Genomic DNA, 144,179 nt, shown 5'->3' with positions numbered 1-144,179 from the left:
ACTCATGAATAAAAAGCAGTAATTAGTAATGACAGGGAAGTGAATTTTAAAAGTTGCTGATTTTAAGAGTTGCTATGTTATTTGAAACACTAAGTTTTCAAAAACAATGTAATTATGAAACCTGCCAATAAACAAAGTATGTTTTTTAAAAGTGGGTTTTCCAATCTTGGTCTCAACAATTCATGCTCTTACAGTCCCTCCTCTCTCCCAACAATTGGACTCTTGGAGCCTGGCCGAGGATCTCTGCATCCACTTCCATCAGTTACTGGATGAGAGTTCCAGCACAACCGTTAGGGTGTTTGGCCATCTGATCACCAGACTAGGTCAGTTTAGGCTTTCTCTTGACCATTGCCAGCAGTCTACAGAGGATGTATCATTGTGGATTTCTGGGGACCTCTCCAGCACTCTGCCTATTCCTGTTCTCATGGGGTCATCATTTATCATGGTCTGTTATTCCTTGTTCTCCCTTTCTGTTCTTGATCCAGCTGGGATCTCCTGCTCCCCTAAGCTTTCTTTCCCTCAAATCTAGCCCTTCATTACTCCCACTGTCATCCAGGTTGTTTATGTAGATCTCATCCATTTCTCCGTCATTGGGTGATCCCTGTGTCTTTCCTAGGGTCCCATTTTCTAGGTAGCCTCCCTGGAGTTGTGTAGCAGTCTAGTCATCTTTGTTTTACATCTAGTATCCTCCTATGAGCGAGTACATACCATGTTCGTCCTTCTGAGTCTGGGTTACCTCACTCAGGATGATTTTTTCTAGATCCATCCATTTGCCCGCAAACCTCATGATGTCATTGTTTTTCTCTGCTGAGTAGTACTCCACTGTGTATACGCACCACACTCTCTCCATCCATTCTTCAGCCGAAGGGCATCCAGGCTGTTTCCAGGTTCCAGTTGCCACAAACAATGCTGATATGAACATAGCCGAGCAACATAGGGACAAATAGTCAAATGAATGGAAACACATGAATTATGAACCAAAGGTTGTGGAGCCCCCAGCTGGAGCAGGCCCTCTGGATAAGTGAGACAACTGAATAGCTTGAACTGTTTGGGAGGCATCCAGGCTGTGGGACCGGGACCTGTCCTTAGTGCATGAGCTGGCTGTTTGGAACCTTGCTTGGGCTTACACAGGGAAACTCTGCTCAGCCTGGAAGGAGAGGACTGGATTACCTGTACTGAATCCATTAAATGAATCCCCAGGGGAGTCTTTACCCTGGAGGAGATGGGAATGGAGGGGAGGGGATGGGGAAAGGGGGAGGGTGGGAACAGGAGGTGGGAGGACAGGGGAACCCATGGCTGATGTGTAAAATTAAAACACAAATATAATTTTTAAAAGTGGGTTTTTACCAGGCATGAAAAAATACATGTATGTATGAAGGATCCAGATATGGTAGTGAAAGGGAAAAACCAGTAGCCCTCTTGAGAGATGTTCCCTCCCTGCTCCTCTAAAGGTATTTACTGACCAGCAGTTTTAGAACTGACCAGAAGTTGAACTCATGGGAAGATAAGGCTGGAACAATAAATCTATATATCCTGGGCTCAGCAAAAATAGGACATAGGGAGCAAAAAATTTATGTCTGTGTAAATATCCTGCATCCTGTTAGCCATTAGTAACCTAACGCTTATAGTTCAGCCAGTAACTTCAAAGAACTACCTCACCCCTTGCCCCCTCATCCAATCCCAAGATATGTAAACCTCTGCACATAAACCATTCCTACATAAACCACTTGGAGTGAGTGCTCAGGGCTGTCCTCCTCCACCCACTCTGTCCAGTGTTGGACATGGACAAAGCCTGGGCACAACATTAGCAAATTATTATAATCTTCCCACTTGTGGGCTAAGAAAGATTATGAGTTCAAGACCAGTCTGGGCTGTTGATAGCTAATCAAGATTGTCAGCTTGATTGGATTCAGACAGGCCTGGGGCATTAGTAAAGGGGTGTCTATAACAACATTTCAAAAAAATGATTAACTAAAAAGAAAATCTTGGAATGTGAGCAGCGCCTCTGTCTCTGTCTCTGTCTCTGTCTTTCTCTGTCTCTCTGTCTCTGTCTCTGTCTCTCTCTCTCTCTCTCTCTCTCTCTCTCTCTCTCTCTCTTTCTCTCTCTCTCCCTCTCTCTCCTTGCCTATTCTGGCTATCATGTACCGTGCAGTAACTAGCTCTTTCCCACCATGCCTTGCTGACATGATGCACAGTAGCCTCAATCAGATGCAGAAAACTAACAAATAGAAACCTGTGAAGACATGAGCCGAAAGAAACATTTCTTCCTTTCAGTCATTACTTAACTATATTTCTTATGGACAAAGAAAGTTAGATAGCACATAAAATGCATAACAGAAGTAGGTCATTATTGTAACTCCCCTACAGGGCACCTTTGACTTAATTTGCCAGGGGAATTTTGAATTTTTAAAAAGGAGGGCTCCTGCTCAGGAGGTTTCAAGGGGAATGCAGAGTCCATTAGGACTAGAGGCTATTTGCATTACCTTAAGGAGAGAACTTGTCTACATTTTATCCATGCTCTAACACTTTGTGGGAGTTTAAAGGTCATGGACTAATTAAACTGGTAGAAGGAATTTTGAAGGCAGCTCAACATTCAGGCTGTGACATAGGTATTTATTTACACAAGGTTACAGTAAGAATTGTTAGCACTAAGAGCAATGCTCTGTAGGGAGAGATGTGCAAAACTGGGGCCAGAGGTGGTGCAGCTGTCAAAGAGATTAGGTTCATCAAACAGAAGCCACACTCTTTAGGGTAGGACAACAGCCTTCAGGGCATCTAGAAACAGGCTAGGCCCAATCCACCACAGGCTCAAAGACAGAAGTTGGAATTCACTGGAAAGAGATTGCTTTGAGAAAAGAGTTTCATGGTTCCTTGTTTTCCAGGGCCACTTAGAAAGGCCCCTCTCCATCTAGGCACTGAGCAGCTGTTGTAGTCATGGTCTAAGGGATCTGGCTACTCCTGAAGGTGGTAGCAGACCTTGGCATCAATCAACATGATTCTGCTTTTGTAAGTATGCAAAATATAAAAGTTACAAGGTCTGTAGTTTTTTTTTTTATTCTTTGGGGGACTAGCCACCCAGCTCCCAAATAAATACATACAAAGGCTTATTCTTTCTTATAAATGCCCAGCCTTAGTTAATTTGGCTTATTTCTAGCCAACTTTTCTTAACTTGTCCCATCTACCTTTTACCTTTCTCTAATTTCTGTATATCTTTTCTTTCCTTCTTATTCTGGCTGTGTAGTTGGGTGGCTGGCCCCTTCTCACTCCTTAGTCTCGATTCTCTATCTCCTCCCATATTTCTCCTCCTACTTACTCTCTCTGCCTGGCAGCCCCACCTATCTTTTCTCCTGACTCACTATTGGCCATTCAGTTCTTTATTAGACCACCAGGTGTTTTAGACAGGCAAAGTAACACAGTTTCACAAAGTTAAACAAATGCGACATAAAAGAATGCAACACATCTTTGCATCATTAAACAAATGTTCCACAGCACAAACAAACATAACACATCTTAAATTAATATTCCACAACAAAGGTCATGGGGACTTCTACCCAGATTTCAAAGGACAGCCTGGGAGACTAGAGAGTGTACACACAGCAGGAGCAGGTTCTCTAGACATGATTAGATCATAATCCATGGAGCAGTGAAATCGAAGCTTCAGGTACAAAAGAAACACAAGGAAGTTAGAGACATTCGGAATGTGGACTGGAGTGTCTGCTGTGAGTGGGCTACAGCCAGCAGACCCATAGAGGGGGAGTTTATGGCAGAAAGTACAAAGTCCTTCAGAACTCATATCACAATACCATGTGCCGAGGATGCAGGACGTAGAGCTACAGGATTTAATTTTTTCACTGCAGGGTCTTGGTTTTGCTTTGGACTGATACTTCCTTGCTTGTCACCTATTCCCACTTTTGGAATGGAAATGCTTACTCTGTGGAATTGTATGAAGTGAAGGTATTTGTTTGTGGTTTCGTTTGTTTGTTAATTTTACAAAAACTCATGTTTGCCTTGCATCTCAGAAGAGAGTCTGAGCAATGTTGGAAATGTTAAACCCTAGGAGGGCTCTTAGAGATAGACTGAATGGATTTTTACATTCTAAGATTAACAGGAGCCTTTTGAGGTCTGGGGATGAGATTTTATGGGTTAAGGTGATATGATTAGGTATCAAGTTTACAAGGACTGGATTGTGATGGTTAATTTTGATCATTGACTTGACTGGATTGAGAGGCCTAGGAGATCAGTGAAGTGAATCTCTAGATATATTTATGGGGCCTTTCCAGAGAGGATTAACCAAGGTGAGAAACCCCACCCTGAATATGAATGGCATCATCCAATTGGCTGGGGACCCAGATGCGATGAAAGGAAAGAAAGAAGAGAGTTCACTAGTGAAGGCACGCTCAGTGTGTGCTTCCAGTTTCAGAGGTTCAGTCCATTGTCATCATGGTAGAGAACATGGCGGCGTGCAGGCAGACGTGGTGCTGGAGTAGCTGAGAGTCCTACACCCTACAGGCAACAGAAAGTCAATTGAGACACTAGGTGGTATCCTGAGCATAGGAAACCTCAAAGCCCACACCCACAGTGACACACTTCCTCCAACAAGGCCACGCCCTCTACAACAAAGTCACGCCTGCTAATAGTACCACTCACTATGAGATTATGGGGGCCAATTACATTCAAACTACCACATTCCACTCCCTGGCCCCCATAATCTTATTTTTGTTTTTGGTTTTTGGTTTTGGTTTTGGTTTTGGTTTTTGGAGACAGGGTTTCTCTGTGTAGCTTTGCACCTTTCCTGGAACTCGTTTTGTAGACCAGGCTGGCCTGGAACTCACAGAGATCCGTCTGCCTCTGCCTCCCAAGTGCTAGGATTAAAGGCGTGCGCCACCACCACCCAGCTCCATAATCTTGTAACAATATCATAATGCAAAATAAATTTAGTCCAACTTCAAAAGTCTCCCTGGTCTATCACAATCTCAACAATGTTTTAAAGTCCAAAGTTTAGAGTCTCTTCTGAGACTCATGAAGTCTCTTAACTGTAATCCCCTATAAAATCAAAGTCAAAGAGTAGATCACACACTTCCAACATATAAAGGCACAGGATATACATTACTGTTTCAAAATGCAGGGAAGGGAACATAGCAAGGAAACACTGGACCAAAGCAAGACCAAAACCAGCTGGGCAAACTCCAGATTTTGCATATCTGTTTCTCATGTCAAAATGCTCTCCATGTCTCCAATTCCTTCCAGCATTCTTTCCTAGGGTCCCGTTTCCTAGGTAGCCTCCCTGGAGCTGTGCAGCAGTCTAGTCATCTGTGTTTTACATCTAGTATCCTCCTATGAGTGAGTACATACATGTTTGTCCTTCTGAGTCTGGGTTACCTCACTCAGGATGATTTTTTCTAGATCCATCCATTTGCCTGCAAACCTCATGATGTCATTGTTTTTCTCTGCTAAGTAGTACTCCATTGTGTATCTGTATCACATTTTATTTATCCATTCTTCAGTTGAAGGGCATCTAGGTTGTTTCCAGGTTCTGGCTATTACAAACAATGCTGATATGAACATAGCTGAGCAAATGCCCTTGTGGTATGATTGAGCATTCCTTGGGTATATGCCCAAGAGTGCTACAGCTGGGTCTTGGGGGAGATGGATTCCCAATTTTCTAAGGAAGTGTCATATTGATTTCCAAAGTGTCTGTACAAGTTTGCATTCCCACCAGCAGTGGAGGAGAGTTCCCCTTGCTCCACATCCTCTCCAGCATAAGCTGTCTTCTGTGTTTTTGATCTTAGCCACTCTGACAAGTGTAAGGTGGTATTTCAGAGTCATTTTGATTTGCATTTCCCAGATAATTAGGGATGTTGAGCAATTCCTTAAATGTCTTTCAGCCATTTGAACTTCCTCTGTGGAGAATTCTCTGTTTAGCTCTATAGCCCATTTCTTAATTGGACTGTTGGGCATTTTGATGTCTAAATTCTTGAGTTCTTTAAATATTCTGGATATCAGCCCTCTGTCAGATGTGAGGTTGGTGAAGACCTTTTCCCATTCTGTAGGCTGTCGCTTTGTCTTGTTGACTGTGTCCTTTGCTCTACAAAAGCTTCTCAGTTTCAACAGGTCCCATTGATTGATTGTTTCTCTCAGTGTCTGTGCTACTGGTGTTATATTTAGAAAGTGATCTCCAGTGCCAATGCATTCAAGAGTACTTCCTACTTTCTCTTTTATCAGGTTCAGGGTAACTGGACTTATGTTGAGGTCTTTGATCCACTTGGACTTAAGTTTTGTACACGGTGACAGATATGGATCTATTTGCAGCCTTCTACACATTGACATCCAGCTATGCCAGCACCATTTGTTGAAGATGCTTTCTTTTTTCCATTGTACATATTTGGCTTCTTTGTCAAAAATTATATGTTCATAGGTGTGTGGGTTAATGTCAGGGTCTTCAATTTGATTCCATTGGTCCACATGTTGGTTTTTATGCCAGTACCAAGCTGTTTTTATTACTGTAGCTCTATAGTAGAGCTTGAGGTTGGGGATCATGATGCCTCCAGAGGTTGTTTTATTGTACAGGAATCTTTTGGCTATCCTGGGTTTTTTTTTTTTCCATATGAAGTTGAGTATTATTCTTTCCAGATCTGTGAAGAATTGTGTTGGTAATTTGATGGGGATTGCTTTGAATCTGTAGATTGCTTTTGGTAAGATCGCCATTTTTACTATGTTAATCCTGCCTATCCATGAGCATGGGAGGTCTTTTCATTTTCTGACATCTTCTTCAATTTGTTTTTTCAGGGACTTAAAGTTCTTGTCATATAGGTCTTTCACATACATAGTTAGAGTAACCCCAAGGTATTTTATATCGTTTGTGGCTATTGTAAAGGGTGATGTATCTCTGATTTCCTTCTCAGCCTGTTTGTCTATTGTATATAGGAGGGCTACTGATTTTTTTGAGTTGATCTTGTATCCTGCTATGTTGCTGAAGGTTTTTATTAGCTGTATCAGTTCCTTGGTTGAATTTTTGGGGTCACTCATGTATACTATCATGTCATCTGCAAATAGGGAAAGCTTGACTTCTTCCTTTCCAATTTGTATCCCCTTAATCTCCTTATGTTGTCTTATAGCTCTGGCTAGAACTTCAAGTACTATATTGAATAAGTATGGGGAGAGGGGACAGCCTTGCCTTGTTCCTGATTTTAGTGGTATTGCTTTGAGTTTCTCTCCATTTAATTTGATGTTGACTGTTGGCTTGCTGTAGATTGCCTTTATTATGTTTAGATATGTTCCCTGTATTCCTGATCACTCCAAGACCTTTATCATGAAGGGGTGTTGGATTTTGTCAAATGCCTTTTCTGCGTCTAGTGAGATGATCATGTGGTTTTTTTTCTTTGAGTTTGTTTATATGGTGTATTACATTGATGGACTTTCGTATGTCGAACCACCCTTGCATCCCTGGGATGAAGCCTACTTGATCATGGTGGATAATTGTTTTGATGTGTTCTTGGAGTCTGTTTGCCAGTATTTTATTGAGTATTTTTGCATCAATGTTCATGAGGCAGATTGGTCTGTAGTTCTCTTTTTTGTTGCATCTTTGTTTGGTTTAGGAATCAGGGTAATTGTAGGTTCATAGAAGGAGTTTGGTAATATTCCTTCTGCTTCTATTGTGTGGAACAATTTAAAGAGTATTGGTATTAAGTCTTCTTTGAAGATATGGTAGAATTCTGCAGTGAAACCATCTGTTCCTGGGCTTTTTTTGGTTGGGAGACTTTTAATGACTGATTCTATTTCCTTAGGGGTTATTGGATTATTTAAATGGTTTATCTGGTCTTGATTTAACTTAGGTATGTGGTACCTATCCAGAAAATTATCCATTTCTTTTAGATTTTCCAGTTTTGTGGAGTAGAGGTTTTTGAAGTATGACCTGATGATTCTCTGGATTTCCTCATTGTCTGTTGTTATATCCCCCTTTTCATTTCTGATAACATCAGTTAAGACCATTATGTCTCTGTTAAGTTTCAATTTGGCTGATCTGTCCAGAGGTGAAAGTGGGGTGTTGAAATCTCCCACTATTAATGTGTGGGGTTTTATATGTGATTTAAGCTTTAGTAATGTTTCTTTTATTAATTTGGATGCTCTCTCTCTGTCTTTTGGTTAGTTTGGATAAGGGCTTGTCTATCTTGTTGATCTTCTCAAAGAACTAACTCTTTGTTTCATTAATCCTTTGTATTGTTCTCTTTATTTCTATTTTATTGATTTCAGCTCTCAATTTGATAATTTCCTGGTGTCTGTTCCTCCTGGGAGACTTTGCTTCTTCCTGTTCAAGGGCTTTTAGGTGTGCTGTCAAGTCACTAGCGTGAGATTTCTCCAGCTTCTTTATGTGGGCATTTAGTGCTATGAATTCCCTCTTAGCACTGCTTTCATAGTATCCCATAAGTTTAGGTATGTGGTGTATTCATTTTCATTGATCTCTAGGAAGTCTTTAATTTCCTTCTTTATTTCTTCCTTAACCCATTGGTGATTCAGTTGAGCATTATTCAGTTTCCATGAGATTGTATGATTTCTGTAGTTTTTTCTGTTGTTGAAATCTAACTTTAAACCATGGTGGTCTGATAGAACACAGGAGGTTATTCCAATTGTTTTGTATCTGTTGAGATTTGCTCTGTGGCCAAGTATGTGGTCGATTTTAGAGAAGGTTCCATAGGGTGCTGAGAAGAAGGTATATTCTTTTTTGTTCAGGTGGAATGTTCTGGAGATATCAATTAAGTCCATTTGAGCCATAACATCAGTTAAGACCATTATGTCTCTGTTAAGTTTCAATTTGGCTGATCTGTCCAGAGGTGAAAGTGGGGTGTTGAAATCTCCCACTATTAATGTGTGGGGTTTTATATGTGATTTAAGCTTTAGTAATGTTTCTTTTACATATGTGGGTGCCCTTGTGTTTGGGGCATAAATGTTCAGAATTGAGACTTCATCTTGGTGGATCTTTCCTGTGGTGAGTATGTAATGTCCTTCATCATCTCTTTTGATTGATTTTAGTTTGAAGTCTATTTTGCTGGATATTAAGAGGGCTACACCAGCTTGCTTCTTAAGACCATTTGAATGGAAAGTCTTTTCCCAGCCTTTTATTCTTAGGAGGTGTCTGTCTTTGAATTTGAGGTGTGTTTCTTGTATGCAGCAGAAAGACGGGTCCTGGTTTCATATCCATTCTGTTAGTCTGTGTCTTTTTATAGGTGAATTAAGTCCAGTGATATTAAGGGATATTAATGACCAGTGATTGTTCATTCCTGTTATTATTTTTATTTTTTGATGGTAGTGTGTGTGTACTTCTCTTCTTTGAGGTTTACTGCAGTGGTGTTATCTATTGCCTGTGTTTTCATGGGTGTATCCGCCTTCCTTAGGTTGGAATTTTCCTTCTAGTGCTTTCTGTAGGGCTAGGTTTGTGGATAAGTATTGTTTAAATCTGGTTTTGTCTTGGAAGGTCTTGTTCACTCCATCTATGATGGTTGAAAGTTTTGCTGGTTATATTAGTCTAGGCCAGCATCAATGGTCTCTTAGTGTCTGCATTATATCTGTCCAGGTCCTTCTGGCTTTCAAAGTCTCCATTGAGAAATCGGGTGTTATTCTTATGGGTTTGCATTTATAAGACACTTGGCCTTTTTCATTTGCTGCCCTTAATATTCTTTCTTTATTCCGTACGTTTAGTTGTTTAATTATTATGTGGTGAGGGGACTTTTGGGGGGTCTAGTCTGTTTGGTATTCTATAGGCTTCTTATATCTTCATAGGCATTTCCTTCTTTAGGTTGGGAAAGTTTTCTTGTATGATCTTGTTAAATATATTTTCTGTGCCTTTGAGTTGGTATTCTTCTCCTTCCTCTATCCCTATTATTCGTAGGTTTGGTCTTTTCATGGTGTCCCAAATTTCTTGGACATTTTGGGTCATGACTTTGTTGGTTTTAGTGTTTTCTTTGACTGATGAATCTACTACTTCTAACGTATCTTCAACACCAGAGATCCTCTCTTCCATTTCTTGCATTCTGTTGGTTATACTTTCATCTGAAGTTCCTGTTTGTTTACTCAGATTTTCTATTTCCAGCATTCCTTCTGCTAGTGTCTTCATTTTTTTCTATTTCCCTCTTCAGGTCTTGGAGTTTCCCTTGCTTTTTCATGATTTTCTTTCAGGGACTTATTGTTTTCTTCTGCTTTAATTGTCCTTTCCTCTATAGCGTTCTTCCCATTTTTTGTTTGTCTGTTCCTCCACTTTATTTTTGATTTCTTCTATATAAGGCTCTAGCCTCTTCATGATGTTACTTATAAGGTTGTTTTCTTCTTCTTCTTCTTCTTCTTCTTCTTCTTCTTCTTCTTTTCTTCTTCTTCTTCTTCCATTCTGGGATGTTCAGGTCTAGCTGTTGGATAAGGGCTAGGTTCTGGTGATGCTGTATTACTCTTTATTTTGTTGTATGTACTTCTGCCTTGGCATCTGCCCATCTCCTTGTGGGTTCATTCTTGGTGTTATCAGTGTACTTGGTCCAGTCAGAGCTGACAGATTTAGGGAGCCTCTCTCTGGTCCAGATGGAAGCTCTGGGCTGGATGGGAGCTCTGGTCCAGATGAGAGTGCTGGCCGGGTAGGAGCTGGGAGCCTGAACTCTTAGTCTCAGGAAGTCCCTGGGGTCTCCTTATCTTGTCCAGATGGGAGTACTGGGACAGGATGGTAGCTCTGGTCCAGATGGGAGTTCCGGGGCATGATAGAATGCTGGACACTGGTCTCTAAGTCTCTGGAAGTGCCTGGGGTCTCCAGCAGATGGGTGTGGGGGCAAGGCGTTGAGGTTGTAGTGTCCACTGGAGGGTCTCTCTGGTCCAGATGGGAGTTCCGGGGCAGATGGGAGCTTGGGGCTGGTCTCTGACTCTCAGGAAGTGGCTGGGGTCTCCGGCAAATGGGTGTGGGGTCAGGGTGTGGAGACTGCAGGGTCTGCCTCCAGTCTTGGAAAAGGGGAGCCTTCCCACAGGGCCCGCCAATTGGCCAGAAACTGGGGCCAAGTTGGGCAGGTCCTCCCAGGATGGTGCCCAGGGGTAGGACCCAGGGATGGTTGCCTCTCTGACTGTAACCCCAGGCACTCACTTCTGGTCCAGATGGGAGTTCTGTTGAGGATGTGAGCTGGCGGCTGGTCTCTGAGTCTCAGAAAGTGGCTGGGGTCTCCGGCAAATGGGTGTGGGGGCAGGGTGTGGAGACTGCAGGGTCTGCCTGCAGTCTCTGGTACAGATGGGAGTTCCCTTATTCCATTTCTTAATCCATTTATCTCCCTGAACAAAGGTTTAGTCCATTCCACTCCCTGGTGATCTTTTTCTCCTCAAAATTTACATTTTATAATTTACCCCACTCAGCTCGCTCTTTCTCTTTATAAATCTTCATTAGAGATACCACTAATATCTAAAGTAAGAATCTACACAAGGCTGTTTTGAGATTTCCTCTGCTAACAGAATTAATCCAAAACTCTTCACTTTAGCTCAGGCAGACTCCTCAGATAAGGGCAAAAAGCAGCTACTTTGTTCACCAATATCACAAGACCAGTCTCTGGGCCATGTACTAACGTTCTCCTTCTCTGAAACCTTTTGACCCCCACGGTTAGTCAAACCACACTCAGTACCACTGTCTTCCATGCTCCTACTAGTATGGCCCAATCAGCAGCACTTAAAAATTCAACTGTTTTCTAATCCACAATCCACAGTGCCAAAGTACATACTACTCCAAACAAATGCACGGTCAGGCCATCACAACAACACCCCAGGCCCTGGTACCAACTTCTGTTGGTTAGGGTTTTTATTGCTATGAAGAGACAATTACATTCAACCACCACATGCTGCCATGGGTGAAATCCTGAGCCAAGAGAGCCCCTCCCCACTCAAGTTCTTTTCTTGCTATTTGTCACAGCAACAGAAAGTTTAGCAACCAGGCCTGATCTGAAAAAAGCAATGAAATAAGACCAATAAGAATCTCAATTCATATACAAAAGTCCTCAAAATCGTTTTTTAAAGCTGAAAATAATAATACTTCTAGAAGAAAATATATTAAAAAAATCTTGTGAACTTTGTTAAGCACAGATTTCTTATATACAATACCAATAGTAGGATTCATAATAGAAAAAATAAAAATTTGACCATATTTTCATAAGATCCTGTTAAGAAAATGGCAAGTATAGCCCCTGGCAGATTAGATATTTAATAAGGAATTAATATGCAGCATGTATAAAGAAGTATCAAATTTCAACAACAGTAAAACAATTCCACTTTTAAATAGACAAAATCACTTATGAAGACCTCACCAGAAAATATATGAATAGCAAATAATCCTATGGAAAGATGATCTACATCTACTCACTATAGAAGTATAAATTAAAATGGCAATGAATGCTACTCCACAATTATTGGAACAGCTAAAATCAAACTAATGATACCAAGAGCTGACAAGGATCTGGGACACCTAGAATTCTCTTACGTTGCTCTTGGGGAGAGAAAACAGTAGCGTGGGATTCTGGGAAAGCATTCCTTTTGCCCTCTGAAGGTTTGCTGGAACAACCTGCATACCACAGTACTGTTTTCTCTCCCTGGAGATAACAAATCAATAGGAGAAAAGATACACACATGTATTAACAGGTAGAGGAATGAATCACAGCAGTGTGATTACACACGACGCCAGTGGAGTCCCATGTGTAATGATGTTGTCAAAGGGGGAAAGGACATGTGAGAATACAGGAAACTCAGAGAAATGGTGAATGAGGGGAGCAAATGGACCCTGAGGCAGAAATTAGCTGTAAAATAATTCTCCTTGGAATTTGAGTGAGCCAAGAGGATAGGCACTGTCCTGTGACACAGTCCATTCAGGTAAGGATGCATTTCTCAGCCTCTTTCTCTGTAGTACATACTGGGACCTCAAGGTGGAAATAGAAGGCAGACAAGTTCTTTTGGTTAAATCTGGTGGCCATAACACATGATGAACCATCAGCTGCCATACCAATACTGTCCCTACTGGGAGAGGGAGACTAGAGGTCAGGGACATTGATTCTAAGATTATTTTTTCCCAGTTCAGCAAGTAAAAGAATCAAAGTACCTCCATTTGAGATATTGTTTTCTGAGTCCCAACAGCACAGAGCAAATTTTTGTTATTTCTTATGAAGCTAAACATGTATTTACCTGGCCTGTCATGACACTTCAAGGTACTTACCCAAGACAATTGATACAGTCCAAATGTCCGTCACTGTAAGAGCATGTAAACAATGGAAAAATACTCCACAACAAAGTCAGACTAATGATGCAAACTATGGCGTGGATAAATGTCAAGTATCAACTGGAAAGGCTGTATACTGTTTAGACCCTGTAAATGGCACTCTGGAGAAAGGCAAAGCCAAAGACTGGAACCAGATCAGTAGTTGTCGTAGGTGATTGGAGACTGGAGATAAGCACGGACTAAAGCAGAACACAAATGAATTTGGAGGTGTAAGGAATTTCACTGTGTCTTAGATATAGTGGTGATTATATGGCTATAAACATTCACTGAGCTCCCTATGCCTGAAGGTATAGCTCAGTGAGAACAAATAAGCATTGGGCCAGATCCCAGGCACCAAGACCAACCCAGAACATCAGAAAGGGTAGATTTTCCTGAATGTCAACAAATGAGCAGCACTTTACTGTGAACTGTTAAAGCTCCGGGGTCCTCAGAGGTGGAGACCACTGGTGTAATTAGTTCAGGAACTTCTAGAAGAATGGTATTAGCCAGCAGCATGTTAAGTCGATGGGTGTGTCTGGCACTGAGACCTGATTCTCAGCTTGAGTCTATGCGCTGGAGACATACCCGTGGGGAATACACTGGTAACCACAGAATAGATAATAGGGTGCGGTCTTCATGCTAATGAAGACAGTCTTTGTGTGAACATGCCTATGAAAAGCAAACCCAGCTCCTGAATCATGGCCTACAGCACAAGAGAATGATCACCGCCTGACTCAGGACGTTCAGCTTCTTGGCCTAAAAGCACAAACATCTGCTAATTAATCCAGCTGTCAAGCCCTTCCTGCTGCTTCGTCAAACTGTTTTTATTTCCTGTTCCCCAATGTGGATCAAGCGGAACACAAATTTCAAACAACTCATTTAGTAAGATAATTTGGTTCTGAGAGAACATCTTTCCCTGTATTGAGCTTTGCTTATGCTCTGACAAGTTCCTGAGACATTTCTGAACAAATAACAGGAGGAGCAGCTGCCTGCTCCAGGCTCCCTGCACCAGGGTGGGCAGGGGAACACTGCCAAGCTCAAGGTTACAAAGGGCTTCGATCCTGACACAAGGATTTGCCTTTCTCCCACTAATAATGAAAGACTGTCTTATCATCCCAGGAGAACTTTTTCTCAGATTATAAAAGGTATCTGTTTCGTGCTTCTGTAACAGACTACCAGAAACAGGTAATGTAAAAGAAAAGAGTGGAGAGAGACTTATCTCTCTGGAAGCCCAAGTTTGAGGACCCAGAATCTGATGAGAGCCCTCTCCTAACATGGCAGAACACATCTCATAGCAAGAGGAAAAGAGAAGGGCCAAGCTCCCCATCCTGTGTGGAACCCACTAACCAATGGTGGCATCAATCCGTTCATGAGGGCAGACTCCCTATGACCTTAGTCATTTCGAAAGGTCTTCTCTCTCAACACTGCTTAAAGATCCAGTTTCCAACATGTGACCTTGGTGGAACAGGCTGTGTCCATAGTAAAAGCAGGCAACTACTAAGGCCAGCCCATCAGGTATTTTTCTTGAGTACATTGTGCTCTTTTGCTGAAAGAAGATGAATGTTAAATATTTAAAAACAAATGTCAGGTTATTTGTAGGGTATGTGTCAGAAATAGCGTATGGTGGTTTTCCACCAATTAGATGTGTCACCTAGAGGTGACATGGTCTAGTATTTTTCTATTGCTTAATTCCTAAATTCTTTCAAGACAGAAAACTGGGCCATTTTTAAGTCTCCCATTTACAATGTGATCGGGGTGACATAAGTCAAAATGGGGTGGGGGTGGGGCAGGGGGAGACTGGAAACAAAAGGAATAATCTCATTATTGTTTTCATATCCCCCACTGGAATGTAAGCTCTAACACAGGGAGGTTTGAGGAAGGTAACTTGGCAGGGAAGGCAAATTGCTGTGGTCGGCGGGTACCTTGGAAAAATCTCAACACCTCCCAGTGCCCAGTGTCTCTGCAGACTAACAACCATCACTAAATGCTGTAGTCTCTGTCCAGCCTCACTGGTACTGCCTCCCCCCTCAAGCTCCTTTTTAATTAATGAAGCATGCTCACGTGTGTGTGCACGTGTGCATGAGGTCACCCATGCACCAGGAGGTTAGAAGTCAACATGGGCTCCTTCCTCACTCACTCTCCACCTTTTTTTTTTAATTGTATTTTATTATTTATTTATTTTTATTTGTGTGTGTTTTCGTGTGCAAGGGTGTGGGCACACAGAGGTCACTGACAGCTTGCAGAAGTCAGTTTTCCCTTCCACCATGTGGCTCCCAGGGATGAGACTCGGGGCATTAGACTTGAGGGCACACACTTTGACCTGCTGAGCTACAGCTCTATCCTTCTGCTCTGTTTGAGACAGAACCTGATTCAACTGGACTGGCTAGCCAGCCAGTCTGGGAATCCTCCTGTTTCAGCCTCCCACCCCCCATCCCCCCAATTGGGATCACAGACACAAGCCATGTGCCTGGCTTTTTGTCTGGCTTTGAATTCAGGTCCTCGTGTTTGAATGGCAAACACTTTACTGCTTGAGTGATCATCCCAAGCCCTCTTTTTATTTATTGTTTCCTGGAGTCTCACTACTTTATCTCACTGTGCTGTCTCTGTGCTGTCTCTGTCTTCAATCTCTGTGTTGTCATTGGTCATTCATTCCTCAGCACAGAACTCACCATTTCATCTCCACCTTCAATAATTCCCCCTTGCCTTTGGAATGATTGCACTGACAGACACATCCAAGCCTTCCACCCCCTCCCCTCTGCTCTCCTTTACTCACACTATGCTGACCCATCCTCCTCCAAGCCCTGCTCTTCCCCACTGTACCCTGTACTTGAAGTTCCTTCTCCAACCTCAGTTTCCACCCAACCCTTAAGATCTGGCTCCATGGTGTCCCAAGCTAGAGGAGTCTCCAAAGTTCTGAGTGTTAACATTCTTCGTGTGTCGTACATATATACTGAATATATCTCTATTTGTACAACTGAAGTCCACCTCAGTCGATGCCAGGCACTTTATGATGACTTGCTCGTGGTCCACACTCAGTAGGTCCACATTCAGCAAATCCGTGTGAGTTTGGGGTGGATACATGAGTGAACAGATCTAAAGTTGGAATTCGAAGAAAGGAAACCAGCTCCCTTGTTATTATAATCAAAGAAGCAAGGAGCACATCCGGGACAGACTGTTGAGAAAGCATTATAGACAGGAAAAGAAACAGAGACCTAAAGCCACATGAGAAGGGAGGCTGTTCTCAGTCAGCTACAGTCCCACATCTTTCTGGTAGCCAGACTTCTCCACAAACTGTAACACATGTCCTTATCATGATTCTTTATGGAGAAGTTCTGTTGCCCAGAAACACATGATCACCAGGGAAGTCTGGGCAGACAGACTGCCATCTAGTCCTAGCAGCAGCGATAACAAAGCACAAAAAGTAGTTTTTGTATTCTATTTTAATATGTGGGGATTAGCTCTTTAAAAATCAGTGGATTTGCTGTTCAATACAAGAGTTGAATCAACAGATAGAGAGATTAGAGTGGTCTCACAAAATATATAAAAAATATAAAACTATTTTTGCTTCCCCCTACTCCCTTCTTGATGCCTTTTACTTTTTTGTTTTGTTTTGTTTTTTTTGAGACAAGGTTTCTCTGTGTAGCTCTGGCTGTCCAGGAATGCACTCTTTAGATCAGGCTGGCCTTGAACTCAGAGATCTGCCTGAGTGCTGGCATTAAAGGCATGGGCCACCAAGTCCAGCAATGCCCTTTACTTTTGATTGTCTTTTAGGAACAATGTGCAAATGAGTACCCAAAATCTAGGATCTCTGGATGAAAGTATAAAGCATCACTACCAACTGATTCTGTCAGATGGAAGGAAGTACTGAACCATCACTACTAACTGATGTTGCTTTATGGGAGGAAGGCCACAGAATTGGTGGAGTCTGTAGGACACAGTCATCAAAACCAACCAAATAAAGGAGAATGTGTACATATAAAGATATATACAGGAAGTACTTAACAAAAGCCACCAAGACCTAGGTTTATCTGTCACTTTTCAGAAATGTATCTGTCATTGATGGGAGAGTCCACCTGTTCCCATGCTGCTCAGCTAGTGAAGAGTCTGGTCATGTGACATCCACCTGCACCACACACATGAGCAGGCATCCTTTCTTCTCAGCCTTTTTTAAAGTCATTAGGTACACTTGGGAATAGGAATATTTTTATGGGTGCCTTTTAAAGAACTTTGATTGGACTCCTAGCCAGTCAAAAATTAATGGGCCTAAAGTGATGAGGAGTGGTTGTTAAGAGTTCTTGATGATGTTGTAGAGGACCCCAATTTGGTTCCCAGCACCCACATAGTGTCTCATGACCACCAGCAACATTAGTTCTAGGGTGACCCAACTCCATCTCTGGCCTCAGAGAGTACTTCACACTCTTAGTACCTGCAAAGCCCTCATGCACATAAAATGAAAATAAATCCATCTTTTTAAAAAATTGACTAATGACTCATTAGTACGGCTCTGGCTGTAAACAGGAGAGATGAACAGCTTGCCTTCTGGTGTCTTAGTCATTTCCGCTTCCGGAAGCTGACTCTCTGCTTCTTCACTTCAACAGGAAGTCCCTTGTTTTCTAGTTATTCTAAAACATTCCTAGTACTAAGAGTGTCACACGTGAATATTGACAGAACTCAGCTTCTCTCTCTCCATGCACCATGGTAAGTCTCACACATTTTGTCAAGAACTGGAAACTAAAGACCTTGGGGAGGGTGAATACTGAATTTTCCTTTTCTTCTTCCCCAAGGTACCTAGTGTTGAATCTATGAGCAGGACTCAAACATACACATGAATATGTAGGAGCATATGTGCTTATATGTACACACAGGCTTATTAGCTGCTAAGTTAGTTCAAGGGCCTGACTTTTCCATGGAATGTGGACAATATCAGCATTATTACAGGAACCAGAAGGTGGAAAGTGCAGCCATGTTTATGCAATGGTTGCTTAGCTTATTTTATATAGTAGCCATAGTTAGTCGGTTGTCTTAATAAACAGATTTCTAGCTAACCTTTTACTATAGATAAATTTCATCAGCATCCTAGTGCTACTGACTGAAAAATCCCACTGTGTGCACATTTTTTATTTTAGGTTGTTGTTTGCAGGCAGTCTGATCTGTTTGATAGTGACTTTTTCCCCCTTTTCAAAACTACTAGTGTGCCGGGCATGATGCTGCACGCCTTTAATCCGAGCACTTGGAAGAGCAGGTGGATCTCTGTGAGTTCTAGGCCATCCTGGTCAACACAACAAGTTCCAGGCCAGCCAGGCCTACATAATGAGATCCTATCTCAAAACAGAAGAAAATCAAACCAAGGGTATACTTAAATTTAACGATCTACAAGGCAGTGGTAAAAGGGAGCAAAGGTCAAGTGGAACAGAGGTTCAGCCATCTGTGAAATATAGGGCCTTTGACCTGATTACCCAGCTGCTCAGAACATCACTTTTCTCAGCTACAAAGGTGGGGACAAGGCCAGTGGGTCGGCTCAGCAGGTAAAGGTGCTTACAGCCAAATTTGACAGCCTGAGTTCAATCCCACAAGGAAGGAGGAGAGAACTGACTCCCAAAAGTTTGCTCTGAACCTTGGCATGTGCACATCCCGAGGGAGAAAGAGAGAGAGAGAGAGAGAGAGAGAGAGAATGAATGAATGAATGAATGAATGAATGAATACATATAATAAAAAAATTAGGACAATATTGAATCCCAGTTCTTAGAATTGATATAATCCCTTATACAACAGGGACTGTATAAGACAATGTGTGTGAAATAAATAGCATATAACAGGCCTCATGAACATTAGTTCTGTCAGGTTATCCCCCAGGATCCATGACCCAAGCTCTCAGAGAGCGCCTGGAAAGACTGAAAGTTTAAGAACATTTTTCATAACCCACTCCCCTGCCGAGGCTGTGAAGCCGTGTGAAGAAGGAACCTCTGCCGCTCCCACTCACCATGACTGTCCCAGAGCCTCCTCAGCTGCCTTGTTCTCTGTCCAGGCTCTAGAATACTCTGGACCTTCCCCTCACCTAGGTAATCTCTGTCACGTATCAATTCAAATGTCACGGATTTAGTCCTACTCACAATCCTGATTCCTCGCAGTATACAGAACCTTACATACATATTGTTTCTTGCAGATCAAATTGTGGCATGCACCTCCACCCAAGCCATGCATGAAGTCTTAGCCACAAGTCTCTTGGGAATGTGACTGTATTGGAATAAAAAGGCCTTTAAAGAAGTGATTGGTTTAAATGGGCATTATGATGAACCCTAATGCTATCTAACTGGTGGCCTTATAACAAGAAATGTGTGATCACCTGATTTGGAGGACAAGAAGTCCCCTAGCCCTCTCTGTGAGCATCTTTCTCCATCATCTCTCCATCATCGGTGGCTAAGTGCCCATTACCAACATGCTGCTTCTTTTAGGTATCGTCACCTATCAGGTCAACCTCTTTCAAAAAAGCAACCCTTAACCCACCTCGGGCTCAACTCAAGCTCGTCTGTCTCAGGCATCACTTCACTGTTTGAGCCTGTTTGATCCAGGTGAGTCTGGCCTAGCTTGGCCAGAATGGAGGAAAGAGAGCAAAGGCATGGATGGGAGAAACATCTCCAACACACATTCTTCATGCTTCTTCCAGAGCTCAGGCACTTTGCCCATGGGTCCCTCAAGAGCTGAGATGCCCTGTGAATCACGTACGCTGGGGTTCAGGTACCCTATGGTTTGGAGGAAGGGAACTGCTAGGCCATGGTTATTCCCCAGGTACCAGAGGTAGAGAGAAGTTGTGAAGGGTATTTCCTGGGGGCCCGTCCTTTGTTCCCTTCCCCACAGGTCCACACACGGTTAATAAGCTGGCAGGAGCAGTTCTCTGCCAGCCCTCTCTAAAGTTTGGTTCCTGGAGGCAGTCTTTTTTTTTTTTTTTTAAATCCTGCAAGTGTCAGATAATTGGAAGGGTGGAGTAAGGCTGCAACCTCGGCACACCTTTGTCAGGACTTGTTTGGAAGCAAAACGCCGAAAGAAACAAGAGAACAAGAAGAAGCGAACATTTTTGAAAGATCACTCAGCTTTAACACACCTTGGCTGGGTCTGGATAAAAAAAAAAGGGCCACTGCAAACTTCTAGAAGAAAGGTATCCGAGGAAGAAAGCGAGGGGTGCCTGCTCGAAGCTGTCTCCAGGTCCTCCAGACGCCAAGCCAGGTGAGTTAGGGGAACTCTGCGCTTTCTGAGACTTTGGTTTGAGGCTTGCTTTCAATTGTAAAATGTTTATGGGGGAAAAATAAGAGGAAATTTATGTCTGGCGTTCTGGTTGGAGCAGATAATTGGTCACACATTCGTGCGTGCATGCTGCTTAGGGTTGGACTTTTGAAGGAATACTAAGGAAGAACCATGTAAGGCAAAGCGGAGAAGGCCAGTTGAGAGCCAGTGGGCTCTCTGGCAAGGACTTTATTCCAATTTTGTCAGTATTGAAAAATAGCTTGTAGTAAACGGCTCTTGCCAGGTGGCTTCCCCCTCCCTCTGTCTCTCTCTTCCTACTGGACAGAGGAATGTCCCAGGACGGGAGTTCAAGTTCAGGTGAGCAGAGGCCCCCCCAGGCACAGCTTTCTTTGGTTGCCCCAGGCCTCTGCTGCTGCAGCAAGGTTCACATTAAGCTTTGGGGGCCTAAGCAGACATTGCTGCTCATCCCTAATTTAAAGAAAAGTGAAATCTTTGAATGGTGTAATTGGTCCAGGGATTTCCTAGAGTCAGACTGGAAATAATGGAGAGAGGGAAGGAAGGAGAGAGAGAGAGAGAGAGAGAGAGAGAGAGAGAGAGAGAGAGAGAGAGAGGGAGAGAGAGGGAGGGGGAGAGAGAGAGAGAGAGGGAGGGAGAGAGAGAGAGAGAGAGAGAGAGAGAGGGAGGGAGGGAAGGGGAGAGAGAGAGAGGGAGAGAGAGAGGGAGAGAGAGAGAGAGAGAGACTTTCTATGTGTATACTCTCACTGGCCAATTGACCTCTCTTTTCCCTTCTTCCCCAAAAATCACTTTGGATTTAGACTTACCAGTTTAGATCCAACAGGACCCCAGCTATGGTAACTAGCACACTGTCCCTTCACTTTTGAAATCCAGGCAAGCCTCTGCCATCTCACTGCTCTCTAGAAGTAGTTATTCCACAGTCGAAAGTTTGGAACTGTTGCATCCTCAAAACCTGGAGAAGTTTTTAAGGGTACTTATTGGAAACTCAGGACTCTGTTCTCTCTTGGAGCTGAGGCAGGAGCCTGAGTAAAAACTAACACATGTCCATCTGCTGATGGATGCCCTCAGATAATAAGGGGGTCTGCCTTGCTCCTAGGCCCTGCAAAATCTCACAAGAGTCAGACCAGTTTGTACATGAGTCAGATATAGGAAAAGCCCTGCTTTAAATCTGCACAGAAACCCCTTTGATTGGGGAAACGGATCAGACCTAACAAGGTACCAAACACAGTCAGATTGTAACCAGGAGGGCTTGTTGACAATGCTTGGCTTATTCACTATCAACGGTGGCAGCAGCACAGTGGCCAATGAGCTGGCATAATCACAAGCTGATGTCTTAGCTGTGGTCATGAAAATCTAAGGTAGCCAATGTACGAGGCAGCAAACGTAGGAGACTACCTATGGCATGACCCACACCAGGAGCACCAGGGCTCTGGTTTCCCTGACCTTCAACCTGCTCGGCTCCTGTGGCCGTCAGATAAACAGCCAAGGCCTGGTTTTCTCATTCTGCAGCAGTTTCGATGTTACTTTATTTTAAAATATGAAGTCCACAGAGATTGGAGTAACAAAAAGCTGGGAAAAATTTTGGTTCTTTAGTGGAATATAGGAGCATTTATTCCTAAGATTAAAAACCATACATAAAAGCATTTACCCTTCTCATCCTCCCCTCTGTGTCAAGAACAGGTGTTTTATGTGTCATTAGAAGACAAGGTCAAGGCCGTGGTTTGCTGTCACACTGACAGCGTTTGGTCTTTGCTTGTGGGTGTGTTAGACCACATCCCTGCCTGAAGAGTTTTAAGTGGATGTGACACCATTCAAATAAAGTGTAAAAGAAGAAAAATACTCATCGAAGTAGAACATGGTTTTCAAATTTTGTTTTCATACATAAGAAAGTCGTGTGGGGTTGTTTGGATATTTAAAAAAAGCATTACTGTGAAATAACTATAAAGCAGCTCCTAAGGACAGTAGGTGGGCATGTTCTCACTCATGGGGAGGCTAAAAATGTTGGCATCCAGAAGGAACAAGAATGGTGATTTCTGGAGGCTGAGGAGTCCAGGGGGGGTGAGAAGAGACAGGGCTGCCTGACAGTTACCAGTCAGGTGGGGGGCGTATGTCCCATAGCACAAGGGGCTGACTAGAGTTGGCAGAAATGTGTTGTGTGTTTTATAAACAACTAGAAGAAAGGTTGCAGCAATGCTCAAGAAAACAGATAATGGCTTAAGAAGATGGAAGTGCCATGATTGCATATGTACAAGCACTTAATCATAACACACATTTACTATGTAACTTGAACATAAATCTGAGAGCCAAGCATATACCTTTAATCCGAGCACTCAGGACACCAAAAGCAGGTAGATCGCTATGACTTCAAAGCCAGCCTGGACTGCATGGCAAATTCCAGGCCAGCCAAGGCTACATAATGAGAACTTGTCTCAAAATAAGTAAAAATAAATACTGAGGGGAGCAACATCTCGAGTTGGAAATCAGCACAACTTCGGAATTAAGAACTTCATAAATTAAGAACTTTTCTTTCAAGCTAGTGAAGCAACCCAAACATCTAGGAAGTTACGAATCCTGTCAGATGACAAAGCACCCATTAAGTGGTACTTTGGGATCTCCAGAGCACAGCCAAGAACTGCCAGGAATGGCAGGCTCAGGCACGAACCCGACCAAACTGTCTTTTCCCCGATGTTACACTTACATGAAAAAAACCACCAGCTCTTGCGATGATTCAAACAGAAGTTCTGTGAGAAAAACTTCTCTGCCATGAGACATCCCAGCCAGGTCTGTGCCCACCACAGTGCACTTCCTCTGAGGAACTCACAGGCAGAGCTGAGAAATGGCTCAAAGATGCTTGGGGCTTCCTGCGTAGCAGAGCGGCTCCCTCGCTGTGATCTAGTGAAAGTCAGCCCTCGACACCAGGGTTTGTAAAAAGTTAAAAAAAATTAAAAGAAAAAGAAATGGTTCAAAATCACAAAAGCCAGGACGCCACAAAAAGGATCTGCCTTTATAGCAAGCCGTCTCTTCTTCTGGAAGCTGGGGAGCCTGTGGCTTTCTGCTATAGCAGAAACAGGAGGCCCATTTTAGAACTCAGGGAGAAGATGAAGGGCTTAGGAATGTCTGTTATTGTCCTGGATACATGAAAACTAGCAGAACCAGCCAGTTAGTTCTGGAGCCTGGACTCTCACAGAGCTGTCCCACACAACGCTTCCTAGCTACAAGGAGAATCAGTCAATCCCATCCATCAGTACCACTTGTGGAAGTATCAAAAGATGATACCTTGAATAGTAAAGGATTCAGACATGATTCTAAACAGAGATTTCAGGGTAAGACTTCCGGTTGATTAAGGACCATTCTAGACAGCCAATCACTGCCCTAACCAGCATCCAAGTGCACTGAAATCCTGCCTCGTGGTAATGGTCAATTTGAAAAAGAATAATGATAACAACAGAGAATGTCAGAGGTCCTGGGATGATTAATTCCTAAACTAATGATTTCAGAGAGGATGTCCAGCTTCACATAGACTGGCATACCAGCCAGGTTTGGCCTTTAGCGAGGCTAGGCTCCCCTATTAGGTTGTTTATGAAGCCATCCCTCTTATCCCCAGGAAACACACCTGTAAAGACATTCTGTGGCATCTCAGATGCAGCTAATTTTTTTTTCATGATGCCACATTCCTTGTCTAGAGCTAGGCTTAAGAAACACCAGTGAGGCCTGGAGAGATGGCTCAGCGGTTAAGAGCACTGACTGCTCTTTCAGAGGTCGTGAGTTCAATTCCCAGCAACCACATGGTGGCTCACAACCATCTGTAACGAGATCTGGTGCCCTCTTTGGACCTGTAGTCATACATGCTGTATACAAAATAAACAAGTAAATGTTTAAAAAAAGAAAGAAACACCAGCGAACAAGTAGTTGCAACATTCAGCCAGGCCCTGAAGCAAACTCTCGCCAGTCTTGACTAATGCACCAGGTTGCTCATACTGGTCTTATTTTGTCAGGGTCTCATCAAGGAAGTCACCTCAGGCTACATTATGACTCTCAGATCTTTTTGCCTTTGTGGGTTCCTTCCTCCATTACAAACAAAACAAAAACATTTAAATAAAAACATAATCCAGATTAGAGTGTATTTACTTCCCTTCTGATTTTAAAAGAAGTTAAAATAACTTTATATTTCCTCAACACACACACACACACACACACACACACACACACACACACACACACACACACCACAAACAAACCCAAAACCATGTTGTGGGGCTAAAAAGACACAGTTAAGAGCATTGGCTGCTCTTCCAGAAGACTCAGGTTTGATTCCCAGCACCCACATGGCAGCTCACAACCATCTGTGACTCCAATTCCAGGGCATCTGATGCCTCTTCTGACCTCCACAGGCACCAGGCACACATATGTGCAGCAAAACACCCATCCATAAAATTAAAAAACAAACAAACAAAAACACATTGTAGATGTAGTCCACTATTGCCTGTGCCAAAGAGTAAGGCAACATGGAACCATAAGGCAGGTGAAGGGTGCAGGGGCACCCTGGGCAGAAACAGCTCGGATTCTACACTATAGACAGCACTGTGCCGAAAGATGAAGCTGAAGAGAGACAGGGAAAAGGCCGGTGCCCAGTCCTCTCACCAGCCGGTGCCCAGTCCTCCCACCAGCCGGTGCCCAGTCCTCCCACCAGCCGGTGCCCAGTCCTCCCACCAGCTGGTGCCCAGTCCTCCCACCAGCTGGTGCCCAGTCCTCCCACCAACTGGTGCTGAGCACCACGGCAAGAGGAGCCCTGTTGGGACGGGGATCCTTCCTGTCCATTCCTCTGTGTGAACCTGCAGCCCCCTAGTCCATCACCATTCCCCGGTGCCTCCTGTGCCTAGGAACGTGGCAGCCAAGAGCTGTTTCCTTTCAAAGCACAGTAAGGGTAAGGCAGTTAGTTTGCATGCGTTTTCCTGCTTGTGTCTGCAAGTAAGTCTCTGGGACTAGTCTGTTGTGGAGAGAACACTTCATACTTTGCAAACTATAAAGATCTTTGCAAGCATAGAATGTGGTTTTTATCCAAGCACCATTTTTACATCCAAACTCTAACACAGCATGCAAGTCATATATATATATTCAGAGTTCCACCTAGAACACAGAATGCTGGTTTTGGTATTTTCTTTTCCTTTTGTGTATGAGTGCTCGAATGTGTGTACAGATGTGTGTGGAGGCCTAGAGTTACCAACAGGTGTCTTCCTCCATCATTCCCCACCATATTTATCACAACAGGGTCCCTGCTGAACCCAGGGCTTGCCAATTCTAGCTGCTTTAATGAGCCATCTTGTCCTAGAGATCCCCTGTCTCTGCCTTTCAAGTGCTGGGATGGCAGGTAACCACCACGGCTGCCTGGCTTTTATGAGGGTTTGGGGGAATCTACCCTCTGTTCCTTATGTTTGTCTCACCAGCCTTTAATCCATGGAGCCCCTCCCAGCCCTAGAACATAGAACACTACATGGCACAAGAAAACGCTTTCGTCAATCCCACCAATGCCTCGGCACACAGCCTGCGGTCCTCCATCACCCTGGCAAAGCAGGGATGTTAGAGTGGCACACAGCCTGTGGTCCTCCATCACCCTGGCAAAGCAGGGATGTTAGAGTGGCACACAGCCTGCGGTCCTCCATCACCCTGGCAAAGCAGGGATGTTAGAGTGAGACAAAGGTCAGGGTACCTGGGCTGCCGAAGCCCTGGATGCTCAGCGGAGGGCAGGTTGTCCTACTAGATTCTAAAAGGAACAGGCTGTGCAGGGGAAGTATTGGATTTTGTTTTTACAATCAATGGCCAGGCTGGGGGCTGGTGTCTGTACAAGGCATGCATAAGAGTCAGGCTTTGAGTGCTAGAAAACAGGTGTTTAATTAGGAGCTTGGATGGGTGTCGGCGGCTAGGCTTGCTAAAAGCAATGGCTTCTGTTCCTACAGGTGGCTATGGGATGGATGTGACCAAGAAAAACAAGCGAGATGGCACTGAAGTCACAGAAAGAAGTAAGTGTTTGGATTTCTTTTCCTTGGAACTGTTTTGGCTCATTTGGAAACAGAGTCAATAATCCGCTCTAATCCCTCGGCCACCGCTGTATCTCCAAATGTCTTCACAGACAGACTCCACTCTTTTCCTGGGAGCACTCTTCTCCATTTTTATGTCCACATGCTTATAACCAAAGGAGTGCTGCATCTTGTTCTGGGTGAAAATTTCCATTTCTGGGCCCAGGGGTGTGGCTCAGTGGTAGACCACCTGCCTAGCACACACAAGGCTCAGGACACTGTCCCCGGTACCACAGAAAATGAAAGAGAAATAAAGAAAGGAAAGGAGGAAGGGATGGAGGGTGGGGAGAAGAAAGAAGGATTTTCTTTTCTATGTATAGTTTCCATGAGCAGAATTGTAGTAACTGTCTGATACTCTATTGTTTAGTGACTACCTAATCCTCTGTGGTTTGTTTAACTCTTTTGTGTAACTCTTCTCTATGTAGGGATAGAGGAAAAATAAAAATCTAAAAGTATAATATCTTATTTGTGTCAGGGACTAGATTGAAATAGCATATGTCACAGTCCAAATCTACACTAAAACTTGGAAACACATACATTTACTTTGTGGAACTGTCCAAATGATACATTCAGGGGCGTTTAAACTGTCTCTCCAGCAACTCCATATTAGGAAACTTTTCCACTTAACATGTAACTTCCATTTATTTCCAACAACAACAAAAAATTCTGGCTGCACAGACTTAGAACCTTAGGTTAGAAAATAATTTATTTTTATGTGTCAAAAAAATCCCAGAGGTCTGTACAGCGAGAGGTCACTGGGAGCTCAAGGGCCATTATTCAGATGGAGCTGCCACCTTCCCGTGAAAAACCATTCCCTTTTATGTCTTGAGTGCTGTTTTCTCTGCATTCATAACCTTGTGTTCCTGGGAGGGTAAGAGAGCTAATTAGAAACACATCATGTGAAGGACAGTGAGGGACAGATGGACAGCATGGCTGAAGCTCCAGCAACTGCCGACGTCACATGACACACAGGGGTCTCAACCATCTTCTTCCACCCTGCTCTTTCACCCTCTTCCCACGTGCATGTGTGCATGCATTCTACACAACCACATCTGCACACATGTGCTCATGCACACAGAAAAGTCTTTAAAGGGCCGGTAAGGGCACAGCTTGTAGAGGCACTAATCTGCTGATGGTTTAAATTTGATGCCCAGGCCCACATGGTAATGGGAAAGAACAACGTACAAGTTGTTCTCTGATTTCCACACCCATACTGTGGCACATGCGTGCCCACACACGCAGTGGCCCCAGCCAGATGAGGCCCAAGAGTGAGGGAGGTTGTATTGATGGCCACAGTCAGACAAAATGTTGGTCCTGCTATGGCCCAACCTCATGCTACTTCAGGGGATTGACTCCAGAGGAAAGGGGTCCTGCTTCTGGACAGTGTTTTCTCAGACACCTGAAGCTGTTAGCCTCTCTGTATATATATCACCACTTGACACTAGAGAAATTCTGGGTTGTGTGGTATAAGGGGATATTCCTCAAAGTATGCCTCTGGGATTTATTTATGGCTCATTTCACTGATATCCAAAAGTAATTTTTTCAATTTGCCCTTCCTTTCTATACCTTCCACACTCATGCATGTCCTTGAGGGCTCCAGAATGAATCATGGTATCCTAGAGACACCTCCAACTTCATCAGGGTGTTGGCCCCAGCTGGCCCAGGGGTCTTTGGGAAGAAACAAAGCAGTTGTTCATTATTGGCCATTCAGCTCTTTATTAGGCCAATTGGGTGTTTAGACAGGCACAGTACACAGCTTCACAGAGTTAAACAAAAGCAACATAAACAAAAATGCAACACATCTTTGCATCATTAAACAAATATTCCTCAGCATAAACTAATGTAACACCTCTTTAATATTCCACAACAGTGGAAAGCATGGCAGCATGCAGGCAGTCATAGTGCTAGAGAGGCACCTGAGAGTTCTACACCTGGATCTTCAGGCAGCATGAAGAGACTGCCACACTGGGCATGGCTTGAGCATCTGAGACCTCAAACCTGCCTCCAGGGACATAATTCCTCCATCAATGCCACACCTACTCCAACAAGGCCTAACGTTGCCACTCCCTATGGGTCTATGGGAGGCCATTTTTATTCAACACATCATAGGCACAAAAGAAAGTTTATAGACTAGGTACATTGAGCCTCATTGTCACTGCTCACATTTCCATGTAGAGTAGGTCAGATTTCTTGTCATAATACACAGCTATGTGAAACCTTTGTTGAGCCTAACAGTAGGCTTAACCTATGACAGACTCCAGGCCCTGCCAAAGCCCGGCCATGTCAGCACATGCCATGACATCTCCTCTTTTCTTTGTTTTTTTCCAGTTATCACGGAAACAGTAACTACAAGACTCACATCCTTACCACCAAGTAAGTGGCTTTGTCTCAGTAGGTCCCATGGGAAGACCCTATGCTGTGATCTTGAACACCAGAGTTCACTTTCCTACTGAGAAAATCCAGACTTTCTGGAATACATTCTTTGGGAGGCAGTATTAAGACAGGGTTTTTCTGTGTAGCCCTGGCTGTAGACCAGGCTGGCCTCGAACTCACAGAGATCCGCCTGCCTCTGCCTCCCGCACGCTGGGATTAAAGGTGTGCGCCACCACCACCCGGCTTGGAGTGTATACTTTTGCTAGCAGTTATGCTGATGCTGGTTTATACACCACAAGAGCGGCCAGTCTGAATTGTGTGGTTCACGGTTGGAGTGCACGGCAGCTGCTTGTTTTGGTCTAATTCAAGGACGCTCCCCTCACTCCCTCCAATGGGCCCTCTAGTCGTGCCCCGCTGCCCACTGCTCTCCCTGGCCCCAGGGCACCATGGCTGTGCTGCCTGTCCTTGTGGATTTGTTAGTACGGTTATCAGAGTCATTCCACCGCTGTACAGGAGTCTCAGTGGATTCTAATCCTCCTGGTGGATTCTCATAGCAGAGATCAAGTCCCAGCACCACCCCTGAGCCCACACGGCTTTGGAATAGCCACAGGAGGGTGGGAAGCAGGCCCAGTGGACCCAGAGCCACCTCTGGTCCTTCTGCCTCTTAGTGGCTGTTGTGTCTGGGTTCTGATGAGGCATGGGGTGGGGGGCGCAAGCCCAACCTTCATCTGGGATGGGCGAGGGGGCTTCTCATCACTCAGCTGCCTAGTCTATTTTTCCTAGGGAGTAACTTTCTGTGCTCCACCAGAAAGCTCTCATGCACATCAAGCAGGTTATTCATTCCAGCCCTCTGTATTGAAAATAAGTAGTGCAAAAAGGCAGCTTGGAATTTGGAGTGTGGTCGATGAGAGAGATCCCAACCAGCAGGATCTCTGACGAGAAAGTGGGGAAGGGTCCGTAGAGCAGAGGACAGGGAGACCTGCTGGCCTGGATCCACCTTGAGACTGTCACCTGCTTTTGCAGAAGGGAGCACCAGCAATGGACACCTTAAGACAGGCTCTCTCAGTGGAGGAGGTCGGCTAGAGAAACAAAGCCTGACTCACGGCAGCAGCGGCTACATCAACTCAAGTAAGCGGCTGCTGGCATGAGGGTCAGGGTGATAGAGATGAGAGGCTGTGAAAATCCACCCTCTGCGGTGGGTCATTGCATGAGAAGGACCATTGCCCTGTCTGTCGATCACTCCACATGCCCCCAAGACTCACCCAAATGACTCTCAAATCACCAGCATTGGGCACCTACAGCAAATGCATTCGATTTTCATTAGTCTCCAGGACAGGTAACACTCATCAGTTAAGAAGCCTTGAGAGGGGATTGTTGCTTTCCCACTGAATCCCTCTGCTTAAGCGGCATTGTTTAGGAAAGGCTGCGCATGTTTAAGGTTTACAATCGGAAGATTTGATCTGCTGAGGAACTTGAATGTAATGGTCACAACACCTTCAGAGACGGAATGATCCTTTCATAGGGGTCACATATCAGATATCCTGCATATCAGATATTTACAGGACAGTTCATAACAGTAGCAAAATTATAGTTATGAAGTAACATTGAAAATAATTTTATGGTCAGGGGTCACCACAACACAAGGAACTGTATTATAGGGTCTCAGCATTAGGAAGGTTGAGAACCACTGATCTAAAGACAAGTAGTTCTGAGCTGCAGTATTCTTCAGGCAAGCACCCACGTGGCCCTATTGTTCCCTGCGAGGCAATCTTTCACATGAAAACAAAAGACAGCAAAAAACACACTCACGTGACCAACTCTGGAGCCACTGGATGTGGTAGAGAAAATCTAAAGGAATCGTGACACTCAAAAGAGCCTGCCCTCATCCCTCTGAGCAGGGTCAGTGGTCTAACACAAGTCCCCAGGAAAACTGGAAGGCATCCTTACAGCTGCCATATACTCTATGTATGAGACATCCCTACCTCTCAGTATCTGACTGAAAAGGCAAAAGCAGCAATCCTGCCTTCCATCTGTGTCCTCTAGCATCCTCTACCCCCTACTCGGGGCCCTCACTTAGTAGTCTGGGGGTTATTTGGCTAATAGGACTGTGTTTCAATGTAATGGGAGCATCTCTGATGAGGTGGTACCACGAGGATTGACACTGTTTCCCAATGGCAGGTGGGAGCATCCGGGGCAACGCTTCCACCTCCAGTTACAGGAGAGCTCACTCACCGGCCTCTACCCTGCCCAACTCTCCAGGCTCCACCTTTGAAAGGAAAACTCACATGACCCGCCATGGAACTTACGAAGGTATCCACAGAAGAGAGTGGCCCTCTCCCTGGTGCGACTTCTCTCATCCTCTGCATGCTGGCTTCTTGGCCTGTCCTGGGCCTGCACTCCACCCCATCTTTCTCCTCACTCATTGGTTGCTCTTGCGGACTCACATTATTGGAAGAGTCATGCACTCGTTTATCTCTCTCATTCTTTCTTTTAGCCACTTAGTCGCTTTTCAGCTACGTTATCATGTTTTATGCTGCGTGAAATGCCTCATGGATCTTGTCTTCAAGGACCCTCTAGTCTATAGACCCTTTAAGGTGACAGAGAGAAGCAGTGACACTGAGTGGTTACTCTTTTCCACCGAGGAAATCAAGGGTGACTCTATGGAGGTGGTGCTAAGCCTTGGCATCCTAGATGGATGCCACTCGTAGATGGAAGGACAGGACAGTCCAGGGCCAAAGACGGATTGGGAGGCCCAGATCCTGTACTAGATAAGACTTTAGTCTCCACACAAGGACACACAGAGGTTTTTGAGCCAAACAGTTGATTATATCTGAGCCCCAGAAAGTCATGGGCAGGTGACAAGTTAAAAGAAAATCTTCAGTAGTCGAGAAGTGAGAAATCTGGGCTGAGACTAAGCTTTTAACAGTAGAGTGGGAGCTGGGAGGTGTGAGATAAAAGAGGCAGAATTGGCAGGCTTTGCCACTGATGTGAAATGTAAAGAGAACCTGGAAACAACCATGCCACTGGGATTTCAAACACTGACTGGGCTCAAGTTGGTGCCAACGGTTGAAACAGGAAAGTCAGGAGAAGGCCCCTGCTTGGGTGAATTCTGCTAAGAGAGCGACCTGACCCCTCCTGAAATACTTGTGGCTGTGGGACTGCAGTAGCTGGCACCCCCACCCCCTAGGAAGCCTTATGGAGGTAAGTAGCCATTTATACTAAGTGTTCCTTCCATCCACTCTCCAGGGAGCTCCAGCGGTAACTCCTCCCCTGAGTACCCACGGAAGGAACTCGGTAAGTCCTCTCCTTATTTGCCATCAAAATGCTTTAATGTGGCACTAAGAGAATGCCTGAATGGTGGGGTGCTGGGCGGGGGATACCATGAGCCAAATGGTTTCTTCTCAAAGAACTTGACTCCTGTTGACCTGCTTCCCATTCGCTCTGACACATCTTGCCAGTCCTATGGACTTGCTGTCATCAGCATTTGCTCACAACACTATAAAATACGGTAAGCTGTGCACAATGTCGATGCTAGGGCACATAAGCCCCTAAGGCCACACCACAACTGTAGGGATTCTCCCTTCCATGGGCCGCACAGAGACCTGCCACCAAGGAGGAGCAACAGTCACAATGCACAAACACTAGATGTCCCAACTCCTCTACAGCTCTTCCAAGGGCCACATCACATGTCTGTGCCATGCTAAGCTGTGTGTTCACTTGACCTTAAGTCTTTGGTCTATATTCTTAGAGTCTCAATATACAGATAAACTGAGGTTAGGACCAGTGGTTACATAATGATTGTAATTTTCTATATTTGCTTACATTGGAAAAACCAAGGCAGGCTTTAATAAACAAATTAAAGATTTAGCAGTCTTTTGGTCCATTTGACAGTGTTTTCAGCTGGTCCAAATGCATCACACACACACACACACACACACACACACACACATCTCAGACACAATGCTCTCAGCATCAGCTAACTCAACAGTTACTCAGCTAAATTGCATAGAGATGTTGCAAAAACATGATTTGCCCTTCGGCATCTGGGAATCACTTATTTAGCATCTTCTATACAGTAAAAACCCCCATCTGGATTTAGACACTGTGAAAATATCCCCAAGTGTCAAAATGCATTCAGCACGACAACTCTTATACGTGCCTAAGACCACATTTCTGTCTTTCTCAGCATCTTCTTCAACCAGAGGACGAAGCCAAACACGAGGTGAGTGCCACCACTGAATTCAGTTCTATTCACTCTGAACAACAGTACTTGTAGCCTGGAGCCAGGAAGCAGAGCACAGGAGCAAAGACAGAGCATCTGCTTGAGGAGCCCAGAATACCAAAGGAACCCCAGACAACCTCATGAGCACAGGAGTGGAGCATCTGAGAACACCTAAAAAGCTCCACAGGCAGGAACCCAAACACAGTGACAATCTAAGAGATACAGACGCCACATCTGTTTTCACAGCTGGCCTCCCAGATGTGCTTTGATTGTCTTTATGCATAAAAACAAACAAAAGCCCTTCTTTTTCAAATTATCTCAAGGGACAATTTTGTAAACTCATCATCTAGATAAGATAGAGGAGAGAAAGACCCGAGGAAAAGCCACCCCAGCAGAGCCCTGCGTGACCACGGGAGCCTTGTGTCAGACTGCGCTGAAGGCAGAGTCCTTTGCAGGCTCTGTGTGTTCTTCAGCCACTCTCTGGCTGAAGTTAATACTGTTAAGCTGCTGACTTGCTGACTTCCTGTTTGGATGACTAAGTGAACACTGGAGGTTTTGGAGTTCTCTCGTCCCAGCTCAAGTGATCTCAGAGGCAGAAAGATGCTTGATGCTGGCAACAGTGAGGTTGGGGTGGTAAAGTGTCATGGGGCCTCCTTGCTCAGCCTAGGATTTCGTTAAGTCTCAGGTACCTAGGCGTGTGCAGCTGGCAAGTGCAGTGGGGGAAGAGATAGCCTCTCTGTAGCAACACACAAAATAGCCCAACAGTCACACTCTGTTCAGAACTCGGGGTCCAGGACAGTGGTGCAGACTCCTTCATCCACAGCCTCTTTCTCTTCTCTCCCTTTGTACAGAGAGCGAGATTCGAGTTCGACTGCAGAGCACGTCACCATCCACCAGATGTAAGTGGTCACTGTCTGGCTTCAGTGAAAGTGCCCAGGAAACCCTCAGAGTAACCAGGGACAGCGCTGAGGAGTTGGGGATAATTCATTCCCTCTCTCTCTGAGTGTGTGTGTGTGTGTGTGTGTGTGTGTGTGTGTGTGTGTGTGTGTGCGTGCGCGCCTGCTCAATCATCAAACATCCTTGACAGCTTCCTGGGGGTGGCCCCTGGGCTAGGGTCTGGAGCTAAATTGCTGAGTAAATGGGTCATAGCCAGGGTCTAATAGTTCAGAGTCCAATACAGAAAATGGGAAACCAGTCAACCCCCACCGCTCAGTGTGAAAGGGAGCACACAGCCCAGGGAGATGGAGACAGAGGAAAGGGCCAGAGAAGCCTTCCTGTGACTGGGGTCGACTGAAGAGAAACAGAAGGCTGGACCAGAGTCAGGCTCAGCAGATGGAGCTAGCTGGAGACACTCAAAGGGCAGTTCTGTACGAAGTCATGTGGGAGAGTTCAAGTTAGAGAAGGTTCGGGAGTCAAAACTTCATCTCCAAGGTTAGAGATTTACCAGTCTCGGGGCCCCGGAAACGTTAGATTCCTGTTGCCCTTGTTAGAGGCTCCTTGGACACATTTCGAAATGACCCTGACTTTTAGGGTGGAATCACAGACCAGGAGTGAAAGGAGGAGCTGGTAGGTGACTCAGGACCCCATGCCGGGCTGGCCCCAGAGCTTGCCCTGGTCATGGGATCTGACTCCAGGTCTAATGCTTTCTCACCTGAGTCCTTCCAGACTTAGAGATGTTGGTCCCAAAGGATGGAGCTTTCCAGGGAGAGAGGCAGGGCATTTCCCAGCACCTGCTGTCTATCAGTCTGCTCACCTCTTGCTCATTGTCCTTGTCTGATACCTCCCTTCCGCTGTTTGCCAGTCGAAAGGGATACAAGGACCCTGCTCTGTAGCTCACCTTGTTACAAATAGTTCCAGCCAAATGGACCTGAAACTAGAGCACATGTAAACACAATGTAATGTTTAGGAGTTAATAGACCTCGAATCCCTTTGACACTCACAGGCATACCAGGTCACCCAAAGCACCATATTCAGGGGGAAGCCAATGGTTAAGCTGGTTTCTTAAAAGAGCCTAGCTCTCTAGTTGCCCTGTCCCAGATAAGAATGTCTCCCAGGTGCAGTCACCCCTGTGGTGCCCAATGAGGTCTGATGAGGAAACATCTCCCAAGGGCTCTGAGCTCCACATGTGAAGCACTATATTTATGAGACTGTTACGGATACAAACCAGCAGGTTCATACGAGCTATAAATTGTCAAAATTCAAAATTATAAAGCTAATAGAAAGTACCCCCACTTATGAGGCAGATGTCAGCTTCTCTGATATCAGAATGCCATCAACATTCGTTCCCTGATCTTAGGAAAGGGTCCAGGGCCTGATGGGAAGGTCTGGGGTTCTTCACAGGGACAGAACTGGATGAAGTCAAGCGTTTGCTTAAGGGGAGCCGATCTGCAAGTGCAAGCCCCACCAGGAACACCTCCAACACACTCCCCATCCCCAAGAAAGGCGCTGTAGAGACCAAGACGGTGACAGCAAGCTCCCACTCGGGTAAGCTCGAGAGCCCCAGGCTGCCATGGGGAGTTAGGGACAATGTGCCAGACTTAGGAAAGCACTGAGGGTCTGCTCTTCCACACTGTGAATGTCTGGGTGGGCCTTCTTATCCACCTGCTCAGCTGTCTTCTGAGGATGTGGCACGCAGCTCTAAATCCCTGAGACTGAGATTCTCCCCAGCAGGTTCTGACAGGATTTAGCGCTGGGTACCACATCCTCAGATGTCTTGTCCAGGCTCCCCGAGAGAAGAATGAGCAGAAAGTTGTAGCACTTACATCATCGGGAAGGAAGTATTTATCCTGTGCCTGCTCTGTGTCAATCCCTGAGAAAAGGCTCTAGACAAGAGAGGCGTGGTCAACGCCCTGGTGGAGGGGAGGGTCTCTGGAGGAATTGAACAGGAAGCCAAGAGACTAGGGTCCCGTGGGATGAGCAGTACCTAGCAGCCTTATGTGTCTTCCATGAGGGAAATACTTCTTCAGATGACAGGAAGAGAAGTTGCCAGAGCCACAGAGAGGAGGGAAAAGCTGCATTTTCTGTAAATCTTTCCTACCGTTTCTGGAAAGCTTTGATACCGCAACCTTCCTTGTGTGACCTCCCTTTAAAGCCAAGTCTCCAAGCATGTTAGCAGCTGCCTGGCCAGCTCCCTCTCACAGAGTAATAGGTAGGAATGACATCAGATTGGAAGAAGCATGAAAAGCCCTGTCAGGACAGAGAGCCTTCGGTCTGGTTGATTCACAGAGAGGCTTTAATGGGGCTTTAACCAAGAAGGCTGCTATGTTCAAGGAGGTTTTTTTGTTTTGTTTTGTTTTTTGTTTGTTTGTTTGTTTGAAGACAGAGTCTCTCTGTGTAGCTTTGGAGCCTGTCCTGGAACGTGCTTTGTAGACCAGGCTGGACTCGAACTCACAGAGACCCACTTGACTCTGCCTCTGCCTCCCGAGTGCAGGATTAAAGAAAGGCATGCGCCACCACTGCCTGGCTCAAGGCATTATTATACCTGAGCACTCCTTCGTCCGAAGCATACCCCACATTTGCTAGGGTGACTGGAAGCAGCTCCTGACTAAACTACCCCTTGGCATCTCTAAAAATGGCAGAGCAGTAAGGGGATGTCCCCATTGGTAGAGAGAGACCATCAAGATGTAGAAAGAGAAACTTAGAAGAAGATACAGTAAGTGGACACTAAAAATTATTTTCATATTTCACCAAGAATTTTGTGATCTAAGAGATAAATGATTTCAGTCAAAATAGAATGACTAAGTACCCCAAGCTGTCTTGAGTTGAGGGAGTTCCTGGGATATGGACCTTCAGTGCTAAATTCAGGGATGCCCCAGGGAGCCAAGCACCAGTTCCCCAGCAGGAGCACCCATCTCTCTCATGGTGAGGTATGCGTGTGTTTCTCTTTCCAGTATCAGGAACCTATGACACGACAGTACTGGACACCAACCTTCCCTCCCACATGTGGTCCTCCACCTTGCCTGCAGGGTCCTCCATGGGGACCTATCACAACAACCTGACAACCCAGAGCTCGTCCCTCCTGAACACCAATGCCTACTCAGCAGGATCAGGTGGGTGTGAGCTGCACTTGGCTTCTCAATTCTAGAATGGGGACCGCTCCTGCTCTCCTCCACTACTGAAGAATTCCCTCTGTGTATGTCATCCCAGGGCTTCCTGGGAAGGGTTTGTTTGTTTGGCTGGCTGAAGCATTTCCCACTGGAACATCATTCATTTCAACTTAATCTAGAAGCTGTTTTTAAAAGAACAAACATGCACTGGGTAGTGGTGGCACACGCCTTTAATCCCAGCACTTGGGAGGCAAAGCCAGGTGGATCTTAGTGAGTTCAAGGCCAACCTGGTCTACAGAGCGAGATCCAGGACGGGCACCAAAACTACACAGAGAAACCCTGTCTCAAACAAACAAACAAACAACAACAAGAAGAAGAATGAACAGGCAATGTATGCTATCAGAAGAAATGTAATGGAAAGGAACACTAAAAATAGATAAGGACAACATGTGTGTCAATGAGTGTGAATTGATTGTGGAAATCTTGAATAACCCAATTAATTTTCTGAGATTCCACTCTATACAATGGGGCCACTAACAAGAGAGCCTTTAACTGGACACACTTGTCTACTCCAGGTCTAGCTATCCAAGATCTTCTTTGGCTAGATCCTAGGGTGCCACAGGCTGATGTCTGGTTTCTGCAGCAAAGAGAGAGAACTGAATAGTAAAGGTGTTCTGTTTATTTTTTGTTTTTCTAAAACCAAAAGTCTAACAGAACATTGAGCCAGACCCAGCCTTTCTTCTGGCACTGCATCTGAGCTTTTGCCTTGCCCTGAGACTTACACAGTCAACTGCCTTTTCTTCCCTCACTGTAGTCTTCGGAATGCCAAATAACATGGCGTCCTGCTCCCCCACCCTGCCCCCCGGACTCAGCAGCTGCTCCTCAGGTCAGTGCTGCCATCTTGTCACCTCTTCCTCTCACACTGTTTTGGAAATAATTTATTCATTTTTATTTTGTGTGAATGAGAATTTTGCCTGCATGGATGTTTGTTCACCATGAGTGTGACGTGCCTGCAGGGGATCGAAGGGGTATGATAGCACTTGGAACTGACGTTTCCATATAGGCACTGGGAGCCACACCAGTTAAGGCAATCAAGACAAACCCCCACCCCCCAGACATGTCGACAGGCCAACTCAAGGTAGACGATCTCTCACAGAGAACCTTCCCGGTTGATTCCAGGCTATGTCAAGTTGACGGTTAAGCCAACAATCACAAGCCTTGGAGTCAAAATTGGGGCAAGGATTTAGCAGGGCATGGTGGTGAACACCTTTAGCCCCAGAACTCCAGAGGCAGAGATGGATAGATACGTGAGTTCAAGACCATACTGATCTGCATAGTGAGTTTCAGGGTTGTATAGAGATGTGTTGTCTCAAAAGGGGATCTTCAAATAGCCCACTTCAAATAAATCTCAGTGGTTCATGGTGTACCGTCCAGGCCATTGCGCCTGTGCAGACCTGGGGGTTAGAGCAAGGGAACCATGGTGATGCTCAGTGCCTGTACTCAACTTGCCCACTCCTTAGTCAGAGTAGAACATCTAACCCCCAGGAAGCAATAAGAGAACCCCGTAAAACAACAAGAACAAGGGAAGAGTGAGGCCTAAGAGGACTTCCTGAAGGAAGTGGACTTAAGAACCAGGAAAAGGCACAGGAAATTGAGTTCCCCACCCCACCCCCACTGGAGAGAGTTGATTTCACGTGCTCAGCTTACCAGGCTGCTCCCACAACATAGAAGCCGCCTTCCCATGGTGGCCCAGCCCACAGTGCTCTCTCTCTTGCAGTGTATGGTATGAAGGAGAGACGCTGCCTCAGAGGGAGGTGGGGACCAGGGAGTTCATGTGTTAGAGTCAGAAGAAAGAGTTGAAAGGACAGGGAGAAACCTGCCATGTTAGTGCGTCTCCGCTCAGTGTGTCTGTATCCAGCTCCCACAGTGTGTACCAACCAGCCAGAGAGGGCTGCAGGGACAGGATATTTTCAGATTGTTAAGGGGGGCAGTAGTATTTGTCAGCCCTGTGTGAACTACTGATATTTAGTTGCAAGGCCCTCACTCTGAAACAATCAATAATAAAGTTTATACTGGGTGGGAGATGACCACATTACTAAGAGCATGCAAACCAAGAAAGTTTTCCAATCTACCACTGGTAGAGGCAGTTTTCAGGAAAATGATCTGGGGGCTTCAGGATGCTTGCGGCACCCAGAGGGCTTCCTCCCCCTGACGGCTCTCACCCGTTCTCTGTTTCTCTCGCAGTGTTTGGGATGCAGAACAATCTGGCCCCCAGCTCTTCTGTCCTATCTCATGGCACAGCTACCACTTCCACAGGTAGGTACCCTACGTTTGGAGTTCAGGAACTGGGAATGGACACCCCTTAGACCCTACAACTCCCAACACACCTTTTCACAAACAGAGTTTAAAAGACCAAAGGACTTTCCCATCAGTCAAACAGGCCCCACTCCCAGCCTAGAAATGCCAACCTTCACCCCTCATGGTCTCCACTGTGAGTTAGACACACAGCGAGCCTGGAAAGCCAGCATGTCCACCCCGTGACATCTTGTTCCCATGTATCTCTCAGCCCAGCTGGTCAGGACAGTGGCCTCTCCAGTTCATAGCTCACTCTTTTGCAGCCCACTGTCACTTCAAATAAATCTCAATGGTTGTTTTCATGGTGTACTGCCCAGGTCATTGCGCCTGTGCAGACCTGGGGGTTAGAGCAAGGGAACTGTGGTGATGCTCAGCACCTGCACTCAACTTGCCCACTCCTTAGTCAGAGTAGAACATCTAACCCCCAGGAAGCAATAAGAGAACCCCGTAAAACAACAAGAACAAGGGAAGAGTGAGGTCTAAGAGGACTTCCTAAAGGAAGTGGACTTAAGAACCAGGAAAAGACATAGGAAATTAAGCCCTCCACCCCACCCCCACTGGAGAGAGTTGATTTCACGGGCTTCCTCTCAGCTGATCAGGCTGCTCCCAAACCACCATCCCATGTTCGCCCAGCTCATTGGTGCTTTCTCTCCTACAGCATATGGTGTGAGGAAAAACGTGTCACAGCCACCCACAGTCACCAGCACCGGTGTGTCCACCTCTGCCAGTGAGTGCTGTTACCAATTTCTAGGGCCCAGGCTGGCACATAGGGAGAGGTGCCATTATGATGCATGGTGTCCTGGAAAAGAGACTGGAGCCTGTGGGTGGTCTTAGAGATGAGCACGCTCTTAACTCACCTTGGTCTTCCTCTCGGGAGCAGGAAGCCCCAACCCCACCCCTGCCTGCTGTTACACTCAAGCTGCCACATTTACCAGAAACTCTTGGCTTCCTCCTGTTACCTGTAACCTAGGAGAGGCTGGGAGCCCCTCCCAAGCTGCCAACGCCCTCACTGCTCTCTACAGACTATCGACGGGTTCACCCCATGCAATGAGCTATTTCCTCCAGTGCTTAGGTCCTGCCATGTCTCCTTCTAATTAGCAAGTCATTCATTTAAAATAAAAAAAAATTACTGAGCACTCATTTAATATCAGACCGGCAGTTGGGTTTTCCAGGCGTCAAGAGTAGCTGGTGGACAAGACAGGGGAGTCCTGGTGAGATGGGGACAATGCCAGTGGAGTGAGCAGATGATGAGGACAAAGACGAAGTACACCAGACAATGACAGACAAGGGCTGGTTCCTAAGCAAACAAGCGATGTGGCGGACATGGGGTCCATGTATGAGAGAGCACAGCTTTAGGGAAGTGGTCAGAAATGCTCCCCAGGATGGTAAAACTAATCTATTATGTTAGTTAAAGAAGGGCCTGGCTGATGAAGGAGACTTCAGCAAGGTCAATGAAGACCTTGTGTCTTCAGGGAGGTAGCCTCATAAATCAGTCCCCTGCACTGACATCATCGGTCCAACCTCGTGACGGCCAGACCTAGCCAGCAGGGTCCCTAAGATGCTTCATAGCACCACTGTCTAAAAAAGGAACCCCTGAACACAGTGGCAAACCCCTTTCCTTCCTCCTCCCGGCTTCCTCTTCTGTCCATGTCTTCCCTCTTCTGGCATCCTTCCCGTCCTCCTCAGCCACATCTTCCCTCTACAGCCTGTACCACCAGTGTCCAGAGCGATGACCTCCTGCATAAAGACTGTAAGTTCCTGATTCTGGAGAAAGACAACGTGCCAGCCAAGAAGGAGATGGAACTCTTGATCATGACCAAGGACAGTGGGAAGGTCTTTACCGCCTCCCCTGCCAGCATCTCCTCAAGTACGCCAAAGCTTGGGTGACGTGGTTTCAGAAGGGCAGATTGTGCGGGAGGCCCAGTGCCATACCAGGTGGTTTGAGCCCAGTTAGAAGTCACCAAGCCAACGGGATCCCGTTTTAATGGAAAAATACCTGCCTGGACCTGCCTTGAATGCAATGACGCCAGGAAAACTAGGAGCTCCCTCAGGGAGTCAGTGGACAATGGGAGGTTAACCACAGCCCCAGGGAAGGAGATTAACCCGGGAAAACTGGACCTGCTTCCTACCAGGCCTACCATGGTCTTCCGAGGGATCGAGGGGAGATGAGCAGGCAGGGAGAGTGGGGGACAGACAGGGAGAGTGGGGGGGGACAGACAGGGAGAGTGGGGGACAGACAGGGAGAGTGGGGGGACAGACAGGGAGAGTGGGGGACAGACAGGCAGGGAGAGTGGGGGACAGACAGGGAAGTGGGGGAGGATAGACCAGGTTATCACTGGTGCTGTGTACAGCTTCTTTTACAGAAGACACCCTGAAAAAAGAAAAGCAGGCTGCATACGCAGCTGACACCTGCCTAAAGGCAGATATAAATGGTAAGACAAACTCTGACCCTGCCTACCTAACTTCAATAAAGCCACATCTCATTTCTCCGTCTTCTGGGACCACAACACACCAAGTGGGGTCCACTGGCAGCACCCAAGAGTGTGTTAGGAACGTAGGATCCAGTCCTCCTCAGATTTGCTGGGTGGGAAGTTGCAGTTCTTATGAGGAAATAGGCATGTGTGTATACATGTTCATGTGTGTATGGGTGCACATGTGTGTGGGTATACTGTGTGGGTTGTACTGTGTGGGTTCACGTGTGGAGGGGTCATGTGAGGGTGCACTATGTGGGTTGCCCTGTGTGGGGGTTCACATGTATGTGGTTGCACGTGTGTGGTTGCATGTGTGTGGGAATATGTGTGCGTGTGCTTGTGTGCTTTTCCAGCCCTCAAGTTCAACCCCTAACTTGTGTTGTACTTTTAGGAGACCTAAATACTGTGTCCACAAAGGGCAAGGCCACCTCCGTAGGTGAGTAAGAATGGGGGTCCCTGCTGTGAAGGATTGAGAGGCTGGCCCTGGTTAGTGGGACAGGTGGTGGCCCTTGCCTGTGCACACATGAGCTACCCAGATCTGGCCTCCTAAAAGGCCGAAGGGAGAAGAGTGGAAATTAGAGTGGACAGGTCGGGCTCACAAAGTGGACGTCCCACGGGCCTCACAGCTCCTAATGGCCAGCCGCCATGGTCCCTGAGGCCCACAGTCTCCCACCAGAGCAGGCAGGTACAACAGGACAGTCCCAAGATGACACTGTCCTGGCCTGCTCAGCCCGCTGCTCTTTCCTCACCTCCCCCCACCTTGCCTTGGGAGAGAAGCTCATGAAGTCCCTACCTCCCTAGAGAACCGCCTGCCCTTACCTTTTAAAACGTGCTTTTAGGTTTGTGGTCCTAAGCGTAAGTCTAGGCGCTGTGGGAACCACCAAGAGTGAGCTGGATCAAGTGAGGCTTAGTGACCAGAGATGCAGGTTCAGGGCTAATCAGGGGCAGGCGTTGTGGCAGCTGCATGTGGCATTCCTCACAGTGAAGATGTGTTAAACTCTCTGCTGTGGGCTGCATCCTTCACTAGTTAAGGATCTTGTTTTGTTTCATCCCATAACTGTTTCACGAAGCAGGCCATCTCTTAACCTCATTTTATAAAAACAAACAAACAAACAAAAAAACCCTCTTGTCGGAATCACACAGCCAAAGCCCAGGGTTTTCAGACTTGCTTTCCAACCATAGCCCTACATTCAAGAAAAGCCGTACATAAACTCAACTTTCTTACCTGACCCACATGATGCCACCAATTTTGAAGGGAGGTTGGCAGGAGCCTTCTGAATTCAGCTCACCCTGCCTGTTCCTTCCACAGAAAACCACAACTATGACCGAGGTGGCGGTGGTGGCAGAGGCAAAGGAGGCCACGGCAGCGGCGGTGGTGGCGGTGCCTCGGGTGGCGGAGGAGCCTGGGGGGCTGCACCTGCCTGGTGCCCCTGTGGCTCCTGCTGCAGCTGGTGGAAGTGGCTGCTGGGCCTGCTGCTCACCTGGCTGCTGCTGCTGGGTCTGCTCTTCGGCCTCATTGCTCTGGGTAGGTGCCAAGGCCACAGAGCCTGAAATCCTTAGCCCCTCTATCCCTTCCTAGGGATGAGAAACCACAACCAGTCCTGAGTGTGGTAGCCAAGGGGCTGGAGATTACAAGCTCAAACCTACGGATAGGAAACAGCACCTGGCCCAAGTCTTGAGGTCACTAAGTAGGGCACTGGGAATCTAAGTCCCTAGCTCTACCCTAGGCTCCTGCACTGATGGCCTTTGATAAGGCTTTATTCCCTCGTGGTCTTCTGAAGGCCTTTAATAAGGCCTCATTCCCTCGTGGTCTTCTGATGGCCTTTAATAAGGCCTCATTCTCTCGTGGTCTTCCGGCCTTTACCCTGCCTGAGCATCTACATCTCTTTCCCTGCCATCTCCCACTCCACCTCCCAGAGGAAGGAGAGCTAGCTTTGTGCTCAGCTCAGGTGGTGACAGGGCCAGGCTTTCTTGAGGCTTAGGAAGATGTTGGCTGCTACTGGCCACGAGGATTGTCTCTGCATAAGCATTCCTGAAATATGTGTCCAGGGGTGTGAAGAAGCCCCCTCCCCAAGGCCCAGGGCCCAGGGCAGGAGCCAGACCCGGTATCATGGATGGTCCTCATGTGTCCATCACAGCGGAGGAGGTGAGGAAGCTGAAAGCCCGGGTAGATGAGCTGGAGAAGAGCAGGGTGCACTATTCTGAAGACAAGATGGAGAGAAGCAACAAGGACCGCCTCCTGGGTGAGGCGCCCTTCGTGGGACCTGGACTAGGCAAAGCTGAGCTGGATGGCCACAGCCAGGAGGCGATCTGGCTGTTTATAAGGAACAAGCTGATGACAGAGCAGGAAAACGGTGAGAACAGACAGCAGCCAGTTAGTCCAGAACCTGGGGCCTGGGTGGCCTTACGTGTGTCCTGGGGACACTACTCAGCCTCTCTCCCTCCCATCCCACCCTTCGAGCAAGAGGGAGCTGGCCTGGGATCCCCATATTTGTGTGTGTGTGTGTGTGTGTGTGTGTGTGTGTGTGTGAGAGAGAGAGAGAGAGAGAGAGAGAGAGAGAGAGAGAGAGAGAGAGAGAGAGAGAGAGAGAGAGACTGACTCAAAGTTTATTCTTTCTTGTAGGAAATCTCAGAGGAAACCCTGGTCCAAAAGGTACTGGAGTGGCCCAAGCCTTCCTCTGCTCTCACTTCTGCAGGGAGGCATGTTTCTCTGGGATTGGAATCCGTTTCTCTTTGTCCAAACGGGAGAGTGCGGATACCACCTGTCTGTCAGAAAGCTGGGAGTCAACTTTCCAGTCAGACATCACAGCAGGGTTGGGAGCCTAGGCAACGTCCAGGCGAAGCCTAGTGGTCTGTGCCGCGGTGCCTCTGACATGGCCCCATCCCTCACTGTGATATGTGGTTCACATGTTGCCAAATGGCCGTGAAACAATGGCAAGAAAGCAGCTTTTGGTTAATATACATCTCACAGCATCTGTCTTTCTGGTTTTAGGTGACACGGGAAGTCAAGGCCCTAAAGGTAACTATTCCAAAAACAATTCGCCTTAAACACTGGGGAGGTGGGAGTTTACAGCAAGTAGAAAAGCCCTCAGGCTGAGAAAAGCAATTTAACAAGCTGCACACGCCCAAGGAGGGGCTTCCGATTGAGTCCCCACCCCCCCAAACTGAACACAAAGCAGCTTTCCCTGAAGCATATCACTGAGGGTCTTGTCAACTCTAGAGTAGGAAGGAACTACCTAAAGATCCTGAGCCCCTCCCAGAGCCTCTGATTAAGTGGTTGTGGACGGGCCCAGGAACCTTCTGTCTTCAGAGATTCTGAACCTAGGGGTACCTTCCCTAAGAATCACCATTCCAGGTGAAAGGTCCATCTCCATCCGTGACTCTGATCTAACTCACTTCCCACGAGACCCCAGGCAGGAACTGGGTTTCCTCTAGTTTGCCCACCCTTCACTCCTGTTTATCTCCTTCATGGTTTCCACACGCCTGCAACCTCAGCACACATACCCTGGGTCCCTACCTAAGTCCAACCTCCCAAGACCTACAATCCCGAAGTCCTCCTGCTCCTGCTTAGGATGGGGGCTGGTGGTTCTGAGGCCCTAACCTGATGTGTCAGGTAAAGTACAGGACTCCTGAGTACAATTGGACTCAGAAAAACATGAAAATTTCACTATAATTATGGCCCAAGCAACTTATGGGGCCTAATGACACAAAAGACGTATTTGTGGTTTTAGCAGCAATTTGAATGTAACCGGATGCATTTGCTCCCCGGAAGGCCATCTGAGTCCTGAGTCCTGTTAGGGGCTCCTTAGGGGGACCAGGCCATGCTCTCCTTCTGACAGCTCCCTTTCCTTCATCCCCACAGGAGACCGAGGCCTTCCTGGGACTATAGGTGTGTACCCTGCAGTGATTACACACCTGGTGTGTTGATTTGGGTATGCCAGTCCTAGCTGCCAACTTCTGGAGGAAATACAGACTGGCGTCTTCTTATATACCCACAGGTGCCCCTGGGCCCCTGGGCCACCCCGGCCCGCAAGGACCGAAGGGACAAAAAGGCAGCATAGGTAAGAGCCCCTTTCTATTCTCTGTCTCTTGAGTGTGTATTAAGGAGATATTTTAGAGACAGCGTGACCACAACAGGGAAAGACAGGTAGATAAACAGGGAATTTGAACCGGGAGAGGGCGTGGCCAGCAGAAGACCAAGGGCCACATTCTGAGCAGAGGGGACAGCCAAAGCCAAGGCCCCAAAAGCAAGTCTGAAGGACACCAGGTGGATAAGGGAACTGAAAGCTGAAGAGGCAGAAGGGCTGGCCCAGCCATGTGCAGCCTCAAGGCGAAGCCAGCATAAGATGGCTTTTACTCCCGGGGAACTGAGAAGCCACTTGCAGATCTGGGTCCAAGGCAGGAGGGCGCCATGTACTGACAGGGTCACTCTGGTCCTGGGCTGAGGCTTCTGGGGAAGAGAAACAAGAGGCCCAGAAGAGGCTCTGCTGGGGAGGGGCATCTGTGGGCCATGGCATGGAACCCTAACTGTGAGGGTGGCCATTTCCATCTTTAGGAGATCCTGGCATGGAGGGACCCATCGGCCAGAGAGGACTAGAAGGCCCCATGGGACCCCGTGGTGAACCTGGGCCTCCAGGGTCTGGAGAGAAAGGAGACAGAGGTAAGAGGCGACACTTTTACCAAGAGGACTAGCTGCATCCTTCACTTCCATCTGCACCTTGTTTTGGCAGCATTGGCTGAGTGCTTGCAGAGGTGGACGGTGGAGACACTCTGTACTAAACCCTATAAGACAGTGACTAGTGATAGAGTATGGTCAGGCTAAGAAACAGGCTGTGATTTGGGGACTTAACCAGAGAAAGAGGTCCCGAGGATGTGACCTTTCCAGAGAGGATGAGGAACAAAGCCAGGTCAGGGCAGGGAGCAAAGGGCAGAGAGCAAAGGGCAGTGGAGCCGGGAGCACAGCGGGTGTGGGGTGAAGGTGAGGCCTTCTGGCCTCTGGGGTTGGGACTCAGCAGGGCAAAAGGCAGAAGGCCTGAGTCAGAAGCCTAGTGCTTTGGGGGCTGGGGGATTGTGAACTCAGCTCCTTAACCATGAGACTAACTTTACGGGGAAAATAAGAAGGGCACCGGGCATCTTTTGGTGAAAAAAAAAAAAAAATTGCAGGGAAGCTTTTAGACTCACATTCTCTTAAAAAATAATAAAAAAAAAAAAAGGTCACTCAAGTAAAGTCACTGCTGGATCCTCTAGTGTCCAGTCCTGGCAAAGACCCAAATGTCCCTTAGAATGAGCCAGTATTTGTTGAATGCTTTCTAGGTACCAGACTTCTCTGCTCAGGAACTGGAGGGGTCTCACAGAGGTACCAAATGGTCCTGGACCATTGTCAGAGTGGAAAGCCTCCGTTCCAAATGTGACTGCTGGGCTATGGGCTGGGACTTCCTCAACGTGTTTCTTCTCTCTCTCCTCAGGGATTGCTGGAGAACAAGGTCCTCGAGGCCTTCCTGGTGTCCCAGGTTCTGTGGGTCCCAGAGGTATGTCAGAAAGACCAACCCAAGCTTGTAGGGAGGGGCCACATTCAGAGGAGTGGGTCCTGGGCTCCCCAAGAGTGCTGGTTGGCAGCCCCAGATTTGTACAAGATGGCCACAAAGTGTTCTTCCACAAGGCAGTTCTGGGTGTCAAGACTGGGCTACAATTCTGGCTTTATAGTGGGGCTGGGGACACATTTCTGTTTCTGTTCAGTGGCCACGTTAGGTGGTGTCTGAACAACTGGATGGATTATACCAGAAACCGGATGGTTTCCTGCCCTGACTAGGACCCAGACACACACACAATGCAGCAAGCGCTTGATGCAACCTCTTCTGTTCACCTCAGAGCTGGCCTCAGTGTCTTAGGAAGAAGCAAAGGACCCTGGCCCCCACCAAGCTGTCACCTCCCCTCAAGGGAGGACATGGCCTTGGTCACCACTGAACCCTCTGGTGTACTGTCCCAGCAAGGACCACATGGCCCTTAGTAGAATGAGCTCCTTGTCCTTCACCTGTCCTTCACACTAGGGTCAGCTGTCCCAGCCAGTGCTTGGGCTTCTGACTATCTCTCCCCTGTTTCTCAGGTCCCAATGGCTCTCCTGGTCCCCAGGGACCCCCAGGTAAGTGTGCTGCTTTTTGTAAATAGGCTCTGCCTCTGTGGTAAAGAAAGGGGTGTTACAGGGGAAACCAAACATTTTTAAAAGCCAAAGAAGTGATTACAAAATGAAATGACAGTCCACAGAGTACCCTATGCTGAGCCTGGGTGTCCTGGTAGGTCCTGTCCAAATCACTTCTGCACTGGCGTCAGGCCTGAGACCTCCCAGTAACTTGACCAATAGGAAGCTCTCATCCTGCCTCTGCCCTTGTCCCAGTGGGTCAAATAAGCCATCCTGCTACCCTGAGAGCTTACGCTGCAGTCATGTCTCTATCAGGACCCCTTGGGGTATTCTAATACCTGAGCTTGGTGACTGGCAGGGACAAGGACTGTGGGCCAGGATGGGCCAGCAGGAGCATGGGGAGAGGGAGTCCATGGGAAGCAGCCCTTGACTTCTGCTTCAGGGTGTATGTGCATCTATGTGTGCATGCACAAGTGTACATGTGTGTCCATCCCTTCCAAAGATGGGACACTCCTCTGACCATATGTTTTCCTCTGTGGGGCAGGCTCTATGGGTCCCCAAGGGCTCCGAGGTGAAGTGGGACTCCCTGGTGTCAAAGGTAAGCATGAACTAAAAGACTCTGTGGAGATCTCATTCAAGAAGGAAGTCAGTAGTTCAGGGCTCAGAGAAGTCAGATGGATGTGACCCACAAGTTATAAAGTACAAGAGAGGGGGTTGAAACCACTATGGAGGGGAAGCTGTCTGTCTTCAGAGTCAGACATTGGCCCTTCTTGGTCATCCCCTACATGGCTTTCTACACCAAGGTATCTGTTCCCTTTCAGGTGACAAAGGACTTATGGGACCACCAGGACCCAAAGGTAAGCTGTTCCCACTGCCGTTCACTCATCACCATGGTCTCCTCCACTCCTAGGCACCCAGACACAACCTGTGTACAGGATCCAAGAGCACATATGAGTCTGGTTCCTGGGCCCTGGGGTTAGAAGGAGTTGAGAGTTCATTGTTCTCCAGAGCCTCAGAAAGGGAAACTGAGGCACAAAGAGGGGAAAACAAAGTACCCACATCACATGGGCAGGGTTGAGTGCTCTTCACGGTGGTGAGGACGCACATTCTGAAGTGTCTGCCCTCCGGTCTTGTCCTCCTTGTGCCCAGGACACCTATATGTGTCCACAGCAGAGGTTGCGGGGGAATCGGTTGGTGGGTGGACTGTGGGCAGATCAGCTCCTCAGCTTCATCAATGCAGTGACTCACCAGTACCTTGCAGGGCTCCTCGTCAGGAGGGAAGATTGTTCCCTTGCTTTCAACTAACTCCATGTTTGTTTTAGGTGATCAGGGTGAGAAAGGACCCAGAGGCCTCACAGGTCAGTCCTAACCAGGAATTTAACTCATTCATGACCCGTTAGATCTAGCAGTCACCAGACAGTGGGACAAATACAGAAAGATGAAACAGAATCTCCATCTCAAGCCATCAAAGCATATATGATCTAAGAAAAGCCCCGACAAAAATAACATAGGTCAGGATGGAGGTTAAGCATGAATCTAGACGCAATCCATTTAGCTACAAACTGTGTCTGTTTGGTGCAGAGGTTCTAGCTGTCTTAGATTCTTTGGCGGAATATGGATGGGAAAATTAAGAATCAATTTCCAGAGCAGCATAAAGCGTGCACTGCTGGCCCTCTCTGCTGCTCACCTCCTGCCAACTGCATGGGTTAAAGGAAGCTGAAAGTAATAATGCTTTGACCACAAGGGTAGCTTGCTGTTTCCAAGGAAATAAGACTTCTGGGCCAGTCTGAACCTGCTGCCCATGGAGAGGAGGGGATGGGTGGTTCTGACCTTGGCATCAAGGCAAGGTTGCCTCCCTCAGCTCCTCTAAGAAAAGAAGCAGCAGGAGGAAGCAGGCACATGCATCCTACCCATGGTGGAAGCATGCATAGCTTGTTAGGCTCCAGCAGCAGATCCTTTGTTCTTTGCAGGGGAGCCTGGCATCAGAGGGTTACCTGGAGCTGTGGGTGAACCTGGAGCCAAAGGCGCAATGGGTAAGTCTCCCACAAAGACAAGTGACAATTTTGAGCTGGACGTCCTTCCTGGGGCTCTTAGCAGTTTTCTGGGAATTTCTCACTGCTCTGGAATAAGCGTGCCTTCCTTCCTGGCTACCTCCTGTCCGCTAAGGACTGACAAGGGTTGAGGTTCCTTGAACTCCAAGTAGCTCACCTCAGGGATAGCTTCAAAGCCAGATCCAGGCCACCACCCTTTGAAAGATCCAGGCCTAGCCATCACTGAGGTGCCTATGCCATGACAGGGAAGCTCCAGGAAGCCTGGCCTCAGCCTTGAGTCCCACAGAAGCTCAAGTTCCACCAATGGAGATGTGATACTACCTACACTACCATTCACTTGACAAAGCGTTAGTAAGTGCTTACTGTATGCAGGACAAGTAAGCTGCTGAGAAGTGGCACACTTCATCCCCTCAAGCTACGACAAAGCTTGTGATTGGTGACAGGGACCATGAGAGGCACAGAGAACTAGGGCACAATTGAAGGAGACTGCTTACAGCATGGAGGACAGAGGAAGTGGCATTTCAGATGTTCCTAAAGACTTAGGAAGCATTTGATTATGGCCACTTTGGAAAACTCTCCATGCAGAGGTGACAAAGGGGTGGCCAGTGAGACAAGTTCCAGGGGGGCTCCACTTTAGAAGGAGGTTAGGAATACACTTAGAGCAGAGGTGACAAGGACCTGAAGGACCTTCACTTCCAGGGTGTCCTGGACTATTCCCAGCAGGGAAATGCTGGCTTAGGAGAAGGTGCGGGAAGGAGGCTGTCCCCGGGGTATCACAGCGACAAAGCTTCTGAGGTTGACAGTCACAGTGAGAGCTGCATGAGCTTTCCACCCAGAGACCATGTGCTCCAAGCCTCCTGGGGTAGGAGAGAGAGAGTCGCAGAACAACCTCCCAAGAGTACTTGACACACTTCACTTTTCTGCTTTCCCAGGTCCCGCTGGCCCTGACGGACAGCAAGGCCCCAGAGGTTAGTCATTGTTGGTCCGCATTCTCACCAGCTGCTCTTGTCTGCCCCTCCCTGCCCTTCCTTCACCTCCACATGCATGCCCTCCATCCTAATGACAAAGGGGCATGCAGCATGTGGAGATGAGCATAGTCTTGGTCATGGTGCTTCCTCCTGCCTATCTGCCAGCATGTCACTCAGGAAAACCCACTGGCTTGGAGGTGCTTTCCCCAGGGAAAGGCATTCCCATTTTTCATGCTCTCTGCAGGTGAGCAAGGCCTGACAGGGATGCCTGGAACCCGAGGCCTCCCAGGACCCTCTGGAGAGCCAGGAAAGCCAGGTAATGAGACAAGAAAAGAAAGTCCTCTGAGTGTGTGTGTGCAACTCAGGCATGCTTAGGCGTGTATGCACACTTGTGAGGATGTGTTAGGTCCTTGGGTGTGTCATTGTGTGTGTGCATAAGCCTTACCCCATTGCCCTGAGCAGCTCAGCAGAGAACTCTAGCGGCAAGTTGTGCTGTGTGGTAGACATGGGCCCAGCATCAGTCACCAAGTCTGGACATTTGGAGAAGAAGGACTAACAGATGAAAGCAGGGAGTTCTGGGGTGCTCTTAAAATTGCAGATTGAGCCAGGCAGTGGTGGTGCACACCTGTAATCCCAGCACTCGGGAGGCAGAGGCAGGTGGATCTCTGTGAGTTCGAGGCCAGCCTAGTCTACAGAGCTAGTCCAGGACAGGCTCCAAAAAAAAAAAAAAAAAAAAAAAATTTTTTTGCAGATTGAACTCAAGTTCATATCTTGCCCAAGCCTTTCCCTGTCTCCTCTCCTGGAGCCACACCTAGGCCTTCACTAGTATCTACCAGTCAGAGAGGAGAGGCCTTCTTAGTATCTCCACTGAGGGCCAGACAAGAGCAGGATTTCCAGGTCTGTAGGAAGAACAAATCAGAACCAGGCAAAGTGACCATTCCTCGAGACACCGAGAACACAGGAATCCTGACTCCTTGGTTGGTGCCTAGGTAAACTGTAATGGAGGGGTTGGTGGCAGCATTTGGCATCGTGTGTGTGTGTGTGTGTGTGTGTGTGTGTGTGTGTGTGTGTGTGTGTGTGTGACAGAGAGAGAGAGAGAGAGAGAGAGAGAGAGAGAGAGAGAGAGAGAGAGAGAGCACACCTTCTGGGTTTCTGGCCCTCCTTTTATTCCTGAAGCATCTATAAATCCAAATGGGTTTAGGACAGCAGTTCTCAACTGTGGGTCACAACCCATTTGGGGGTCAAACAACCTTTTCACAGGTATCACCTAAGACTATCCAACATGTCAGATATCCTACATATCAGATATTTACATGGCAATGCATAACAGTAGCAATGAAAAGAACTTTATGGCTGGGGTCACTACAGCATGAGGAACTGTGTTGGAGGATTGCAGAATTAGGAAGGGTGAGAACCACTGATTTTGGATCATTTCACAGCAAAACTCATAGAAACGCTCTCTGCCCAGTGATGACAGGGCTCTGGATTGCACCACTACGAGGCTTGCCCTCCTGCAGCCTCTGACCCTCACTGTCATGCCCACTGGCTCCTGCAGGCAAGGTTATGGCTCCTTGGGGACAGTCCTTAACCCTTCAACTATGTCTTCTTTTCTGCAGGTCTTACAGGACCCCAAGGACCTCAGGGTGAGTCATCCAGTTCTTCCCGGCTGCCATCTCCTCCCAGGCCAGACACCTTGGCCAGTGTCCCCCTAGTCATATGAGCCTGTCCTTTCCTCCCCAGCTTCAGCAACACGGGCTCAGGTTCTGCCTTAGTGAATCCTGAGAAGTGCCGTAAGAAAAAAGCACACACAGAATGATCTAGACAGCGTTCTGATGTCAGTGATGTCAGATCCTGTTTGTGCTGTGCTCTGTCCCCCTCTGGTGCAGGAATGCCCAGGAGAAGACCAAGCCATGAGAACACTGCTGGCTAGGAATTCTCTTAGCCAGCAGACCCAGGTTCCCCCGTGGCATGGAGGGAGTGCCTGCTCCCCTACACTGCACTGCCTCTCGGGGTTCCCTCGGGGATGCTGGCTGGGCGAAAGCCCACCCTGTAAGATCTACTTGGTTTTTATTATCTTCACTACACCCAGTCCCTTATTTTCTAAAGGCAACTGAACAAAGATTCATAGTGAAATCAAGCCCAGGCTACCCAAAGGCCATCAGCTGCTGCTGCTCTGGACACAGCAGGTCTTGCTGTGGACAGGGGGAGGGATGGTGGCAGCTTTGTAACCCAGGGAGACAGGAATCCCTCAGAGACTGTCTGCCTCAACCCACACCTGCTGTCCCTCCATTTCCCAAACACAGACAGGCTCTGGGCGAGAGTCGCCCATTCCCACTCCAGGTGACTCCAGGCAAGACCTGAGTCCTGCCGCTTCGATCAGGCAGCCAGTGTGGCCATGCTGAGGGGCAGAGTGCTGATTACTGCCAGAGGGAGAGGGGGGGTGGAGATAGACATTCAGAACTGCTGGGCTTTAGTCATCTTGACTGATTTGTGTTTAATCACATCAGGACTTCCTGGTAGCCCTGGCCGACCAGGGACTAAAGGTATGTGATTTTCCCCAATAAGATATTTTTTTCATCAGCCATTTTTACATCTGGGAGGGGCTGACAAGGGGGAGGTCTGCTCTGACCGGAGCCTGGAGCAACAGTGGCATCTAGTGGCTCCAACAGAAGGCTGAGAGGAAGGAGCACTGAGATTTGTGTAGAGCAACCCTGGTCCTGAGTCCTCAGGCCCACCTGCTCTTGCCATCTCTCTGTCCTCAGTCTGGGGCTCATTTTCATGTCCCAGGCTCTGTGGCAGAAAGGTAGGAAAGGAAGCTGCTTGTCCCCAGGCTTTCCAGCCCTTGTTTGCCTATCAAACACCAAGGCTCCATCCCTGTTGACTGGGGCTTTTTGAGACCTTTTCCTTCACCTACATGTGACATCAGGTCTGAAGAAATAGCTCTTGACATAGGAAAGAAGGAAGGGGTGTTTCAACCCCACTAAAAGACTGGGGTGGGTGGGATTGAGACTGAGTCTCATGTTAGCCCCATTTTGGCCTCATGGAAGGGCCAACTCTTCCATAGCCTCCCAGGAAACTCCTTGTCTGAGAGATGACTGATGCTCTGGGCCCTGAGTCTCAATTGAGAGAGAAATGCTCAGTGTACCCCAGACTCCCTGCACTGTTAAAATCCCATCAGCTTGAGGTCCAAAGGACCACACATGCAATCAGACACTTTGGAGATGATTTATCAAGCCACTGATTAATCCTCTTGTCCACACTTCTTGTCCTCCCCAGGTGAACCTGGCGCTCCAGGCAGAGTTGTGACTTCAGGTAGGCAGCCTGAGTTCTGTTTGCTTGTCCTTTGTGGGCCAGCTAGCCTAGCTCAAGGGCAGCTGCCAGCAGGTGGGCGGAGCTTAGGTCAAGGTGAGCTCTGAGAGTCAGCAGCACAGGGAAGGAGGGCGTGAGAGGGGTGAGAAGCAGAGTCTGGCCTGCCTCACCCTTGGCCTGCTGGGGTGTGGGCACCTCTGAAGGGGATGAGTGTGGCTCAGTGTCCCATGTCCCTTGGTTCCAGAGGGATCATCAACAATCACTGTCCCCGGACCTCCCGGACCTCCTGGTGCCATGGGACCCCCAGGACCTCCAGGGACCCCAGGTTAGTCTGTCTTCTTGCTCTGCCTCCATCAGCAGCAAGTTATGGATGCAACAGATTCTAGCCACGTTTGTTCAAATCCTGACACCATGGGCAGGAACTATGGAAAGAGAGAAAAGAGGGTTCCAGAAAGCCCATGCTCACAACAGGGGATCCCAGTGCTACTCTCCACATTTGCACATGAGAAGCTGAGACCAGAGTGGGTGAATTACTTGCCTAAGGTCACACAGCCAACCAACAATAGGGGAGGATTTCTGCCCCCAAGAGCTTGGGCACAATTAGAATGAAGGGCCTTGAACACTGTTTCTTAGAAAATAATCTAATCGGTATCCAGGGAAACACAAATGCCAGTGCTCTATGAGGAGGAAGTACCCCCAAATCCTCCAGTAGCATGAAAGGGCTGCAGAAACATGGAGAAAAGCTGTGAGGAGGTATCGACATTATATAAAAGAGCTCACTGTTGGGGGGTATGTGTGAGCTCTGTGGTTACAACCACATTCTTACACAATAAACTGCAGAAATGGAACAAAACAAAATGCTCAGAAGTGAAGTGAGTGTGAGTTTCCTGTTCCTCCCAAATGCTTGCTATCTTGTTATGTGTTTCAATTACTTAAAATATTTATATTCAAGTTAAGTACATGATTTATACCCAATGCAAGCATGCTCCAGTGAGTGGGAGACACTTGAGAGACATAGATGTCCCCAACTGGTAAAGAAAGTGTCAAAAGGGGCAGCCCTGCCCACTTTGGGGTCCCTTCCTGTCTGAGAGAGTCTTACCTGCAGGGCTGACCTCAGGTTGCTAATCACTCCTGACATAGTCCACACTCTGGGAGAAGCCTGTGGACTCCAGGCAGCTGCCCTTTCTTCCATTTCTCCTGTGACCTTGGTGGGTGGGGCTGTAATTTAGCTTTTTCTGTAATTCCAAACTGTTTCCAGGTCCTGCTGGCCCTGCTGGTCTCCCGGGACAACAAGGTATGTCACAGCATGTAAAATCACAGGCTGTGGGCTGGGTCAGGGGGGACGTTTTTCCCAAGTGGGGTCAAAGTCCCTGAAATTTAGATAAAGGGGGAGATGTGTGCTTTGGAAGAAACAGTGGGGCCTTTCAGGCTCTTCACCATGATACTTGCAAAGCCTTCACTGTGGTGGAAGCCACCTCCTCTCATTCCTCCCCTTATTTCTCAGAGGGTTGGGGTCCTCAGGACAGGAGGACTGAGGCCCTGTGGTGCCCTGGTCAAGGTTAAGCAGACTATGTTCATAGCCTTGGGCTTCAGACAACCACCCTGATAATAACATTACTGTCCAGCGATTTCTCCAAGTGAGTGGGTTTTGGGAAAACTGGCCCAAGTCGCCATGGGTTTTGGCCACAGGCTGAAGCCATCAGTGACCTGGCCCTGCTTTCCACTTACCAGCCTTTCTTTGGTTCCACTGGAATACAGCCTCTCTTCACTAGGCCCTGCCCTTCCTTGACTCGACTACACCCTCCAACTAGGTCCCCACCCTGTATCTGGCTCCACCCCAGAGGAATCTTCTGCTGCAGGCAGTGTGTGTGTGTGTGTGTGTGTGTGTGTGTGTGTGTGTGTGTGTGTGCACCCTAACTCTGTGACCTCCCCACAGGCCCACGAGGGGAGCCAGGACTTGCCGGTGACTCATTCATAACCAGTGGCAGCTCTATCTCCGAGGTCCTCTCTGCCCGTGAGTGCAACCACTGTCCAGGGCAGGTGTCACTGGGGAGGGAATGGAAGAGATGACAGTGTTGTCAGGGCCTGGGCAGCTGCACCTGTGAGTCACTGCAAAGTCTCATGTCCCAATGATCACGTTCCCTGCTCTACGATGGGAGCCAGTAAGGACAGCAGGGTCTGTCTGGCATGAGAAGCGGTCACCAGGATGGGACAGCTGACAGGCTCTGGGCTTCCAGCAGGACCTGGGTCAGATCAGACCTTGGGAGTGAGTGTGGCTGGCAGGAGTCATGCATACTTAACTCAGAGAACAATGGTGAGCGATCCAACACTTGTGGCCTCCTGTCCACAAAACTCTGTCAAGAGCCCAAGGGGAACTGCAGCTGGACCTCCCGCCTGAACGCTTGTGTCATCCAGCAACAAAGATGGCGGCCAACCCCAGCAGTGTGAAGGCAGAACGTTAGGGGCTCAGCATTTGGTGGCATTTTGCTGAGTCTGAATCATCTCAGCACCCCGACAGGGGCAGGTCTCAGTGACCCTGGTTTACGGTGGAGGAGACAGGGGCTGAGAGAGGGTGAAAAGTTGCCTAAAGCTGCCAGCTAGCTACACAGACGTAGGCATTCAGCTCTGGTTGGCTGACACAAAAGTCCGATGCCTGCCGTTACTCCACCCCCCCCCATTCCTGCAGTTTGCAGCCCACCCTGCTTCTGAATTGGGGGCATCACAGCAGATGGGGTCCCAGAGGGGGGTGTGCAATCAGGACCTGGATTGCAGCCCCAAGACTAGCCATCCCGGTGAGAGATCAGGAGTATGGTGAAGAGCCTGGCCATAGCCTCTGGTCCTATTTGCTTCCCTCTACAGAAGGTGTCGACTTACGGGGTCCTCCAGGCCCACCTGGTCCACGAGGACCACCAGGTGAGATCTCGTTGATCTCTGGGAGGTGGGGAGTCTTGAGGGCCAGGGGAGGGACCTGAGGCATTTTATGAGGAAGCTCAGCTCCTACCGTCAGGAAGTCAACCAGCCCTCTGAGGCCAGCACTTTCTCTGCCTTCTGCAGGGCCTGCAATCCCAGGCCCACCAGGACCCAGAGGCCCTCCAGGTGAGAGCTGAACTCCTTGCTGGGAGGGACAAGGACAGGGGAAGCGGGAGAGGAGGAGGCCCAGAGCCTTGTCCTTCTGAGGTGGCTCTCAGGAAGAGCATCCCTGCTTCCTCCCCCAGGCAGAGGGCTCTTGGCTCATCTGTTGGCACTACTGAGTCCTGGGCCTCTTTTCCCTAGGGGAAGGCGCGCCAGGCCCACCGGGCCCACCAGGATCGTTCCTGGCTGACTCAGGTAACTTTGGGGCATCCAGTCACACCTATCCTTCCCTCAGACCTAGCCTGTGGTTTCAGCAGTGCAGTCTTCCTGACTGACCTCCCAGACTTCCCCAGTCTGGCTTTAGAGAGGAGAGCAAATACAGAATCCATTATTTGCTGCATGTGGAAAAAATATGTTGTGTCAACCCAGCTACACTGGGAACCTGACCAGAAGGAAGAACCAGTTCTGGCCTTGGGGGACTCTGGGGTGAGCAGGAGGCCTGGTTCCTGTGCTCAGGGAGCAGGGATCTGATCAAGTAGGAAAGATGCAGGAAATAAATAAGGGCAACAATATTAACAAAAATGTATGGAAATAACCTAAGAATAAGCATTAGCCAGAACATGTTCCTTGAAGAGAATCCATCTACCCATTCCTCCACCCTCTTACCCGTCTACCTAGACATCTTTTCATTCATTTATATACGACAGGTGTTGACTGAGCATCTATAGTGTGCCCAGTACTGTGCTACCTCTGCTTCCTCAGAAGCATGTAAGCCACACTCCAACTATGTCTTTCCTCGCAGAAACCTTCTTCTCTGGCCCTCCGGGCCCACCTGGCCCCCCAGGTCCCAAGGGAGACCAAGGTAAGATCTGTGTCTTGGGGATCCCAGAAGCCAGTGTCCTCTGCTCATCTGCCTGGTGGCCAAAGCTTTGGATAAGGCTGGACAGGCAAGGGCACTTCTGCTGTGTCCCATGAGAAGCTCAGCAGCCTGCAGCATGGGATGGGAACAGGAGAGTGGCAGGGTGGTCAGAAACTGCCAATAATCTCCACCTGATTGACTTTGTGGAAGGCAATACCCCAGGTTGTCTGCTCTATCCCCTCAGTGGGCCAATGGAAATCAGTATCTGGCAGTAGGTGTCCCTTCTGCAAGGCCATCCAGGGTACATCATACACAACCTGGGGTAGGAGTGAGGTAGCAAGAGCTGACCTCCAAGAACTCTGAGCTTATTCAGAGTGCATTTGGTCCACACAAGTAGGTCAGAGAGTCACTGTGAATAGCTAAGTATGTACAAGACTGAGTGCAGTACAGGTGTGTGTGTGTGTGTGTGTGTGTGTGTGTGTGTGTGTGTGTGTGTGTGTTACTGCTCAAAGAGGGATACAGGCCCAGCAATTGTGGATTTTAGGGAGCCTCCCAAAAGGGAGATGTGCTGTCTTTGCAAGCAAGACTATAGTAGACATGGAATAATTGCTGAGCTACCCACTAAGAGTACTGAACTTAACTAGGGAGCTGCCTGGAGGAGGTGGTACAAACAGGGCTTCTTGGTTTGGACTGCAGGTGATCCTGGTGTCCCAGGTACCCCTGGCATCCCTGGTGGTCGCTCTCACGGTAAGAACTAAAAGAGAATAAAGTTCTTCCATCCTCTGAGTGAGGCTGAGGGTTCCAGTGAGGATGGTGATCCCTCCATTCATCTCCGCATGTCTGATTTCCATGGTAACTTGGGAGCTCCTCAGAGGCTCCACATGAGCTACCTCTAAGGAGGCCACAGGCTTGTGCGGATGGAAGGAAAGGTGTACTAGTATCATAGTTATCGGACCACGCCTGGGGACCAAAGATGAGACTGGAGCAGGCCCTGGGAGCTACGGGTGGCCAGAGAGGAGGGAGGCTGTGAGGTCCTGAGAGACTGTGAAGGGAAGGGCGGGCCAGGAGGGCTGGCCTGGGGCAGCACCCAGCTCTGTGTCCTTGCAGCGTGGCCTTCTGTTTGCCACTCTCCTATTTTCTCCACAGAGAAAGCCTTGGACCAGGCAGGGACACAATGCCTGGACCTGACCTAGAGTGAAGACACCTAGTCAGGACACTTTCTCTTTCCTGCAGGGGAATCATCCAGCACTCTGTACATGCAGGGCCCACCTGGCCCTCCAGGGCCCCCTGGGCCTCCAGGCTCCTTCAGCAGCTCTGGCCAGGATATCCAGAACTACATCGCAGAGTACATGCAGAGTGAGTACCCAGTCACCAAGCTTGGGAGGAGATTGAGGCAGAAGGGTAGTCATCTATGTGGCAGGCCCACATCTCCACCCACGAAGCCTGGCCTGCAGGTCGAGAGCTGGCCAGCATACACATATGCCTCATCTTCATCCTACCTGGAGATCTCTATGTGCATACTACACACATGTACAAAATGAACACATATATGTACACACACACACACTTTCAAATGTGTTCATACCCGTCCCATCCCTGTGTATAGGTGATGTATCAAACGATGGCTTTTACTGGAGTCTTGTCAGCCCATACCCTCATGGACAGCACAGGCCTCAGCCTGATTCTCGTCAGTAGCAAAGCAGCCCGGGCTCCCTGCTGGCCATGGCTCAGGCTCTGTGTGGACCAGGACACTCTTCCCTCCTTCCCGTGACCACAGGGAGGTCGGATGCTCTTGGCAGGAGGCGTGACTGCTTCACTCCTTTGTTGGCAGGTGACAGCATCAGGACTCATCTCTCTGGAGTCCAGGGTCCCCCAGGCCCACCAGGGCCCCCAGGGCCTGTCATCACCATCACAGGAGAGACTCTGGACTACTCCCAGCTGGCAAGCCAGGTGGTCAGCTACTTGCGGAGTAAGTCTGTCTCTTCCAGGTTCTGAGACCCTCCTCCTCTCTTAGGTGTTGCATGCTCCCCTAACTACAGAACCTTTGGTTCTACACCCAGCTTCAGCAAACCCTGCATCGCTGGGAACAGAGGCATGATAGGGGCAGGCGTGAAAAACATTTCACAAAGAGAGATCCTGGCTTGGCAGGATCTAGTCAGGCTAAAGCATATTCTAGAACATGGTATTCCCTATGAAAAACCAACATCTACTTTGGGCCTCTTTGGGCCTCCTGACAAGCCTGAAATGCTCCATCTGTTCATTTTGCCCAAAGACAATGCCTAGCTGCCTTGACCTTTCAGAGTCTGGAAAGAGAGGGTCTGCTCTGAGACCAGGGAGGTGACCTGAGGTCTTCTTCCCACAGCGTCTGGCTACGGGGTCAGCTTGTCCTCTGCCTCCTCAGAAGATATCCTGGCCATGCTGCGACGTGAGTCACCTGCTGTGGGCTACAATGAGGCCTCTTTGTTCTCTTCTGACCTCACTTGGTGGGCACACTGGTCTCAGGCTGAGCTTTGTAAGGACTGCAAGAGGAAGTCTTCTGTGACAAGGAGCAAATCACTCACTCATTCACTGTTCCACCCTGTGTGCTCAGTCACAAATGCATCAAAAATGAGAGAGTGAATCTCCTATCCTCCTCCACTGCAGGCACCTAGAAGCAGGCTGGTTTCCCTGACTTGCATGTGTGTCCCAAGAACCAAGAACTCCCAGCTGTTACTAAGGAGCCAGGCTGGGCAGATGGACCCGACTGGGCTTCTGGGTTGATCCATAAAGCATATCCTCTCCTTTCCAGGGAATGATGTATGGCAGTATCTACGTCAGCACCTGGTGGGGCCCCCAGGTCCCCCAGGGCCACCAGGAGTTGGTGGAGATGGGTCCCTCCTGTCCTTGGACTATGGAGAGCTGAGCAGACACATTCTCAATTATATGTCAAGTAAGTGGTCAGGAGGGCATGGAATGAAGTCTAGAGCATCCAACATCACTGAGATGGCCACTGACCAGCACCCCTCTGCCAGCTGCACTGACCCCTGCAGGGTCTCCAGAGCTGCTCAGAGAAAGTACAAGCCCCAGAGCAAGTCTGAGAAACGAGCACCAGAGAATATGCATGCACAAGCATGCACATTCCACATCCAACACTGCTGAGCAGTGTGGTCCTATGCTCTGCTCAGTGCCCTCCCCATTGGGTGTCACTGCCCAGACTACATCTGCATCTCACCCCTCTCCATCTTCTTTCCTTTCCTCAGACCCCACTTCTGTCCAAACTGCCCTCCTCCCTGACAGGCCATTTGTGTCTGTTCTTCCCTGTCCCATGTGAGTCTCCAACAGCTTGGGACCTTATTCCCCAGGTTCTGGAATCAGCTTTGGGCATCCTGGTCCACCAGGACCCCCTGGCCTGCCAGGGACATCCTACGAGGAACTACTCACCATGCTCCGAGGTAAGGCCAACTAGGGACATCCATCAAAAGATTTGGGACAGACACTGAGCCCTTGGCTCAGGCTGTGACTCCTTACTGCCCATTGATGTCCCAGGGTCTGACTATAGGGACATCATTGGACCTCCAGGACCCCCTGGACCACCCGGGATGCCAGGCAGCGCGTGGTCCAGCATCAGCGTGGAGGACCTCTCGTCTTATTTGCACAGTAGGGCACTAGGGAACAGGGAAGGGGGCAGAGGGCTGCAGCCTTATTGTGAGGGCATCCCTAGTCCTTGTCAGGGATGCCATGGAGAAGTGAATCAATGTGCCACTACCCATTGGAGCATGCACAGGGATGTGTCCTGGGGTCCTGAAGAGGGCCCCACAGCTGTGAGGAGCCATGAGCCATGGCAGGGGGAGACACAGGAAGAAAGAGAGTTCTTAACTGTAGCCCTTGCAGAACTCATGAGCTGTGGATTCAGGCGTGTGATAAGCGTACTAATGCCTGGTAGTGAAGGTCAAGGAGAACAGGATGTGGGTTGAGGGGTGGAAGGGCCCCTTGGAAGCAGCCATTCCTGGATGATGCCAGAAAGGGGCCACCTAGGCCTTCTTTCTCCTCCTGCATGCAAGAGGCCCAGTAGGCATCCCCTACCCTCCTCTTCTCCATCCATGGAGGGCCCACAGTAGGTGACAGGAAGATCAAGAATCTAGCTTGCTCTGCCCAGGACCCTGACCTTCCTCTTTCCCTCTCCTCCCACACAGCTGCTGGCTTGTCCTCCATCCCAGGCCCTCCAGGTCCTCCTGGACCCCCAGGTCCTCGAGGGCCCCCAGGTGTCTCAGCAGCTCTGGCCACCTATGCGGCTGAAAACAGTGATAACTTCCGCAGCGAGCTGATTAGCTACCTCACAAGTAGGTGCCCCCCCTCTCTAGACCTTTGTGACCTGTGAGTGGCGAAGTAGGCACAAGTCTGTCAGCAGTCCAGACAAACTAGCTTCTCTACTCACCAGTATTCTTCTGTACAAGGGCCTCAAAGTTTACAGAGACCCCTAGCTCCCAAGTCTTTTGTCCACCAGAGTCGGGGTTAACACATCTTCCTACCCCACAGGTCCTGATGTCCGCAGCTTCATCATCGGCCCTCCAGGCCCTCCAGGGCCCCAAGGACCACCTGGAGATGGTCATTTAAGGGAGAACTACAATTGGGGTAGCAGCTCCTCAGCTAGACGGGGCACTTCCTACAGCTCTTCCATGGGCACAGGGGGAGCCAATGAAGGCTCCCTGGGCGAAGGTGGAACCTTTGGAGATGGGGGCCCCTACGGTACTGACATCGGCCCAGGCGGAGGTTATGGGGCAGGGGCAGGTGGCATATATGGCACCGATGGCGATTCATTCCGGGCTGGCTTCACTGGAGACCTGGATTACAACAAGCTGGCAGTGCAGGTGTCAGAGAGCATGCAGCGTAAGTTGGAACCCTTGGACCTCCGAGGGGGAAGAGCATGTGTGCACCTTGGCATATAAGTCTCACAGGCTGGCCTTGTTCTTAATGTATGTGAAGATAGCAACTCTGGAGTCAGATGAGCAGGGGACTGAAAGCGAGGAGACCCCTTCCTAAGTCTCCACTCTCTCAGTGCAAGGGACCCCAGTATTGACACCGAGCTGTGGGGGTCAGGGCACTCCGAAGGGCTTGACACTCTGCTCAAGCAAGCCTGACAGTGACAGCAGCATGGAACTTTGTCAAGGTTGTTAGCCAAGCAGTCCTTTCTCCTTCTAACCATCAGCACAGTCTGCAGTCCAAATACCCCAGGAATGTCACAACAGGCCAGGCCAGTCTCAGAACAGAGGAGGAGACTGCAGGGCTTTTCCCTCAGGGCAGTTTCACCCAGTTTAGCTGCTCTGAGTAAGGGAGTCTGAAGACAGTACAATGGAGTCGGCTTCCTACACCTGCATCCTGGTGTTCTGCAGGTCAAGGTCTACTACAAGGGATGGCCTACACTGTCCAGGGCCCACCAGGCCCTCCTGGGCCCCAAGGTCCCCCCGGCATCAGCAAGGTCTTCTCTGCCTACAGCAACGTGACACAGGACCTCATGGACTTCTTCCGGAGTAAGAATACCCTCGTGGCTTCCTCAGCACTAGCCTGCTTGGTCTCACATGGGGCCTGACACACAAATACTAACTTGACGACCCTCTTTCTCCCTGTAGCTGAGATGCCCAGACCAGTAAAGCCTAGCTCCATTTCCTTGTCCAAGTCCAGATCCCACCACTATCTGTGTTGCTTTGTACAAACCACTTGACTTCCCAAGCCTCCGGCAACCTCCAGTCTACAGCTAAATTCTATCCTTCCTTGCAGCGTATGGAGCCATTCCAGGCCCACCTGGGCAAAAGGGAGAGGTGGGCAGGCCAGGACCCAAAGGTAGGTGGCAGCAGGGATCACGTGTTATGACCACCTCTGGTGCCACACTGTGCCACACCATCATAACGTCACACCCTCTCTGTGCTTCTAGGTGACAGGGGCCTTGCTGGACAACGAGGTCCTCCTGGGCTACCTGGCCCTCGAGGGCAAAAAGGAGAGAAAGGAGACAGGGGTAAGTGCTGATGTTGTGGCTTCTGAGCTTCCAGGGCTTGGTAGAGAAAAGGTAATTTACTTCCAGGCTAGCCTGAGAAATTCAAACAAAACCTAATGCAGAAAAAGGTATTTAGCATAGCTGGGATGGAGGAAGGCCAGAGCTGCCACAGAGTGAGAAAGAATCTGGTCACAAAATAGGGTAAATAACTTGAAAAAAAAAAAAGTTTTACAAAGGATTAACCTTTCAAGCCACTTTTAGCAATCACTTGTTGGTATCATTGGCCATTACGTAGTTAACTCCTATTCACCTTTGGACTTTCAGGAGACCAAGTGTACGCTGGGAGAAGGAAGAGAAGAAGTATTGCCATCAAGCCATAAATGGCACTTGGCAGAGCCACCGACTTCTCGGACCAATTCTTGCGATGTGCTCGGGAGCCTGTGTCCATGTGTCCCTGTAGGTGACAACGGGAACTGGTCCGCATCTTGCTGAGACCAAGTCACCTAGCAGCACGTGTTTTCGTCTGAACAAAATATCTACATCCAGAAAATCCAAAGACACACGACCAGAAACAGCTTCATTAACTGGGTTGGCCTTGAGAATAGCTGCAAAATTTAATATGAGACTTAACCTCTCTGCTATATAGATCTGAGCTCCCTGGCTTCTTTAACACTTAGCTCAGGCCTAAGCCTCAGAGAAGCCAGGTATATAAATGTTGGCTGGGAAGTCTTGGTGCTTTGCCTAAAAAACAAGGCCGGAAAATGGGAATGGGGCCTTCGCAGGGGTGCACTTGATGGGTGCTTTCTGGTCCTTACCAAGGCTATGCTTTCAGCTCCTTCCCTGTTCACTCTGCATTCTCCAGTCTCAGAAAAGAAGGGGCAACTGAGAAGTTCACATCCTCAAAAGAGGTGATATTTCAAATAGTCATCACAGGAGAGATGCCAATCACCTCCCACTGGCTTCCAAGATTGACTTGTCACAGCTGTGGTCCGTGTCCCCGTGCACGCCAGAAGTAACAATTATGATACCACACTAGACCACAGAAGACAGAACAAGGGGGCAGTGGGCAAGGAAGGAAGAGAAGAGGGAATCCCTGATGCTAGGGAAACACAGCCCCTGTTCTGTACGTAGGAAATGGCATGTGAGCCTGGGTGCAGCTGGTTTTTAAGCACTTTTCACTATCTAAAAACATTTGTATGTAATCTATAAGATGAAAAAAATCATTTCAACTGTAAAATTTTCAATTAAAGTTTTTTTCTTTTTTAGTATGTTTATTATGAATCACGTGAGAAAGAAAGTTTAAAAAAAGCATCTGAGTTAACTGGGTCTGACTCTAACACTGTTCATTACAAAAATTAGCAGAGAAGACTGGTTACATTTTAGGCCCAGCCTTCAGCATTTTATCACTGAGATCTCTAAAAGCAGGCTTTTATCTGAAGCTACTAGATCAACCTGGACACACCGGACAAAGCAATCCTTTCTAGGTTCCTTGAAATATAAACACATAGACAACAAATCACAAGCTTCTTTGCAATGAACGTATGACTGGAAGGAAAATATATAGACCACAAAGATGTCTACTAAGGAAAATGTACACATATCAGATATCCCAAAAAAATGCATGGTAAAACCAGAAGAGTCTGCACTTGGACAATGGTAATTAGTTACAAGCTGCGACTCAATTGCTGGGTAAATAAGCATGGGAATAATGTAAATCCACTTCTACATCTCTACTCTTCCAAGGCAGGATTGACTTTTTCTTTTCTTTCTTTTTGGTTTGTTTGTTTGTTTGTTTGTTTTAGTTTTTCAAGACAGGGTTTCTCTGTGTAGCCCTGGCTATCCTGGAACTCATTCTGTAGCCTAGGCTAGCCTTGAACTCACAGAGATCCACCTGCCTCTACCTCCCGAGTGCTTGGATTAAAGGTGTGCACCACCACCACCCGGTGGGACTTACTTTACTTTTATATGCTCTCTCCTGAGTATCTCATATATCACCCCAGAGAAAAGACCAATTTAGTTTCACTCCAACAAGCAGCTGCAGCAGCACCAACGCAAGCCCAGCATCAGAACGCTGCATCATCAGAACGCTGCATGGTCTTTTGGCCTGGCTGTTATATCCTGATGGGTACCCACAAGAATCAACATGAGAATCTTTGCACATGAATTCATACATCCTTCACAATTTCAGATAACTTGTTTTACTGCCCACAGAGAATAGTACCTATTGTGAAAAACAAAGAATGCAATGTGTCTTTTAATTTTTAAAGAATTTATCAGTTTCATAATGAAAACCTTTTGAAACAGTACTTTTTACTTTGGAGCTCAGTACTACATGTTAATGATTCATTCCTACCTTGATTAATCAGACCTAGGAAATAATCCCTTGTTACTAGACTTTACAAAGCTATCTAAGTCTTCATAGAGTTCTACACTCAGAAGAAATGGGAGGAAAGTCCAACTGTACCACCTTCTCCAGACAAAACCCAGAGAGAGGACCGACAGACATGAGTCATATCTTTAGCTGGACAGCAGTGGATCTGAACCTCTTTTGTTTCCCTGGGAATGGGGGAGTGGTCAGGAATGAGCTCAATACTGCACAACGCTCTGAGATTAGAAAATGATATCACTGCCTCCCTCTAGCCAAGCTACACACATGCCAAGCAGGGTTGCCAGCATCTACTGAGTGGTGTTGAACAAATCAACTGATAAGTAACAAGAGGGTTTCAGCTTATGATTTTTCATTGGATTTGAAACACTTGGTAAAACAACTTTTCTATCTTCAAGGAGAAGAGAAGGAAATAAAAGCACACACCCTGTATGTCAACAGACATCTGAAGTGCCTCCCCGAGGAGTGTGCATGTTAGAAGGTACTTACGGCAAGTTAAAAAGTCCACGTCAGGGGAGAGAGACTGGTTACCACAATGACTAGGATCGGTGGTAAACATGGAAGGTCAGAAGACAGAGAAGAGCGAATTTTTCAAAATGTAACTAGGACCAAAAAGGAAGGAAGGAAGGAAGGGAAAAAAAAAAAAACCAAAAAACTGCAAAGTGTCTCAGGCAGGACGATCTCATGTCTGAGATTTTTAATTAAAAAAAATGCTTCCCAAAATAGATTAAGAAATAACTTTATTGTTTGACAATCCTGGGATTGAAAAGATATGTTTCTGATTCCAAGTAGACAAGAAGCATAATGTGAAAAGAAATTCTCTTTGAAAATTTAGCTTGTGAACTTATTACACTGTAAAGAATAACATTTAAGTTGCAGCCAACATTTGAAACTGGTAAACACTCTATTCCAAGCTTTGTAGCAGAAATTTTAAAGCATTATCAAAACCATGTCAGCCAAACAACAACAACAGCAGAGGCATTAACTGTTGCCTCTGACATAAGAGAAGCACTGAAAATATCACTCGTGTCCTACAGGAGCATTCCGAGGAAGGACCAGAAGGCTATTAGAATGGACACCCTTCTTCCACTGCAGTTCTGGGCACTTCTTTGTTCTGCAATATTCCTAGCTATTAATTTGGCCGAATTTGGCTTCTTAGAAGAGTCTCTGTCATATAATAAGCACAGTGTGGAATGGGGGAAGTATAAGGGTGCAGAGGGCCTGGGAAAGTAGAAAAAACAGTCACTTCCGAGACTTGCTGATGCTCAAGAAATCAGAGAAGCCTCCATGGGGAGGGTCTCATGTGCCTGAGAGCGTGTGCTTGAGAAAACACTGCTTAGAGGTAGCTCCGGTTCTGCTTCTTACTTAGTTACAGTTTGCCATGTCCTGTCATGGGGGAAGGTTCCACCATTTTCAGCAAAGGAAAAGCACTCTAAAGTTCCTCCTCCCCAAAGAAAAGGGTAAGAGCAAGCTTACTGTGACTCCACATAAAACAGCAGCTAACTCAGCAACCCACAGCCTGTGGTCAAGAGGTCTACGGAAACCCTGCGCTTGGGCTCTGGGAGCTGGACCTGCAGAAGTGTGGTGGAGGTGTGGCGTGTGGGAAAGGGGAGGTGACTTCTGAAGGTACACACATGGAGCATTTCCTTTATGCACTGATGGCACACTCTGCCACAGCAACCAAACAACTTAATCGGGGGATGGATTGACTGTACTCTCAGATTCAAAGAAGTCTGTGCCCCCAGCCACTCCCCACCTACTTCATGCAGCAGAGAACGGTCACTATTATCTACATGGCGTAAGGCCTTACAAGAAGCAGGCAAGTTTAGAAACAGCATGTTCTATTACAAAACACTTTCTATATACAACCTGAAATATTGAGAGGAGTGTCCCCCTCCCCATGTATACCACTGGACAGTCCCTGCACCCACAGGAATACAGCCATGCTTGAAAGAAACCTCAAGCAGCAGCAGGGAATTCGGAGGAAAGTCTGCAGGGAGACACCCCTTCCAGCCTCCATCCCAGATATAATGCTCTAAACGTCAAGCTGAAAAGGACCAGCAAGGGCAGATATTCAGATCAAATCATGTCTACAATGACCTAAATGATGCTGAAAAGAAAGCCCACTGACTGAAGCAATCACTTGTAAAAATCTAGTAAACTGAAAAATTCAAAGGAGAAAGTGGTGTATAAGAGCCTTCCTCCCCTCTCCCTCTTCAAATAAATCATTAAATACACTGGGCAACATAATTCCGTCTTTTATCATAATAATATAAACAATTTCCATCATCATCCTGAATATTACTTTATAAAGATATATATTTAAAGGCTTTCAAACAGTTTCAACCCAGCATCTGAAAATAAAGCATTAAAGATTCTGTATACAGTAACACATTCATGTGATAAGTGTATGAATTTACAACCATACATTATATATATATGTATATATATATATATATTTATATAAAAAACAAAATTGGCTGAAAGTTAAGGCTACCTACAAGGTTGTCCAAGAAAATTAAGCTTGTCAAAATAATTATAAAATTAAAGTTACACATGCATTTTTAAACCATCTAAACCAGATAAAGTTCAGCATCCAAAGTTTTCAAATGAACTCCAAGAAAGTACTACAGACATTTACATTTTCTTAATATGAACTGGTGTTTCCACAACATTACACTGACATTTTAGTCTTCACCAACCTCAAAATATAGCTAACAACAGAAACGTTTACAATTTGGTACCTAGCACTCTTAGAAGAGAGCAGGTTGCCAATGGCAGGCAGCAAGCATCATTCACAAATGTGCTGTTTATAATACTGTTGACCTGACGCGGGTGAGATGCTGAGCTTCAAAAGGAACTAAGAGTGAACATTTCATTAATAATCACATGTACCAGCAACCACATGATAAAGGTTTCAGGTTTTTCTGACTCAAAGTAATTAATTTAAACATGGAACAAACTAAAACTAAAATGCACCTGAATAGCCCCATTTGAAACAATACAGTGTCACTTTGCATGTGTGTCTGATACTGAATGAGAATCTTCTGTGGACAAAGGCTTCAAGACCAGCTTCAGAACTGCAGTCGTGACCAAAGCTCGGGGCACAGAGACCTCTAAGCTTCTACTGCGGAACTGAACTTGCTGAGATGTGGGCTTCTTATGAGGGATTAAGTGGAAGAGCTCAGTCTGTGCTATTAACAATGCGGTGAATTCTATATGTTCAGTTTGCACATTTTAAAGCTAGTTCATTCATCTCCCCAAATTTTATACATTGGTTTTAGGATGAGTATTAAGTGGCAATATAAGCAAGTTTTTAAAACAGTAATGTTCAGTGAGAGGGTACTTTGTTCCTGTTGGTCAAAAAGAAAATCCCATTTTATACATGATTAAAATTTAGTATTTTAGGCACTATCTTAATAAAATTAGCACCTCAATTATTAGTTCTTGACCACACAGGCTAATATTTGTGACAGATTACTGAAATAATCTTTCTTTTTTAAAAGACTTTGATCCTGTTTAATGATAAAAATATATCTATGTACTGAATCAATAACATACTTCGATAACTCATGGCTTTTTAATAAGAGCTGGTTTACCAAAAGAAAATTACTCCACTTCTACAGCAGAATCTTTACTACAGAATTTAGCATCATTGAGAAATCAGGTAAAACAATATTTATTAATACTTAGTGATGTAACAGGTTTGGTTGTTGTTTTTTTCCCTCCAAATACCTTTAAACATTATTTCTCTGGCAGTTTTTTAGTAACAGTGTCTAAAGAATACAATATTTAAGGTCAATATACAAAACCACCTTAGGGAATTACTGCAAGATGCTACTCGCCAACATGGCCTGGCATCTGTCTTAGTTCATTTGCCCTTCATCTCTGTTAACAATAAAATCCAAGAAACAAATTTTCAGAACCACCGAGAAGATGAAACAGGTGATTGTCTTTGTGAGTCATACATACTGAGGAAGATGAAGGAATACAATGATGTACTTAGAAGCCAAATCCAGACGGAGAATGCTTGCTATCGCTACGACCCAGTGGAATGCAAGGTGGGAATAGGGTAGAATTTGGAGATACGGCTCTGTGCTGAGGGATTAAGACATTCCGACTCCCCCGTCATTTTAAAAAACACTTCCTGCTCCTGCAGTTTCCTGGCAAACTCTTCTTCCAGTGTCTTAAGAAGAAAGAGACAAGAGTTATGCACTGTTTTACACTGTACATAGAATTTACTCTGACAGCCAAGATTACACCACTGTCCATGGTCTGGAGGGATGGCTTAATGTCTCTTGTAAGGACAGCTCAGTTCCTAGTACCAAGTGGCTCACAACTGTCTGTAACTCCAGCTCCAGGGGATCTGATGGCCTCCATAGGTACCCGCACCCACATGCACACACCCACACACAGATATACATGCATACACATAACTTTTTAATCTTAAAAAACAAAACAAAACTCCTAGCCCCGAACATTTTATTCAACAGTTAAGACCACATACTTTTCACAACCCCAGGTTCAAGATTCAGCTCAGTTAATCCTCTGCTACAGCAGAAGGGCACTGCCTAACTTACCTTGTTGGCATGCCACGTGAACATTAAATGTGAGCACCCAGCAGGTGACACCTATTAGTAACTTTCACCTACTTTTTGTGTCAGTGACATATACATCTTTCTTCCACACTGAAACACAAGCCATATAAACCTAAGTATCTAAACTAGATTCATCTTTTATACCCACAATACATAGCAAAAATACTAAGTGTTTGATAAAAAGAGCTGCATCTGTTGAAACCTAACCCCAATGGTTTCATGAGGTTAACCTTTTGAGTGGTGATTAGGTCACAAGAATAGAGTAACAAGAAATTGCCCTCCAAATGTTTTTTTAAGGGGCAAGCAGAGTTCTTTTCCTGAAGAAGGTAGCCCTCACCAGAACCTGACCATGCCAGAACTCTGGACATGGACTTCTCAAGCCTCCATCTTATAATATTTTGTTACAGTGAACTGAATGGACAGGTACTGGTGACTGTAGATAAGTCATTTAAAGAAAAGTGCTATTGTTTAGGTTGAAACAAAGTACAAGAAGGTTAGTCAGAAGAAGTAAAACATGCACTTAGTCATGAGGCAATGTCAGAAATTGATAGGCAGGACAGAGAGAAGACAAGAGAAGTCTTCAGACAAGAGAAGCTGAGACAGCAACACCAAGACAGAGGTGGCAGAAGGAATGGTTACTCTATCCATGGGGAGCACATGGAGAACCAAGTGGCTAGAGGGAGAGACAGTCAGCCCGTGTCTATCATTGTGAAGGCTGCCAAGTCAAACTGCAGGCTTTGTGTCCTGCTTGATGGAACTGAAGATTTACCAACACCTCTATGACACCTTCAGATGTTCACGAAGATAACTGACAACAGATGGCAAGCAAGAATAAGGAAAGGAACTAAGGTCAGAAGGCCTAGCAGGGCATGGCTGAGCAAGCTCAGCAAAGGGAAAGAGATACATACCAGAAATGAGTCACAATTAATATCTGGTTGAATGCTAAGTATCACAGATTAGGTCAGCCAGGTTCTAACCTGGATGTCAATTAAGAGAGAGGATGCGGACAGTTAATCAATCTTTCATTCTATTGGGCATGACAAATTTAGCTCAATAGTTATATACATTTCGATTGGCTTTGAAAGTTATAAATTTACAAACTCAAGTTCCATTTGCTCTCGGGATACCATCTTACAAGGTCTCTAATTTGCAGTAAAGCTCGTTAAGGAAGGGAATGGCTCAGTTGCCTTTAGCCTACCAGCTATGGTTGGGTTAAGACTTCTGTTGGTCTTTTCTGTGTCGAACACACAGATTGTAAGCCCAGTGCCACTTAGAGATCTTTGGCAACAGTTAAATCTGCATCTCTCACACAATTGAGCCTGTATGATAATGAGTATTCAGAGATGGGTACTACGGGGGGGGGGGGGGGGTGTGTGCTCACCAACCTAAGACAGAACGCCTGTGTGGCCTGAACAGGTGTCTCCATGGCAGGTAAGGTAACCTGCTCACGTCCCATGCAACCTAAGTCAGAAGCTCATTTTTTAGTAATAGGAAGGGACCTGTTGGGCCCTGGCTCCCATTTTGGGTAACTGTTGCATTGCTTGCTGACCTTGACCATGTTATCATCCCTATGCTAATTCCCTGGGAGATTCCACCCTCCTGAATGCTTAAGGGAAGCTCCTTGTCTGTGTATACAGCATATTGGGCGTTAACAGCTTAGAAGCAAGATTGTAAAACATCAGAATCGGGGTTGGGGATTAGCTCAGTGGTAGAGCGCTGGCCTAGCAAGTGTAAGGCTCGGGGTTCGATCCTCAGCTCAAAAAAAAGAAAAAAAAAAAAATCAGAAGCAAACTTCTGCCCACTGGGGTTCTCCAATTGTGCTGTAAGCCTATATTTAAGACCTCCCTCCTTCAATAAACGGCATTCAGCATTCCAAAAAAAGGAGAAGGAGGGAGAAGGGGGAAGAGGAGGAGGAGGAGGAGGGTCAAAATCATGATGAGGAAACCCACAGAGACAGCTGACCGGTGCCAGTTGGAGCTCACTGACTCTGGCCTGACAGCCCGGGAACCTGCATGGGACCAAACTAGGCCCGCTGAATGTGGATGACAGTTGTGTGGCTTGATCTGTTTGTGGGGTCCCTGGCAGCAGGACCAGGACTTATCCCAGGTGCATGAACTGGCTTTTTGGAGCCCATTCCCTGTGATGGGATACCTTGCTCAGCCTTGATACAATGGGGAGGGGCTAGGCTCTCCTTCAACTTGGTATGCCAGACTTTGTTGACTACCATGGGAGGCTTTACCCACTCTGAGGAGTGGATGGGGGTAGAGTGGGAGGGAGGTGAGGAGGCGGGAGAAGGGGAGGGAGGGGGAACTGGGGTTGGTATGTAGAATGAAAAAAATTTTAATAAATAAATATTTTTTTAAAAAGAATAAAATAAAAAAAAAATAAAAATTTTTAAAAAAGGAGAGGATGGGGGAACACATGTCATATTGGTGGAGCTCCTAGAGGAAGGAAAGGTGAGATGAAAATTGAGTTCAATCTAGTGTCTGCTGAGGTGACATTCTCCATCAGCTTCAACAGGTGTGCACTAGTCATTTAGAACATTCTAAGAACTCCTCTAACAGCAAGATACAGATCGGTGAACAAACAGAGAAAGAAACTCCCTGCTTCTAAGGGGCTTATATTCTCATGGAATAAGACAACAGAGAATATATCTGGTGGTGAAGGATATAATAAAGAAAAACAAACAAGACAGGATACAGCACATTGAGATGGGAACCGAGTGATGAAACAAGGCCCTCACAGGCACAGTGACCCTGGAGAAGAGGAGGCCTAGAGGAAATGAACTGAGTGAAAAGTTCAAACTGAGAGTAACAAAGCTAATGAGCTGGGCACAGTGGCCATGCCTGTAATCTCAGTACCTGGGAGCCTAAGGCAGGAACACTGCAAGCTTGAAGCCAGCAAACCCTGATTCAAAATAGCAATAGTAACAGCATTAATAAACATACCTGTGGTCTCAAATATTGAGACACTGCTTTCTTTATATACATCACCCACTTTTAACTTGTTTTTCCTTCTGCTTTTTGAGACTGGGTTTCATGTAGCCCAGGCTAACCTCAAATTCATCATGTAACTGAGGATGACCTTGAACTTCTGATCCTCCTGTCTCCACCTACCAAGTGCTCAGATTTCAGGCATGTACCATCATCACTGAGATACACACCAGGCAGGAAGCTCATAAGAAAATAAAGGTTTATGTCTTAAGGAATAACAAAGGAATGTGGACAACAGTAACAGCAGGAAATACAATGGTTAACCAATGAAGTCAGGCCATCAGGGAAGTCCAGTTACAAACAAGGGAAATGGAAGGGAAGAGGAAATAAGCCATTCTTACGTTTCGTGTCTTAAATTTAATTCAAGGCCTTTGTTACTGTGGCTTTGGCTAATAGCAGACTCGCCGTCCCTGCTTTCTTCCTGTCCTCCTCCCTAAGCCCCACACCCTGTACTACTCTGCAGGGGGAACTATTTGTCATTTTACACATGCAGTATTTTTGCTCTTTCTATTTCCTCTGCTTGTCCCATTCCTTTCCAATCTACCCACCTGCCTGCAAGTAATTATTCATGCTTCATACCCTACCCGGCTTCTCCCTCTTCGACCTCTTCAGAGATTTCAGCACTCCTCCTCTTCCTATGTTCACATACTCTGCTCCCCTGCATCCTGTTCTAATCCACCCCCCAACAATGACCTTCCCACCTGTAATCACTTCTCACCAGATCCTGACCTCTGGGAATAGGGACACTGTCTTTTCATTTCTGCAGTATCCAGGTAAGGGATGGACCACACCCAGCACGCAGCACAGCTTTAAGTTACCTTCTTCCTTGGCCTCAGCCTCTCTCTCCACTCCTTTAGCTCCTGGCTGTGCTCCTCATCCAACTCCTTCAGTTTCTGAGTCTCGTGTTCAACCAACAGGTGGCATTTTTCATTCTGAAAATAAAGTTAGTATTACGTTTTGTTTTTTTTTTTCAGGTCAATGGAGCAATTTTTAACAGATACAATTTTCTTTCAAAATAACAAATTATTGGCTAGATATCATGCTGTTATGGAAGTTCAAATTCTCCTTTAAAAACTAAGTGCCAAGAGTTGTGGAACAGTCTGTTTTATAAGTGTATAAATGCCTTCACTGTTTTTGAAATTTTTGTATCTTCTTGCAAAAAATACTAAATATCATATAAAACTGTTAACATAATATATATAAAAAAGAACTTAAGCAGAAATACTTTGGGCTTTTGCTTTTCCAGTTGGTAAAAGATTTGGAATTAGTAAGTATTCTACTCCAGTAAATTAACCAAACATACAGAGTATCAAAATTACCTCTGTTACTCTGAAAGTATAAGCATTTCATGCATTCCCTAGATGGACTATGCATTCCATATGAATTCCAAAAATAGTCCTCTCTAAAGTCTAATTTCCTACAAAAAAAAAAATTCCAAATGTTTACCATTTTTTTAACAAAACCAGAAAATCAGCCATATCCTTTTAAATTAAAAAAATACTTTTTAATTAATTTTTATTAATTTAGCTTCGTGTTTACATTCACCTTGGTTATATGAAACAAAAACAAGGCTCTATGGTACTGCACAGCTCTTCCTTTGGAGCTATGCAGGCAGCACATGCTTTCAATGCTCTAGCCCTTTCATAAGCAGTATGTGCAAACTTGGATTAGTCCTTATTTTCTCCACAGAAGCCACACAAGCTGGCTGGCCACTACACTCCCCATTGTCAGGCTCCTGAACCTAACCTGCAGCTGATGCAGCTCTCGGACATTGGCCTCACACTGCAGCTGCAGATCCCGCATCTGGCTCTCATGTTTTTGATGCTGAGCCATTCTCTCATTTTTCTGCCTCTTTTCTTCTTGTGCAGCAAACTATAAATAAGAAAAACAAAAGATAATTGAATTAGGAAGCAGTGTAACCTCTGCATACTCTACATGTATAATTAGGGAATTTAACAAAGCTTAAACAACAGTAAATTAAAGCTGTAATCCTATACTCCAACCTGTAGCCTACAGATCTAGGTAAAGGGAGAGGAAATGATTGCTGGATTACAGCCTCCATGTTTCAATTGCTTACTCATCTCCAGTGGAAGAAGATGACCTGTCTGTTGCTGCAGAAGTGTCACAGGGTAGACAAGTTATCTCATTCCCATGGTCTAAGATCTGTCCAGGGAGAGATGGCTTTGCCCTCTATGGTCCCACACAGGGAAGACTAATTGGAACATAACATACCCTTGCCCCATCCCAGAAACTTAAAATAACAATCCCAAGGAGAGACTAAATGTCTAAACCCAATTATGAGATACTTTTAAAGGTTATTCAAAGGTGTTAAACCCTGAAAAGGAACCATCTGTTTAAGTACCTGTTTAATTTTTTCACGGTCCTGGTCTGGTGTGGCTGTTGAGTTAATTCTCAAACTTTTCTTAAACATGGCCATTCGTGTCTTGGCTTCACTTCGTTGAATCTTGGGTAGTCTTGCTCGTTCCTGAGTCTGTCTGTTCTTCAATTCCTCAATAAGTCGTTGATTATAACGCTGCATTTGTTCTGTTTCCTAAGAAGATTTAAACAGACTTGAATGGTGTGGCTATAACTTAACTCTCAGCACCCACACTCATGGTCCACGCATTTTTACTATTTCCCATAGGTACCTTCTCCATAACTGCATAATGAGTAACAAAATACTAGGCAAAAATAATTTATAAGAAAAGAAAGTTCTTAGATGACAGCAGTGTTCAGGAAAGACACGTTACTAAGATACCCGAGTCACAATTGGAACCAGCGAGATACAAGATGAAATGACAATTTATTATAAGGTCTTTAAAATACTGTAAATGATAGAAAAGTTTGCAATCAAAATTAAGATTACAAACAAGTACTCAAAATTCAAAAAAAAAAAAAAAAAAGGTAAAAGAGAAATAAAGCCAAGAATCTATTCTCTAAGAAATTAAACTACAAAGCAGAGTAACTCTGTGAAGTAAAATGAGCAGAGAGGTGAAGACATTCCCTTCGCTCACCTTCTCGTGGCGTTTAAGCAGCTGGTGTCTCTGCATGAAGTACTGGTCTTTGAGCTGCTGCTTCAGCAGCTGGTGCTTCTCTTGTAAGTGTCGTTCTTCAAGCTCCCAAATAGCAGCTTCTCGTGCTACAAGGCAGTGGTTTTCACAGGGTCACTAAGTTCTTTTCACTAATGTCCAATGCCCTTCATTTTAATATTTTCATTAAAGTGTTTTATATACACTAACTTACACACACAAACAGATACTCCAAGGTATAAATAAAATGCTACCAATGTAAAATAGCATTTATTATCACTTTTTATTTTGTTTTAATATCCTAAACTAAGAATGTCCTACCAGGAATGCCAAAAACCCACCTTAAAAAGAAAGAAAAAAACTACACTAGTCTATGAGGGGAGGGGGAGATAAGGACTTAAAATTCCATCCTATCATCTTCTTATTATATAATTATATATGATATACTTACATTGGTAATTATAAGGCATAATGAGTATATATGGTAATTATAAGGCAAAATGAGTATATAAAATTATTCAGATAGATTAAATATGTCTTAAGTTGGGTTATTTGTGGTTTTTTTTTGGGGGGGGGGAGTTGTTTTTGAAGTGTTGAGAGTTGAACCAGGCCCTTAAATGCAGGGTACCATGTACACAATAAGTACATATTCTACCAACGAGCTACATCTCTAGTCCATGTTTTAAGTATACTTTTAGAAACACTTCTATATTTCACAGTATTTCTCAATTTTTAAAAAAAGAAACTTTTATTTGAACTTTATCTTTCCCCTTGCCACCCTAGCAAAGAAAAGCACTCAGTACTCCGCAATGCACACCTCAAGGCAATGTTTCCGAGGTATTTCTGATACTTTTTGTTGTGTGAGCACACACTGTGGCCTCTCACATACCTCTCATAAGCTGCTGCTTGTTATTCAAGCACTCTCTCTCGATATTGGCCAACTCTGCCTTCTGTTGCTGGATGATCTTTTTCAGAGAGCCATCTAATTCTTGTTGTTGCTTCTGAACAAATTCTTGTTCCTAATAGACACAGTTAACCATCTGTTAACACATATCTACTGAACTGAACATTCAGTTACCTAGTGCCTATGTATTAGTGAAGTTCTTTCTTCCTCTTTAGGGAAAGTGATGGAGACTGACCCAAGGTCTTGTGCATGGAAGGCAAGTACTCTAGCACTGAACTGTATCTCTTGTGCTTAAGAAGATTTCTAAGTGAGGCTTACAAAGCTGGCGGCGTTTTTAAAAAAAAAAAAAATCACTAAAATTATATTGTACAGATACAGCACAAATGTATTGGTCACTCAACTCAAATCTAGAAAAGTATTAGAATGTACAAACACTCTAAATTCACTATTAAGAATGATACACATAAAAAGTATACATCAATTCATAATTAAAATGTTCTATTTCATTAACAGCTTTGGGAAAATAACAAAATTACAACTTCTGAAGCTGAATGTCTGCTCCACTATGGTTTAACTAGAACAAGAGTAAATAAGAAAGTCTTTTTAAGATTACAGGCAATGAGAGAGAGAGAGAGAGAGAGAGAGAGAGAGAGAGAGAGAGAGAGAACAGTGTAACACTATTTTTCTAGGAAACAGACTGAAGCAGAAGGACCTCGCCTGAACTAACAGTGGAGGACAGCGCTTATCATCTATAACCTGTGCCTAAAAGAAAAAGAGTTTGAAGACTTAAACAATGCCTGGCTAGAGAGAGATAAATTAGGGTTAGGAAAGTAACATTTTATGAAGCTAAACACAAAATTCTTACAATGAAGAAATTCTATCAACACATTTGAGACTCTCTAACTTACTTAATAAGTATTTGTTGGACACCTAACATTTGCCAAATGTATGCTTTAAAAAAGGTAAGTCTGGATCTCTATCCCCTTTTGGCAGTAACAAAAGATAGTGTTTAGTTCAAAGGATACACAAATTTAAAAAATGTAGGTTTATATTTTAGGGCTGAAACAATACTTATTGAGAGTCCTTTTCTCTTTTCTTTCCTGCATCCAGGAAACAATCAAGTCCCAGCTCTATTTCAGAACTGTTCTTTGGGACATGGACAGAGTCAGACAAGATCTGGATCACTACCAGCCTGGTCCTTAATGCACATAGTCTGGCAAATCTCCTTCAAGAGCTGGCCTATGGCAGTGCCTCTGGAGTTGGTTGTGAGGGAGTAATGTGGAGTTGCAAATGGTACCACCATTTCATCTGTATATTCATGTATGTTTTACTATAAATCCAAATACACAGTAGCAGAAAGAAAGACTAATAAAATGTCTCTATAAAATACAACTAGTGCCAGGCGGTGGTGGCACACACCTTTAATCCCAGCACTCGGGAGGCAGAGGCAGGCGGATCTCTTTAAGTTTGGAGACAGCCTGGTCTACAGAGTGAGTTCCAGGACAGCCAGGGCTATACAGAGAAATCTTGTCTCAAAAAAACAAAAAAACGAAAAAGAAAAAGGAAAAAAAACAAAACAAAACAAAACCAAAACGCTTCTATTTATTTAGTCATCTAGAATAAATAAAGCCTTTTAGGTATTGTTCAAGAGATGCAAAATCTGCATGCCACCTCTTAAGCAATTACAACAAATAAAAAAGCAACTTACATTCCTCTTTTTCCTATAACAAATATTTGTAATAAAAATATTATTTCTTTTAACTTCTGATACAAAGTGTCTACATGTAAACTTGTTCAATGAATGTTTAACCTGGAGATGCAGTGAGGAATTTCTCTTGGTCAACAATTTTAACATTGGGTTGCATCTTAGATTTTTTTTAAATATCTGCTCCAACAGTTTAACTAGCATATATATCGACTTTATATTTAGACTCAGAAGTCAAGTATCAAAGTATAAACTCAAGCCAATAAATATGTGAAACAAAAAGGTAAATAAAAGCTCTGCCACTGAGTACGTGTGATTTCTGTCTGTACCATCTGTGTGTATGCCACTGTCCTTAAGATCTGGATTACATGAGGTGTCTTGAGGGACTCAGTACTGGGAGGGGGGGGGAGGAGATGCTGGGTACAGTGCAACCAAAAACAATGAGAACAGCCCAGAGTACAAACCGAGGATGAGAAAGTCAAAGTCAAGGCAGGCAGTGCTTAGATCAGTGTGGGAGTACTTCCTGAGAGGAGCTAGCAAGAGCCAGGACCCCACAGCTCAACAGGAAAGCAGGATTTAAATGGCAATCTAGATGGAGGGCACCACACAAGTAGTTTACATTAAAGTTAAAAATTACCTGAAAAAGACCCTTATATACAAATTAATACACTTCTTTGTTTCAAATGAATGTAATTTTAATATTATTGCCCATTCACTAAATTTCTCAACGTCAAAAGCCAAATACAATACATTCAAAGTGGAATTCGTAACTAGAAATTGCTCTTAGGAACCGAAGAGAAATTTCATAGGCTGGAGAGAGGGCTCAGAGATTAAGAGCACTGACTGTTCTTCCAGAGGTCCTGAGTTCAATTCCCAGCAACCACATGGTGGCTCACAGCCATCTGTAATGAGATCTGGCGCCCTTTTCTGTATACTAAATAAATAAATCTTTAAAAAAAAAAAAAGAGAAATTTCACATTCTAAAAAGTCTACATGGATTTCATTCTGCCCTTAAAAATACCTATGAGCTTATCAGTAGAAGTCACAAAAACCAACAACAAAAGAACCCAAACTAAAAAAGCCAAAAATCGTTTCTAAAAATGGCCTCATACACTATGAAGTCAGTGACCATTAAAAGCACAAGTTCAAATTCTGATAAGTAATTTTATCATCGGTTAACTAACTGTAAGTACTGAAACTACGGCAGCTTTGGGTCCTAACAACCATCAGAAAAGGTTATGATGAGTTGGACTATTTGTATGAAATTTGATCACTTACTCAACAGACTCACTCAAAAATGGTAATGATCAGAAAAGAGATTATAAATCATAATTTCATGTTTAAAAAAAGCATCTGCCAATTGCTTTTTTAATCTAATTTGGAAGTGAGGGAAACAGAAATGGCTGAAATCAAGCTGTATTCTATCTACTCCAGCAGTATATACTAAACATCACAAACAAAAATTACCATGTTATATTGGCTAGCCTTTCCTATGGGAACTGTGAGAAAGAATACAGTTTGGAATTCCAGACAGTTTCAAACTACAGTAAAAATAACAACACTTTATTATTGACAATTTGAATAAATGGAGACAAATTAAACGGAAGTTAAATCACTCCTTTTACCATGGCTTTTCTGACCATATCCATAATCAAGACATCTAAATTGTATGTAATCAAAATGTCACTTCACACCAAGATAAAAATCTAATCACAGCATTCAATTTCTCACATGTGCAAAGTTTACAAAACTCTACCAGGAAGGTATTTTACTTTTCTTAAAAATCACGAAAATTTCAAGTTAGAATGCATGGTGAAGAGGCAGAAAAATAGAGCCCTCCACTGCAAGTGTTCTGCTTCCCGCTCTCCTGCTGATGCCATAGAGACAGGGTCTGTAGCAGATCACTAGTCTTCCGTGCCCATGTGCCACATCTGGAGAAAGGACGTACTCCATCCCTACATGAGGATGGTGCCAGTGAGAACCAGATATGGAAACTCTGAAGAACACTGTTAATGCTAAGTGTGTGCCAGACTACTGTTACTGTTATGATTGGCATCAGCTCTCCATAGTCTACATTTCAGCCAATGAAGTTAATAACGAAAGGCACATGTGAGTCAAAGAAAGCACAAGTAAAACAGAAGGCACCTCCCACAGCACGCCGACTTACGTCCTGCATTTGGGCGTTGAACACTGCACAAGATGACAACTGAAAAGACTGAATCATGACCTGAGCAACACCCTGTGGATCAGAATACAGTGCACCTCCCAGGTGAGAAAACAGACATCTGGACGACTTTGTGTAAACGGAAAGAATAACTGCACGAATGTCGACCTTCAGGACTAGGTCAAATTAATTAACAGAGGGACTTATCTCCCATCTACAGAATAAAAGGTGAGAACTAGGTCAGTGGTTTCCAAACTCCAATGTGTTACTTATTTTTAAAAGTCCAGATAGATAGACAGACAGACAGAGACAGACAGCTCTTAGGCCTAAGAGTGGGTACAGCACCTGCCGAAGCCCCACATGTGGAAAGAAGAAAGGACTCTCAAAAAATGTTGCCCTCCAACAAAACACAGATAAATGAAATATGAAAGAAACAACAGAAGGGAGGAGAGAAGGAGAAGGAAGAAAAACAGGGGAGGGAAGGGTGGAACAAGGAGGAACAGAAAAAGTCCTCTTTTCCACACAGTAGCAAGACCCTCGGCCCTACAACCCTTCCCTTGAATAAGGGCTTCTAGGAATAGTCTGAAAGCCTGGGGCCTAGGTGTCAAATTCTGTGCCAGCTCCATGGCTGCACAGCTATGACTTCACTCTGAAAACAGTCTAAAACAGACTGTAAAATTACCAAATTTTAGTAAATTTATCAAAGGTTTAAAGACTTTTGAAGCGCTACATTCTAAACTCCACTAAATTTACAGGAAGAATTTACCATTAATTATTTCTTTCATAGGAAAACATAAGCCAGCCCCCCAAATTACATGGAAAGTCATTTTTTTTTTTTTTTTTACTAAAATTAGAGTACAGGATCACTCAATTCATTCAACAATAAATTCTTATTCTCAACTCTTAAGTTTGATATACTTTAGGAACTAAAAACCATCCATTACAGTCCTTTTAAGACAAAATTATATTGCTATTATTTATTACCTAGTTTGAAATCTAAACTAACCAAAAGTAAATGCGTAGCTGGCAAGGTCTCCCTTTCACTTGTTCACAATAAACACTAGCCAGATGAGGAGCATCCAGACCAGGCTGAGTGAGCAGCCTTGACAAGAGAGCAGCATGGTGTGCTGTCTGGCAATCCAGTGTATGCACATGCAGCTGAAGTTGTTGGGGAGAGAAGCCTGGTTTTACCAGATGTGTCCCTGGGTGAGTCATTTCCTTTCCCTCGCTGCTAAGACGGGGTGATGTCGTTATGGGACTGAGCTCATATATGTGGAGCATCAGAATAAGTGCTAGGCACACAGCAAATGCTATGTCTGTCACTATATCCTTCAACGAGACATCCTCAAAAGACAAGACAAAATGTCTCAGAGCCTTATGGCAAGAAAAATACTAATTTTATTCAACTCAACTACCTTTATTAAAAATTATAAATTCTAAGATCACAGCTTTCTTCTTTTTCATAATATAAAAATGTTACTAGCGCACACACACACACACACACACACTTCAATGGCAGTATATGCCATGGTCCCTAATGGATTTTTTGTTTCTTCTGTGTTTCTTTATAGGGTCCTATAAAGTCTAAAAGTTTAGGAATCACTTTTTTTGTTATTACATAAAACCACATTAAAAGGATAACACATTGTGGTAACACATTGTGGTAACTGGAAAATTCTGTTAAAATTTCAATTATCTAGTTAATTCATTCATATCGTAACAATATTCTGCCCATTTAGCTGTTGGATTCTAAATCAAAAGTCAATAATATACTAAAAATTTGTCTTTAAAGTTGACAATGTTGTTGATCTTAAAAGTAATTAAATACCATTTAATAATAAAATTTACCATTTTTATTCTAAAAGGTTTACTAATAGGCATTTTTTTTCTAAGCAGAGACTTACATATCTACCCCCACCTCTGCCCTAAAGGTTGTCTACCAAGCCCTGGCACCACTTCTTAAAAACATAGGCTTCCATCGTGATAAAAATCAGTAACAGTAGCCATTACATTAACGTATTTGTTTCTTTTATCTGGAATCAACTTTCCAAACATTTCAATTACTTTCATATTAGTAATTTTAATGTGACCAAATATAAATTCAGCATTATTTAAAAAAAGAAGATCCTGGGTATCTACAGATGGAGAAAGTCCAACATTAAATAATAATTACAGTTAAAATCTCCTCTTTCAACCATGGTTTCCTGAGCCAAGAGAAAAGGCTGCTTGCTGTTTTTAGTAGCACTAAGCTGCTGCCGTTACCTGAGCGTGCTGGCTTTGTGCAAGCTCCTCTTTCCTTCGTTTCATGAGCTCTTTTCTCAGCTCTTTAGGTGCTTGCTCCACGTCATTTATAACCTAGTGTATAAGCATGCAGGGGGTGGGGAAGTAAGACTTCCTCCATGGAAAGCATGTGCGTATGTGAGCAGAAAGCTACAAGTCAAAATTAAAGTTGTTAGAAGATCCCTTCCAACATGCATTAGCATAAGCGTTAGTTGGTGGGAAAGGATAAAAAGATAGAAGATGCTTAATCTCAGTGCAGAGCAGGAGGACCTGGCATGCAAAGGTCCACTCACTGCTTGATCATCCCCACGTACCAATCAGTTAAGGAGCCTCAGAGCACTAGGGCTGAGGTAAAAGTGACAGGTTCAACTGCCTTCTTGAGAAATCAAAAGCTACAAAGAAATTACAGACCTGGCGATACTGTTTGAACCGCTAAACACATGAAGAGCTAACTCCATTTACGAAGTGCAAACTGGACAGCGGATTGGACAACACCAAAGAGACAGCTCTAGCTGAGCCACTTCAGGACACCGGGGTAGGAGGGAGAAGTGGGACTTCAAATGGACACAGGAAAATACATGAACTACACTTTTCCATAAAACATGCCATTTTTACATGGGGTGACAAAAATGAATACAGCTGATGACTTCCTGAAGGACTGGATATATTCTCTTTGGTGAAAACTGAAGCCAAACTAGTCAACTTTAAAATCAGTAATGTAAACACTCTTAAAATTTAGTAAACTATGATTTCTTACAACAAAGTATGTTTTTAAATGAAGTATATCTTTAAATTCTTTCTTTTTTACCAAAACCCTAAATGTGACTTTCACCCATCAAAAGATCTATAATCCAGATCTGAAAAACAAGCATGTGTTTACAAGTACAAGCACCCAAAGAGCCCAGATTCCAAGTCACCACATGTCACTGGCACCCAAGAAAGAGACTGATTTTGATTTAACAGTGTCTTTAAAGTTCCCATCAGTAATTCCTCATGAAACCAAATCACCAGTAAAAGCAAGAGACTCCCCAAATGCAAGAAGTTTAGCAATGAGGAAAAAATACACAGTAAGATTATTTAATATAAATACATCATGATCTCAAACCTAGCTAAAACTCTCCAAATTCAAAACAGTAACTACAGATTTATTCATCTGGAATTAAATCTTTTAATTTCATCTGATACAAAGATTAGTCTCTCAACAAATGACCCAGATTTTTTCTTAACTAACAAAGACATTTATCATGGTATATGAAGCAATTCTATATAAGGCATAGCAACAACAAAACAACCTTTTAGAAATGGCGGCTACAGCGAATGAGGCTACACACCAGTGTGCACGGTTGACCTAAGGGAGGCATCGAGTACTTGCTGTTACTGCTCAGTCCTACTCGAACACATCCTTAAGATTCAACAATATGGTGTTCAGTTTTCTTCCTAATTAAATGCTAAATTCAAATGCTAAAATCTTGGTAACTGAGACATGTAACAAAAGTGAAAATACATTTCCTAGTTCGGTTGAGACATTTTCTTCCAAACCTAATAGAACTGATCATAATTATTTTCCCTGGGGTTGTTTATTTATATCCTGAAAATGTAAATCCTTCTCTTGCACTGAATATGTAGAACAAGTCATAAACTTATCACTGAAAATTGCTTGGGTGTATTTTATTTTAATCTAGGGACAAAAGGACAGTACATGGGAAGCCTCTTTAAGAGCTGATGACAATCAGCTCTATAACAACATGGAAGCAACTCAGAAAAACCAAAACCTTTTTATAATTATATGTCTTGTGCTTTTTTGAATATCAAGCTATTCAGTTTCTGCTTGGCAAAATGTCTAAGAAAATCAATAAACCTAATAGAGAAAAATTCAAACATCAAGTACTTTGTAAACGATAATTCTTGTTGCTACCAGTAAATACCAATGAGGTTAAGTTCTCTTGAAAAAGTATTTCTAAATAAAAAGCCCTAAATATTCCATAAATAAGAGGGAATGGCAGAATAAAATACAGTTTTGACTTTATCTGAAGATTTGGATCAAAATTAAGGGAGACAAGCCACTGAAACCCCTTTTATTCCTGGTTTCTTGGCAGTAAAATGAGGATAATATCTGACCTCACCAACTGCCAGCCTATCACTGTTTGAAATAAAGAACAAAGGAATGAATGAATGAGTGCTATTCAGTTACCAGCTACTATTCCTAACTCCTTAGATAGTCTTCAATTTGCATTTTAAAGAACAGCTGTGATAACTCACAACTGTAGCAACATTACCTCCTTCTTGCGGTTTCTAAGCATGTTCTGGAACTTGGACAGCTCCTTCTCTTGCTCGCCTTTGATTCTTTTGGCTTCGTCTCGCAAGCGGTTCGTGTGCTCTTGTTCTAGTCGTTCAATTGTCTGTTTCTGCTGCTTCTCTAGATTCTCAATTTCTTGGTCATATTGTCGCTTCTTACTCTGTAAAACAATGCAGTCTGTTACCATACTAATTCATCAAATATTCAAGTAACTATACTTGGGGGCCTATTTTCAGGTTCCTAGTGGCTTTACCCAGAAGTCTGCATAGAGGGGATGATTGGACCATGGGCCTGAGTGCAGGTGTCTGAGATGGCCTGCACTTGACTGTGCTGGGGGAAGGTCTTTTGCTCCACCCCTTGGTGTTTCTATAAATACCCCAGGGTAGAGATAGGGTCGGTTGGAATAGGTTCTAGGCCCTCTCAAGGCTATCTTTTATTTTCTATCTGTTTATCTCCACACTCTAAATCCTTCTATCTAATATTTCCACACTCAAGAAAACTCTGGGGAGCTGTGGGGTTGGTGGGTAAATGTCCCGCAACTATGTAATTTTGAATATAGAAATACGTATTATAAAGTATGCAAGGAAGGAAAGAAAGAAGTAAGGTGAAGCCAGGTATAGTAGCATATGCCTGTAATTCTAGCACCCGAGAAATGGGGGCAGGAATGTAATACTGTAGAGTGAGGCACTGTCTCAAAACAACAACAACAACAAACCCTCAAAAATAAAAGAAAGTGAAAAGGAAAACATTTCAGAAAAAAAATCTAAAATTACAGAAAAAACACAATTTCTAAAATTCTGGAAAACAGAATAAAAGGACTGCAAAAGCACTCAGTGAGAATATTTCTCATTATTTTCTTGGGAACCTGCTGTGGTGACCGAACATAAAACCAACAATGCCACACAACAGTCCTCAACACATTACAAAACTGCAAAGGATTATAATTTAAACTTCAATATTATTTTAAATTATCTTTTCTAACATACTTTTTGTTTGTTTTTTGTGTTTTCAAGACAGGGTTTCTCTGTGTAGCTTTTTTGAAGCCTGTCCAGGAACTCAATCTATAGACCAGGCTGGCCCCGAACTCAGAGGGATCCACCTGCCTCTGCCTCTCGAGTGCTTGGATTAAAGGCATGCGCCACCATGGCCTAGCTACAAACTTTAAACTAGATAACTGAAATTTTGTACCACATTCCTAAATTCCCTTGCCAACTGTGAACACAGTGAGAACTGAAGGCCTCTGCAACAAGTACTACAGCACTGTTTTCTACAACAGCAGGGACGTAGATACAGAGGCTAACTTAAGAGCCAGTGAAAAAAGTAAATTGTGAAAAGTCGCTGACAAGTTCTAAAACTCAGTCAGGCTTGAAAACAACTGCTTCAGATTGCCTTAAAACTTTAGAATCTAGAAAACATAGGCAGTGTTCTCCAAGATAAAAGTGTAAGAAAGGACCTTCTGAGTAGGACCCCATTTGCCCACGAATTTTAAGGCCAACAATTGATAAGTGGGACTTCATAAAACTAAACAGCCTCTGAACAGCCAAAGAAACAATCAATCAGCTGAAAAGGAAGCCCACAGAATGGGAGGGAATCCTTAGCCAGCTCTAATTCTGACAGAGGATTAATATACAGGATTCATAAAGAACTCAAAAAACAAAGAGTGGAGATAACAAACAACCTATTCACATACGGGCCTGAGACCAAACAAAGTTCTCAAAAGAAGAAAAAAAAGTAGCCAAAATATTTCAATAAGTATCGTCAACCCTAGCAATTAGAGAATGCAATTTAAAAAAACCCTGAGATTTCATCGTACCCCAATCAGAACAGAAAAGACCAATGAAAATAACTGACAATAAATGCTGGAAGGGATCTGGAGGAAAAAGAAACCCTCACTCACTGTGGGTGGGATTGCAAACTGCTGCAGCTACTATGGAAATTAGTGTGGAGCATCCTCAAAAAGCTACACTAAATCTCCACAGGACTCAGCTACACCACTCCTTGGTATATGCCCAAAGGACTTGACAGATAATTGCCACCTACTTCACAGACCTACCCACAGACACTTTTGCTCTGCCACATTCATGGCTGCTCTACTCACAACTGGGAAATGGAGCCAACCTCAATGTCCTTCAACTGACAACTGGATAATGAAAATGTGGTCCATCCACACTATAGAACACTATGTGGTCCGTCCACACCACAGAACACTATGTGGTCCGTCCACACCACAGAACACTATGTGGTCCGTCCACACCACAGAACACTATGTGGTCCGTCCACACCACAGAACACTATGTGGTCCGTCCACACCATAGAACACTATGTGGTCCGTCCACACCATAGAACACTATGTGGTCCGTCCACACCATAGAACACTATGTGGTCCGTCCACACCATAGAACACTATGTGGTCCGTCCACACTATAGAATACTATGCAGCTATAAAGAAAAGTGAAATCATGGAATTTGCAAGCAAATGGATGGAAATAGAAAAGATTATATTAAGTGAGTTAACCCAGTCATCGCAGAAAGCAAATCCACATTTTCTTTCATCGTGGCTCTTAACTTCAAATCTCCAGATATGAGTATATAATCTAGAGTAACCCAGAAGCCAGGAAAGTAGCAAGGGACTATGGGAGAAGGAAAGGTGCAGTAGAGAGGAGAGCAGCAGGACAAACGTAGTTAGAAGGGAAATGGGAAAAATGAGGCTGGGGGAGGGTTGGGAGGTGGGAGTAAGGTCAATACAGCAGAGGGAAGATAAGGCATAACAGTAAGGATGTCTGAAAAAGTCACAAGAAGTCCTTATTACCTATTTACCTAAAATTACACATATAATACATCTAAGTCTATGTGTATACATATACATACATAGTCTAAATGAAATTTTCCCACCTGGGCTGACAATGGTCGCCCTAAAAGCCACAGACAATCTAGCAAAAACCCCAATACCAGGCATGAGAAGCTCCCTTATGAGCTGTTGGTCAGGGGAGCCCAAGAGACTTCCAAACACTGCAAGTTATTGCTGTTGCCTTGGTTGCCTCCCAGAGGCTGAAGGTAAGTTCCTGTTGTTGAAGACACCATGCACTTCATACACAAGACCTAGAAAATCCAAGCTGGATCTAACCTGAAAGCCTCCTCCCTAAGGGACTAGCTTTCATGGTACCAGAAGGCTCCGAGCAAGTTTACTCCTTGTCCTACCCAGCTATGACACCTATGAAGAACCAGCACAGCAAAATAATCATAGTGGCACTCCTATTTTGGTGGTAAACAACTCTATAATTGGACTTAAGACTCACTCAACAAGAGAGAAATCATGCCTGGTACTAGAAACTTAGACAACCTACCTATGGTCATAGAACTTGGAGGAGGAACTATAACCATTACTCTACAAACCCAGCATTAATTCCTGGGTGCATTCTAAATATTTACCTTTGTACCTACAGATAACTGTAGCTCTCACCTCGCAACAACAAACAAACAAAAATCTCTTTGCAACAGATAGAGACCATTATAGGAAAACGACACATAATTAAAATGCAGAGAACAAGTGATCCTGTGGTGCCCAGCCCTAAGTGAGCTGCACCTAAGGCTCAGGAAACATTGCAGAAGAGGGGATGGAAAGGTGGTAAGAGCCAGAGGACCAGGACATTTGCTGCAAGACCAAGTCTCTCAAAAATGTTGGGAAAACTACACCCACAAAGTCTCAACCATATAGTTGCCAAAACAATTTCTGAAGGACCACAACATCAATGGAAAATGCTAACCTGGAAGGGGGAATCCCATGGGACCCCAACCCTAGACTAAGAACTACAGGAAACCAAGGAAACCAAGAGTAGGAGAAATCGTCTTCCCCAGGAATAAGCCCAAGTGGTTATCTGATACCGAGTGGTCAGACCTGAAACCATATACATATAAGCAACATTATACACACAGAATATGCTATATTTATATATTTAGGAATATACACGCAAATCAGCAATTAAAGAGAAAAGTCTGAGACCATGAATTTAAAGGAGGAGAAGGGTGCATGGGAGGACTTGGAGAGAGGAAAGGGGAAAAGGAAAATTATGTAATATTTTAATTTCAAAATATTTTTTAAAAAACCCTTAATATTGTAAACTGAAAGATGAAACTGGAACACTGAAGCAGCATTCAGTAACAGACATATCTAAAACTTGGTAAACAATCTACCAGCCTATAATAGATTTCAAATGAAAGTTGGTACACTATAAAACTGGTAGTAAGACAGGGATTGGAGATCCCTTTGAAGAAGTTTTTGTTTTTTAAGAAGCATCCAAAACACCTCAGAAACAGAGGCTAGAGTGGTACACCACAAAACCAGGAAAAATCTCATCATCAGAGAGCAAATTCCATAGCCTACTCCTAGGACTGTTTTTAAAACACTAGATTTCATTTATTAACAAAATAACACAAAATCCAAGACTTCACCATCATTTCTTGCTCAAAGCGCCTGAAAATCTGCTCCCGCTGCTGCTGCAGTTTGCCATTGAGCTGTTGCTGGGCCCTCTGCTCTTCTTTTTGAAGAAATCTCAGCTCTCGAAGTTCCTGACGCCTGACAACGTAGAACAGAAAGAAGCAAATTATACTTTGGAGTAATGTGCTGTGACATGGTCTTTCTGTTGGTGTGAATATGGGTTGCTACTATTGGTTAATAAATAAAGCTGCTTTGGCCTATGGTAAGGCAGGATAAGAGCCAGGTGGAATATCCAAGCAGAGAGACAGGGAGAAGAAGGGTGGAGTCAGGGCAGACACCATCCAGCAGCCCAAGGAACAAGATGTCAGCAGACTGGTAATGTCATGGCCACGTGGCAAAATATAGATAAACAGAAATGGGTTAATTTAAGATGTAATTGCTAGCAAGCAATAAGCCTGAGCCATAGACCAAACAGTTTGTAATTAATATTAAGTCTCTTGAGTGTTTATTTGGGACCAAGAGGCTGCGGGATACAGGAAAACTTCCATCTACAGTAATCCTTTTTTTTTTTTTTTCCATTTTACATACCAATCACAGTTCCCTCTCCTTCTCCTCCCCACTGTACCCCTCATCCACTCCTCAGAGAGGGCAAGGCCTCCCATGGGAAGTCAACAAAGCCTGGCCTATCAAGTTGAGGCAGGACCAAGCCCCTTGCCTCTCAATCAAGGCTGAGCAAGGTATCCCACCTAATACTTTAAATAAAAGCTTTAACTGTAAGATTTTAAACTTTAAAAATAATTTTTCAAACAATCAAAACCTAACCGAGAATTTACTCTTATTTCTCTATTCTACATAGTTTTCAGAAACAGAAAAGAGGTTTAAACTCATGCTGTATTATATACTGTTATATATACTCATTACATGTGTTCCTCTACTCACCTGAGAAACCGCAATTCCTCAGTTTTGGAGTCACTATCTGTAACTATCTTTGACGTTGTTACACTCACTTCTACACCATCAACAATAAATTTGCGTGTTTTCTTCAATGTTTTCTTCTGTCTTCTTGTCTCCTGAGTGAGATTTCATTTGGGTTAGGTTTTATATAAATACTGTACCTGGAAGATATTTTCTTCTTTAAAAATAAAAATGCCTAGACAGCCATGAATACTGCACACATAAAGCAGTAGAAGTCATCTGTGCAACGGTTACATCATACTTAAGCTGAGAACTCACACTCAACTTTGCAGATGAAAAAAAAAAAACTTTACATGAAATTAGGCATTGTGGCCATGTGCATACACAACTTTTATGACACTACATAATAGGTATAGCAGTAATAAAAATTCCATACAAATAAATAAACAGGATGACTTTTCACATATTAAACTTTTCTTCAACTTTCACTGTTGTAGGTTCTCAGCATTACACTTTATATTAGTAAACAGAGTAAATAGACAATTCCTTGGTTTACTGGGGACGGGATGGGGTATAGAAAGTCTAGGGAGCCCAGCACTCAGGAGTGTGACGAGAGGCTGGGCACTCCACAGCAAGACTCTGGAGAGAATGATGGAGAGAAAAAGTGTGGACGAAGAAGGGGAGGGTGAAAGGGAAGGGAACAAAGGAGAGAGAGAAAAGGAGTAGAGAAAACTGGAAGAAAAGGCACTAAATTAGAGATGTGTTAGAATTCAAGTTTGCCCCTGGCACCTGTGAACAACCTCTCAGGGTCCTCATGTTCCCCTCCAAACCAGGACTATGGCAGTCTCCTCAGCATCCCTCTAAAATTTAACGCTGATGTGCTTTAAATATATATACACCTTTCTTCACCTACAAACTTCACAAATTTCTTCAGCTTCTACAATAAGGTGTCTACAATTAATACTCCCTTAGTTCTCACAGAAGTACTTACGGTGGAAGGCGGGAACTGACTCCCACAAGTCCTCTAACCTCCTGACGCTTGCTATGGCACACGTGTCCCCACCCACAAACATTCAAAGTAACAAGTAAAATGTACTTTAAAAAAATACTCTCTTACTACATACACTGACACACAGGAGCCTCGTAAGCTTCTACATAACTGCCATGTGTCTCCTAAGCACACAAGACTTGAGAATTAGGCTCTAAGGGCTCCAAGTGCAGGGCGGTATTTGGGGGTTTGTTTTCTCATGATGCTTATCATGGCAGTATCAATCAATGGCTAGGAATAAAGAAACAAAGCTGGCCATCTACAGGTGCCAGTGGATAAGGATGATTCACACCTTAAAATGCTTTTTAAAAGGAGACAATTCTTTCAGTTTCTCTTTCTTTGGGGTAGCAGTAACACTTGCTAAAACTGCATTCAGACATGTGCAAGGAAAATTAAATAAGACCAAGAAACTACCCTGACCTATTTATCTACCCAAGTTTGGAAAAATAATCTTTATAGATTATTCTTTAAATAATATTCTTTAAATAAATTCTTTAATAATCTTAAAGATTATTCCCAGAATCTATTTCCAGTTCTTTCTTAAGGCCTATGATCCCGAAAGAATCCACAGAGTTATTATTACACAGATTTAAAGTAGCAATGAACTAGAAATTACTAAAATGACAAAGCAAACCGCAAACAAAGCCCCAGGCACACTCACTTGTAAAGACATCGACCCGCTGTCTTTAGTTTTGCTTAAGAAGCTAGAGATGGACAGATTCAAGTCGCTGCCGCTGGTCTCCACAGCAGACCCAGTCCCCGAGTCAGCAACATTTCCCTTTTCATTTTCAGGCTCTTGTGGCAGTATGGTGTCAGGTTTTGGTAAAGCACCCATTTCTCCTTTATTTTCTGTGTTTTCAGAGTTAATGTTGATACTGGGTATTAGGACAGGACAAGGCTCACTGGGCTGTGATGCTGCAGGAGCCTGGGGCTCTGGGTTCACTGGCACTTCCTGTGCAGTTTCCTTTCTCTCCAACTCTCCCTCGGGAGCGGCTGCCTCAGCTTCACTTCCTAGAGCCTGCTCCTCAGCACTGCCAGTCACTGCATGTCTCTCTGTCTCCTCAATGCCATGGGCCTCACTGCCCTGCTCCACTTCATCTGTTCCTGGCTCCTCAATGGTTGCCTGTGTGGTCTCTGAAGTGCTGATTAACAGTCCCTCACCGTCACACACTACGGACTGTTGACCTAGCTCTTCATTCTCAACTCTTTCTTGAACAGAAGATTCTTCCTCAGCACCACCAGCCTCAGGGCTCTCTGTGGGCTTCTCTAACTTCTGGTTTCCTTCCACTACTTCCTTCCCATCAGCACTCTGGGCATCCTTGCTGCTGTGTTCAGGAGCCTTCTCAGCAGCATCTAGTGCCTCATGTGTTCCTACCTCACTGACTACAACTTGGTGAGTTTTGTCACCTTTTCCCAGTTTCTCTTGGGCATCTTCTTTTGTAAACCCAACTTCATTGTCAACTGCCTGAAAATCTGCCTCAGTTTCTCCAGTCTCTTGAGACACTGAGTCCATTGTTTGAATATGCGTATTTTTGATTTCTTCAGGTTTGATAAATTTATTCTCAAGTATCTCCTGGTTGTCTTTCCTCCTGTCTTCCTCTGGTTTCAGATGGTCAGTGTCTGTTTCTGAAGTTACTATATTCCCCTCATTCCCTTCACTGACTGAATTAACAGCCACAGTGGGATGGGCTTCTGTATCAGCTCGAGCTTCCAGCTTCGGTCTCTTCTGTCTCCCATTCTCATGGATTCCTACTGGCTGGTCATTGAGTTCAGCCACAGTTTCTAAGTTAGGATCATCCGTGTGCTCAGTAACAGCCTTCACAGCCTTTGGAGGTTCATCAGTGGAGGGTTTTTCATTAAGAACTTTGTTGCTAAATTTATCCCCAGGAGTACTGATCTCTATTCTTTCTGATACAGATTCCAAAATACAAGCATTTTGAGAAAGTTTATCTTCTTCAGAACTGGCAATACTGAGGTCAGAGGAGGCGCGTTTATTTGCAGGTATCGGCTAAAAAAGATTTTATGCATCATTAGTATTAAAACATGACAAGATGGTCATCCAAATAGCTTTATACATCTATACTCATACGTGAAATATTTAATAGCTACTATATTCTATAAAACTTGAAGCTACAAAAAAACCCTTAAAAGTGAGTCTTCAATAAGAAGCATGGTGAAATAGGTGACAGGAGAACTTTGTAACCAAGTTCACTTCTAAAACCGAAGGGTCTGTACTGCCCTCATGTGTCCCTCAGACACCGCGCACCACATCTCAAACCCCCTCCACCAAATGAAACACGCTGAGTGGCACTGACCAGAGCATTCTCTGCTTCCTCATCATCATCTTCCTCCTTGCCATCTTCAACCTCTTCTGTTACCTCAGCCTTTGCCTCAGCAATCAACTCTCGGACTGGTTTGTTGGAATCGACGGTCACAAAGGGATGCTGTTAATTATTAAAAAAAAAAAAAAAAACAAAAGTATATTCAATGACAACTGAAATGCTTATAAATCTCATATATAAATGGATCCTTCTGTGTCAAAAACATGAATTATGGATATGAAAAACATACACAACTGCAAACATATACCTGGAAAGAGGGAGAAGAGAGTGAACAAATGTTAAGACTGTCTGAACTGGATTTTATTTTGTACAATTTAGTTTTTTTTTTTTTTTAATAACACTATTACTTAGTTAGTGTCTGCATGTGTGCATGTGGTGGTCAGTAGAGTCAGTTTTCTCTACTAGGTGGATCTCAGGGATCAACTCAGTTTGCCAGGCTTGGTTGCAGAGACCTGTACTGAGCCAGCTTGCAGCCCCTGTCTTTTGTTTCATTTTGGTGATGTGAAGAAATTTGTCAAAAATGAAAACAACTTGTAACTGAGTAGAAGTTACATTTGGTTTTTCTGTATGTTTGAAAACTTCATAGATAATTTTTAAATTAAAATTTAAAGAACGTTCTAATTTTAAGCATCACTTCTCTACAAGTAACTAAAAGAGGGCAATGAGATGGCTCTGTGGGTAAAGGTGCTTCTGCCAAAGTAAGGACCTGAGTTCAGTCAGCACCCAGAGTGGAAGGAGAGAACTAACTCCTGAAAGTCATCATCCCCTGACCACCATACTCACACTGTAGCATGGAAAAGCAGGCACATGCACACAAGATTTTTTACATTAGTATCTACAATAAATCTCATCAATGTATTAACAAAGCCCTTCATTAAAAAGTATCTACAAATCTAGTTTTGCTTTTTTAACTAATGCTAACACTGAGTAAAAGACATTTCACTCATCTTTGGGCTTTCAACTCTTAACAGTGTCTGTGTGATGGCTATTCTTGGTTGTCAACTTGACCACATCTGAATTAACTAAAATCCAAACTGCTGGGTATACTTCGGAGGAATTTTTCTCAACTGAATCATTTAAAATGGGAAGACCTACCCTAAATCCAGATCTTCTGAGGTGGGAAGACCCACCTTAATCTGGGCCACACCTTCTGCTGGTGGCCTATATAACGGACATGGAAGAAGGAAGCTTTTGCTCTTTGCCTGTTTGTCCATTCCTTCACTAGCATTAGAGCCTTTGGGGGGATTCTAGCACATACTGAAGAGCAGCTGAGGCATCCAGTCTCGTGGACTGAACAACTACTTGATTCTTGGACTTTCCATCAGGAGACAGCCATTGCTGGAATAGTCAGACTATAACCTGTAAGCCATTCTAGCAAAACCTGTTTGCATCTAGAGAGATTAATTCTATTGATTCTATTTCTCTAGAGAACCCTGACTAACACAGTCTATTATAGGCTAAGATCTTCAACTACAGGAGCAAGGAAATTCTGGGAAGTGTGCTGTAGGACAGAGAGATATACTTGTTGAACACAGCAAGGCAATTTTTCCCACACCCTCTCCTCAGATAAACAGGTCAGCCTAAAACAGTACCATACTGGCATTACACACATACATCCTTACAGCAACTGCCTTAAGATTTGTTATTTTGTTTATCTATAATACTATTTGACATAGTTTTATCTCAAATATAAGGAACAGACCCTGCTTTAAAGTAAAATCAAATTTATCTAACCACCTTACATAATTTGTGTGTGCGCATGTGTGTGTGCATGTATGTGTATGTGTGTGTGTGTGGTGCTCACACATGTGCAATGCACATGTACATGCAGAGCATTCTTTAGAGACAATGTTAAAACACTCTGACCTGGTGACATCATGCTAGCCTCATCTTACCTGTAATAGCTGAGATGTAGTCCACCGTGCATCCACATTCTTTTCCAAGCATTTCTTTAGAAAGTCCTTAAAATTTGAAGACCTGCAGAATAAAATGTCAACAGTGGCGTTTTATTTTACTTTCTCATTATTAAAAAAAAATCAAACTAGATTCCTTAATAAATTATGTTTAGTATAGATTAGTATTGATTTAGTATGAATAAGATCTTATTAAATGTACTCTGTAAATACTAGACATACAGGTAACAAGGCACACAGGTGATTGTAGGAGAAGCTTTCCTGTCCCGACTGCCTGCTCCCAAATAACCGACAGCAGGTTCCCAAATAACTGACTCAGAGACTTCATATAAGTTTTAAATGCTCAGCCAATAGCTCAAGCTTGTTACTAACTAGCTCTTACAACTTAACTCATTTCTATTAATCTATGTGTTGCCCTAAGGCTCGCAGATAGCTTTTATCTCTATCCTATTTCGTATGTCCGACCCGTTCTCCGTCTGGCTGGTGGCCCCTGACTCTGCCCTCCTCGTCCCAGCGTTCTCAGTCTGGCTTTCCCATTTAACTTTATCCTGTTTAGCTACTGGCCAGTTGGCTTGTTTGTTAAACCAGTAATTGAAGCATACATTGACCCAGTGTACATACAGAAGGATTATTCTACAGCAAGCAGGTAATCACTAGAGGCAGCCATACCTTTACAAGTTATCAAAACGTTACAAAAATTGTTACCCTAAGTTCCACAAAAACACATCAATATACAGTACAGAAAATGTCTTGTCCACACAGACCCAGTTCATTCAGTGTCTAACAAAAGGGAAATGATTTACAATGGTTTCCAGGATCCTTACGTCTTTCTTAGGTATTTGTACTTTATGTAGTACAGATATGAGCACCTGCATTCACAAACCAAGTGTGTTCCTAGTACCCAGAGGCCAGAAGAGGGCATCAGATGCCCCGGGACCTAAAGTGCGTGAGTCATCATGTGGGTGCTGGAAACTGAACCCAGGTCCTCTGTAAGGAGCAGAGGTGCCGGGCTCTCAGTCACCAAGCCACTCTCCCGGGTCCTTAAGTCTTGGAAATGGGCCAACCTCCGTCTCCTCACTCATAGTCCTTGTGCCATTTTCCCAAACTGAAACTAAAGGAACACAACATCAAGTTTTGGTTCTTTAAAAACTTTGTTTAAAAGAGCTTACCACTTTGACGGCTGTGCTAATGTTGGGGGCTCAGATTTTGCTATTTTTAGCAACACTCGCATTGGATTTAACTCATGGTGAGGTGGCTCTATCTCAGCCATTTCTATTAATGTAATACCCAGGGACCAAACGTCAGCTTTATAGTCGTAAGGCCTGTCCTTTGATGTCTCACACATGACTACTTCAGGAGCCATCCTACGAAGACGGAAAAATAAAAAGTGAAGATGTTTAATTAACAGTTATTACAAACTATAGTCAGTATAATGACTATATGTGGACAAAATAATAACTGCAGACCCAACTAACAGTATAAATTCATAAAAATGAATACCTACCAATATGGTGTGCCAATAAAGGAATCCCTCCTTTGAATTGTCCTGGTGTTTTTAGCTGATACTCCAAAATCCGCTTGAAATAAATAATCACACAGTAACATTAATGACCGCTTTTAAGTATGGTAAACTGTATTTAATGGAACGGCAGACAGGAGCATTTCAAGTATTTACTAAAGCCTACCTTATTAAAAGATAAACACAACAGAAAGAGAAATGGTTTCTCTGCCATTCTAATTATTTTTTTAATTTTTGTGTGTACCATGTAGTGCATACATGTGCTCATGGAGTTCAGAGGTCAATGTCAAGTGCCTTCCTCTCCTACTCTTAACCTTTTGAGATATTACTTTTTAGTGAGCTTGGAGCTCACCATGTTGGAAAGACTAGCTGGCTAGGGTGCACTAGGATTCCTCCTGTTTCCAGCAACCCAGCACTAGGGTTACAGGCGTCCATCATAAGGCCCAGCTTTTACATGGGTTTTTGGGATCCGTGTTACAGGGTCCCAGGTAATACAGCAGGCATTTCACCCACTGACCCTCCTCTCCAGCCTCTACCACATTAATCTCAATCATCATCCTTCTACCACCTCCTAAAAGAAATTGCCAAATTTTCCATCACAAATACACTGACCACCATCTAGATACATCTTCAAATGATAGTAATAATGACAAATTCCTCAGAATTGAAAACAAAAAAAAAATGTTCACTTTAAATTAAAACCATATATAAATAACATCGGCACTGTAACTTTATCAGTGGGTAAGCCTACCATTTTAGCTTAGAACTCAGAAGCAACTAATTATCTTAAAAACTAAATAAAATATTTTCTTTTGCTTTTGTTCCAAATAAACAACTAAAGAGAATCTCTTCTTAAAAAATTGGTTTTAATTTATAATGAATGAAAAGAATTAATTGATTATAAAGTTATCAAAAATAACAAATGAAAAAATGGTATAATTCATTTTGCAGCCTCAATCAAAGAAGAAATGTGGATTTCAATAATAAGCCTGGGATGTTGGTCTTGGTAGAGTGCTTTCCTGGCACATGTGAGGCCCTGGACTCAATACCCAGTAATAAAAAAAAAAGAACCATAACCAAAGCAGAAGGCAGGCCTTACACTGTTAATAGAACAATACACAACCATTGGTCTTATCCAGGCATCAAACTGAGACTCACCAAGTATTACCAAGCTTTTGCTTCATCCACTAACAAGGAAATACAGAAAGAAACTGAAATCTCATGACCACGTGATCAGCAAGTACAAGTCTAGTGGCCAGATTCAATGTTCTGCCTTTCATTCCTACCTCCTCAAGGAGTCTTTTTAGGAACATTTTGCTAATCGTCCCACTCACTGGGAATTTTAATACCACATATTAAAATGTGTATCTGTTTACATGATGTGGACTTCGGAGAGGTCACAAATCATTATGATTTTTTTTTTTTTTTGCCTCCAAACAATTAAATACTGCTCTCTTGGTTGAACAATGTTACTTCAATGAGAATGCATGCTACCATGTAAAGAAAGGAATAGAGAAGAAATGTGTAATTTATAGAGATGCCAAAGAAAAATCGAAATTTACATATGAGCAAATTTAATCAGAGATAAATATGGAATAACTGAACTGTAAAGAAACACAAATGAGTGATGATAAAGTCAACATAAAGTATGGGAAGGGGAAGGGTGGGGGCTGAAATCAGCTGGGCATGTGAAAGGACTTGTGAAGGGTGCCTGGACAAGTCTAATTTCTTCACTTAAGCACTGATTTCAAAGCTTGTATCTAAAAACTTATATGGCTTTTCTTGTGGATTTCCGTATCTCTTTATCATACAATAAGGATAAAATTCAGCATATTTCATTTTGATGTCACATGTTGTGACAATATAAAATCGGATAGTGAGAATCATTGGAATCAATATGGCTTTTGAATAACTTTACTTTTTTAAAAATCATAATTTTAGACAGCACTGTTCAATTGTCTCTTTTTTAATTGTCTCTTTTAAAAACCCTTCTGAAAAGTTATTTTCTACTTGTGTGTCTATGTGTGAACTTGACAAACTTCAGTCTAAAACCTACATCTAATTCTTTTTATGACATCCATCATTTATTCCTTTGGTATCAAAGACCCAATTAAATGCTAGTCCTTAAACTTATTTTACTTTCAAACCTAAGGTTACTTGATTTAATAAGTATGTCAGTAAATAAAGTAAGAAGCTGGGGATGGGGATTAGTTCAGTGACAGAGTACTCACAAAGTGCAAGGCTCTGGGTGGAACAATGTGGAACAAAAAAAATCTATTAGGTATGTTTTAATAAAAATAAAATTGAGCTTAATATTATATTATACTCAAATACAGAACATTTACAAGTGTTAAATCTATATTCAAAAATTTACAGGAAAAAATTCTAACTAGTGTTTTGCAAGTCTCTACTTCTGAAAATAAAAACACACCATCTTTTACTCCCTTTATGTGTCATTAGGTGCATGTACTTAGGAATCCTAAGAACTGGGGAATGTTTAACCACTGAAGTGTTTACAAGAGCAGCTGGGAGTAAATCTCCCTGTTTTATATGTCTGGGTAGGCCAGAACAGCATCAAGTCACTACATTCCAGAATAAATCTCTGAGCACAAATTCAAACGTTTGAGTAACTTACCCAATTTAATGTCTCCATCTAAGGTAAAAAGAATATTGCCAGCTTTCAGGTCTCTGTGGATGATTTTATTGTCATGTAAGTAACTCAGAGCCTCTAAAGTCTGCTTGCAAACTACTTGGATTTGGGACTCAGTTAATGGTCTCTCAAGTTCTACAAGGAGAAAGTGAAAAAATACATGCATATATTTCTATACAATGAAAACATAAAGCTAACTAAATATTTTCAGTACTACCCCTGTGATCTTGTCAAACATCATTTATTGTAAAAGAGCTAAATTTCTACAAAGATTAATTTCTTGACATAGAATATTCAACATGACATTTCAGAATTATACTTATCTAAAATATAATTAAGTTGATTTTCTTAATGTACTAAACTCTAAAATTACGTATATGTACACATATGGTTGAAGTCTTTCTATTTGAGAACAACTTAAGAAGCAAACATAAGAACAGAGGTATTTACCCAGCATCACAGCATCCACTGCTCCCCCTGCACAAAATTCAATGAGGATCTGCACACAAACAAAAATGTGTCTGTGATTATACCAACTTTCAGAAACGTAGCAAAGACAGATAATTGAAAAGCTACTGATTTATCTAGGCTATAGGAACAGTGCCATGCTAAACAAGCAGGACTCTTTGTCATCAGTTACAAGTCTTAAGGGACGGTCTTCTGAGCATGCATAGGAGAACATGCTATACAAGTACACCCTATCTCCCCTTTCCCTTTTCTTCTTTTTTTATTTTTTGAGTCAGGTTTTCCTATAGCCCAAGCTAGACTCAAATCTGCAATCCTCCTGCCTCTGACTCCCAAAGGCTGATAACAGGTATGTTTCACCATACTTAGTCATGACCAATTTTATAAATAACAATTTTTAGTATCCTTTTCTAATATTACCAAATATAGGTTATTTAATTATTATAATATTATTCATACATTTAAAAGATTTTATCACTGAAATATCTTATTTCCTTCATCTTTCAAGTAACTATTACAATGTTAAGTGACCAAATATATTGTTTAACTTTCAATAAATAAATCCTGAAAAAAGGAAGATTTATTTTAATTTAAAGAGTCATTTTTTTAAATTATGATAATGTTCATATACTTCTGCAGGGATGTGTGCACATGAGTACAAGTGCTCTTGATGACCTAAGAGTGTCAGATCTCCAGGAGCTAGAGTTACAAGCAGCTGGGAATTACCTAATGTGGTGCTGGGAATCAAACTTGAGTCTTCTGCAAGAGCAGTACATGCTTTTAAGCACTGAGCCACCTCTCCAGCCATTTTAATTTAAAAAAGAGGAGTGGGGGTGGAGAAGGCAGGCAGGCAGGCAGACACAATGCACAGATTCAAACTCAATTATCACTGTCATGTACCTGATCTTCTCACTGGTACTAGCTATAATTTTGTAATATGATTATTTTGTTTATATCTACGTCTCCCATTAAATTGTACCTCATAGTAAACCAAATTTTTATTTTGCAATAGTGTCAAATAAAGGTCTACTTGTTAAAATGTCTAGGAGTTTTTCTTGTAATACTTAAAAATATTCGGCTAGAGCCCTGAACAAGTATTTTAGAGACACCATACCAATAATAACTATACTTTTTTAAAATAATATTTTTAGCAAACAGTATAATTTCATATATCTTCCCTCTTGCTAAAAATTTTTTATTTTGTTTTTGTTTTTTTGAGACAGGATCTCTCTACATAGCCCTGGCTGTCCTGGAACTCACTATGCAGACCAAGCTGGACTCAAACTCACTGAACTCTACCTGCCTCTGCCTCTCAAGTGCTTCAATTAAAGTGTACATCACCACACCAGGCTACTACAATATTTTTATAAGTGCTTGCTGATTACAACTTATTTCAAGTTCATTACATGATTTGAAAAATAATTCCAGAGCTAAATATTTTTTCATCCCCCAGAGAAACACAGGCTCAAGAGTGAGCTGAGCCAACCAAGCTCCTAACTGGCAGCAGATGGGTCTAATAGCCTTTTGATTTCAAGCCATATGGTCATTGTTCTAAGAAAAACATCTAAAACTCTATTTTATAAAAAAGCTTTCTTGAGAGGCTGGAGAGATGGCTCAACAGCGCACTCACTGGCTGCTCTTCCAGAGGACCCAGGTTTGATTCCCAGGACCCACACAGTTCATAACCATCTGAAACTCCAGTCCCAGGAGATCTGATGTCCTCTTCCTGCCTCCATAGGAACCAGAAATGAACATGGTGCACAGACATACATGCAGATAAAACACCCACAAATATAAATCAATATTTTTTAATTTATGAAAAAGCTCCTAATAAAACTATATTAGTTCAAGTAAATATTAAAATATTATTGCTTTATTCATACCTATTTTCTTAAAAAATGAACAAAATGTATATAATTTAACCACTTCATCATGCAGTGAAGTTGAGACTAATATAAAATTTAACATTTCTCATAGTTTATAGCATTGTATGATTTATAAAAACTTTGGGATAAAAATTATAAATAACACATAGAAAAACAAACCTTCAGCAGGCAGTGGTGGCACACACCTTTAATCCCAGCACTTGGAAGGCAGAGGACAGGTGGCTCTCTGAGTTTGAGACCAGTCCAATCTATATACAATGTGAGTTCCAGGACAGCCACAACTACACAGAGAAACATTGTCTCAAAAAGCCAAGGAGGGAGAGAGGGAAGGAGGGAAGGGAGAGAGAGAAACAATCCTTCAAAAATATTTAATACTTAAATTGAAACTACAAACACAAACATATCTTGGAAATTTTAATACCCTTGAACAAGCTTTCCCACCTAGATCCAGTGTTAAACAATGGTAATGCAATGGTACATCTGAAACTAAAACTGAACATCCACTGAAACTGAGGATTGTTATCTTGTTAATGACTCTCATTGGCAGATCAACCCTCAATCAATGCTCAATCAAGTAGTGCAAGTAAGTAAACAGAAGAGGCAGCACACAAAATGAGTGTAAAGGAATGGAATTTACCTACCCAAAGATTGTTCTCATAATAGAAGGCATCTAGAAGCTTGACTATGTTCGGGTGATCACAAGATGCTAATATGTCAATCTCAACCATATAATCTTCAAGTTCTTCTTCAGATTTGGTGTCAATCACCTTTGCAGCAGCTAAAACATTGGTCTCTTTATTCTGGGCCTAAAAATGAAAGTATCAGAAATATCTGTCACACTTTAAATGCTTGCTTTTACATTTCAATTTTTTTTTTCTTTTTTAAGAAAATGTTAGGTTCACAGCAACACTGAAGAGGAGCACAAAGTTCCTTTGTGTCCCCCACAACCCCACCTCACAGTCTACACCTGCTCTGCTGAAGGCAATGAGCCTACATTAACATACCATTATCACTTTTATGCACAGCTCACTTAGGGTTCAGTCTTGGTGCTTCACATTCTATGGGATCTAACACTGTGTAATGAAATGTTGCCACCATGTGGTGGTATTGTGTTCCCCAAAATATTGATCACCTAACAAACTTATCTGGGGTCAGAGAACATTACAGCCACTAGATACAGAGGCTAGAAAATGGTGGCACTCACACCTTTAATCCTAGCATTCCAGAGGCAGAAACAGAAATCCCTCTGGATTTCTGTGAATTCAAGGCCACATTGGAAACAGCCAGTTATGGTGACACACGCTTTTAATCCCAAGAAATGAGCCTTTAATCCAAGGGAGTAAGGGCAGAAAACAGAAAGATATATAAGGCGTGAAGACCAGGAACCAGAGCTAGTTAAGACCAGAAACTAGAAGCTTTTGGCTGGTTAAGCTTTTAGGCTTTTGAGCAGCAATTCAGCTGAGACCCATTCAGATGAGGACACAGAGGATTCCGGTCTCAGGAAATAGGATCAGCTGAGGAACTGGCGAGGTGAGGAAGCTGTGACTTGTTCTGTTTCTCTGATCTTTCAGCAGTCACCCCAATACCTGGCTCCAGGTTTGTTTTTATTAATGAGACCTTCTAAGATTCATGCTACAACCATTTGATCATACCGAAAGATTTCGTTGCCCTAAAAGTCCTCTGTGCTCTAGCTATTCGCCTCTACCTCCCAACTGCTGACAACCACTCATCTTTTACTACCTCCTTGCTTTTACCTTTTCTTTATGCAAGAATGACACAAAGAATAATAGACTTTTCAGACTGGCTTTTATCGTGTGTGTGTGTGTGTGTGTGTGTGTGTGTGTGTGTGTGTGTGTGTTTAAAGTTCCTATAGGTCTTCTCATGGTTTGATAGCTTCTTTCTTTTTAGTGCCGGAATGTACCAGTTTATTTACCCTTTCACCTAATTAATTATACATGCTGTTTCCAAGTTTGGAAATTATGAATTACCATGTGGGTGAGGGTTTCATTATGGATAGTTTTCAACTTATTGAGTAAATACCAAACAACATAGCTGCAGGAACATACAGTGGGCTTAGTTTTGTAGAAAACTGTCACACTGGATTCCAAAGTGGCTGTGTCATTTTGCATCCCTACTAGCAATGAAAGAGAATACTGCTCCATATCCCAGTGGTGTCTGTGTAATTACCAACAGTCTTATGGGTATGTTTCAAATCATAATTCCCTACAGACATATGTGGGACATCTTTTAAGTGCTTACTTGTTCTCTCTATATCCTCTTTGGTGATGTAGCTGTTCACGTTTTGTGTTTTTTAATTTCTAATTATTGAGTTTTAAGAGTTTTCAAACCTTTAGTTGACGTTTTCTGCAAATATTTTCTCCCAGCCTGTAGTTTCTCATTCTCTTACACACTGTTTTTAAAAGGCAACTTAAACATAAATATAAATTATGCAGGCTGGGTGAGGTGGTTCTCACCTGCAATTCTAGCACTCGGGAGGCGGAGATAGGAGAACCAACACTAGTTTGAGGCCAGTTCAGTCTGCACAGTGAATTCTAAGCCAGCCACAGCTACAAAGAAAGCAAGATCCTGTCTCAAAAAATAAATGAATCCCACTTGCTATGCAAAGGGCTAAGTGCTTTACATGCCAAGAGGACAGCGCTCACTGCCCTCGTGGCTCAACTGCCAGCGCTCACATTCCGCTGCTGCCAGCCACTTCCAAGCTGCTTTGCTTACAGCAACTTTTTAAAAATTCTTGTTTTAGTTCCATCACCAGTAAAATTTACCTACACTTTGCAGGTTTGGGAGAACTAAGATAATACATATTAACCATGCTTAAAATACATACAAGCATTTAATATATCTGACGTACACAGTAAGAATTCAAAAGTATTAGCTATAATTATTACTACTGTTACTTAATCCTTAGAACACCAGATATTTTATTACCCCACTTCAAAGGAGAATACAGACAAACAGGAGTGGTAGTTTAAATGAAAATGGCCCCCACAGGTGCATAGGGAGCAGCACTGTTAGGTGGTGTGCTTTGCTGAAGGAAGTGTGTCACTGGGGGTCAGATTTAAGGTTTCAAATGCCAGGCCCAGTGTTGCTCTCTTCCGGACGTCTATGGATCCACATGTAGGACTCTCAGCTACCTCTCTAGCGCCATGTCTGCCTGCATGCCACCATGGTTCCCGCCATGACGATAATGGACTAAACCTCTGAACTTGTAAGCCAACCCTAATTAAATGTTTTCCTTATTAAGAGTTACCCTAGCCACGGTGTCCCCTCACAGCAATAGAAACCCTAAGACAAGAGTTAACAAGCTTCCCCAGATCTTGCAGCTTAGTAAGAGGCAGAACTAGGATTTAGATCCAGATGTTTCCAAGCCCATTTTTCACATTAATCATTAATGTCTAAGCGTACTCTAAATACATCATTCTAAGAGTTACTTTCAACAAAAGGCCTTGAAAGACACATGCAAAAAGACAATTCTCACAGCTCCCATTCCTGAAAACAAGAATTTTTAAAAGTAAATATTTTAAAGGCAAAGAAGAAAGATGCCTTTTCTCAGTACAGCAAAAGAAACATCTTTATTTTTTTTCTTCTTTTTTTTAAAAAGATGTATTGTTTTTATGTGCATGCCTATATGAGTTTATATGCACTACACGTGTGCGGGAAGCCAGAAGAGGACACTGGATTCTCTGGAGCTTAACTTACATGTGGTTATGAGCCATCATGTGGATGCTGGGAATTGAACCTGGATCTTCTAATAAGAGCAATAAACCCTTTTAACCACTAAGCCATTTCTCTAGCCCCAAAGAACATTCTTAACAGAAGCCAGAGCCCAGAGAATCCAACAGATAGACCTTGTTCAAAAAAATAACTTTTTCTTTTTATCATTTGTCTAGCTTTCCACAACTGCCTTTGTTCAACCTAAGATCCAAACAAAGATATCTATGTTATTATTTCTTTGGGTCTCATGTTATGTAAAACTTCTGTGACCTTTGTATCCTTTTCTCCTAATAATCTACCTTAGATCAATTTGATTCTCAGATCCAATCAAGACCCTGAAAGAGTACAGGTTAAATTCCAACTCCTTTCGGTTTTCTATATTTCCACCTATTATTTTTTTCCTTTTTCCATTTTGCTGTTTTCCACTTTTTACCCCTGTGGCTGAATAATTTCTCACCTCCAACATTTATAAATTAAAGGTTTTTGACTAAATAGTAGGACAAGACCTGGGTTTGTTGCTGTTGTCTTGCTTTTTTGTTTGTTTGTTTGTTTGTTTGTTTTTGGTTTTTCAAGACAGGGTCTCTCTATGTAGGGAGCCTGTCCTAGAGCTCACAGAGATCCACCTGTCTCTGCCTCCAGAGTCCTAGGATTAAAGGAGTGTACCACCACCACCCAGCCATGTGTTTTACTTTTAATTACATTTTATTTATTTAGTTGTGTGTGAACACTCACCAAGGCACACATTTTTTTTTAAAGAAATTTTCTACTCACCCTACATACCACCCACAGATCCCACCTCCTCCTTCCTCCCACCCCCCAGCCCTCCCTCCCAAGCCACTCCCCCCATCCCCACATCCTCCAAATTAAGGTCTCCCATGGGGAGTTGGCAGAGCCTAGCCCCTCCTGGCCACACCAAGGCTGCTCAAGGTGGCACACCGCAGGCACCAGGCTTCCAAAAGCCTGCCCATGCACCAGGGATGGATCCCAATCCCCCTGCCCGGGTGTCCCCCAAACAGTTCGAGCTAAACAGCTGTCTCCCGTATCCAGAGGGCCTAGCCTAAGTCCCATGGGGGTTCCACAGCAAGGCACACATTTGGAAGTCAGTCCTCTCCTGGCATGTAGGTCTCAGGAACTGAACTTGAGTCACCAGGTTTTGTGGAAATGTCCAATCTTGGGGTTCACCCACCCCCAAGATCACTTTTTTAAAGGTTAGGAATCAGACCATAAAATACTAATTATGTTGTTTTTATAAGATGTTTTAATATTATGTGTTATTTTATCAAAACTGCATTATTACCTTTAAAGCAACAGAGTGATGAGCTTTTTAAAACTACTAAATATCGTTTCTTGGCCTCCCAGCTAAGAACAAGTGCAAAAACTAGTACTAACAAACGTGTATGAATAAATACATGTTCGACAGATCACAGACACACACTGATGACTTAACAGTGAAGATGGAGGTTCCTGACTTTTGGTATTTATTACAGTACTTGAATTCTTTTAAATAGATATGCATTCTTTCTACTAAAAACAAAATCAGTACACTGGAGATTTCTCGGGGAAGGTAAAAGTAAACAAAGAAGGCATCGGCTTCCACATGGGAATTTCCTACGTAGATTATTGCTAAGTTTTATTTCCTTTTGGAAAAACCGGATACTACTACTAAGGTTTAGGGTTCAGAGAATATGTTTTCAATAAAAAGACTGCTACACAGGTCAGCATTACTACTCTGCCACTCTAGATACCTAACCACCAAACTTTACCCACTCTAGGATTCCTGTTAAGATGTATTATTGGAAAAAATAAAGCTGAGTATACCAGTACATGCCTGTATTCCCAGCACTTGGGGAGCTGAGGCAGGAGGATTCTTCCAAGTTGGAGGCCATCATGAACTACATAGTGAGTGACAACCCAAACTACACCCTATCTCAAAAGTAAAATCCAAATAAAAAGATGTTCCATTATTTTCTGGACCAAAGAAGAATACTAATTAAAATTTTGCCAAGAATCCAGAAATTTCATCCAAATTGCTACTGTATATCTATTATCCCTATGAATATATGAAAATTTAAATTTGACTCTTCTGAATTACATTCACTGACCATTATCTGATGTTTGTATTTTCCCTATGCTACCATCCTCTGATCATTAAAAGCTTTAGTAATGAGGCATTTTGGTCAGTTGGCTAGCTGGCTGGGTGGGTGATTGGTCAGCTTTGTGATGGGATCTTGCTGCAGTAGTCTAGGCTAGCCTCAAACCAGGGTTCCTCCTGTGGAACCTGTGGTGTGTTGAGTGAGATCCAGAATCTCTGAAACAAGTACTCCAAAATCCTCTCCAAGATCCGGAAGATAAGGACTCCCATTTTGCAGGTGATAATGCTAATGCTCTCTTGAACTTCCCACATAAAAGTTTTAATTATGTAGGACTCACATTGCTTCTTCATAAGATCCATAAAATAGTTCAGAGGCTGAGATACCAAGGAATTGGAATTGTATGACACTAAGGACACATGTGAATTTGTAATTCGGGAATGGCTACATGGTAACAAAGACCTAGCCAACAGCCATTATAAAATGGCATTGGCAAAAACACCTCCCACTTCACCAATTTCAGAGTTGTTTGGGGGGGTGGGAGAAAGAAAGAGGAAAGAGGGAGGGAGGGAGGGAGGGAGGGAGGGAGGAGGGGAGGGGAAAGATAGACAGACAGACAGACTTACCACAACTGGTAAAACACAGCATTAAGTTTGTCCCCCTTAAAAAGGTACTACAGCTGAGTCAGTAATTAAAAATTACTTTCCTCTGGGGCAGACAAAAATCAACCAGGGAGATTAGCCCTTCTCCTACCATTTACTGTAACACTGTGGGAAGACAGCACTGTGAAACATTAGCCCTAGAGAACAGAATGGAGAAAAGAAACCGACATTATTAGGTAATCCCTAAAATTCCTTACTGTAATAAATTCTTATAATCACTGCCCTAGATGTAATGATTAAACCAACAATGCTATCTTTCTGCTTCATGTAACAAATAAAAGTTACATTAGTGTTTCTAAGGGCTAAAAGTGTAGTTCTGTGCACTGCATGCTTAGTACCTGACAGGCCCTAGCTCTAATTCCTGAAGAAAAAAAAAAAAAAAAGGAGGGGGTTAAAGTGCCAGGCTTCTTACTTTCTACCTTAAAATAATTTAATCACTCATTAGACTCTGGTTCCAGAGAGCTCTAGAACACCCAAGCTGAAATAAGCACTGATAAATACCATGACTCTTAAAAAGTCATCTACACAATAACCAAAAGCAGGAAAACTCCTAATTTGAAGTTTTAAGGTATTTTTAGTTGTTTTTGTCTTGTCTTGTTTAATACAGAGCTTGGGATTGAACCAACAGCCTCGCAGAAGCTAAACACATGTTCTATCTGCCCAACATAAAGATTTCCTGAGATAACTAAGCAAATGTTAATAAAAAGTAAGAGTAAGTCAACAAGTAGTAAACATTCATTTAAAATGTGACTTCCTTAATGAAAAGTTTCAAGGATCAACCATGAACATTCAAACTTGTATTTTTATTTTCGTAACATATCAACATAACATGGCTACTTTACATAAACAAATAGAGGACCATGGGAAAGCATAATTTACCTGAGTTCTCTACTGATTTTATGTTCTAAATGAAGGAGGGTAAAAACTAAACCCTCCTACACTATTATTTTAACAGTTACTATACTTCCTGGATAGTGAGAAATTTTTTTTAATCCTATTTTCTTTCTACAGTTCTACATTTCTGAGACTACATAATATTTTTATAACAGGAAGATTTTAATAATCTCAGCTGGAAATTAAAAGGCCTAAAAAGGAGAAAAGAAATTTTAAAAATCTATAAAGAAAATCAAGTTGATTCCAGTCCCACAAAGGTAGCAATCTAAAGAGAAAGGTTAAACCCCATACAGGATAAATATGGAAAAAAAAAATCGTAAAACAGTAAGATTAGAAAGAGAAAGACATACTCAGTCTCTTCACTAATCCTAATACTGGTCCTGTTAATTTGGCTGCTTCTGGGGGTTGAAAAGCAAAGTTTCATTCTATCACCCAAACAAGGAGTAAGACCCCAACTGTCCAGAGCATAAAGACATTTAAATTGTCTACCGATTCTCAGATGACATCACTGTCCCACTTACTTCAGACTGCTGACTCTGAATGGCCTAAACATGCTAAAAGCAACAGTGAGAGCTATAAAGTGGAAAACTGAGGCTACAAAGAGTTTCAAGATATACACTTAACAAGATAAATGTAAACTACCTTCTAGAATTAGTTCAAGAAAAGTAAATGCTTTTAGATTTTAAGGATCTTCATTGCACTTACAATTGCATCGCAAATAATAAAACATTTTAATAAAGAAGACAGAAAGTGAAAACAACCAAACACTACTGAAAATAAATGAAGACATTTAAAAAAAAAGGAAACACATTGTATGTTCTTGGGTTAGACAGAATTGTTAAAATGTTAATACTACCCACAGCAATCTATACATTCAATGTAAATTCTAACAAAACCTTGAGTTTTTTTCAGAAATAAAAAAGGCCATCCTAAAATATAAAATTTCAAATAACTCTAAATAGCCAAAATCTTTAAAAAGAACAAACTTCAATAATTCATAATTCTTTATTTCAAAATTTACTACAAAACTGTAGTAATCAAAATAGTGTCTACTAATCAATGGCGTGTGTGATCACGATCTTCAACGAGGCTATCAACAGGACAGATGATTGTTTCTGTAAATCATGCTAGGAAAATTAGTATCCATGTGCAAAAAAATCCAGTTGGTACCTTATCCAGTATCACATACAAAAATTAATTCAAAACATAAAAAATCTAAATACAAGACCTAAAACTATAAAACTATGAGAATACATTAAGGAGCCAAAGAGATAGCTCGACATGCAAAGACACCTGCTGCCAAGACTACCTGCATTTGATCCCTGGACCTACATAGGAGAAAAAGACTCCACTCCTACAAGCAAGCCTGACCCCACAAATGCCACAGCATGCATGTCCACACATGCACACGCACACAAAATAAATAAAATGTAATTGTTTTTAAGAATACATGAGGCAAAATGCTTAATATTTGAAGATCACTCCTTAGCTGTGACATCAACTGCTCAGTAGTTAAGAATACATACTACTCTTACAAAGGACACAAGTTCAGTTCCCAAGTACCCACATCAGGAAGCTCACAACAGTCTATAACTCCAGTTCCAAGTAACTGAACACCTCTGGCCTCCATGGACATCTGCACTTTTGTGCTCATACTTCATACAAACACATAACTAAAATCTTTTCAAACAAAAATATAATTCAAAATGAGCCAATGAGGACTGGGTAATGGCTCAGTCAGTAGAGTGCTTGTCATGCAGGGATGAGGACCTGTATTCAGACCCTAGCTCCCATATAATCTGTGACTGCAGATTTCTAATTATAGTACTGGAGAGGCAAAGACAGGATGGTGCCAAGCAAGGGCTTGCTGGCCACATAGTCTAGACCAGTGATTCTTAACTTTCCTAATGCTGTGACCTTTGAACAGTTCCTCTTGTGGTAAACCCCCATCATAAAATTATTTTCATTGCTATTTCATAATTGTAATTTTGCTACTGTTACAAATCATTGTAGCATGATTCTTAAAAGGTTTTATTAATAAAAACAAATCTGGAGCCAGGTATTGGGGTGAATGCTGAATGATCAGAGAAACAGAACAAGACACATTCCACCTCACCTTGCCAATTCCTCAACTGATCTTGTTTCCTCAAACTGGAAGCCTCTGTGTCCTCATCCGAATGGATCTCAGCTGAACTGCTGCTAAAAGCCTAAAAGCTTAACAAACCTAAAAAGCCTCTAGTTCCTGGTTCTCACGCCTTATATGCCTTTCTGCTTCTTGCCATCACTTCCTAGGATGAAAAGCATGTGTCACCATGCCTGGCTGTTTCCTGTGTGGCTTTGAACTCACAGAGATCCAGACCAATCTCTGCCTCCTGAATGCTAGGATTAAAGGCACGTGTTACCACTGCCTAAACCTATGTTTAATATAGTAGCTGTTCTGTTCTCTGACCCCCAGATAAGTTTATTGGGGTATACAATATATCAAGCACAAATCATAATGTAAATATCTGTGTTTTCTGATGGCCTTAGATGACCCCTGTGAAAGGGTCGTTTGACCTCCCAAAGGGGTCACAACCCACAGGGTGAGTACCACTGATTTAAACAAATCTGTAAGCTCCAGGTTCAATGAGAAAACTGTGTCTTACAAAGTTACGTAGAGAGCAACTGAAGCAGGCACCAGACAATGACTTCTGGCCTCCACACACATGCATGCACACATGAACACATATGCATACAAACAACACATACACCATATACACATAAATACAATATATATGAAATACGCAAAAGCCTCGAACAAAATTTCTTCAAAGAAGATATGGGAATGCTCAATAAGTATATGATAGATGCTAAGCACCACTAATCATCAAAAAATGCAAACAGAAACTACAATAAAATACTACCTCATTCATCAGAGTGGCTAACTTTTAAAAGAAACAATATTGGCAAAGAAGAGGAGAAGACTGAGCCACTGAGCACAACTGGAAGGAATGTAAGATCACATAGCCAATGTGGGAAGCAGTATAGAAGTTTCTCAAAAGGTTAAAATGGGATTATATCTGGTCCAATAACTCCACGGGTTTCAAAGAGGTAAGCATACACTATGCACAAGCAAGTATTATTTACAATAGCTGAATGTAGAAATGACCTAAAATGCCATCAACAAAGGAATGACTCAGTGAAATATGGTAAAGATATGCAAAGTGGAAATTCCAATAAGCTATCACAAGCCAATCACAAAATAATAAATACTATATGATTACAGTAAAGAAAGTAGAATAATGGCTGCTAAGGACTGTAGAAGGAATAGGAAGTCATTGTTTAATGGGTAGTGTGATGGTATTGTGTTCCCCAAAATATTGTGCACCCTAATAAATTTATCTGGGGTCAGAGAACAAAACAGCCATTAGACAGATACAAAGGCTAGAAAATGGTGGCACTCATGCCTTTAATCCTAGCATTCCAGAGGCAGAAATCCTCTGGATCTCTATAGTTCAAGGCCACACTGGAAACAGCCAGGCAAGGTGACACACGCCTTTAATCCCAAGAAGTGAGCCGTTAATCCCAGGGAGTGATGGCAGAAAGCAGAAAGATATATAAAACCAGAAACTAGAAGCTTTTGGCTGGTTAAGCTTTTAGGCTTTGGAGCAGCAATTCAGCTGAGACCCATTTGGATGAGGACACAGAGGCTTCCAGTCTAAGGAAACAGGATCAGCTGAGGAACTGTCAAGGTGAGGAAGCTGTGGCTTGTTCTGCTTCTCTGATCTTCCAGCATTCACTACAATTAGCTGGCTTCAGGTTTGATTTTATTAATAAGAACTTTAAAGATTCGTGCTACAGGGTAGAATTTTAGTTTTACAGGATGAAGAGTTACAGAGCCAGGTGGTAATAGTAGTTGAACATTTTTGTCATATTTAATCCATTTAACAGTCCATATAAAACAGTCAAGGTGTACCAGTAGTAGTGATGCATGCCTATAATCCTAGCATTAGGTAAGTTGAGGAAGGAGGACTGAGAGGTCAAGACTAGCTTGTGATACACAATAAGATCCATGCCAGACTGAGCTATGTAGCAAGATCCTGTCTCAAAATCCACCCCACACCACCCCTGCAAAAGGGAAAAAAAAAAATCTGGGTCCAATACTGAAAGGGGGTGGTAACTATTATATATATATATCTGAGCATAATGGTTCATAACTATAACCACAGCACTCAAGAGGCTAAAACACAAGGACCTCAAGTTCAAAATCAGCCTGGGCTACTTCACAAGAGCCTGTCTCAAAAAAAAAAAACAAAAACAAAAACTTACAAATGAAATAATGTATACAACCTTTCTATAGTAAGCATTAATAATCACTTTATCCTAAAACTTTTCTCTTTCTAGGAATTTATCAGAAAGAAAGAGTGAATGTCATAGAAATGTACCTCATGCAAATAGATATGTGACGCATGACTAACGCAATGTGAAAAAAGGAGAGGTCCATCTGTGGTAACAGAAAAAAGTAAAATTGGACCCCCACCTCACACTAGAAGCAAAAATCAACACACTTAATTATACACCTAATGGAGAAGTCAACACTACCAACTTAAAGAAAATAACAAAAGAACATCTTCACTGCATTAGGTTGGGAAGAATTTCTCCCTACAGAAGCATTCAGTATGTAGAAGAAACGTTAACAGATTGAACATTAAAAATGTAAATGTCTATTTTAAAAAGACATGATATAGAGAATAGACAAACCACAGAGGCAAAGAAAATGTGTGGACCATATATAACAAAGGACCAGTATCCAATGAATCCTGTAAACCTATGAGAAACAGAAAACTCAGAAGACCTTACAAGCACTTCAGAGAAGAAACACAAACAGCCAATCAACATCGGAAAAGAAGCTGGTCTCACTGAATAGAAAAGATGACTTCACAGCCATCAAGTCCCAGAAAACAGGGCTAACCAATCTAAAGGGTCTTTGAAGACAACTTAAAGATACAAAATTAGATGCTGTCCATTACTTTTTGGCTATTCTTATGAAATTTTGGCAGGATATTCTGAAATAAACTAGTATTACTAGTCAATGAATACTAAATAAACTATTGTCAGACCTTTAAATTTTAAATCACTATAAATCTCACACTATACAAAACATCAAGAGGAAATTTACAAGCAAAATTAAAATAAGCTATATTGGTTTCTAGCAATTTCTTTGAAATTATAAAAATGACAACATACAAAGAGAAATGAAATGTATTTTCCACATTTTTCAAGTCATAAAATGAGAGAGAGAGAGAAGGAGAAGGAGTTGGGGAGAAAGGGAAAGGGAAAGCCAGGGGGAGAGAAGGAAGGATGAGAAGAGAGGGAAGACTGATTCAAATATTTTTCCACAAAAAAAAGCATTCTTTCTAATATTCCCCCACTAATTTATAGGAAGACATGTCATGGGACATCTGTACACTGTGTGAAGATGTATTGCTGTGATTGGTGTAATGAAAAGCTGAATGGCCAATAGCTAGGCAGGAGAGATAGGCGGGACTTCCAGGCAGAGAGTCAGAGGAGATAACTGAGGCACACAGGAGGAATGAGAAGGACATATAGAATTGAAGATGTAAAAGCCATGTGGTAGAACATAGATTAATAACAATATGGGTTCATTTGTAACCAGAGGCTTTTCTCTGTCCCTCCCCGTTCCACAGCCATTTCCAAATAATCACTCAGAGGCTTATATTAATTATAAATGTTTGGCCAATGGCTCAGGCTTATTACTAGCTAGCTCTTACATTTAAATTAACCCATTTCTATTAACCTATGCATCACCACATGGCTCGTGGCTTACCGATTCTCTGACATCTTGTTCCTTTGGGCGGCTGGATCGCATCTGCCCGACTCCACCCTCCTTCTCCCTGTAGCTCGCATGACTTTCCTGCCCAGCCTTATTAAGCCTGGTTATAGGCCAAATCAGCTTTATTTATCAACAAATGAGAGCAACACATATTCATAGTGTACAGAAAGACTATCCCACAGCATTAAGTTATAAGAGCTAGTGGAACAAACCTAAGCTAAGGCTGAACTTTCATAATTAATAAGTCTCCATGTCATTATTTGTGGGCTGGTGACGATAAAGCACGTTACAAAGACATGTGACCCAATACAAAGATAAACTAACAAAGCTGACTATCTTATAGATTAAAAGAAAAAAGGCTAAATATGTTTTACTCCCTGTATGTGTACTGAGTAATTAAGTATATCCATATAGAAAAGCAGAAAGCTAACAAGAAAATGGAGAAGTAGAAAGCAAGTTGTCCTGCTTCTGACATTTTTGTTTTCATAATCTTGAGATGAATTATTCATTTAAACCTTCTAAAATAGAGTTTTAGGAAAGAAAATAAATTCAGCAGAGTTCAGATTAGTATCAATCATTAAAAATCTGTTTTGAAGCTAGGGGTGGTAGCCCACACTTTTAATCCCAGCACTCCGGAGGCAGAGACAGGTGGATCTGAGTTCAAGGCCAGCCTGGTACAGAGTGAGTTCCAGGACAGCCATAGCTACACCAAAAAACCCTGGGGGGAGGGAGGGCTCTGAAATTAAAAAACAAAAACAAAAACTTTCCACTCCCACTCTCATTTTAGAACATAACAGCACCAATTCTTATAATGAAGATGCAACACTATATAGTAATAGCAGCATCTTACATCTGACATCCGTGGACCTTTGCAAAAAAAATTGTTTCCCTTACTGACTTGTGAAAAGAGCTGAGTAAGGGTGTGTGTGTGTGTGCGTGCGTGTGTGTGTGTGTGTGTGTGTGTGTGTGTGTGTGTGTGTGACACACACATTTAAGTATGTTCAGGTACACAAATACATGTGTCTGTGGGTGGAGACATGCAGACAATCTCACTGCTGTCCCTCAGGCACTAGTGACAACCTTGTTTTTGAGACAGAGTCTCTCACTGGCCTGGAATCACCAATTAGCTAAGACAGCTGGCCAAGGATCTGTCCATCTGCTCCTTTCCTGCACTGGAATCACAAGCATGCCCAGCTGTTTGACACGGTTACCAGAGACTGTACTCCAGCCCTCACCAGCACTTTATTGTCTAAATTATCACCCCAGCCTAAGGACACAGGACAGCCTGGGAAAATCTGAACATAGCCTCCAAACTTCCTATGCTGGAAATTTCACCCCCAAATTTATACATTTATGGTAACTGGAGGTGGGACTTTAGGGAGACAACAGGATCATAAAGGCTCTGCCACAGCTGAGCTTCCGATTATTTTGTCAAGTCCAAGAAGTTCCCTTGCACACACTTTGCAGTCAGTACACTTCCATAACCAGAGTACACTAATGGGTTAAGGAATTACTGGAGAAATAGTTAGGCTATTAGGCAAATCTTGACACATTTACTGTCTCCATGTAATGGTTCTTGCCATAAAAGAAGACCTTCACCAGATGTTGAGCAGATGTGCCAAGCTCTTTCTTGATCCTAACTCCAAGATCACAAGCCAAATAAGCTTCTACTCTTTATACTCCTCAGTCCATGATGTTCAGTTATATAATAAAAAAATTTACTAAAATACTTCCAGTGTCCTCCTGGTGGGCATAACTACTTAAAAGCCAGAAAATCCATTCCCAGGTACACATCCAACACAAATGAAGGTATGCACCAAAAAAACTATACAAGAATACTGATGATGCCAGGCTAAAGGGCATAAGCCTGCACTCTCAACACTTGAGAATCAAAGGCAGGAAGACCACAAAATCAAGAGCAACCTGGGTTAAAAGTTCTATACTAGTTTGGACTATATAGAGAGATCTTCTATCTGGGGAAATAGTTCAGTGGTTAAAGAGCTTACCACAAGCATAGAGATCTGAGTTCAAATCCCCAAAACACCATGTGACTTCCACATAGGCATGTGGCCTGCCTGTAATTCCAGCTCTAGGAAAGGGTGGACAGGACCCCTGGAGCAAGCTGGCTAGCCAGACTAACTCAACCAGCAAGCTCTGAGTTCAACTGGAAAAACCTGACTTTGCCTCAATGAGTAAGATAAGAGTGCAACCTTGAGTCTCTGCACACTTGTACACTCACACCCCAACAAAGTGCCCACACACAGACATAACTGCATACATACACACACAAACACATGCATGAGAAAAACCCATATATACATGGATTAATCTTACTATTAATACACAAAAAGTAAAGGCAATCCAAATGACTACCAACAAAAGAATAAACTGTAAATGTAAACGGTAGCATTTCAAAATTTTAATACTATAGAAAAAAATCAAATGACTGAGACATGAATGAGTCTCATTCATTATACCAAAAATATAAACTTACACGAAAGAATACATTTATATCAAGCCCAAAACACAGCAACAAGAATCGACAGAGTACATATAAGGTAGAGCAGTTTTCTCTAAAAAATCAGAGGGAAAGAAAGAGTGTGTGTGTCAAGGCTTGTTTACTAAGTGTAACTTACAGGTTTCTGGACCAGTCAGATGTCTCAGCAGGTAGAGTTTGATCCCAGGGAGGATCAACACCTGAGAGTTGTCATCTGACCTCCATACCGGTCCTGTGGCATGAGGATCTGTACACACACGCACACACACACCCCACATAAACACACAGACAAATTAATCAGAAAATTGATTTTAAAAAAACGTACACAAGTTTTGGTGATAGTAAACAACCAGCTCTTACAGTGGAAGGGAAAGGGAAGACAGACGGAGGACAAGAACATGAAGAAGAGGAAGGCTAGAGGCTGGAGAGATGGCTCAGAGGTTAAGAGCATTGGCTGTTCTTCCAGAGGTCCTGAGTTCAGTTCCCAGCAACCACATGGTGGCTCAAACCATCTGTAATGAGATCTGGCGCCCTCTTCATCTCTGTAATGAGATCTGGCGCCCTCTTCTGTATACATAATAAATAAATAAATATTTTTTAAAAAAAGAAGAGGAGGGCTAGAGAAAGCGTTGGCCAAATCTAAACATGTATGAAATGTCATAGGGAAACCTGCTACTTTGTAAGCTAACTGAAAAACAAAATTAAAAATAATAATAATAACCTCTAGAAAGCCTATGACAGGAATGCCAGAACCTGGAAGAGAGGTGGGAATTTGTACTTCAAAGTCATACTGTGCTATGGCCCCCATCTTAAACAACAACCCAAGACCGGTAGGTCTACACAAATGGTAGCCCCAAAGAGTAAATACTAAACAGAGCACAGAAATAAACTAGGGGCCAACAATTAGAACTCATATTCTAGACTTTGTTCTAGGTATCTGTTAGACATCAACTCAATTATAAATTACTGCCAGCCACATAAATTAAAATCACCAAGCCGATAATCCCAGTGCTCAGGAGACTAAGGAGCCTAGACTACATCACCAGTTCAAGACCAACCAGGACTATACAGCAAGATCTGTTTTTACAAAAAGGTCGAGACATGGCTAATGGACAGCTTGATGTGTGGATCTAAATTTCAAGAACAATTTTGAGCACAGACTTAAATTGCCTTTAAGTGGTAATTAAAACATGGGAGAAAATAGGTTGTGGTGGTATTGTGTTCCCCAAAATATTATGCACCCTAATAAACTTATCTGGAGTCAGAGAAAAAAATACCCACAATATTAAACATAGAGGATAGGCAGTGGTAGCACACGCCTTTAATCCTAGCATTCCAGAGGCAGAAATCCCTCTGGATCTCTGTGAGTTCAAGGCCACATTGGAAACAGCCAGGCATGGTGACCCATACTTTTAATCCCAAGAAGTAAGCCTTTAATCCCAGGGAATGATGGCAGAAAGTCGAAAGATATGTAAGGTGTGAAGACCAGAAACTAGAAGCTTTTGGTTGGTTACGATTTCAGGCTTTGGAGTAGCAGTTCAGCTGAGACCCATTTGGATGAGGACACAGAGGCTTCCAGTCTGAGAAAACAGGATCAGCTGAGAAACTGTCAAGGTGAGGTAGCTGTGGCTTGTTCTGCTTCTCTGATCTTCCAGCATTCACCCCAATACCTGGCCCAGGTTTGATTTTATTAACAAGACCATTTAAGATTCCTGCTACAGTAGGTTCTCATAAGCAAAGGAGAAAAGCACTGGAGTAGTGGCACATCTCAGGAGGCAGAAGCAGAAGGGCTCCTGTAAATTCAAAGCCACCCTCATCAACATAGGGAGTTCCAGGCTACCCAGAGATATAGAGAGAAAGGAGGTGAGAGGAGGGGGAGGAAAGTAAAAGAAAATGATACTCCCAAATTCTCAGGAACTCAACTCTTAAATATCCTTTAGCAAAAGAGCCTGGAAAGTGATCACAGAAGAAGCAGGAAAATAAAAGCCAATAGAAGGCCTTAGAAAGGAAAGAATAGTCAAGTGTACCAAGGGCTCCTGAGTAGTCAAGTAGGATAGTAAGTATCCACTAAATTTGGAGACAGAGAATCTCAAAATCATGACAAGAGCTACTGGGGGCAGGGGCAGAAATTGTCTAATAAATAACGTAAGAAAATGCCATAGAAGTGAAGGACATGAGCCTCTGCACTGAGAGGGCAAGGGCCAGCAGAACAGGGTGGGAAGTGGAGGGTGTACACCTGTATCACATTACCATAAAACGGCATTAAAAAAAGGCCATCCTAGAGGCTATGAAAACAAAAGGATCACACAATCAGGAAACAAACTGGCATCAGATTTTCAACATTAGCACCTGAAGCCAACGGACAATGGAACTAAGTCAGAAAATTTTTCATTCTTAAAAATTCTAGGAAAACCTGTTTTGAAGTAGAATTCTACACACCACTTTCAGCATTATAAACAGAAGATACTCCAACAAGCAAAGTCTAAAAACATTCTTTCCATGGATCCTTTCTCAGAAGGCCACTAAAAGTGTCACACAAAATCAAGGAAGAAATCCTAAGAGCAAGGGCACTTTTGAAGTAGTTTGGGCTCCCAAGACTTTCAGGAAAAAAAAAAAAAACAAGAACCCATTACTGAAGAAAGGCATAAACAGAGATAAAATATATACGTAGGAAAATATGTCAATTTTCTCAACATTGTTTCATAAGTTCAATAAAATCTCTCAAAAATAATACATTGGTTTGTGGTTGTTTTTCTGAAAATTTTTGTTTGTTTGTTTGTTTGTTTGTTTGTTTTTCGAGACAGGGTTTCTCTGTAGCTTTGGAGCCTGTCCTGGACTAGCTCTGTAGACCAGGCTGGTCTCGAACTCACAGAGATCCATCTGCCCCTGCCTCCCAAGTGCTGGGATTACAGGCATGTGCCACCACCGCCCGGCTGTTTTTCTGAATTTCAATCAAGGTATTTCTAAAATATACAAGGAAGTGATAAGGGCCAGGAATATCCTAGACGGTTGAAAAAGTAGGAGGCAGTCTTACTATAGGAGGAACTTACTTTAATGCTTTTCTAACTAAGATAGTGGAATAGTGAGCTGGGAATAGACCAATAAAGTAAAAACTTCAGAAAAGCACAAGTTATATAGTAGATAAAACAGTTCAGAGAAGTAAGATGGCCCTCCTTAAGGGAAAGAACCTGAATGGTTCTGGAACTTCAAGTATTCCTGGTGGGAGGAAGGGAACACAACACACGGACTGGATCCCAACCTCACATCACACACAAAAATTTAGTCTATGCAAACTGTGGACTTGCTAAAGGAAAAATTCTAAACCTTTCTAAAGATAAAGTAGAATCTTCATGATACTGGTTTAGGAAAGAATGCCTTAAAAATAGCATTAAAAGAAAAGAAAAAACTGGAAAATTGTACTATACTGACATGAAGTCTCTCAGTCAAGACACTATAATGAAAATAAAAAGATAAATCACAGAATGAGAAAATATTTATGATACCATAACCAGGAAATGGCTAAAATTTTAAAAAAAGATATGTATAAATGCTCATAATATATATAAATATACTACAAGTACATATACTACATATAGACAGAAAATGACATTAATAAGAAAATGAACAAGAGAATGGAACACAAACTACAATAAACATGTAAAAAAGCATTTATTAATAATCAGATAGTCAAAAATTCTAACAATACTAAATGGGGACAAGAATGAAGAGCAAAGACATCTTTATACACTCCAGTAGGAATATAAAATAGCTTAATTAGTTTGCCATCATCTAGTAAAATTAAAGTCATAATGCTCTAGAAACACAGCCATGCTACTCTTGAGTTAAGTCTTGGTGAACTAGCCCAGCATTTTATGTCAGGGTCGAAAACTAGAAACAATCCATATGTTCACTAACAGTAAAATGGCAAATGACTGAGATACAACCTGTTGTAGAATATTTGTACACTGTGTGAATACGTGTTGCTGTGATTGGTGTAATAAAAGGCTGAATGACCAATAGCTAGCCAGGAGAGATAGGTGGGACTTCCTGGCAGAAAGAGGAAGAGGCAACACCAGTGAGAGGCAAAACGTGGAGAACACACAGAATAGGAGAGGTAAAAGCCATGTGGCAGAATGTAGATTAATAAAAATATGGGTTAATTTAGGAGCTAGTGGAACAAGCCTAAGCTAATGGGCAAGTTTTCATAATTAATAAGAAGTCTCCATGTCATTATTTGGGAGCTGGCTGGCGGGACAGAGAAAGACTCACTACAGTTCTGTAATAGTATGTTATACAGCGATGAAAATCAGCTAACTACAGCAATAGGTGATAACAAAGATCATATAACTAACAACATGATTCTGAAAAGGAAGACAGAGAACACTTAATATGATTCTATTTTTATAATGTTCAAACACATGACACTAAACTATGTTTAGAGATGCACAACTAAAAGCTACACTACACAGCAAATAAAGGAGTAATTTAAAGAGAGTCTGAGGTGCAACAGAACGTCTTGACCCTGCTGCTGTCAATGTAAACTTACTTTATTATCTGCTAAATACACATACATGTTTCAGTATTTCTTCAATACAAGAATTACATATTTCACTGCTTTCTAAAAGACATGGCCCTGTCAGCTGCCACACAGACACAGCCAGGACTCAGCTTCAACTGCTTTAACAGGTAAAACAGTTTTCCAGACATGCCACTCAATGTGTATTTTTATGTCACTATTTTTTTGTTTCTGATAAGATAATGCGAAAGATATTAGGTATCTCCATTCACATCCAACCATATTACATTAGAAGGAAAAATAATTTACACAGTGATGACTTTACAAGCACCCAGGTGACTATGTGAGAACTGTACAGATATGGACTGTGTGGAAGGACTACAGCTATCTGATGCGAAGCCCATTTCAATAAACTAAGTACATAACATGATTTCCTAGTTACAACTTAACATCTTAATAGTCCTCGATTTCCATAAGCACATGGTAGCTAGAGTCAAGTTTTAAAATAGTTGTCTACTGCACACTATCACAAATATTAAGTAAGGTATGATGATAGCATTCACCCCACAAAAAGGACTTTAGTTTCCCTCACATAAATTTACAACTTCCAGAGAATCCTGATAAATAAACAACTTCTGGAAAAGGAAAAATAAGACCAAAAAGTTAGATAAGCTTAAATTTAAATTTTTGTTTAAAAAGACAAAAACAAAACTCATGCCTGATTCCTCAAAAGCAAATGCAAAGAACTTGTGTTCTTCGGTATTATTGTAAAATATAATCTTTAAGCCCACAGGAATTATGCTTAAGTAGTTTGTAATGTTGAGCTACATGAAATCTCAAATTTTGCAGGAAATTTCAAATAACGTTGCAATAGGATGATACAGGACCCTCTGCAGAGAAAAATGGCACAATCTGCCTATGCCATAGAAATCGCTTGTTATCTTCTGGGTTCCTTTTCCTCTCCCATACCACACTGTGCTTCTGTGACCTCTACAGATAATGACAGTAATTTCTATCATTTACTGAGCCCCTTCTGGGTGCCTTACACTTTCTATATATTTATACAAATACTGAGAAATAGGCCTTCCAATGAGGGAAGTCAGTCACTGCATACATAGGTAACTTACCAAGGTCACAGACTGCTATGTGGGAGAGCAAGAAATATTCTGGTATAGGAGGAGCCCATGCTCTTAATCCTATGCTGTTTTCTCTTTGATGAAATGTCTTCACACCATGAAAATTGCCTGTGACACCTACCCCCTTCTTACTATAAGCTTCAGATGCTTTGGGGGTTTATCTTTGCCGTCCTCAGAAACTGCATACTCAGAGGACATTAGCAGGTGGCAAGAGCCAAGAAACATCCAAGGGAACCTATGGCTTTACAACTAAAAAAAACAGAAGTCAGATGTGGTGATTGTTTTGTCCAAGACCACTGAGCTGGCTCTGACAGCCAGCACTAAACAAGTCTCCCCAGAATGATTTTCTAACCTCACTAAGTACCCTTCCTACCATACACCTTATAGAGTAAGCTTTTGCTGAAACCATATTATATGCCAACTCTCAATAGCATGCATCTGAAGATAACATAAACTATTTCATTTCAACAAATACATGAGGAAATGCAAGTGCTGAGAAACAAATTCAAATGTGAAACTTTGGACCTTAATCTTATTATATATAAATGTCAATTATAATATATGACAAGTGATACAGTAGCCATGTGAACAAAGTGTTCTGAAAACACTCAGGGCAAAGAAAGTGTGTCTTTCACACTGGATAAAAAATGAGGGTTGGGATTTTGACAGAATGCATTCAAGGTACACATTACAAGATAAAGTGCACTATGCTTAGAAAGTAGGAGAAACGCTTTCTATCAAATAAAGTTCAAGTAAAAACACACTACTACAAATGGGAACAGAAGACCTGAGTCCAAGGTGAACTGAATCATGTGGTCGTGAACTATTGCTGAGCTTCAGTGTATTCATCCACAGGGATGTGGACACTACCACGGACCCGGCCACTTCCCAGGATTTTTACAGGGACCAAATTACGTGAAACTGAAAAGTCTTGTATTTATGTTTTCACTTCTAGGCAACCCTGTGGATCCTTCCCCTAAACTGCGGCTCATAAGAACCTCACCCTTCAGGAAGTAAATATTCCAATGACATCATTCATATACTTCCTAGGACAGTGTAAACAGTTAACATTCACACCTTCGTGTTGAAACATCCAACCTCTATTGAAATAAATAAATACGCGTGTGGTTTTTTAATTCCTCAAGCACTGGTAGAGCCAATGCTTATTATATTTAGAAACTAGGATGAAATGCAGATTTTCTTCTGGAAGTTTTCTGTCAGAAATTCCATTCCATGTGGCCAAGCACCCAACTCAAGGGCAGACTGCAAACTGGCAATCACTTTGTTCTTGTTTTCTTTGAACTATAGAGACTGCCAGCTACACGCCCCTAGCTCCCAAAAGTTACCCGTTTTGGTGCAAGGGTACATGCAAGCGCCATTGGTAATCAAACATCAGCACACTGAAAAGCCTACACTTTCTGATTTTAAAATACTTGAGGGCCACAACCGCCCGCTCCTCCCCTTAAATTACACTCACTTCTTTCCAAGTTTGACAGGGTGGACTGCGCAACCATCACTCTGGAAACTGCATCCGGCCCCAACGGTATTCAGTAGACCCTACCGTCGGAGCCATTGGGCTGAAGTTTCAATGTACAAAACCCAAGGAGGGGGGCAAGATGCGGGAAGGGGTGTGGGGGTCAGGTCCTCGTGCCAGCCTGGACAGGCGGCCGTTTCATCTCCAAAGCCAACTTCCCGTTTTCTCCCTCTTACCTTATACACTTTCCCAAAGGCTCCGTCGCCCAGTTCTCCTATAATCTCCCAAAACTCTTCGGGGTTCAGGTCCCTCTTCACGTGTTCGTACTGCTTCTTCTTCTTCTCGCTCCCCAACTTGAAGATCTTACGGAAATTGAAGAAGGACATTTTTCCTGCCCAGCGGAGTCCCTCGCACTTAAAGGGCTGGGAACAATAAAAGGCAAAGTTTGTGGCGCGTCGTCTCCCGCGCGAGCCCGGGGTCCGGGCCGCTCCCGCCTGGCGCTCCCCGGAGAAGGCGGGGCAGCGACCGAGCTCCGGCCGCCGAGGGGGGACGCGCGGCCGCTGCGAGCCGGGACGGGCCGAGCAGTGCCGTGGACACCTCGCTCGCGGGCCCGGGGGGCTGCACCTGCCCCGGCGCTCGTCCCCGCCCCGCCCCGGGCCGCACCGGGCCGAACGGCGCGGACGCCCGCGGCCCGCGGCGCCTTAGGCCCGTGTCACGGCGCGTCTCCTGGGGCGGCGGCCACTCCGGGCCCGGGAAGCGACCGGCGCCCGCGAGGCGCCCAGCGGCGAGGCCGAGCTGTCCCGCCGGGGCCCCGCGTCCGCTCCGAAGCCGTCCGCTCCCGCTGCGCCAGGCCCGCGCGCCCCCTCGGCTCTGGGGCGCCGCCGCTTCGCTCGCTGCTCCAGCCCACACCAGCCTCGGCCCGCCGCGCGCGCGCGCGGACGCCGACGCCGACTCGCAGCGCGCCCGCGCGTCCCGGGCACGCGCCCCGCTCACCGCGCGCTCGCGAGGGCGTACCCTCTGGCCCCGCGCACGCGCGTTAGATCCGCTGGGCTCGCTGCCGGGCGGCTAGCTGGCGCCTGCGGCGGGAGGTGTGGTGGATGCTTGAGCGCTTCCATCCGCCAGGAGTGCTTCCATCCGACTCCAGGAGTTGACCTCCCGGAGCCGGAACCTGGTGGCTCTCCGGCGAGGCTAGAGAAGTCTCCACCGGCACGACCCTGTGGATTGCGCTGGCGGATGTTGCCTCATTCTGCACAGGGGGGAAGTGGGAAAGCGGGAAAGCTGGCTATGCTTACTGGTGCCTGGAAGTGGGCTGGTACCAGACTGGGTATCCGAATACAGTGAGAGGGGAGAGCCGGGAAGCTGGGCTTTCAGCGGCAGTTCAGTGACTTTGAATAGAGCATCAGATTCCGGATTGCTTACTGTTACTAATCCCCATAGTCCTTACTGTTGGTTGCGGAAGGCTGTGGATTAGATCAAAAGAGACAATAAATAGGAACCCTTTGCATGCACCAGCAAATGCTCAGTCTTGAACTCTTCTAAGTATGGAGTTAGTGCAGACATAGGTTGTAAAAACTGTTTAAAAGGTAGGTGTGGTGGAGCCCGGGGAGGCTGATCGCAAGTTCGAGACCAGGCTGGGCTACATAAAGAAACTTCTGTCTCAAAAAGTAAAAAGGAAATTTTTTAACTCGCTTCTGGAGTGACACTCCCATAATGGTAACCTCTGGGCCACCTCCACAGCCAGAAAACTGGTGCCGCCCTTGGTGACTCTTACCTGAGCTAATAAGTCCCGAGTTTCCAGATCTGCTGGGGCTTTGTGGGTGTTGCCTGAAGTTTGTCAAATGATTTACCTTCCTCTCCTCCACCTGACAGAAGCCCTTTCAGGGCAGAGGCGGGGTCACCCATCAAGGTGTCCAAGGGCAGGGCAACATTCCAGGGTAGGAATAGAAAACAGACCTGATGAACAGAACAGGGAATGAGTGAGTGGACCTCAGGAAAACGTTTTAAAATTAAAATGATAGGCATGACCAAAAGATGAAGCCTGTGAGTGTGCAGTAACTTGGGGAGGGGATAATAAAAGGCTCTAAAGTTTGTGGCTAGAAGGATGGCCTCGCAGTTAAAAAGCATTTATTCTTAAACACGTTTTGCACCAACCCCAAAATGTAGCAAAATCTTCTTTCCAGTAAAGGTTTTAAGATTGTTTTTTCAAGATCCTTCTAATGGTTTTAAGTTTTCTTATGTATAATTGATTTACAGTGAACTGCATACATTTAAAGATGTACACTTTCATGTGTTTACAGATATTTACACCATGAAAATGACCTAGTTAATTTTAATTATTGCCATTTATGGAGAAATGAAGAAAGGTGTAAAGAATAAAATAAAAAGTACTATAATTCCACCAGCCCAATATTATAATCACTGATATGATTTTCTCCTATTTCCAAACAGAAATGTTTTTTTTACATGTACTAACTTAATTTTTTGCATAAATTAGATTATACCCAATATAAAGATTTATATCTAGCACTTGTAAGGTTCTAGTATAATCTGTAATTGTTCTCTGCCATAGTGAGATATTTGGATTAGTTATAACTTTTTTGTTTAAAATAAAACACTGATAAGTACCTTTATATTCGAACCCTTTCTCACATTCCTTCATATTTGATGAGCTCCTCTGTGTAAACCACAGAATTCGATTTAGATAAAAAAGTAAGTCTCTTTTCTTTTTTGGTGGTGTCCATTTCAAAATAGGAGCAGCTTTCTTGCCTGCCCCAAAGATTATATAAATATATATTAAATTTTAATAAAGAAGCCTGTAATCTCAGCACACTTGATCAGGGCTGAAGCAGGAGGCTTACAATGACTTCCAGGTTTAAAAAATATAAAATAAAATACAGAAAGCTATTTATAATTCTTACCTTTTGAATTCTCCTCATTCAAATTCATTCCTGTTAAAAGCCAAAGCTGGGCGAGGGAGATGGTCCAGTGGGTAACATACTGGTGTACATGCTTGAGGACCTGAGTTCAATCCCAAGGACTTGTGTAAAAGCCAGGCAGAGCACATTTGTAACCCCAGTGCTGGGGGTAGAGGCAGGCCGATTCCTGGGCCGGCCTAAAGCTCAAACTCCAGGTTCAGTGAGATAGTCTATCCCAAAACACTAAAGTAGGGATAATAGAAGACATGTGACATTGGTATACACACACTCACACACACACACACACACACACACACACACACACACACACACACAGAGCTAATATTATAATGAGAGATATGTTCCTGGCATAGACTATGATTATAGCTTCATGAACATATACCTATCTCCAAACTCTTCCTTAGCTATGAGCATATTTGTATGTGTCAATCATACTTCAATAAAGTGTTTTCTTTAAAAGAAAAGAAAAATTAAATGAAAAAGAGCCAGTGTGGTAGAACAGATAGCTATGTACTAGAGGGCAAGGTGGAGGGTCAAAAAGCCCCGAAAGGCAAATAAGTCTCATCTGTGGCTCGTGTTAAAAAAAAAAAGTGTCTGTTTAAAAAGTAAGAAACGCTTTGCAGAGGAAAAACTCAGAGTCTTTAACAATTACATATATCCTCATAGTTTTTTCCATATATTATGGAAAATAAGTAGATCTCTCCTGAAAATGTTTTAAAATTAAAATAATAGGCATGGGCAAAAGATGCTAAGTCTATGAATATGAGGTAACTTGAGACAGGGATAATAAAAAGCTCTAAAATTTGGAGCTGGAGAGATAGCTCCACAGTTAAGAGCATTTGTTTTTGCAGAGGACCCGGGTTCAGTTCCCGGCTCCCACCTAGTAACTCACAATGACCCGTAACTCCAGTTCCTAGAGATCCAGCACCTCCACTGACCTCCGTAGGCATGAAGTGTGCACATGGTGCATGCAGGTAAAGCACTCATCACACAAAATAAACCTAATTTTTAAAAAGTTATAAAATGCCATTGTGAAGCCAAGGGCAGGACAATTAAAAAATACAAAAGCAACTGGGCATGGTGGCACACTCCTTTAATCCCAGCACTCAGGAGGCAAAGGCAGGTTAATCTCTGTAAGTTCCAGGCCTACCTGGTCTACAAAGCAAGTCCAGAACAGTTTGAAACACACACACACACACACACACACACACACACACACACACACACACACACACCACACAAAGAATACCAGAGCAGCTGGGTTTACATTGTGGAACCCTGACACTACTACCACCCCAAAAAGCCACCTAAACCATGGCTGTATGCTGGATAAGTTTACTTGTAGAACATTATTTTAAGATGTATTACTTTTGTGGAGCTGGCAGGCAGAGAGAATATATAGAAGGAGAAATCTGGGAGAAGGGAGAAGAAGGAGCAAGAGGAGGAGGATGAGGACGAGGACATCAGGGGACAGCCACCCAGCTACCCAGCAAGCCACAGAATAAGAAGGAAAGAAAGGTATACAGGAAAAGAAAAGGAAAAAGCCCAGAGGCAAAAGGTAGATTTCAAGAAAAGCTGGCTATAAACAAGCCAAGCTAAGGCTGACATTCATAATTAAGAATAAACCTCTGTGAGTAATTTATTTGGGAGCAGGGTGGCAGGCCCCCCCAAAAAGAAAAATAACCAACAACATTTATACAACATCATTGGTCTATACTTTACAGAAGGGGAATTTTATGGTTGATAAATTATACTTCCCTAAAGATGTCTTAACTAGGAATGTTTTTTTAACTTGGTGTGTGTGTGTGTGTGTGTGTGTGTGTGTGTGTGTGTGTGAGAGAGAGAGAGAGAGAGAGAGAGAGAGAGAGAGAATAGGTTCATGCCACATATGTGTGGGTGTGCACAGAGGCCAGAACTCAGATCCTCTGGAAGAACCACTAGTGTTCTTAACCACTGAGCCATCTCTCAGCCCCTTTCCTGAATTTTAGAACTTTAAAAGGAAATTTTAACCAGTGACAAGTAATCATTCAATACACAATCTAGGGCCCTATTTACACAAAAGACAATTTCATCAAAGAAATAAGTGTAGTACTACCTTTACAATTTGCCTTGTAAGTCCCTCTGACAATAAAGGTATCGTTAAAAATAGATATTTAGGAGAGGAAAAATGTAGCAATAAAATGACTCCTCATGATATTCTGCTATACTCATAGATTAGTGCTTTGCTCAGCCATCATCAGAGAAGCTTCCTCCTGCAGCAGATGGGAACAATACAGAGACCCATAGCCAGACATCACACTGAGAGTAATAGACCTTGGAACACTCAGCCCTAAGTGTGATGTCTCCGTCCAATCTCAGGGAACCAGTGGCAGAGGAGTCAGGAAGAGTGTAAGAGCCAGAGAGGGCATGAAGGACACCAAGGAATCAAGGCCTTCTAGACATAACAAGGCTGGCACACATATGAACTCAGAGACTGAGGCTTGTGTACAGAGCCTCCAGGGTCTGCACCAGGTGGGGTCCTAGAGCTGAGAGGAGAAGTGGACAAATGCCCCATCCCCATCCCAGAAGCCATCTCCAATTGATAACCACGCACAAATGAAAATTAAGTTTCGTCCAAGGGAGTCTTGCTGGGGAAGCAAACTGCTCTTAGGGGTGGGTAGGCTGCACACCCAGCAGCAGACGCCAACAGAAAAGGAACTCAGGGGCATCTTTGGAGGTTCCCTGTCTCATAATGTCATGCCAGGGTTTTGTTTTTTGTCTTGGGTTATTTTATCTTATTATTTTCTATTTTTATTTTATTTATATTTTTTCTTCTCTCTTTTTACCTTACAAGTCCTTTTTGTATATACTATGGTTTCTAGGTTAGTGTTTTTATAGAATTCCTGAGTGTGCAAATGAGTGGGTCTCTGTTTCTTGTGCCTTCTCTTGGGCTCTTTCCCCTTTCTTCTGTCCAATTCTGATGTGTTAGTTTCTGTTTTATCTTATTATATTTTATCTTATTATTTTTCCCATAGAAGCCTGTTTATTTTCCAATGAGAGACAGAAAGGAGATGGATCCAGATGGGAGGGGAGGTGGGGGAGGAGCTGGAAGGAGTAGAGGAAGGAAAAATTGTAATCATAATATATTATGTGAGAAAAAATTTATTTTCAGTAAGAGGAAAAAATAAAAAGAAATTTTAAAATAGACACAGCATGTAGTGAGTACTCACTACTTAGCATGTCCTAAGTTTATATACATCATCTTTCACTGCTGGTGTTAGGCAGCCTCTCTAACCCTTTTCAGTGGCTGGCAAGAGTCCCACTGTCTTCTTAGGTCATGATTTATTGGAGCATTTCTCAATTGGAGGCATTCAGGTGGTTTCCAGTGTTTTATCATCATGAACACTACCACAATGAGCATGCAGACACAAGTATCTTTGTGTGTTTGTCTGATTGTGTTTACTTAAGATATAATCCAAGAAGTAGATTTAATAAGACAAAAACTATATTAAAAAATGTTTACCTACACTGTCAAACTAGCCTCAAAAAGTATGACTTATTCCACTTTATGCTTCTGTCAACAATATGTGTATGGGCCAACTGCACTACACCCTCAACAGTACACCAAGGTTCCATGCATGCTTCCTTTGATCTTTGCCAGACTGACAGCCCCAAAGTAACCTCCTATTTGATTTACAATTCTCACATCATTGGTGAAATTATGCCTTTTCAGATGCATTTTGGCCACTTTTATTTCCTTTTTATAAATGATCTCGTATCAATGAAGGATACCAAATGATTTTGTTAGTATTCTATTAATGAGATTATAAAGTTTGACATACTTTGGTGATGTGTTCATAGAGTTATAATAGTTTATACATTTCCACCTTGAAGTTATGAGATGTCATTTAGACTGATTTAGACTTCTATTAATAAACTATTCTGTCTACATGTTTGTGTTAGTTATAATCAAAGTTTGACTTTCCTGAATTTTTTGGAAATTTAAAAGTAAATTTAACCAGTCATCATGTGTGCATCTGATATACAATGTTTGGCTCCATCCTAACCTCACTGAAGAGGATAGTAATTTACCTGGTAACTCTCTCTGATAATAAGGTTGTCATTAAAAATAGATACCTAGGATACAGTGCTTACTACACAGCTGGCACCTGCTAAATGGTCTGTGGACATCACCTCGTTTTAACCTCACACTAAAGGTGATAGGTGCTGTGATAATCCTGTGTGAAAGAAAGGGAAACTGAAACAGAGAGCTCAGTGCCTTGCTTATAGCCTCACGGATAATAATGGCAATCTGCATTTGAACACAGATCTTGGCAAACCTAACTAATATTTAACAACTCCACCAAGACGTTCCCCTTGACCTCACTAAGCTTTCATCATAACTTTCTTTGATTTTCTCCTCCCTTTTCTTAAATTATAAAAACATGCTCCACTCACTACCTCAGAATTATTAGCACCGAAGCATGTAAGCTTATGAGCGTGTGTGTATATATGGTTACTTATGTTTTATATGTTTATATGCACATATGTATGAGTGTGTAATGTGTATTGATGTGTGTGTATATGTATTGTATGAGCATACGTATATATGTGAATACAGCTGTGTGGGGGTGTTTGCACAGGTGCCCTGTGTGTCTGTGAACATGTGTGAGGGTACACATATGTTTCTGTGTTCAAGCTGAAAGTTCTTTGAGACTAGGGACTGAGTCAACACCCTCATCCTAGTACTCCTGAACCTAGCCCAGTGTCTTCCTATTCCATAAACTTTTGTTAAATGAATGTATTCGAGTGAAAAAATGTATACATATATAGTCAAAGAACGGGCACATTAGCTCCTTTCCGCTTCCACGATTCTAATTTAGACAGTAAGTTTCCTAGTTCTTTCTTTAAATGCTACTGTGTACATTAGGCAAAAGTAGTGAATTCCTTTGATAGAGTCGGTGGTATAAATACACTTTCCTATCTTTGGGTATTGTATTTTTAGAAAGGAATTTTACAAGATATTTAAGAAAGATACCTGCAGTTATGGCAATTATTCTCCTGAAATAGATGTGTGTGTCATTCAGAATATCCCAAATGGGAAACTTGGCTGTTTTCCCCATTTTAAAAGTGAAAGAGAAGTAAACAATCACCTGCCTTAAGCTTTCTTTTGTTTCAAGAAAAGGCTTCTAAAAATATCCTCTGTTCCGATTCATCTCTCTGAGTCAGAGGGAATTGTCCCACATTCACCCATTCCCATTTCTAGTTACTTCTGCTAAAACGAATCATGAACACTTGGCAGTGTAATGAAAAGGCTTGCCACATTAAACCTTGGGAAAATAGACAATGAAAGCAATATGGACCCCATTGATTTATAAGTAACCTTCAAACCTAGATCCACTGTCTTAGTGAAGGTTTCTATTGCTGTGATGAAACACCATGACCAAAGAGCAAGTTGGGGAGGAAAGGGTTATTTGGCTTACACTTCAGCATTGCTGTTCATCACTGATGGAAGTCAGGATGGAAACTCAAACAGGGCAGGATCCAGGAGGCAGGAGCTGATGCAGGGGCCATGGAGGGGAGCTGCTTGCTGGCTTGCTTCCCCTGGCTTACTCAGCCTTCTTTCTTATAGAACCCAGGACCACCAGCCCAGGCATGGCACCACCCACCATGGGGCTGCCTCTCCCCACCTCCCCGCTGCCCCACTGATCACTAAATGAGAAAATGCCTTACAGCTGGATCTCATGGAGACATTTCCTCAGCTGAGGCTCCTTCCTCTGATGACTCTAGTTTGTGTCAAGTTGACACACAAAACCACCCAGTGCACCCACCCCATCCTGAACACCTTCTGAACTTAAATATGGATGTTCAATATTGAATTTTCTTTATTCTGACACTGACTATGTAGGAGTAACCCAGGAGCAGAAGCCACTGGCAACCAGCTCTATAGGGCTGATAAAAGTTGCTGTGAAGCTGGGTATGCGACTTGGTGGTAGAGCACTTGCCTGGTACGGTGAGGTTCAGGTCCAAGAGCATCAACAAAAGGAGGAGAGAGAAAGAGAGGGACAGAGGGAGGGAGTTCCTATTAATTCTCAATTTAGATATATTTTATTTTATATTTTATTTTAGGTGTGCAATTGTTTTACCTGCATGCATATGTGTGTACCACATGTGTTATGTGCCTGGCCTCTGTAGAGGTCAGAAGAGGGCATCTGATGCCCTGGAACAGGAGTTATGGATGGCTGTGAGCCACTATGTGGGTGCTGGGATCTGAATGTGGGTCTTCTGCAAGAGCAGCAAGTGCTCTTAACTGCTCAGCCATCTCTCCATCCCCTGTTGCTCTGATTTTTATGTAGTAAACGTTTTCTGTGTTCCATAAGACGTACATTAGGTGTGACAGTTCAACTAGCCTTTCAAAATTATTTGACCTCAAAGGTAAAGAGAAGGGAGTGACCTGGGAAGAGTTAAGGAGGTGGTTTGAGATGAAAATGATCAAAATACATTGTACAAAACTCTCAAAGAATTAATTTTAAAACTTATTTTGGAGGCAGGGCCTTACTACAGATCCCTGGCTAGCCTGGAACTATGTAGACCAGACAGGCTTCAAACTCAGAGAGATCTTCCTGCCTCTGCCTCCCAAGTGCTGGGGTTAAAGGAACATCAAAACCAAACAAATGTAAGGGCATGCACCACCATGCTTGCCTAATAACAACAGTTTGAAAGGACTTGTCCCGTCCCTAAGCAGCTGTTAGTCATTGGGCAAGGATGTACCCCTCCCTCAAGGCTTGCACATATATTATCACACATGGCTTTAAGGAGCTGGAACAACCCAGAATGACCGGACAGGGTCACTGCTAAGGTCAGATATTTGTAGCAGTCACCACATTAAATGACCACAAGATCTCCAAGGGCTTTTGCGGACATACAATTCTATTTCCATCCTTCCCCAGTGTTTGATTGCTTCATGCATTAGAAAGGCACTCACGTTCATTTTTCTGACATAATTATAGCTGGCCAGTGAATAAATGCAGTGTGAGTTTCAAAAAGGACAGCTGTCAAAGCTTACAGAGAACCCCATACCCCCTGAAAAGTATTTTTGAAGTAACTCTTAAGACACAGTGAGATGGACAAGCCTGTCTTGGATACTAAGGGAAGAGGGGGAGATTTTCAAAGAAATATCAGTGGCTATCTTCCAAAAGAGGTGTTTTGAGTTTCTACAGGTTGTGAAAGTTCCCTCCCAGATTGAAACAGTCCATCCTTCCTAGAAGCTCCTTAAGCAAAAAGGTAAACAACTCAAAACAGCTTTAGGAAGTCCCTAAAACTGACTAGATTCAGTAGCCCCTCCCCACCAGAGTAAATAATAAAAGATGACAGTCTCCCTCAGAAGCAGTGAAGCTGAGCTATAAAGAAGACTCTGAGACCAGACCAGATGCCTGGAAGAGGTTTAGACCAACTGAGGCACCTGGAAAGGGCACTCTCCAACCTGTTGAGCTGCCCACAGGCTCTGCAGTGTGCTCCAGGTTCCTGCCTTTGTAAGCTGTCACCTATACTGGGGTGGGCTTTGGTGACACAGCTGTCTTTTGAGTCATTTCTGCTCCTGCAAGTAACCCCTCATCCATATTCCTGTAAATGATGCCAGTAAAACTCAGTTGTTCACCAAGTTAGACTTGGTGATGTCCGTACTGTGGTCTATGGAATCCCGATTTGGGGTGAGTAATCAAGTGTTGCGTCTTCCTAGGAAGAGTTTTGTCACAGAGCACCAGCGTTGAGAAAGAGCTTCCTAAATCTTTCCTACTTCAGTACTCTTCTCGCTTCCTCCTCTTGCCTAGGACCCAGTACTTCCCATACAATCCTGTTTCACTGAACTGTCACAGCGATTAAACCACAGTTTGAGCCTTGTGACACTGGATCATTAGCACAGTCACAAGACAGTGCCTATGTGTCTGGGAAATCACAGTGTTGTCTATCTCAGTGGCACATACTTCATGTTGCTACATGAAGCAGTTAACTAGGATGGCTTCCTGTCAGAGGCAAATGCATTTTATATCAATGCCAACTCCATAAAATGGACATCACCAACTGTAATGAGTCAAATGATTTGTGGTTAAGGATGCAGTTGACTGAAAATATGGATTTCAGAGTTGGCTATTTCAAATTCATTTATTCATTTACTTATCTAACAGGTAGTCATCAATGTTTCATGGTATGCCAGTGTCCTAGAGTCATTCGAAATCAAAACAGTCAAAAAAATTCTTACATTCACATGAAACTTATATTCCAGCTGATTACGTGGGATTTTGCTGACACTTGTCTGGGTGGTGGGGGGTGATTTCACGCACTTTCATCATCCATTGAACATCTGGTAATATCTGGAGACAGTTTTGGTTGTCACAGCTAGGAGACAAGGTACTAGTATATCTGCTGGGGACAGGCCAGGGACATTGTTAACCTTTCTACAGGAACAGAATAGCTTAAAAAGATTCCCTGTAATTGTGTTTGAAGACGATAGTTACCCGTGAGGGAGAGTTTCTGGGAACCAGTTGAATGTGTGAATTTAATATATAAAAACTTGCTAAACTCTGCATTGTGTCGTCTATGTATTATAGTGTATAGTCACCACATTCTCTGAAAGTCCTCCTAGCAAAAAGTAGGGTCTATGTGCCCTCCCCTCGTGTCTTGGAACTACAACTGTTTAACCAACAGGATGCAGTGGAAGCAATGCTGGGCTGGTCTCCCGAGCCAGGAGTGAAGCAGTTAGCAGTTCTGAGCCATTCAACTGGCTCAGGGGATAAAGGTGCTTGCTGCCAAGCCTGACACCTGATTTCAATCCCTAGAACCTACATGGTGAAAGAAGAGAACCAATTCCCACAAATGATCCTCTGATCTCCGCATGCACGCTGTGGCACACACATTCACATGCAGCAAAAAAAAAAAAATGTTTTCTAAAACAAAACAATTAGCTGTTCCCACTCCTGGTACCTAAATGGGACACTCACTTTTGAAACCCGCCACCATGCCTGGTGAACTCTGAAGAGCCCTTAGGGAATGCGCATGGAGGACCGTGCCCAAGTCACAACTGAACTTCCAGCAAACAGCTCCGTGACCAGTCCGGTTATTGAGCAATCCTGAAGAGGGTCTTCCAGCTCCGAATGGAACTTCCTGCTGACCTCCTGTCCCTGCCCAGCCTTGCCCAAACTGCAGGTTGAAGAGCTACATAAACTATTGCTGCCAAGGAAAGCCACTAGATTTTCAGGAAGTCTGGTAGGCAACAGTGTACAATTGGAAGCACATTAAGTTAAAAACATTTTTAAAGGAATTTTAGGAGCTAGAGAGATGGCTCATCAGTTAAAAGCACTTGCTGCTCTTCTAGATGAGTTAAGTTCCCAGAACCCACATCAGGTGGTTCACAGCTCCCTGAATATATACTAATGTAAAGTGTCATTTTTCTCTGGGTTAGATCCCCAGACCTGGGGTGGTAGGGGAAGGGTACATAGATGTGCAGGATTTAAAAGACAGATGATAGATAGATAGATAGATAGATAGATAGATAGATAGATAGACAGACAAATCCCTGCTCAAAGAACTTTTGAAACTTCCACTCATTTTTAATGGATGAATGTTCCCTTCTTCTCCAGACTCATAACTTTAGATTACCTTTACAATAATCACAGATTCCAAGCTGGGCGGTGGTGGGGCATGCCTTTAATCCCAGCACTCGGGAGGCAGACAGGTGTATCTCTGTGACTTTGAAGCCAGCCTGGGCTACAGAGCGAGCTCCAGGACAGGCACCAAAACTACACAGAGAAACCCTGTCTCAAAAAACCTAAAAAATTAAAAAATAAATTTAAAAAATCACAGATTCCTTTAAAAGATTACCAAATTCCTCTTTATTAAAAACTCAGCAAAAGGGGCCTGAAGAGACGGCTCAGTTAGTAAAAGCTCTTCAGTAAAGTGCTCACCACACAAGCATAAGGGCCTGAATCTGGATTTCCAGCCTCATAGAAGAAGCTGGGTAAGATGGCACAGGCATGTCATCCCAGAGCTGGGGAAGCAGTGATGGCTGGTATTCGGTAGCCAACTAATCTAGCGAATTACTGAGCTCAGGTTCCACTGGAGATCTTGTCTCAAAAAAATGGTGGAGAGTGATTGATGAAGACGCCTGAAGCCTCTTTGGCTTCACATTCCTCTGTGTGTGCATGCACACAAACCAAGAATTCAACAAAAGGAAAATGTATGAGTAAGATACAGTATCAGAGTTATTTAGTCTGTTTATTCTTATTATCCAAATCGGTTGGAAGATTGGTTTTAATTTTCCTACCAAAGGCTAATTCCCAGCCCCTTCCATACCTCCAGTTCCCCTGCATTTCCCCTCAAACACATCCTTTCCCCATACCTATGAGTGTGTGGGCAGCACAAATAGGAATCAGTGAACTATAAAAAGAACTTGAAGTCAGGAGAAGGTGGAGGTAGGTAGGTCTGGGAGGAGTTAGGGGAAGGAGTGGGAGGTGGATACAACCAGCAGACATTATATGAAATGTAAAATTCTCAAAAATAATTAAAGTATTATATTTAAAAGGCATGTTCATTAAGCAGGGTTGAAGCATAGCTTTGTGAAGGCTGAGGTACAGAGCCACCCCTGGGTGCCGCTTCAGCCTCTCAGACCATCTTGCTAGGACTTGCCTTCAACATGTCCTTCTCCTCCGTTCGGTTCAACTGTTTTGTTTTGCTGTGAGATGGTTTCATGTAACACAGACTAGCAGCAAACTCACCATAAAGCCAAGGATTACACGGAACTCCGGATCCTCCCTCCATGTTTACTGTGAGATTACAGATAACCACCCTCCCTTCTCACTCGGTAGTCTTTCCTCCACTCCTCCCTGGGGCCTGCAGTGCCTGACTTCCCCCTAGGGCTGACCTCAGTGACCTGTACCTGACTACTGGACGAGGCCCTGTTCTCTTTGAACCTTTGTGTCCAAAGTATGCTGATTCTAATCTCCCTCCTGAACCAGCTGTGTTAGGAATTCTGGCTTCTAGAGTTCTCTTCAGTGTATGGAATAAGCATTTTTTTTTTTTTTTTTTGGCTTCTGTGTGCTTTGCAAAAACACACAGTGAAGGGGGTTCACAGGACCGAAATCCAGCCTGAATTTTGTTTATCAGACTGAAAGCCTGTGAGTCTGCTTTGGCCCGTCCAGTCACCTTTTTATGGCTTTGACAGTGGTGTGTTAGTCCCAGCTTCACAGAACATCCAGGATGTCTCACCCCTGTCATATCTGTTCATGAAGTGTTGTCCTGTCCTGTGACTTTTCAGGTTGGCCTTAAACATGGGCAGTTTGACTGAGTGGCTTGCAAGATCCTTTTCCATTCTCAAGTTTGGATTGATGTTCTGTTCTTACCTCCCTTTTTGTCAGAGGCCTGGTGCCTGTCCCTCCACTTCAAAGGCCATCACTGCGCCACCAGCTATGGTAGAAGTCTCATTAGTTCTGTCTCACGTGGACACTATGGCCTTTTACTAGCAGCCAGTTAGATACGCCCAAACTGAACTTTAAATCCTATTGCTCTCTAGTACAACTTTAAATATACTTTTAAAATATATGGATGCTTTTGTTGTTATTTTCTGAAAGAAAGGTTAGCCTGAGAACTTACTATGTGTCTAAGTATGACACTGAATTCCTGATGCTCCTGCCTCTGCCCCTCAAGTGCTGTGTGTCACGTTTGTCTATGATTGCTTTTTGTTTGTTGGTTTTGTTTGGTTTGGTTTTTTGAGACAGGGTCTCTTTATGAAGTTCTGGCTATCCAGAAACTTACTCTATAGACCAGGCTGGCCTCAAACTCAGAGATCTGCCTGCCTTTTCTCTCCCGAATGCTGGGATTAAAGGCGTGCACCACCACTGCCCAGTGAGATTTTTTTTTTTAAAGACAGCCTAAAATAACTCTGATACGTATACCTTACCTTTATGTTTTCTTCTTGCTGCATTTTTTTCTGTTTTGTGTGGGTCTGTGAGTGTGTGTGTGTGTGGGGGGGGGTGTTGTGTGTGCACATGTGCACCTGTGAGTGTGCATGTGAATGTGGCGGAGGTCAGAGGTCAATATCAGGTGTCAATCACCCTCCACCAATTTTAGGACAAGATCTCTAACTGAACCTGGGTTCACCAATTTCAGCACATATTTTACCAAAGGCAATGTACAGAAGGCATATATATGTATATGCAAATGTGCTCAAGGACAAATTAAAACCACAAGGAAATACTATTAGCCACCTACACAAATGACAGAAATTGTAAATACTCTCCCCGGTAGATGTTAGTAAGGAAGCAGAAACGGGCCAACTCTACTGCACTGCTGGGGAAAGGTAACACAGGTGGCTGCTTTGAAAGCGGCTTGACGGTTTCATGAAAAAGTAAATACATACCTACCTTATGACCTGTTATTCCACTCCTACACATTTATTGAAGCAGAGAGGAGACAACCCAAATGTTCCCCAATGAAGAAACTGACAGGTGCTGGTGGCGGTGGCCTGGCGGTGGCCATGGCAGCGGCACACTCCTTTAATCCCAGCACTAGGGAGGCAGAGGCAGCTGGATCTCTGAGTTCGAGGCTAGCCTGGTCTACAGAGCGAGTTCTAGGACAGCCAGGGCTACCCTAGTGAGACCCTAAAGAAAAGAAAAAAGAAAGGAAATTATGATGTGTTCATAAAAAGGAACCCTAAGCAGCAATACAAAGAATGAGCCAGAGAGACACACAATGGAATAGATGAACCTCAAAAGAATTATAGTAAATGAGAAAAGGCAGACCCTCCTCCCAAAAGAGTCCAGTCCGTGTATACAGTAAATAGAGACTAAAATACAAATGACAGTGAGGAAAGGCAAAGATTGGCTTTGACTAGAGGAGAGGGTCTGCCCTGAGGAGCACGGAGACCCAGCGCGACAGGTCTGTCTGATGGCTGTGGTGCCAGAACCACGGTGTCAAAACGTAGAAGACCACATCTTAAATCTGTGTGACTTTCTGTGTCAGTCGCCCCTCAGTGACACTGAAAAGTGCCTCTCACAGTGTCTCATCAACCAACAAATGTAACCTTGATAGTCTTGTATCTGGTTCATAGGCAGCTGACAGGTTTGACCTGAATAGGTACTAGCACCCTGGCATCACCACAAACAACTGCCAGTCTTTTCGTCGCTGTTGGTGTTTGTTTGTTTGAGACAGGGTCTGTCTCTGTAGCTCAAGCTGGTCTTGAACTCATAATACTCCTATCTCAGCTTCCTGAATTCTGGGCTTACAGTTATGAATGCACCACCATATACAGCTTGGCAATCACTGTCTTTGAAATGGACAAATACAAGAGACATGTTTTTTCTTGGTATGAGATAAAATGCTGTGAAAAGCAGCTTGAAGAGAAGATTCCTGCTTCTGGGTCTGGCCAACAGCAGCCCTCCTACCCCTCACAAGGCCTTCCTCCTGTTGTGATCCTTCCTATAATATGGAAGCCACTGTGTTCGTCCTTGTAACTTTAATCAGCACTGATGTTTGCTGTGGATATCGCTCTGTGTAAATAAAGTTCTGATTGGCCAGTGGCCAGGCAGGAAGTATAGGCAGGACAAGAGAGAAGAGAATTCTGGGAAGTAGAAGGCTGGAGAGAGACACCGCCAGCCGCCGCCATGAGAAGCAACATGTAAAGACACTGGTAAGCCACGAGCCATGTGGCAAAGTATAGATTAACAGAAACGGGTTAATTTAAGATAGAAAAAGTAGATAACAAATAGCCTGCCACGGCCATACAGTTTATAAGCAATATAAGTTTCTGTGTGCTTTCTTGGTTGGGTCTGAGCAACCATGGGACTGGCGGGTAAAAGAGATTTGTCCTGACTGGGCCAGGCAGGAAAACTCTAACTACAGATGTTTCACTGATTGGGGACATTTCATTGCTGATCAGAATTCACTGAGTTTCACAAGACGTGAGTTAGTGAGTCTCTTGCAAGTCCCGTGCTTCCGTGTGAGCATTTCTGCTTCACTCGAGAGACCATCCTAATTCTACCCTTCATGTGTGCGTTTCAAAGGTTTGCTGGTTCACATAACAACAAGGATTAGAGAATTATTAGAGGATAAAGACTGCTTTGAAACCAAGTATTACTGCCACCCAGCACCAGAACCAATCCAGCTAAACCAACAACCGTGAACGCCCTTGTTCCTCCTCCTTTGTCTCCCTCTCAGGCTGTGTGGTTTGGTTTCCCAAAGGGAGGCCATGTTCCAGTCTGGTTTGATAGTATCCAGATCCCCCAGATAAACTCATTTACAACGTGGGGCGCTCCTGCAAAACCACCCAGCTGCGTTATTTTCCAATCACTCACCCCTTTACTGGGCTGGCAAAGCCAGTTAGCTCAATTATTAATATCAAAGCACTGTAAGATGGTGTGCTTTCTCGCTTCAGTTCGACAGCAGTTTTTATTAAAGAACGAGGGTTTCTGTAAAGAACTATTCAATAGCCCCTTAATTCCCAAGAG

General features: G+C 43.6%; 2 protein-coding genes across 3 annotated transcripts; one reads left to right on the top strand and one right to left on the bottom strand.

Annotated features, from left to right (window-relative positions):
- Positions 1-26,468: 26,468 nt before the first annotated feature.
- Positions 26,469-64,787, top strand: Col17a1 (collagen type XVII alpha 1 chain). Of its 2 annotated transcripts, XM_036202162.1 has the most exons (53): positions 26,469-26,520; positions 28,906-28,950; positions 29,974-30,078; positions 31,129-31,260; positions 32,197-32,244; positions 33,137-33,172; positions 34,024-34,071; positions 35,513-35,656; positions 37,063-37,221; positions 38,033-38,104; positions 39,463-39,534; positions 40,232-40,300; positions 41,279-41,440; positions 41,925-42,005; positions 42,436-42,480; positions 43,354-43,569; positions 44,183-44,398; positions 44,668-44,697; positions 45,037-45,063; positions 45,907-45,933; positions 46,043-46,105; positions 46,600-46,704; positions 47,510-47,572; positions 48,148-48,183; positions 48,725-48,778; positions 49,002-49,037; positions 49,503-49,538; positions 50,151-50,213; positions 51,164-51,199; positions 51,444-51,515; positions 52,816-52,842; positions 53,707-53,742; positions 54,476-54,511; positions 54,753-54,833; positions 55,767-55,802; positions 56,445-56,522; positions 57,368-57,421; positions 57,563-57,604; positions 57,782-57,835; positions 58,383-58,442; positions 59,136-59,186; positions 59,673-59,795; positions 60,271-60,408; positions 60,802-60,864; positions 61,228-61,368; positions 61,781-61,870; positions 61,965-62,075; positions 62,612-62,758; positions 62,955-63,305; positions 63,809-63,946; positions 64,194-64,256; positions 64,348-64,428; positions 64,732-64,787. In XM_036202162.1, the coding sequence occupies exons 1-53, from the start codon at positions 26,469-26,471 to the stop codon at positions 64,785-64,787; spliced, it is 4,407 nt and encodes a 1,468-aa protein (XP_036058055.1). The 2 variants fall into 2 exon arrangements, with proteins under 2 accessions (XP_036058055.1, XP_036058063.1); XM_036202170.1 differs by lacking the exon at positions 61,965-62,075.
- A 2,729-nt stretch (positions 64,788-67,516) lies between these two features.
- Slk (STE20 like kinase) lies at positions 67,517-127,737 on the bottom strand. The gene is made up of 18 exons (XM_036171948.1): positions 127,006-127,737; positions 104,577-104,741; positions 102,035-102,083; positions 101,570-101,719; positions 98,920-98,992; positions 98,585-98,779; positions 97,398-97,479; positions 95,476-95,604; positions 93,822-95,168; positions 92,137-92,267; positions 91,212-91,335; positions 86,743-86,922; positions 78,303-78,432; positions 77,399-77,523; positions 76,747-76,935; positions 76,131-76,256; positions 75,203-75,316; positions 67,517-70,979 (listed from the first exon to the last, which is right to left on the bottom strand). The coding sequence occupies exons 1-18, from the start codon at positions 127,153-127,155 to the stop codon at positions 70,833-70,835; spliced, it is 3,606 nt and encodes a 1,201-aa protein (XP_036027841.1). The 5' UTR covers positions 127,156-127,737; the 3' UTR covers positions 67,517-70,832.
- Between the last annotated feature and the right edge of the window lie 16,442 nt (positions 127,738-144,179).

This window comes from Onychomys torridus, chromosome 1 (assembly GCF_903995425.1).
Source record: "Onychomys torridus chromosome 1, mOncTor1.1, whole genome shotgun sequence".
Taxonomy (NCBI): domain Eukaryota; kingdom Metazoa; phylum Chordata; class Mammalia; order Rodentia; family Cricetidae; genus Onychomys; species Onychomys torridus.
The sequence above is the reverse complement of the archived record's forward strand: the minus strand, read 5'-3'. Positions and strand labels throughout refer to the sequence as shown.

Excerpts from the sequence above, each read along its gene's own strand:
- Col17a1 (XM_036202162.1), top strand. The coding sequence starts at position 26,469 with ATGGATGTGACCAAGAAAAACAAGCGAGATGGCACTGAAGTCACAGAA. Across the intron at positions 39,535-40,231 it reads CACAGCTACCACTTCCACAG|CATATGGTGTGAGGAAAAAC; the intron begins GTAGGTACCCTA and ends TCTCTCCTACAG. Across the intron at positions 57,422-57,562 it reads TGGTCCACGAGGACCACCAG|GGCCTGCAATCCCAGGCCCA; the intron begins GTGAGATCTCGT and ends TGCCTTCTGCAG.
- Slk (XM_036171948.1), bottom strand. The coding sequence starts at position 127,155 with ATGTCCTTCTTCAATTTCCGTAAGATCTTCAAGTTGGGGAGCGAGAAG. Across the intron at positions 95,605-97,397 it reads CTACATCTCAGCTATTACAG|CATCCCTTTGTGACCGTCGA; the intron begins GTAAGATGAGGC and ends AATAATTAACAG. Across the intron at positions 91,336-92,136 it reads GAGGAATTGCGGTTTCTCAG|GCGTCAGGAACTTCGAGAGC; the intron begins GTGAGTAGAGGA and ends CTACGTTGTCAG.